Source organism: Pongo pygmaeus, chromosome 4 (assembly GCF_028885625.2).
Source record: "Pongo pygmaeus isolate AG05252 chromosome 4, NHGRI_mPonPyg2-v2.0_pri, whole genome shotgun sequence".
Lineage (NCBI taxonomy): Eukaryota > Metazoa > Chordata > Mammalia > Primates > Hominidae > Pongo > Pongo pygmaeus.
In genome coordinates this window covers 62932362-63076540 of record NC_072377.2, presented here as the reverse complement: position 1 = coordinate 63076540, position 144179 = coordinate 62932362, and the positions used below count along the sequence as shown (strand labels likewise).

The window sequence follows — 144179 nt, the reverse complement described above, 5'->3', positions numbered from 1 at the left end:
GAAACATTAGAGGTTCGCTGAAGTGGATGTCTTTCGCCATCTTTTGCCTACTCCCCACCCCTCGGCATCCTGCCCAATTCTCAACACAAGTATTTGAGAATATCAGGAAAAGGATTCAAAGACTTATTCTGGAACCCCTCTGCATTGTCAGGGCTTTGCATTTCTTGATGTGAGTAAAGTAGCTTGCCATGCTTCACTACATTTTCCTTCACCAGCAGAGCTTTCAACATAGCTGAGAGGGGTTAGAGAGGGGTTAGAGAGGTCCCAGGGCCATAGAGGCTGAGTTAAGGCATGATTGTGCAATGGGGCTCTAATCTCCCATAGCATTTCCAAGATGTCCTGGGAGAGAATTGCCTTTGCATTCATTCATAGACAGAGCCAAGAGCTTTGAATCACTTTTACTCTCAGGTAGTAACACAGACTCCATGCTGCTTAATCCATGGAGACAGAAGTCAGACTTACAACTCAACCTGCAATGCAGGGCCATTTAGGACCAGGTCATGGCATTATTGAATAAACATTGTTTTTTAATGTAAAGCTGTCTACATTCTGGGCACATTTCCTGGTATTTATTATATGTTATCTTTTATTTTCACAGCTGCCCTGCAAAGAATGTGTTAATCTATTTATTTTACTGATAAGAAACTAAAAGAGCTCACTCAATCAGTGTTACACAACATATAACTAGAAATTTGCTTATATTCCTAAATGTGTGGTATTTCCATTATATCACAAGGTTTCTAACATCAAATGTTAGGGCAGAAAATGAGTGTTTCACTCATGGTTTATACTACTCACTTTATAAATAAAGAGATGGAGGAAAAGAAATAGCATGCCTGAGGCCACACACTTTAGTGGCAGAGCTAGAGTTAATAGCAAGTATTTTAATTTCCATGCCAGGGCTTGGGTCACTATACAAAGTCCATAATGATTTCCTTCTTGCCTTTGCAGGAGCTATAAAAGATGCCTGTGAAAGTAGCATAAATACCAGAAAGTAATTCTCCTTTAACATTTCCTCTTCCATTTACCTGACTTTGGTTTTCCACATTAGTGAGCGCTTTCTGAGGAACCCAGGGAATCCTACAAGGCTCCCAACTCTAGCTCCGAGGCCTCCCTCACCATTTTCCCTTTTGTACCATTGTCCTTATTTATATCTATATGGGAAAGAAAATTAGACTCTGCAGGGCACAAGCAAAAGCCCATTAACACAATGAGAAGAGCAGTATGCCTTAACACTTAAGACTCAGAGATAGATTATAATAGACATTTGAAGACTAGACAGTTTTCTAGAATTAGACTTCTGTTTTGTCTGAGAATCTATTCATACGACCTCTGGAAAGACCCAGCAATTTCTCAGCAAGTCAGTTTCTGCTCCTAATACATTGTTTAAGGTCTATAAAAAGATATGTCTACCTAGTTAAGGCTTACAAATAAATGATAAAACTGTTATATAGTTTAAATCAAACTATTCTACTGACAATTAAATGATGCAATAAGTACTCAAAACTCTACAATGCATTTGTTATACAAGAATGAATATTCAATCAATTTTTGCTTCTATAACTTCTTTCTATGGCCCAATTCTTGATACATCCCCAAGTTAACACTTCTTAGAAATATGCTAGCTCTTTTGAAGCTTTTATCAGTGCAATGTTGTTAGCAGTTCTAGTGAAGATTTAAGTTAAGAGGCTAAAGCTAGTAGCAAAATGGTAGTTTGGGGATTATCTGGGAATTTCAAGGATCTCTGTTAGCACTGTCCCCATAGTATGGTTGATGACAGAGTTTTCAATGACTCATCTTTGCAGTCAAATTAAGGGGTTTTGGGAACCACCCAGGTCTTCAAGGCCAGTTGTTAAAAAGTAACAAGCTTCCTTCATTATTAGAAATCCGGGGCTTGCTATCTTGCCTAAGGAACAGGATAAACTGAATCTTACTCATTTGACATTTAGAAGTCATTATAGAGAATCAGAAAAACTCTCATGCTGGTTGGCTAGTAAGCTGGAGTTTTATTAAGCCTTGTAAAAGTATAAGACAAATAAACATATAGTATGAAGGGTTGCCCAGTTGTAGGTCTATGATAGTATGAGAGAAGTAGAGTAGACGAGTTGAGAAGTGGAGTTAAAGATAGTATAGAGAGAAGAGAGTTAAAGAATTCTGATTTCTTTCTCTGAGTTTTAATGTCTGACCTGCCTTATTCCAATTTCAAGGTCAGCCAGCAGACTAGCACCACAAACACTAATTAGAAAAGCCCTGTTCAACCTTCTCCTCTATCCTTTTGCCATAGTGAAGCAGTTAATAACAGAACTGCAGCAGGGCTCTCAGCTAGTAGTAAATTGAGAACATTTTCATGGGGACTGGGTGCTGCTCAATCTAGTTCTTAACCTAGGAAGGTTGGTTAGTATAACATTATGAGATGTTTTTCAAATGTCAGCTATTATTTCTGCAGTGATCTCTTACTGATGTATGTTCAGCGCTCAACAGACTGTTGTCTAATTTCTCACCATTCCCCAAGTTCTGCCACAAACAAGCTGAGGCACATCAAAATCTCCCACACCATGCCATAAAGCAAAGTTAAGCCTTCTCAGCAGATGCCTATTAACAATTAAAGCAAAGTTTGGAAAGAGAGCTTTTAGTTGAGAAGTGCTGCAGGCAGTCAAATAGGGAACAAAAGAGAAGCACTTAAAAGTTTTTGATGTAATTGTCTGGATAGATATTAAAAGCAACATATAATACTTATCTAATTTTCTCCGCAGACTGAGAAGGCAAACATGTCTTCCTAGAACGATATGGGAAAAGATAAAGTAAGCAGGAGGAAACAAGGGTCTGGCTTACAGATGCAGTACTACTTCTTCATACAGAAGAATATAGAACTGGGAATTTTTCAATCAAGTTGCAAATTGCAAGGAACCTAGAGACCAGAGTACAGAAAGACGAGGTATCAGATAGCTCTGTGATGTCCAGAGGGGTGCAGATTTTCAGCTGGGAGAGGTGCATTTATTGACTTAATTTGTAATATTTTACCATGAGCAAACAGGATGACTTGGCTTACTTTATAGCCCATGAGGCAGAGCACAGACACTCAAATAATGGTGAGCCCTGTAAACAGAGATCACAGCTGTTCTGCAAGCTCACAACAAAGCACTCCCTCATCAGAGAAAACATCGCATAACTTTTTAGGCACCTGGACAATCTTGTTAGTGATATCTAATCCTCTTTGAAAATCCAGGCCAAGTCTGTAAGCATTTTAGCAGTTGTCAGCAGTTTAAAAAAAAAGGTGGGGGGAGAGCGGGGGAACACTCTGTTTTATTCATAGTGTTCCCAAGCAAGTCCTTTCTGAAAATTTTAGCACTATGTTTAGGGTATGGCAGAGGAATCCCCATGGAAAACACTCTCCTAGTGTCTTTCCAGTCCAGGGCCCTCACACACAAGCCCTATCTTTGAGATATTCCATTCCTGGAGTCTCATTCTTAGCTCCTCCAAAACTTTGCTGGAGGCCTATTAAGTGCCAGAAACCACATGAGCACTTTGTAAGTAGTATCTCACTTACTGCACACAACTGTTTGTAAAGTACATAATTATTTCCATTATTATTACATTTTGCTGATGAGGAAACAGACTATATGAAGTCAAGCAATAAGTTAATTGTTGGAGATGTGAAGCCAGAAGATCTTGACTTCAAGGTCTGGGCTCAGTGCTGTTAACCAACCTCTATGCTAAAAGGCTGCCAGAGCCTTTTTTCAAGACCAGTTGTTCTGGTCACACCATTGGGTTTTACTTAGCCAATGTGGCTTGAAAGTACCATGCGTCATTCTAATTCTCATGAGACTATTAGCACTTTAAAGGCAGGGACTGTGCCAGTACAATGTGTGGCCCGCAGGACACATTCAAATATTTGTTGTGAATTATCCCTCGTTCTCAGGAGAAAACATGATGATTTGGAAGTTGTCTACACTTCTGAGTGTGGCTGATCTGAATCAAAATGGCTTATCAGTTTAGACAACTTTTTAAATCTCTCTCAGCCTTAGTGTCCTCAGATATAACACAGGGCATAACCTCAGGCCATTATCTACCTCAGATGTTATTTTGATGATGGAGTAAGTCAGTTATGACAGAAGCCTACACAAAAGAATGGCATATTTCAGGGATTTAATATATGTCTCTTATCTTCCCTGAATGTAATGGTTCACAGACACCATTAGATTTAAATCTTTAAGAGAAAGAGAAGTCAATACCAAATAGTAAAGAGTAATAATCATAAAATAAAAAAACAAAAGTCCTGCAAAGCTCTGTAAGAAATGCTTTTGCAAGAAGAGTTACCATATTCTCCTAGAAGCATGTTATTTAGCAAACTGAGAAGTACACGTCTAGTAGGAATATCTAGCACTCATTCTGACAGAACTGATTCACTTTAAATCATATAATCCAGTTGGGAGCTAGTACTAGTCAGAGTTCTCCAGAGAAATAGAACCAATAGGCTGTATAGTCATAACCACATTTTGGTCAATGTCGGACTGCATATACAACAGTGGCCCCATAGATTATAATGGAGCTGAGAAATTTCATATTGCCTAGTGACATCATAGCTGTCATAATGTCATAGCTCAACGCATTACTCATATCTTTATGGTGATGTTGGTGTAAACAACCCTACTGCACTACCAGTCATATAAAAGTATATGGTAGTGTGCTAGGCCTTCACATTCACCACCACTTATTCACTGACTCATCCAGGGCAGCTTTTAGTCTACAAGCTTTATTCATGATAAGTGCTCTGTATAGGTGTAATGTGTTTTATATTTTATACTATACTTTACAGTACCTTTTCTATGTTTCCATGTGTTTTGATGCACAAATACTTATCATTCTATCACAATTACCTACAATATTCAGGCTATACTATATAGCTTAAATATGTGGTAGGCTACACTATTTTGGTTTGTGTAAGTACACTCTATGATGTTCACACAATAACAAAATGCCCTAATGATGCATTTCTCAGAGTGTATCCCCATCATTAAGCAATGCATGACTATATGTACATAAGTATAAAAAGATTTGTTAAGAGGGATTGGCTCAAGTAATTATGGAGGCTGAGAAGTCTCATAATCTCCCATGTGCTAGCTGGAGGCCAAGGAAAGCCAAGCCCGAAGGTCTGAGAACCGGGGATGTAAATGGTGTAAGTCCCAGTGTGTGTCCAAAGGCCGAAGAACTGGAGAGTGGGGGTAATAGTGTAAGTACGGATCCAATTCTGAAGGCCCCAAAATTAGGAATGCTGATGTCTGAGGATGGGAGTAGATGGATGTCCCAGCTCCAGAAGAGAGAGAGCAAATTCACTCTTCTCTGCCTTTCGTTCTCTTTGGGCCCTCAATGGATCGGAGGATGACCACTCACATTGGTGAGGGCAATCTTGTTTACTCAGTCTACTGATTCAAATGCTAATCTCCAGAAACACTCTCACAGACACACCCTAAAGTTTTACCAACTATTTGGGGATCCCTTAGCCCAGTTACACTGACACATAAAATTAACCATCACAGAGCTGACTTCAAGAACTCTGAAATTTGTAAATAATTCCTAGAATGTAAGCTGAAGAAGCAGCAGCTATCTAAAAACATTAGTGTGTGTGTAAGACTTTTATAGTAAGTTAATAATCAATTCAAGCCAATTCAGGTATTTAAAGGAAGCCTCACACACTCAGACCACCAAAAGGCCATGCTGAATGGAGTCTTAAGAATAATATAGTAGGATGAACAACATGTTTTCAAGTACAGCTTATAGAACAAGAATTTGGAGTGTTCTTGTGTACAGTGGAAATTATTTCAGTTCCAAGCAAGAAAATACCCAACTAGAAATGGCTTAACCAAGTAGGAGATTCTTTCTCTTACACGCTACAGTTTGTCAAAACTGAAGTACCGTCAGCTATAAGAGTAATCATTATTGCATGTTTCTAAAGAAACATGCTGCCAAGTAACTATTACACATGCTTCTATATTACCTAGAATTTTTATTATATATAGATATATTAAACCTGGATCTGTATCATATCACCTATCTGCATACTTTAAAATGAGAAATAAACTGGTTAATGTCTCTAAACTCTTTCAAATTCAGAGTTCAACTCTTCTGATTCATAGTCAACTCAAAATTGCCAATGAGTTTTTCCATTCAATGTTGGTTTCTGTGTCATCAAGAGCATAAATGATGCAACATTTCTTAAAATAGTCCTTTGAAGAAGTAAGCACCACTGGAGCTAAATTCTGAAGCCAACTTTGAAAATAGGTAGATATCCCCTTTAACAATGCTGCTAAAACCCACCTAATTTACCATCTCCTCTGCCTCCTTTCTCAGTTCTTAAGGATTAAAAGAGTGCTCTGCTACAGTCTCCAAGCCTAATTTTGGAGGTGTTAAAGTGCCAAAATAAATGTATACTTTAAAACTGAATAAAATATTGTAATAAAAAGTCTGAAGACAGGCAGTCCATGATAAATTTAATGCTGATAATAAAAAAGGGGCTACTTTTATCTGTTTCATGTGGCTTGTGGTTTTGTGGTCACAAGATGGCTTCCATAACACAAGGCTTCACACTTAAATTCAAAGGAAGGAAAAGAAAAATGACAGAATAGCAGTGGTACAGTTGCCATTTTATCTGGAAAGCAATTTTTTTTCAGAAGTTTCTTAGCAGGATCTTTCCTTTATTGTCCATAACGTAGTTATAGAACCTCAGATGCTGCAAAGAAAGCTGAAAAATGTAGTCATTGGCAAAGGAGAATGAAGTTTTATAACTAGCTTAAACTTACCTCAAATCATGAAATGACTCTGTGTAATTATTACAGAAAATCAAGGTTCTATTAGTAAAAAAGAGATATGGAATGGTTGTTTGGGTATTTCAGAAGCAACTAGCTATTTATGCTACATTAAAAAAAAAAAGAGAGAGAGTGAGAAATAGAAAAATAATTAACTACTTTTCTTAAATTAGCAGTTGGAGAAAAATCTCTGGTTTTAGACCAGAAAAATAATAATCAGGTTGCTAATAAAGACTGTGGCATTTATAAAAGCCATTTACTTTTTTTAATGATACACAACTCACTAATATACTATCACATTTTAATATTGTAAACTTCAAATTTTAATTTTAAATAAATTATTCTTATGTGCTTTATCTCCCTTCCCTTCCAAATGTTGGATATTTTAAATAAAATATCTGTCTATAATATATCAATGATATTAATCACTTTTTTCTGTTTGATGTTTTATACATTAGTGCTAATTAGCTGGTATGATTAAAGGATAAGATTTTTAAAGTCCCATTTAATAGGAGATTATTTCCTCTTCTGCCATGAATAATGCTATGCATGGGCTAAAGTAGGAAAATTACTGAAAATTACCACTCTAATGGTCCTACATATTGAAGTAATCTACCCAATATGAGGATACTTTTTATTAGTATACTTTACACCATCCTCCTCTTATAAAAACTAATTAGTTAATGGAGAAGACTTAACTTCTCTAACACATTATTCTGAAGAGTTTATTAAATGAATGCATACATTAAAGTAATACTAAATCCTTGATAAACAGCTAATCTCAGCATGTGATGCTGCCTTGCTTGAGAATAATATTGGAACATGAGCATTAAACCCTCTTCTACTTTTTAACTACTATTTAGGAGTAAATCCTCACCAAGATGAAAAAGAGTACTTTAGAGGAGAGAAAGGAATCCTTTTATCCTTTTACCTGTGTAGTTCATAATGCACCAGGATTTTATGTAAACCTGACATGAGAAAACTGTAAACCATCTTGTGAGTTACAGCTAAATGTTGAGGCCAGATGCTTAGGACTCTAGTCATGGCTCCACTACCACCAGCTGTGTGACTTTAGTCACTTACTCTGGGTTTTGTATGGTCAAGCATAGTTCCTACTCCAGGTGGATGCTAAGAAAGTGGCTGGTGTTGGCCGGGCACAGTGGCTCATGCCTGTAATCTCAGCACTTTGGGAGGCCAAAGCAGGCAGATCACCTGAGGTAGGGAGTTCGAGACCAGCCTGGGCCAACATGGAGAAACCCCATCTCTACTAAAAATACAACATTAGCCAGATGTGGTGGTGCATGCCTGTAATCCCAGCTACTCAGTAGGCTGAGGCAGGAGAATTGCTTGAACCCAGGAGGCGGAGGTTACGGTGAGCCAAGATCGCACCACAGCACTCCAGCCTGGGCAACAAGAGCAGAACTCCATCTCAAAAAAAAAAAAAAAGAAAGAAAGAAAGTGGCTAGTGTTAATTAACAACCAGGTTCCTTCTGAATAAGGCCAAACTTAGAAGATGAGAATGTGATTTGGAGATTTCCCAGGAAGCTGCTGACTGCAAAACATACCTCATCTGCCACGTGGCAGGTCTTAGAAACCAGTGATTCATGCATATGGTTTAGGTTTACGTAGGGTTTCCTATAGATCAGAAGATCTCTAAGAACAAAGGTTTATTACTAACCTTTGTAGCTACTCTTCCTGTTTCTAGCAGAGATCTTCTTTTGTTTTAATATATTAGGAACTATTGTTCCTAATAAATATTCATAGAGATAATTAATATTAATTTCATTTAAATGCAAGGAGTCCTTGCATTTATAGTTATTGTGGGAAGAAAAAGCACCTACCAGCTTCTTTTCCTAAAGGAAAAGGGATGAGAGAGAATGTGAGGATATCTCTCAAATGGGATGAAGAGTAGGAAACTGCTCCCAGAGGGCCTTTGTTGGATTACCCTGGGGACAGATAGAGTATGTGCTTAGGACATCAACAAAACAGAAGCACCATGATATGTTTTTTTCCTAATGCAATTTTTTTAGGAAACAATTTTATTGCTTAAAAATCACAACAAAAAATGTAGTCATCATTGGAAAAATCAGAACAATTTAAAATTTTGTAATATATATCTTAAAATTAATTTGAGGAAATGTGTCTTACAACCTTTTCAATGCTTTAGAGCTTCCAAAATTTAATCTGGCCCAGCAGGAAGCAGTGGAGAAGGCTGACAAACACTATCTAACCCAGGCGATCAAGGTTAACATCAACAGTGGTAAGTCACATTGACAGTATGTACACTTGATATGTGATAAGAATGCCACTTTGTCTCTGTACCCTTTCTTTCAAAAACATCTAACCCCAACTCAGTCATGAGAAAACTTCAGACAAATCCTGCTCGAGGGACATTCTACAAAATACCTGATCCTGAAAGCTATCAAGGTCATCAAAAACAAGGAAAGTCTGAGAAATTGTCACAACAAGTAGGACTTAAGGAGACATCCTTCCTACATAAAGTATTATCTCCTGGATGGGATCCTGGAACAGAAAAAGGACACTATGAAAAAACTTTATAAATGTGAATAAAGTATGGACTTCAGTTAATAATAATATATCAATGCTTATTAATTAATTGCAATAATTGTGCCATACTAATGTAAGATGCTATTAACAGGGAAGACTGGGTGTAGGGTATACAAAAACTCTCTGTAGCATCTTCTGAATAATTCTGCAAATCTAAAATGTTCCCAAGTAAAAGGCTTATTTTAAAAAATTTGTTTGTTTGTTTGTTTTCCATTTCCTACATTGCCCTGCTATTCACTACCCTTCTGTCCCTGAAAACCTCTTTCTCCTTCCTGTAACATTTCCTGATTGCTTCGGAACTCTGAGGGTTGAAAAAGCAAGAAACACTGCTGGGCCAACCCAAGCAGTTAAATGCACCAGTTCTCCCCAGCTTCTCCCCAAGTACAGCTTGAGGAAATGGTACATAACACACGCACAGCTCTGACAGCCCCTGAAACTGTCGTATTAGACAAAAATCTCCCCACTTCTGCCTTCTGCTATGAGGCACAAGATGCCTCCGAGGGCAGCTAAAGGAAGTACAATGTCATCTCTATCGTGTCCTGATCACAGACACTTTGCCTGCTTTGTGTCCACAGCCATTCCCATGGCCCTTGGGAAACCCACAGAAGCACACATGCCCACAGAGACAGCCTTAGGCTGATTCTCCATGTACAGAACAAAAACATCTGATGATTGGGAGTTCCTTTGACTGGAATTTTTAATTCTTTGCAAAGGCATAACTTTTAGAGAGGGGTAAAGCACTAGGTTGGAAATAGGGAATTTTGGTTTCTAAGAAACTAAGCATAAAACTCAGGACATGACCTAGGACAATCTATTTTAATGTTTCACTGCTTTAGAATTTTCATATGTAAAAAGAGAATAACAGGTAAAATATGATTGCTCAGTAATTTCTGTCATATAAAATTCCATCGAAATCTATTTAAAATCTTTAGCTGAATGACCTTTGGCAAGAAAAAATGATGATCCAAAATGAAGCTATAGCATAGTGTGGTTTTAGTAGTCACCACTGAAAAGTTCTGTGCAGTCAACAGAAAAATAAATACAAACTGCCAAGTAGCTTAGGGAGAAAAGAGATCTCACTTCATTTAGTCAAGAAAGTTTGCCCAATTTACTCCACAATATCATTAGCTCTTTGTCTGCCTTTGGGCCCCAAAGTCCTCTTGCATGTACAGTGCATATGAGTTGCCATACGGACTCTATCCTCCCTTTTAAGAATGCTTATCTTCCTCTACCCTGACTTACTTCCTAGAACAGTAGTGTTCAAACTGAAATGCCCAAGAGTCCTTCAAGATTTCCCAAAAGATATGAAGAAAGAGATATTTTTAGAGTAGTAGATTCTCTGTTTTCCAACTCTCATGTTTACTTTTTCTAAAATTGTGGTGTCTAAGAATGAGCCCGTTATGGAAGTTCAGATTTCCTTTCATCACCCCATTTATAATAGCTCCTCTCCAAATTGAAGAAAGGGCATAATAAGTGGTACTGGATCGATTGGATATCCATACTGGGGAAAAATATGTTTTGGTCTTGACCTCACAGCATACACAAACATTAATTCTTTATGAATTATAGATTTGAATATAAAACGTAAAATAATAAATCTCTTGGAGTTAATAAAGCTGTATAGGAGAGCTTTTTCATGACCTTGAGCTAGGCAAAGATTTCTTATATAAGATTCAAAAAAGCATACACTATAAAAGAAAAAAGATAAATTGGACTATATTAAGCATTCTGTTTACAAAAAGTTATCCCTAATAGCACAAAAAGGCAACCCATAGAATGAAATATAATATTTTCCAATACTTATATCGAAAAAGTATTATACACAGAATACATTAAGAAAACAAAACTTCAACAAATCAGTAAAGCAATTGTAACAACAAGAAAATTGGCAAAAAAAAAAAAGATTAGACATTTCACAAAAAAAGGAGACCTAAATGGCCAAGTGACATATAAAATAATGATCTACTTCATTGCTCAAAGTGATGCAAATTAAAATCACAATGTGATACCATTATATATCCACTAGAAAGGTTAACAAAAAGAACAAATAATACTAAGTGTAGACAAGAATATGAAGCAACCAGAAACCTTATTCATTGCTGCTGAGTATATACATTGGTGCAACTCTTTTGAAAGACTATCTGGCAGTATGTACTAAAGCTGTGCTAAAATGCATATTCCATGACCCCATGACCCAGCAATTCTACTACAATGTATATATACTCAACATAAAAGTATACATAGATGAAAATAAAACAAATACTAGAATGTTTATAATACTAATATTTCTAGTGGCCCCAAACTATAAATGTGCCCATCAATAATAGAATGAATAAAGAAATTGTGCTATGCAGTAATAAGGGTGAATAATCTACAGATATATGCAAAATACAAGATGAATCTCAATTTCAATAATGTTCAGCAAAGGAGAGCATAATGAATGATTCCACTTATATCAATTACCAAAAGAAAAAAAAGGCAAATATGGTTGGGAGAGTTAGTGAATAGTGATTAGAAAAGAACAAGTAAAGAGCTCATGGAGTGCTAATAATGTTTTGTTTCTTGTTGATCTGAGAACTTGTTACAGTGATGCATTCAGTGGTAAAAATTCATCAAGCTGCACATTCTGAAACATACACTTTTCTGTATTTATACACTAATATAAAGTTAAAAAAAACTCTCACCCCTCTAAAATTACTCCAGGTATAAAAACCTCCAGGAAAAATTTAAATTGCTGGTGTTCAAGTTGAAAAAGTGAACAACGAATGACTGGGTAAAAAACCTTTTGCAATTTAAATAATTCTTAAAAATTTGCTTTCAACAACATTGAAAAAGGACCCCATTGAGTTGTTTGCTGATAAATTATTGCAATAATTTGCAATAATTTGGTGATAAATAGGAATGAATAAATTGAATATTTCTATAATATAATTTTATTATATCCACATCTACTTAGATATATATTAACAAAGTTCATCAAAATCTGTACCTACTAAAAAAGAATAAAACAGATTCTGAAGCCAATAAGTACATGAACTAATTGGGGAAAAAAAGCCTATCTCATTAAAAGATAAAATCTTACTTTTTATGTTTGACAATTATTCATGTTTATAACAATTAGAATTTTGATCAATTACATTGTCATAATAATTATAATAGCTCAGTTCAAATGATCCTTTTAAAAATGCTTAGAGCCTCCCTTTTCAAAAAAAATTTAAAAGCAATTGCTATTTATATATATGTATTATATATGTTGCAAAGAAGTACAATAGTGTTGTCAATATAATATCGTCAAACATAAAGTGTATTACATAAAACTAAATTTTGTAGGGGAAGAAAATGAAAATGTAAGCTCAAAGGGAAAAAAGGAATTACGTAAAAATTCTGTTAAAGAAGAACTTTCTAAGGTTTTTAAGTTAGTGATGACGGATATCAAATCTCTGTGGCATTTGGAGTCTATTGGATACATTTAAAAGTTACATTTTTAAAATAAAGTGTCAATATTTACAATTTGCTAGAATTATGACATTTGCAGATAGTTCATCTTAAAATCTTAAAAGTATCATTTTTCAACTTAAAAATGTGCAAGCTATATGGTTTTATAAAATTATTTTGGGAATCAGGCCATGCTAGGGAAAGAGACTTGAAGACCACTATTCCAGCAGACATCACAAAAGCAGATTTAACCCTAAAAGCTATTGCATCAAACTGTTAAACAAGAGTATGCTGGGTACACATGATTCACTTACACATAGAACCAGTCATCCCATCTGAAACTACTCAACAGAGGAATTGGTTGGGGGGACTTTCAAGGTAGAGATGAGCACTGCATAATTTGTCCTCTAATATGTAAAAGTCCCTAGAATTTCAACTATGTTCCTCTTTCCACACCTCTTGCCCTAGCAGCTGTGCTGGAATCCCTTCCTTACTTCTATAATAGATATTTTAAAATCTCGGCATATCAGCTAAGACCCAAAGCCAATTAGAGAACAGGTAACTCCCCGTTCTACAGACAGGGGTCAGACACCACTGCAGGATTTGCTAGCAAGATTCTCTTAGCCTTAGCACATCATCTATCTGGAAGACATATATATATATAAACCAGCTTAAAGAGTGTTATGGTCTGAATGTTTGTGTCCCCTCATAATTCATATGTTGAAACCTAATTCCCAATGTGGTAGTATTAAGAAGTGAGGTTGTCAGGCACAGTGGCTCACGCCTGTAATCCCAGCACTTTGGGAAGCAAGGCGGGTAGATCACCTGAGGTTGGGAGTTCGAGACCAGCTGACCAAGATGGAGAAATCTCGTCTCTACTGAAAATACTAAATTAGCCGGGCATGGTGGCACATTCTTGTAATCCCAGCTACTCGGGAGACTGAGGCAGGAGAATCACTTGAACCTGGGAGGCGGAGGTTACGGTAAGCCGAGATCACACCACTGCACTCCAACCTGGGCAACAACAGCAAAACTCCGTCTCAAAAAAAAAAAAAAAAAAAAAAAAAAAGAGGTGAGGCTTCATGAATGGGATTAGTGTCTTTACAGAAGAGGCTTGAGAGAGACTCTTCATCTATTCCATTATGTGAGCACAGGGAAAAGACACCATCTATCAACCAGAGAGGGAGCCCTCACCAGTACTAAATGTGCCAGCATCTTGATCTTGGATTTCTCAGCCTTTAGAACTATAGGCAGTAAAGGTCTATTGTTTCTAAGCCATCCAATTTATGATATTTTGTTATAGCAGCCCAAACAGACTAAGACAAAGAGGTTTATAGAATGCATGAGGATTTCTCAGAAAAAGAGTTGCTGGAGTACACATTGTTTCTTTTCCCCACCTCAAACCCAGTGGAGGAGCCTCTAAAGGAACCATTCATAAAGAGTAGGAGTGTCTACCAGAAGACGAAACTGACACACACACCCTACACCTTGTCTGGTGAACTAAAGGCTTTCTGGAATGCCTATGATGGAACCATTCATAAAGAGTAGAAGTGTTTACCGGAAAATGAAACTGACACACACACCCTACACCTTGTCGAACTAAAGGCTTTCTGGAATTGCCTATGATGGCCAAAGACAGAAGGAGATGCCAATGATGAGTGGTGGGTGGAAGGGATTACATAGCCAGATTTTGGCGAGGAAAGACATCAAGCTTTATCATGGATTAACCGGATGTCACACAGACGGTTGGGCTAGATACAACTTGAAATGGCCCCATCTAAGAGGACCACCTGACAGGACAAAGTGACTCAGCAGAAAGATTGTGTGGGTTGTGCACCAGAAAAAGCATGACAGAGGAGAAAACATTCTCAGAGTTGTTGACAATGTGGCAGGCTAAACAATAGCCCTAAAAGATATAAACGTTCAAGTCTCTGGAACCCGTGAATACGTTACCCTAAGTGGCAAAAGGGACTTTGCTGATGTAACTAAGATAAGGATATTGAGATGAGGATATTAACCTGAATTATCCAGGTTGGCCCTAAATAATCTCAAGGATACTTATAAGAAAAAAGAAGAAGACAGGAGGTTCAGAATCAGAGAAAGAGATGTGGGGACAGAAGCAGAGGTGAGAGCAATGGCATTGCTGGGAGAGGGGCATGAGCCAAGGAATGCAGGTGGTCCCTAGGAGCTGGAAGAAGCAAGGTAAGATTCTCTGGAGCCTCCAGAAGCAATGCACTCCTGCCACACCTTGATTTTAGCCCATCGAAATGTGTTTTTTTGACTTCTGACCTTCAGAACTGTAAGATAAATTTGTGTTGTTTTAGGTTTGTGGAAATTTGTTAACAACAATAGGAAACCAATATAAGTAACAAAGTTTTCTTGTGCTCCCCTCAAGGTTTTAAAGCATGGGAAAGTTAACAGTGAATGAAGATGAGTGTATGACTGCTAAGATATTACATTTTGAGGCATTACAATAAGTTGATCATCTCCAATATTTTCCTGTTCCTTAGAGGCTTGCTTTCATAAACAGTCAAAATGAGCAACGATAAAGTTCATACTTACACAGGCCAGATGTACCTTGTTCATTTGTCGTTTGAGTATTACTGTTATGATTAATTGGGGAGGGAGAGGGATCCATGAGGGATCAGAATAAGGAAAAATGAGAAATGTCAGTGCTTACAATAAAGCCTAATCTCATGAACTATTGACCTAAAAATTGATGCTCTGCCTCACCTTCTAGCACAGACTTAACCCTAGAAAACTGACAAGCCCCCCAAAAAACATTATGAATTTATTTCAAAGGAGCATTACAACTATGAAGTTGTAATTTAATCATAAATGTCTGTCATTTCCAATTAAGATTCAGTTTGTATATTTGGTGAAACAATAAAGGAAAAGCTAAGCTACTTAGAAGTTGTCTAAGCAGTGCTATTGATTATTCTAAGGCTGGCTTCTACTGAGTCCAGATAAGTTTGTGAAAAGGAAATGCTCAAATAGATCACCTGGACATCGTGTTTCCATCTGCTACAATCTCTTTTTCACTATTGAAAGGTTTAGTTGAGAGACTGATCTGGGCCTTGAATTTAATATATCAAATTATTGAGGAAAAGCTGCAAGAAAAAAATTATTTCTCAAGGCATTTCACAGAAAGTTTCAAATTGCTAAATCTCTAAGGAATATAGCAAACATGAATACTGTCATGAAAATTTACCATGGAACTATAAAACCTGTATTCTAGATCTTAATTTGCCACTAATGAGCTGTATGATTATGGTTGTTTAAAACCTATGAACTTGAGATACTTAATTTGTGAAAAGAGAAAGTTTTTATGGTAAGATACAGTATTGATAACTGTCAACAATACAAAAGGATCTGGAACTTGTCTTTCCTTTATTTCTCATGTGAAAAATTGGAAAAGTAAATCTCTATGGATTAATGAGGATTAAATGAGATAATGCATGTAAAGCATTTATCAGAAAACTTGGCATTCACTAAATCTGTCATTCCTAGACTTGTCATTAATAATAACTGCCATCTCAATGTCAAGCATCCTATTTCTGCCTACCCCCCTACTGCCTTTGCAGCTAGTACCTCCTGTACCCCAACTCCAACAATTCTTTGATTCTGCCTCAACTCCTTCTCCCCTACTGAGCTTTTATTCTGTGGTCTAATATTGTAAATCACTTTCTTACATACTGCTTCAACTTCATTACTTTTCTCTTGCTTTGCTCTTATTTGACAAAAACCTCAATCCTAGAAGATTCAACTCTACTTACTCCATGTCTCCTCCATGAAGATGGCCCTGGCTAGCAGAAACAACCAATCATGCTATTTGATGTCACTTAAATTCTTCACTATGAAATTGTTATGGGATCCTTGGGGTATCAATTTTCTTCCCAAAAACCTCTGTGGCTAGTGGCTCCTTTGCCAGAGTTCTTGTCCTGTGCCCAGGAAGAATGAGGTACACAGACAAGCCATCTCTGCAGCTCTCAGCAGAGAGGGTAGCTCCTCTCTGCAGGTGGTCTGGTCGTCCAGTTGCCTTTCTGCCCTCTTCGTCCTCTGGCTGTCCTCTGCCCTGCTCTCGCTGAGCCTAGGGCTTTTACAGACCTCAGAGGGGAGGAAGTGCATGTTGATTGGTCCATGGGCAGCCATGGGCCGGTGAGAAGGTAAGATTCTTACCTGAGAAGAGGCTCCCCACTCCAGTCTGCAGGACTGGCAGCCCAGCCCCCAGCCTTCAGGTCCTCCCTAGACTGAAAGTGAGGCCTTACTGAGGACCCACCCACTTCCGCCCAGGTTTCTGCCTCCCACTGCCATTCATGGTCCGGGGGCTCAGCCCAGACCCTGCTCCACAATCGAAACAGGTGCCAGGAAAGTAGAGAGGCCAGGCAGTGGGAGAAAACACCCCAGAGCCTGCCTGGGGGATGGGGGAGTGTCTTTTCTGGAACCTGTGAGGGTGCAGGCTGTAGAGATGCCCGGGTCCTTCCCTGAGAGGGTGGCCGCAGCAGCACCTAGCTCCTGCCCCACCAACTTGGAAGGGGCAGGGCTCCTGCTTGTCCCTGGCTCCTGCTAGCTCTGTGGAACAGGAGGCGCAGGTCTGCAGATGTGGGTCCAGCAGCTGCAGCTACATCCTCACCCGGAGGGGAGGGCAGATCCTGCCTTTTCCTGGCCCCCCGGAAAGAGCACAGGGAGGCTCAGATTCCCAGCCACAGTTCCCGCCGCTGTAGCCCCACCCAGGAGGGCGTGGCTCCTGCCTGCTCCATAAAGCAGGCCTGGGTCTGCAGCTGCGATTTGGACAGCGGTAGAGGCACCTGGGGAGCTCCTGCCCCAACTCAGAAGGGTCGGGGCTCCTACTGGCTCCATGGAGTGTGCAGCTCCAGCCGGGCCTCCCTGCTGCAGCCAGCATGGCAGCAGCCACTGCCATCAAAATGGCCCTTATTGCTACACACAAATACTGTTATTCTATCTCTTTATTCCCCCACTTTTCTAAGGGATGTTCCATACCTCCTAATAATGTATCAGACTTTCAATACCCTCTCCCGTATTGTTACTTTTAGATGAGATCTTGCTCTTATTTTATTGAGAAACCATCAGAAGAAAATTTTCACAAGCTCCCATCATCGTATCTAACCACTTGTGTGACTCTTAACCCATAAATTCTGACTTCTTCTTCACTAGTTAGAATAAATTGTTCATGCTTCTCTTTCAGTTACCACCTCCACTTGTGTATTATTACCTACCCTTTCCACCTATTCAAGGACATGGTTCTTCAATTCTTCCTCTCCTTCATCATCAGGTTTTCTTTTCCTAGTAAATTATTCCATTAGGACATAAATATGCCGACATTTCTCCCCATATAAAAAACAAACTGACTTTGGATCATACATCTACCTTCAAATACCCCTCCATTTTCCTGCTTCCCTCCACAGCAAAACTCCTTGAAAGAGTTGTCTCTACTCACCATCTCTGTTCCCATTTTCTTTTGTGCTCAGGCCAATAAAGCTCACACTCACACCATTCCATTCAAATTTCTCTTATGGAGGCCACCAGTGACTTCTACATGTTTAAATCCAGTGGTCAATTCTAATTCCTCATCTTATTTGATCAGCCCACAGCACTTTCTCTTCCTTAAAACACTTGCTTCACTTCTAAAACACCCCAACTCTTGATTTTCCTCCTACCTTACAAACTACTCCCTTTCAGTCTCCTATATGAATATGTTATCAAGTTTGACAATATGAAGTTGTCTATATTTGACTGTTATTGCCTAAATTTCATGTGGTCCAACCTAAATATTAAATATAGAAAACTCTAATTGAACTAACAGCTATAGTTGAACTGGTCTTTGCTTTTTATTAGTTCATTAAAATAAAGAGCTTTCTACATTTCCGTGTTTGGAAGTCTCCTCTTCCAAATCTTCCCAGGTGTTCCAATGTCTTCAGCTTCAGACATCTTCACTTTGTTTATATACACTCTCTGGGTGGTCATGGCTTTAATATCTCCAGGATAATCCTCTCCTCTGAATTTCAGATTTATATATCCAACTGCTTACTCAGAGTCTCTGCATGTCTAATATACATTCCAAACTTACTATGTCCAAATTCAAACTCCTAATCCTTCACTTCAAACTTGCTTCTCATCCCATCTCCCACCTCATAGTAAATGGAAACAACAAACTTACAATCTTCCACCTTAAAAGTCCAGGAGTTAACCTTAGAATCCTTTTTTGTCACGTACCCCACAACCAATCTGTCAGGAAATCTTGATGCTTCTGCCTTCAGGATAGATCGAATATCCTACCAGCTATCATGATCCTCACAGATCTATCCCTGGTCCAGTGTATCATATTATTTCCTCCTGGATTTCTACAAAGCCTCCAAATGATCTCCCTACCACCACTCTTCCCCCATAGTCTTTCCTCCACAGAGCAGTTGAAGGTTACTATTAAAATGTAAGTCGGATTGTACTTCCTTCTCTTCACAGCCTCCTGAGTCTTCCCATTGGAAGAAAGAACAATCCAAAGTCTTTACAGTGACCTGGAGGCCTGCAGGATTGGAGATCTCCCACCCTCGCCTCAACACCTGCCCATGACATCCGCTTGTTTCTCTTTCAAGCTCTTTGCTCCCCCACACTGGTCTTGCTATTCCTAGAGCACTCCAGACATGTTCTAGCCTCGAGGTTTTGCATTGTTTTCTTTTTCTGACTTCAGAGTATCTTCCCCTGACTATATAATCCACTTCCTTACCTGCTCAAATGTTACCTTATCAGTGAACCCTTCCAAACAATCTTGTTAAAAATTACAACCATCACCCTGTTCAATTTTCTTCATAACACTTGACTATCAGACATAATATATACTTTTTCTTATTCATTTATTATTTGTTTCCCCTCACTAGAATGAAAGCTGTATGTGGAAAGGGTGCTTTTGTTTTGTTGTTTGTTTGGGTTTTTTTGTCTATTTTGTTCATTGCTTAATCTCCAGTGTCTGGAACAGGACCTGGCACCTAATAGGCTCTCAGTACACACAGAATTATTTGTTGAAATAATAAGCATTGAGTACTCAACGAATGTTAGATATTAACTCTAAGTTCCTTTCAACTAGATAGTAAAAAGTAAATATTAGTTCAACTATAGCTGTTAGTCCAATTAGTTTTTTTATATTTAATATATTATGTTGAGCCATATGAAATTTGGGTAATAATAATAAAATACAGACAATTGCATATAATTCAACTTAATAAAGACATCCTAATCTCTACCTCCATGTTCAGACCTAGAGCTTTCCATCTAATTTGATCTGCCCAATTTAGGAAGAGGCATCTATTAGAAGTGCAAGTCTGGCCATGTCAGTCCAGCCTAAACATTCCAATAGCCTACCACTGATTTTGAGATTCAGATCAAAATGCCTCAACATGACCTAAAGGCCCTCAAAGAGGCTGGAGATTTATCCTACAGATCACCCTCCTTCTTCATCTGGCTTCCAAGCACACCAGCCTTCTATCACTTCCAGTGGTGCATTGTGTTTCTTCCTGCCAAACACCTCTTCTTCCTCCTAAAACACTGTGAGCCACCCCCACCCATCTCTTTCACCACAAATCACCTTCAACCTTCAATTATATACCTCTTCCTTTTCTCCAGATATCAGCTCAGTTATCAATTCCACAGGTAAGCCCTGTTCACCTGTGTGTTCATTTTTATGTTTCCCAATTGTTTTACTTCTATTTGTACAATAATTTGATTAATGTCTGTCTTCCCCACTAGACTCTAAGCTCCATAATGGCAGAGTAATGACACTCAGTCTCTTTCTATCCACAGGGCTGGACAGGACTCAAAAAATATTTGTTGAATGAAAGGCAAAAAAATGAATAAATAAATAAATGATGACTATAACTCACCAGTCCAATGTGCGTTTCTATTTTATGTTTTAAGTTTGGCTCATAATGCTATTTGGAATAAGGGTCCTAGTAACCGCATCAATATTCAAGGAGACATGGGGCTCCCTTGGAACCCCAGCAGTCCATGCTTGTTAGTATTTGGCTAAACTGATGTGCATAAACTAAAAAAAAAAATTACTCTATCCTTTCATTCACTTGACTACCTACACTGGAACCACCATTTTATTTACTAACCTTATGCTTTGGCCATTTATTTCCTGAAAGCTTAATTAGGAAATGTTCAATATCCTGGCAAGGTTGTTTATGTCTTAACCTATGCTCAACTCTATGTCAGAACTTCTCCAGGCAAAGAAGATTTAGACACGGTTATAAACTCAAATGCCTACAAGAATGAAGCAGAAGTTTTTGTTCATCTTCTCAACATCCTTCTACCTTTCTGATGGAAGCCCAACTACGTCCAGATATATACCTTCCTCCAGGTATAATTCAGTTGTTTTTAGTATATTCAAAACGCTGTGCAACCGTCATTATTATCTAATTCCAGAACATTATCATCACTTCAAAAGAAACCCCACACTCATTGGTAGTTGCTCTCTACTTCCTCTTCCCCTAGTCCCTAGCAGCCACTAATCTACTTTCTGTCTCTAGAGATTTGCCTATTCTGGGAATCTCATATAAATGAAATCAAACATGATATTTTGTGCTGGCTTTTTTCACTTAGCATAATGTCTTCAAGATTCATCCATGTCATAATATGTATCAATACTTCATTCCTTCATATTGCCAAATAATAGTCCGGTGTTTGGATACATCACATTTTATTTATCCATTCATGTTCAGTTAATAAACATTCAGACTGTTTCTACATTTTAACTATTTTGTTTAACGCTGCTGCAAACACTTTTGTACACACTTGGTGTGAATAAAAGTTTTACTTCCCTTGGGTAAATACCTAGAAGGGTTTTGGTTTTTACTCTGAGTGAGACTGTACATCACAGACAGTTTTGAGAAGAGAAATAATTTTGAAAGAATTATCCTGGATTCTACATTAAGAATAGATTGCAGGCTGGGTGTGGTGGCTCACACCTGTAATCCCAGCACTTTAGAAGGCCGAGGTGGGCAGATCACAAGGTCAGGAGTTTGAGACCAGCCTGATCAACATAGTGAAACCCCGCCTCCACTAAACATACAAAAAATTAGCTGGGCGTGGTGGTGGGTGCCTGTAATCCCAGCTACTCGGGAGGCTGAGGCAGGAGAATTGCTTGAAACCGGAAGGCTGCAGTGAGCTGAGATCACGCCACTGCACTCCAGCTTTGGCGACAGAATGAGACTCCATCTCAAAAAAAAAAGAATAGATCGTGATTGGAAAAAGATGGAATCAAGGGAATCAGTTTGAGGCTATTTAAGTGAGCCAGATAAAGATAACTTAGACCAGACATATAGCAGTACAGGTGGTGAGAGATGATTAAATTCTGCAAATATACTACAGGTGGAGCTAACCAGATTTCCAGATAGGTTGGATGTGGAATGTGAGTGGAAATGAGTAGCCAAGGAAGATTCCAAGGTCTTTGTCCTGAAGAACTCAAAAAGTAGCAGTGCCATTTATTGAAAGGGAAAATATTGGGATAGGAGCAGGACTGAAGGAGAAGATGGAGAGTTTGGGGTTGGTTGTTCAGTAGCTACCCAAGGAGACATTTGGGGTTCATAGTTAGATCTGCAGTTTGGAGAGGGCTGTGTATGAGCTGAAGATATATGTGTTAGAAGTCAGTGTATAGGTGGTATATAAAATATAATCATCTCTGATCCTTTTAAACCTGGGTCTTATTCCTTCCTCCACCCCTCCAACTTTCTGTGGGCCCAGCTGCTTGTTTCTCTGGCAAATTCCCCAGCTGTATAAGAAAATGCCCTCAAAGTGTTACTTCATCTGTTCTTGGGCACAAATGATCACATGGAAGCAAAAATGCTATGACCTCAACGCTCTTGTCTCATCCAGCATAGAGGATATTTTGTCTTTTCTACAAGCCTTTTTCAATTCCAGTGCTGATCAGCACTCAGTGTCACTGGCTAGAACCTTCCCTCACTGAATTCTTAACACCTCCAATGGTCCATTAACTCTTTGAGGGCAGACACTGCAGTATGGTCTGTGCTTCAGTTCCCCCTGCTATTGTAACAAATTATCATACTTAGTGACTTAAATCAACAAAAAGTTATTTTGTAGGTCTGGAGGTTAGGAGCATGAAATCAGTCTCACTGGGCTAAAACTGAGGTATTGGCAGGACTGTTGCTTTCTAGAGGTTCTAAGGAATAATTCATTCCCTCGTGTTTTCTAGCTTCTAGACACTACCTGCATTCTTTGGCTCATGGTCTCATTTCTTCATCTTCAAAGCCAACAACTCCAGGCCAAATTCTTTTCATGCTGCAATCTGTTTGGTTCTCCCTCTTCTGCTTCTCCTTACTCTAAAAAGCACGCTTGTGATTATATTGGGCCCAGCTGGATAATCCAGGATAATCTTCTCATTTCAGTGTCAGCTGACTGGCAACCTTAATTTGTCTGCAACTCTGATTCCCCTTTGCCATGCATTCTAACATATTCACCATTTTCTGGGAATAGAATGTGGACATTTTGGGAAGCCATTTTTTTTCTAACTACCAGAGTCTGAAATCTATAGCTCCTAGCATAACGCTTAGTGCATGCCAGCACTGAATAAATGCAAATGTATGAATGAATGCATCTCTCTACAGCTGGGTGTTTTCCTCCCAGAACATAGCCTACTGTTACTAATTGTATTCCTGCCTAGTCCATTTTTAATGGGATGTAGGGGAAGGAAAAGAGATGGAAAGCAGTTCTGAAGAGTTTTTACATTAGCATCTCCTTGGATATTGGTAGATGAAAGGAATAGAAAACTTTAAAGGAATAAAACATTTAATCCTCAATCCTAAAAAATCTTACCTGCAGCTTACAATATGAAACCTACTCTTGTCATAAGGGCATGTGACTCTTAAGCAGTCCAGAGAATTGAAATAAAAACAGTTTGATCTTCTCATCAACACTAATGTTAAAAATAATTTTCATGTATTTTGCCAAGGCCCTATATAGGTATCAAAACCAGGCCATCAAAGCAGTGAGAGCCAACCAGCAAAATTTCTTGATCTCTCTATCCTTGTAGAACTCTGCCTTTCCCCATTACACTTTATTTTTTCATTATTTCTTTGTTATCCCTAATTAGTTCATGAGCTTCATACAAATAGCCCCTCAGCTCATTTGCCAAACTCATTATTGCAACTCCAGACTTGGTGCATAGTAGATATTTCCCAGGCAGTGAATGACTTTGCTAAATTACTACTCACAATGTACACACGGAATCACAGGCAGCTTTCTCATCATCAATGTTTTCATCTTGAGATCTTGGAGACTCAACTTTCTTTATGATTCACTTAGGACATTTCTGAATATTTCCATTTCACTCATTCTTCAGATATTGACCTCTCAATTGTCTTGAAAAGACAATTATTTGCCAATTAAGTCAGCAAACTGTTCTATGTCCCATATAATGAAATAAGAACATTGCATATTACCACTGTAATTGTGTTACTGGCAAAGTCATTGAAGTAGAAATTTTCCTTCTCTGTAACTTGAGGCTGAGTCTTCACAAAAGAAACATTTGTGGGTGTCATATGAGAACATGTTGTAAGCACAAGTTATAAATTGGGTTCAGTTGATTTTGAGTCAGTTTTTTAAATCTAACTCCCTTGAATTTGAGAGAAATCTTGTGCAATTATTAAGAATATGATTCATTCTGAAAATCAATTGCAAATACTTTGTACTTTCAAAGATGAGCTGTTTGTCATGATGGAAAACTAATTTTTCAAGCAATTGTTTATAGAACCACAGAATTTCCTCAGAATTGTTGGGAAGCCTATTTTCGGGAAACATGTGTAAAGTGTTTTATCAAATCCCACCCCAACATGGCATCAAGAGCTTTGGTTCTGGGACATGAAAAAAAAATTGTTTTAAAATTTCAAGGTGCAGGCCAGGCATGGTGGCTCATGCATGCAATCCCAGCACTTTGGGAGGCCGAGAGGCAAGATGATCACTGGGACTCAGGAGATTGAGACTAGCCCGGCCAATGTGGTGAAATCCCGTCTCTACTAAAAATACAAAAATTATTGGGGGTGTGGTGGTGCATGCATGTAGTCCTAGCTATTTAGGAGGCTGAGGCAAGAGAATCACTTGAACCCAGGAGGCGGAGGTTGCAGTGAGCTGAGACGTGCCATTGCACTCCAACCTGGGAGACAAGAGTGAGACTCCGTCTCAAAAAATAAATAAATAAAATGTAAAAATAAATTTAAAAAATTTAAAGGTGCAGAGCACATTAAAAGGAAAGAATATATTTAGTGGATGTGAACTGTCTTACTGGCAAATACTGCTTATCACTTCAGGATGGTTCACCAGGTAGCTTAGAATGAAAAGATTCTAAGTGTTGGAGATGAAACAGTAAAGAACAAAAATAGCAGACATACATTTCTGCTCTCACACAGTTATAATCTAGCAGAGAACAGAAGAAAAAAATAAACAATAAAAATCTATTATGTGATAAAGTAGAAAGCAATAAGCACTAGGGAAAAATCAGGGAAGAGAGATAGAAAAGGCTGAAAGAGTTCATTCCCTTTTATTGCAGAGTAGCATTTCACCATATGGGTACCCCTCAGTTTGTTTATCCATTTACCCAAGGAAGGACATTTGGGGTTGTTTCCAATTTGGGGCTATTACAGTACAAATAAAACTTTTATGAACATTTGTGAACAGGCTTTTGTGTGGACATAAGTTTTAATTGCACTAGAATAAATACCCTGGGGTCAATTACTGAGTCATATGGTAAGTATATGTATAAACTTGTCAAAAATACTGCCAAACTGTTTTCAGGGTGGCTGTTCCATTTTACATTCACACCAGCAATGAATGAAAGATCAGTTGCTCTGAATCTTTGCTGGAACTTAGTATTGCCAGTACTTTTTATCTTAGTCATTCTAATAGGTGTGTAGTAGTATTTTGTTGTGGCATTAATTAGCCAATTCCTAATGACTGATAATGTTAAACCTTTTCACGGGCCATCTATACATCCTCATTGGTAAAGTGTCTGTTCAGGTGTTTTTGCCCATCTTCTAACTGAGTTATTATTGAGTTCAGAGAGCTTTTTAAAATATATTCTGGATACAAGTTCTCTGTCACATAATATAATTTGGAAATATTTCTCCCCATCTTTCACATGCCCTTTCATTCTTCAAACAGGATCTTTCTCAGAGCAAAAGTTTTTTAATTTGTATAAAGTCCAATTTATTTAATTTGTATAAAGCCCAATTAATTTAATTTATTTTTTAATGAATCATGTTTTTGGTATCATGAATAAGAACTCTTTGATTAACTCTAGGTCATGAAAGTTTTCTCCTATTTTTTTCCTAAAAGTTTTATAGATTTACATGTTGCATTTGATCAGTTTTGAGTTAATTATTACATACGGTGTGGGTTTTAAGTTGAGGCTCACTATTGTGCCAGTGAATACCCAATGTTTCTAATGTCATCTTTTGAGAAGACAACCCATTCTTCACTGAATTGCTTTTGCACCTCTTGGTCATACTTACGTAGTTCTATTTCTAGATTTTCAATTTTCTTCCATATCACATTGTGTTTCAATTATTGATTTCTTATCTCTCTCTTTCTCACTGGACTTGAAAGTAGGATTGTGTTTTTCTCAATTCTGTTTCCAGGGCATTTAGCACAATGTCTGGCCCACAGTAAATACAGAGTGAATAAAAGTTTATTAAGTGAATAAAAGAAATTTGGCTCTTTGGGCTTTTATATGTGATGATTCAGCTAGTCACCTTACATTTTTGAGAGGAAATAAAAAACATTTGCTCTGACTTATTTGTTATCTTCTTTAGTATTTATTCAGTGTTCATCTGTTCACATCATTTCATAGCTTTTTGAATCAATCAAGACAGTACTAGATTTTGCATAATATGTATACAGATGAACATACTCTTAAGAAAAATACAATGTGAGATATGGTCCTTGTTCTTAAGGAAGTTGCATCTTACAGTATAGCATAGTAGTGGCAAGCAGGAACTTCATGGCCAAGCAAAACTGAGATGCATCCTACATAGCCACTTACTAGCTTTGTGACCTTGGACAGGATATTTAATTTTTAAAGCCTTAACTAACCAATTGGGCCACTTGTGATGACAACAGCACATATTTTGTAGGGATGTTGCAAAGATTTAATCCAATAAGGGCACAGTGCCCTCCTAGCCTTTAATAAAGCCTTAATAAATGTCAGTCTCCATTACTTATTTCCATGTATTAAGTCTAAATAGAAATCTTTCTCACAGATAATATTGCTGTAGCCAAAGTTGAGTTCTTTGAGGAAGACTTGATTGGGCTCCAGCAAAATGAATTAAGAAAACATCCCTGTAACATGTTGCAGCCTAAGTCGAAATTACAAATTTATTTCAAAACCACTTTATGGTCAATGGCACTTCTGGGTTCTAGCTAAATTACAAAATCTGATATAAAAAGCATGGAAACTTTCAAATCAACAGTAAGTTCGTTTTTCAGAATTGCATCAGTAGACATAGAAGTATTCACCCAATAAAAAGAAGAAGTTGCTAACTTGGCAGGCTGCAATTTGATTACAGAGGACTGGCCATCCTAAAAAGTTAAATAAAACTTTCTTCTGCTCTCAAGAAACCATTTATGCTTTGCAACAGAATGGTACTTTTTTTTTTTTTTTTTTTTTTTTTGAGACGGAGTTTTGCTCTTGTTGCCCAGGCTGGAGTGCAGGGTGCAATCTTGGCTCACTGCAACCTCTGCCTCCTGGGTTCATGCGATTCTTCCGCCTCAGCCTCTTGAGTAGCTGAGATTACAGGCGCACACCACCACACCCAGCTAAATTTTGTATTCTTAGTAGAGATGGGATTTTATCATGTTGGCCAGGCTGGTCTTGAACTCCTAACCCTAGGTGATCCTCCTGCCTCGGCCTCCCAAAGTGCTGGGATTACAGGTGTGAGTCACCACACCCAGCCTGGAATGGTACTTTTAAGGAAAAGACACCCTTCGAAATCTTTAATCCCATCTCTTTACACATCCTAATGGGCTGTAATTTTCTATTGTTCTGTGCTTCCTGTGAAGACATTACTCTAAGTGCCAATTATAAACAAACAAATAAATAAATCTTCGATGTTTTAAAATATTTTTCACCCCTCATGAACATCCAGTATGTTCATTATTTCTGTACTTCCAGAGTTAGTAATGGATGAAGTGACAGTGAAATAGAGTTCTGGCGCTTCAGAGTTGTAATTACAATGCAGTTGTGATACGCGAGGAGGGCGGGGAAGTGCTGGGAGGAGGGCAAGTCCCTGATGAGGGCTCCACCCCCTGGCCTGTGCCCACGGACCTAGGTGAGGACAGGCACTCCTGCCTTGGAATCCAAATAAATGTTGCATTTCCCAAGACCACCCTGGCCCGCCATGCCCCATTCTGTGTCTACAAACCCCCACAGAGACCCTAACAGGCAGACACACAAGTGGCTGGACATTGAGAGGACGTCTAGGGGAGCATGCTGGTGGAAGAGCACACCAACAGACGCCAGCAGGCCGTCGACCAGCAGAACAACTCGAGTTTGGCTGGGGCAGTGGGACGAGAGCCCAGGCCACGGAGCAGCACGGCTCCAGGGGAAAACCATCTCCCTACCAGCTCCCCCATCTGCTGAGACCTACTTCCACTCAATAAAACCTTGCAATCACTCTCCAAGACTACGTGTGATCCGATTCTTCCGGTATACCAAGGCAAGAACCTGGGATACAGAAAGCCTTCTGTCCTTGCAACAAGGTATTGTCTAATTGTGCTGGTTAACACAAGCCGCCTATAGATGGCAAAACTAAAAGAGCACCCTGTAACACACCCCCACTGGGGCTTCAGGAGCTGTAAACATCCACCCCTAGATGCTGCTATGGGGTCAGAGCCCCAGAGCCTGCCCGTCTGTATGCTCCCCTAGAGCAGCGGGGCACTGAAGAAGCGAGCCACTTCCCTTCTCACAAGCCCTGCGAGGGGGACAAGGGAACCTTTCCCACTTCTGTTGGAGGTGGTGGGTGAGTTGGAGAGAGCAGCTTTCTGCTAGCTTCTGAGAACTGCTGTTCGTAAGCAGTTGAGATGTCAGTTTTCTGACCCCAGGTTTACCACTAGAAAGCCAGTAAGCATGTTCAAACATTGCACCTTTTAGTTAACAAAATTCTTACTCCCAAACTACATGTTTTGAGTGACATTTTTGCACACACAACTTATAACACTCACTGGAGACCACATAGGTGTATTGGCTGCTGATTACCTGAAGATATCACCCTCATAAACTGTGGCCGAAGCTGAGACAAGTTTATTGCTTACTGGAATTAGGAAGACCATTCCCTTGACAGTGTCTCAATAGCATCTGGGAGGGGAGCAGGCAAAGACCTTCATAAGGTCTGGGGGTCTGATTTAAGGTGAGTCTTTCACTGGTGGAAGTATGGGGAGGGCTCTTGGTTGGGATTGGGCAAAGGTCATGACAATGTTGTAAGACGGATGAAACAAGGTGAGATTTTGAATGGAGTCTTGAGTAGCAGTCAGTTGTATGGTGAGCCGTTGAGACAGCTGGCATACTGAGAAAGGATAATGAGGCTAGCTGAGACATCTATTCAGAAAAAAAAAAAAAAAAAGGATTTTCCAGAAGTTCCAGAAATAAGGAATATTTCCTGAATAATTAAGAATAAAGTTATTCTTAATTTAATCTTTCTAGGCAAGAATTTCTTAGAATAATAAAGTCATATTATTAAAATGACAGTGAGCTCCGTGGTTGCAGCTGGTTTTTGTTTTCATGAGAGTGACACACATATGATTTTGAAACTCTCTGCCTCCTGGTTTCACCATTGGCACCTTCTGCTTCGAGAGCATTATTTTGTTGATTCTTTTCTTTAGGCTGAGGCAACGATATCTCCAGGATTCTTCTCTTTAAATATGATTTCTATTGAGAGGTGTAGAAAAGTATATTGTTAAGATTGTGAAAAATTAATCAGAAATTATGAAATCGTAACCCATCAGGGTCCTGAAAAGAAGTGTAGAAGTAAGATTTTCAATGAAGAAGGGATGGGGAGCCAGCTGCCTGACTGGAAGGAGCTCAGGCATTGCCCCAGGAGCATGGGCTGCTGCTCTCAAGCATGCTGTAGGCTAAGATGCATGACAACTGACGTGGGTTAGAATATGGGTACTGGGAGATGAACTCAAAGGAAGAGGTCTCTGGGGACCTCACCTCTTTTTTCTCTAAGAAATACTTTGTGACTCCTTTTAAATTATTCTCTAAAGTCATCTCTCCTCTCCTTATAAAAGTATCTGGGGTTTCCCCACTAAAGGGTCTCACGTGAACTGTGAGCTCATGTACACACCAACTATTTTCATTGTAGTGGAATTTTGGAGTTCAAACTACAAGACATTAAATTAATTAAATATCCACGCAAACCCATTTGGATAACTTAACTCAGCTTTACTTTTATTCTGTCTTTTCTACATTGTCATTGTTATTTTTCAACTTTGCTTTCCTTCTAGTCAGAAGTCTTCTCTTAAATTCCTTGTTTCTTCTATACAGTACTTTCTTTTTTACATAAGATCCATTTTTTTGTCTTCATTTTTCTCTTTCTTTAATTCCTTCAGTGATATATGTCACTGAAAGAATATATATATGTTTAAGTGTGCATGCGTGTGTGTGTGTATATACATTTTCTAATATAGCCCTAGGTCACCTTGCTTAAATTCCAGATGGAACTTTTTTACAGCTGCTGTTCTCCAGATTAAGTCCTTTGGCAAGCCTTTTCTCCCCATTCTGCTTCCAGCACAACTCCACTCACATTGATAAAGGCTCAAAGTGATACCCCCCAATCTCCTTCACCCCACACCTTCCTCTATCTCAACTGGGAATTCTCTTCCTTTTGAAAAGATGATTAAGAATCAGTCTCTCAAATTTTGCTTTTCTCATTTTGTTCCTGTCTTTCTCATTCCCTTTTGAATTCACTATTCTCTCAAAGTTTTTATTCTCTTTTGATTTTTATAAATACCTTCTCACCTACCACAACCACTAACCCCATCCAGTAACAGCAACACATTTGGTTGCCAGAGCTTTCTTCTATTAGCATGTAAAAAAACAAAAACCACTTTAATTTGCACACTAAATGTTCATTTCATCTTCCTAGGCAAGAATTTACTGGAATAGTAAAGTCATATTAATAAAGTGAGAGTGACCTATGTGGTTACATCTGGTTTGGTTTTCATTAGAGTGACACATGTGATTTTGTAACCTCTCTGCCTCCCAATCTCTCTGCCTAGATGACTTTCCTAAAAGTATTAATAATCTTAAAATATGTACCTGAGATACATATGTATAAAATCATTTGTATTAAGACAAATAGTAGGTTAAAAAATGAAGTAAATAGAAATTTTATTCTTCCTGTTATTTTGCTTCATGAGAAATGTATCCCAAGAAGGAGAAATTAGGAGAAAGGTAAGAAGGGCCAGGCCACGAGAGGCCTTGGGGTACCATGTTAAGGGTGTAGGGATTTAACCTAAAGTCAATGGGAAGCCGTTAAAATGTTTTTACTTGAGGAGTTGAGGATGACAATTTGTAATTTGAAAAGCCATAGGGTTGCACGTCAATTAGAAGAGGTCAAGAGTGAATGTAGGGAGGAAAACTAAAAGGCTATTCCAACAGTCAAAGTGAGAGAAAATGGTAGCTTGGTTTCCAGTGGTGGCTGGGAGGGTAGAAAGAAGCCAAAGATAAGAGATAATAAGCAGATGTTAACCAAATTGTATATCGAATGTGGAGGAGAGGGAGCTGTGAAGGTGGACTCGTAGGTTTCTGACTTACAAAACACACAAATGGAAGGCAGCACCACTCACTAAGATAGGAAACACTAGAACTGCACTGTCCAATATGCTAGATACCAGCCACGAGTGGCTATTTTAGTTTAAATTTATGAAAATTAAATATAATTTATTATTCAGTTCTTCGGTAATATTAGTCTCATTCCAAATGCTAATTAGCCACACAGAGCTAGTAGCTACCAAAATGGCCAATGCAGATCTAGAGTATTTCCATTACTGCCAAAATTACTATTGAACGATGCTGGAATAGAAGAAAACTAGGTAACACTGATGGCCAAGAGCTATCACTCTGGTTACTTATTATTTTAAGGTTCTTTTACTTATGATTATACCTAATGCCAAGAAACTCACATCTATGCCTTTCAGCTAAACACAACAACTCATTTTTGTATGCTGCTTTCCGTAAGCCTTTTGCCTCAAATGCAGAGTAGGGTCATGCTCAATAATGTCACTCATATGGAACTTAGTCAGTACATATTATTTACAAGCAAGAGAAGTAAAGGTTTATTAAGTGAGTTGTAGGTCCCCAAGGATGTTAAGCACTTTAGTTTGGGTTTTTTCAAGAGCACGCCCCAAGAAAAGAATGTGAGTGAAAATCATTTATTTTGGAGGTGATCCAGGAAGCACAAGAAGGGAGTAGGAAAGTAAGAGAGGAAATGGTAGAAAGCCAATGAAAGGCATTTTAATGAGTGGCTATTTCTATGAGCACCCGAGGTCTCTGTCTACCGGGGACTTTTGAGAGAATATGATGAAGAAAACTCAAAATTCTCCTTCCAACTAGTGAGAAAGCTAGGATGTTTATTCACCAACTCTGATTCCTTATTGATGAAGAGTCTGTTCCTGGGGTGTTAAATGCCCAACCCTACCAGCCATCCTGATGTACTGCTGAGCCTACCTTTGGGCATAAGGAAGCCCTCAAACAGAAAGACAGAGGAAGTCATGGGCATATATAGGAACACTCTGCAAATGACTTCGGGTGGATGAGAAAGTGTGGAACAGGCACCAGTAGCCTCTGCTCTTCAATTTCATACTTTTCCAGAATGGAAAAGCATTCCATTAGTGTTTGCATTAGTGGGCTGGTAACTATCTAAAGGAAGTCTCATCCCAGAATTACTGTAAGCCAACAAAAAACACAGAGGAATTTTCCCAGAGTTTCCTCCAGCTAGAGGCAGATATGACAGGGATAATTGTTAATCCAGTTTCAGTTGTTTTGAAACATCCAAGTGGAGATACCATGCAGACCCTCAATATACAAGACTGGGGCTCAAATCAAAGATCTGTAAGTCATCTATGCATATGTATAGTTGAAACCATGGATACGAATGATATTTTATTTTTTTCTTTTTGAGACAGAGTCTCGCTCTGTCACTCAGGCTGGAGTGCAGTGGCATGATCACAGCTCACTGCAGCCTCCACCTCCAAGGCTTAGTTGATCATCGTGTCACAGCCTCAGAAGCCTCTCTTGTAAGGGCATTAATCCCATTCATAAGGGCAAAGCCTTCATGACTTAATCACTTCCCAAAAGTCCTCATGTCTTATTAGCATCACCTTAAAGTTTAAGTTACAACATATGAATTTCAGAGGGACACATACATGCAAATCATAGCAGCCTAAGGAGAAGAGAAGAAGCAGAAAGGAAGCTGCTAGACAGAAAGTAAAACAACCAGGGCAGCTCTGGGTCAGTGCAGCCAGGGAAGAGAGTGTTTCAAGTTCTTCACAGACTTAAACCAACAGAAGAACATCACAGCAAAACTCGTACTACATGGCCCTTAAATATGGGCGATGAGTTACCGGTAACTTACTCACTGTAACTGAAATCTCCTAAAGCATAAATTGAGGTCTGTGTGGTTTTCTCTGTTCACAGGCTAAAATGAAACACATGAAATTGAGCCCAATTTTTATATTGTGATGCTTATAATATTAATGCAAATTGGGAGTTGACAGAGTAATTGCAGAAAATTAGGGGTTTTGTTCCTAAAGAGAGCTAACAAATGGAAGTATCAAGTAATCCACCAGATCTGTGTACACAGTGTTCTCTGAATATTTTTCCACAAAACACTTTAAATATAACAATTTAAACTTCAGTTTAAACTTTACTATCCTTTAGAAAATTTGATAAAAGTATAATGGAAGTAACAGTATGGTGGAGAAAATGATTATTTGAGATTCTTCCTCAAGTGTTTACAATAAAAAATAAATTAGATCAAGTATGAGTCAGATGAAACAAATTATAAACAATCAGCTACATTACATGAATACTAGGAAAGAATAACTCCTAGATGTAATAAAACCTGCAATCCTAGGCAGCCCACACACAGGAGGAAGCTTCTGAGAGATTTGCAAAGTCAATTAGAAACAAAAGCTTTCTGTATTTATAGAGTGGGTAGAATATACATCATGAGACTTTTAATAGAGTATTCCAGTCAGTTACTTCTAAGATATCTCTATGCTGTGTGGCACTGAGTGAGGATACTTCTTGTGGTCCTCATTGAAATAAGTGTGTGTTTGTGTATGTGTATGTGCATGTGTGTGTTTGTGAGAAAGGAGAAAGAGTGCCAGAGAAAGAGAAAGAGAAAAAAACAAGAGAAATCAATGTACTAAGTAACAAGAACAGGTATACCAACCACATCTATACTACACGGCACTAAGATATGGGAGATAGTTAGAGGTAAATAATGCAGTTTCTTCAGAGTTTTAGTGATGTCAGATTTTAGACAACAGACGAATGAAACACATCAAAGAAGGAAAAACAAAAACAAAAAGCACACAAACAAATACACTGCAAATGACAGTACATGATGCCTTTGTTCATAGAAAGCTGGAAGTAGTTGATAGAACACTAATACAGAGTCCAGAGTAAGGTGGTGAAGTTTAGAATAGCTTCTCACACTCTAATGTGCATATGAATCTCCTAGAGATCTCAAAAAATGCAGATTCTAATCCAGTGGGTGTAGAGTGGGCCCTGAGATTGTGATGTCTAATAAGTCCAGGTATTGCCAATGCTGCTGATTTTTGAACCACATTTTGAGTAGCAAGGTTGGCACAAGAGCTAGAAGTGGAAGTTTGCTACCAATCAGGGTGAAAGTCTACAGTAGCTCTCTGAGTTATAAACTAGAAGACTCAAGGCCAACATAGCAGGATGAGAGTAAGGAAGAATAAGAATAAGCCACCACATGCAGATGGCTAGGGAAAGGATGGTGTGTCCAAGCACAAGCAGCAGGGTTGTCACAGAGAACATCTCCTCATAGGTGTGTGGAGGGATCTTGAGTAGCAGCCTAGAACATGAGCCACCTTTAAGAGCTCAATTGTATACACAGTAGAGATGTAATGTGGACCTGAAAGGCTGGATGGAGGCAGGACAAGCAGAGTGAAGTTATCCCTTACATAGATAATAACTGAGGCTACTGAGACTCTAGAACATTTAGACTCAAACAAACTCACTCATCTTTGGAACATGGTCTGCTTGGGATACATGTAGACTTACAGAAGTAAGTAAAGGCTGCCCTGCTTACTGGAAAGGACCCAGTGCATTCTGCCAGTGGACACTCACAGTAACAAAATAAAGGAAATAGGTACCTTGCTTTTTGGCCGCAGAAGACGTCCCTTGGCCATGGTTAGAGGCTCTTGGTAATATTGATATTTTAATCCTCTTTGTATTCTGCTAAATCTGTGTTTTTAAACAGTTTTTCTTATTGCTATGAAAAAGTACAGTGCCTTTTAAAAATGATTTTGTATTTTTTGATCTCCCACCACCAGAATTGCAGCCTATAGTAAGACGACTGTTTCACCACTGTAGCATCAGAAACTAGATTGCCTGGTGGATAATTAGAGCTCCGTAAACACTAGAAGTAAACAAATGAAGAAAGAGAGTGCTTCCTCCCTTACCCCCCACTTACCACCAGGACACACCAAGGCCTCCAGTGTGTTTCCTCATGATAGTGCATCTCCCAGCAGAAGCCCTCAACACCTTTTTTCTCCCCACTCTTTTCACCTCCTCTTCTCCATCCCACTCTGAAGAAGCACAGTACTGGTAACTATGAGAGAAATATATGAGTGTATTCCCCTCTTCCTTGTTTCCAATATCATTTGTGCCCCTTTTTTACCTTGAAAAATATAGTAAATTTTATGTGTATCATACTTGTGTCTAGGGTCTCTTTGAATTGAAAAAATATGATACAAACATACAGTTTGATGTTAAATAAATGTTTTGCCACCCATGGGAAACAATATCAGGTGCTGGCCATGGGGAGTTTTTTTATGTGAAGGACCAGAGACGCTAAATTCCCAAGGCTTTGGTGCTGTGCTGTCTCTTCCCTCTGGACTCTGTCCTAGGCAACTGAAGTGCTAACATGGACCACTGTGCTGCAATGAGAAGGCTTGGCCTGGAGAGCAGAGATCAGCTCTGTTCTAGGAATCCTGGTTTATTTTTTTCTCCTTTCCTTTGGTTTATCTTTCCTTGCACTGGAATGCTAGGAAAGGAAGAACTTTGATACTAGCTTCGAGGTAACCAATATGCTCAGCTTGACGGATCTAGGAAAAATGAGACTTTTATGTGGTCCAGTCCTTCTCACCAAGAGGCTAGACTAAGATTTGAGGCAAAAGCCTTATAGTAATAGCACACATTTCTTTTGCCTTCTCCTCTATGCAAGTACTTTAAGAACTTCACTAAGAAAGGGAGAAATTTTGACAGAATAGTATTAAACTATTTGAACCTTAGGTCCTGTTTCTTTTTTAATCTGAAGAGCAGAGAAATCACAAGATAGTCACAAAGTCTGAAAACATAAACAAATATAGCTAACAAGTAGTTTATTGCTATTACATTATTTTAGATGACATGATCAATAACATGTTTTCAGACTTTATGGCCACACCCTGTCCTTATAATAATGCCTTCTGATGTTCTCACTTATAAGTGGGAGCTAAACACTGCATACTTGTGGATATAACGATGGCAATAATAGCAACTAGGAACTATTAGGGGGGGAAGGAGGGAGGCATAATAGGGTTGAAATCTAACCATTGTGCACTATGCTCACAACCTGGATGATGGAATCAATCAAACCCCAAACCTCAGCATCACACAATATACCCATGTAATAGATGTGCACACATACCCTCTGAATTTAAATTAAAAGTGGAAATTATAATTTTTTAAAATGCCTTCTGCATAATAGGCTTCTTTAAGACCCATTAGGTCAGAGGCATCAAATACATAGGTTACTATTTGCTATGGTCCAAATGTTTGTGTGTATCCTAAACTGATATGTTTAAATATTAACCCCCAATGTGATAACTTTAGGTGACAGGACCTTTGGAAGTTGATTGGGTCATGACAGCAGAGTCCTCATGAATGGGATTAGTGCCCTTAAAAAAGAAGCCTGAGGGAGGTAGCCCCTTCTGTCACAGGAGGAGACAAAAAGAAGATGCCGCCTGTGAATGAGAATCTAACCGAATCTGTTAGCACCTTGATCTTGGACTTTCCTGCCTCCAGAACTGTAAGAAATAAATTCCCATTGTTTATAAGCCACTCAACTTAACGGTATTTTGTTATAGCAGCCAAAACAGAGTAAGACAAGGCAGCTTGAGCCAGCTAAGACACCATTTAACACCCCTTTGACAAATGTTTCACTTGTCCAATCTTTGCTTCACATCCCTGCACATGTTCTAAACAATGACATTAAATAAAAGTGCTACTGAAGTACAAACTTTAAATTCTGAAATAACATTGAATATAATACATGATTTTATTGCTATAGGTTATCTTGAAACCCTAAAATGTAACAACTACAAGATTTTGCTGGAGATAGGGTTGCCAAACAAAACATAGGACACTTGGGCAATTTTGAATTTCAGATAAGCAAATACTTTTTTAGTGTAAGTATGTGCCAGGTAATACATTTTTAAATAACACCATTGGTCACTGTAGTCAGGGGAAGAAAATATGGTGAATCATATCCTGGCTTTTAAAGGCATCCACTCAGAAATGACACCCGTCAATTACACTGACATTTCATTGCCAAAACAAGTCAAATGGCCATGGCCAACCTCAAAAAAGTAGATAATTGTGATCCTAACTGGAAGGAAAGAAACTGGAATATAGGTGGAGAGCCCTAATGGCAACCACACACACACAACATTTTAATTCACATTTTATAAGAATAATTACAAATTAAAAGATGAGCATCAATCAAACACATTAAAATGGTTGCTTATGGGAGTAAGGAGGAAGGGAATAAAAGTGGAAATTAGGTTAAAAGTGAAGGAATAAACAAACAAGAAATAAGAGAAGGTATTATTACGGTCAGTGTACAGGTAGGTATACTGGGAATCAAGTTTTTAATATGTCATCATGACCCCAACCAATACTTAAACAAGAGCTCAAACTTAAGTATTCTGACTGCGCATCCCATTCTCTGTCCCCTAAATCTCCAGGTCTCAGGGTTACATGCTATGATGGATAAATATAATTGTTTTACATTGATAATAGCTTCCTATCCAAATGATAATTTGAATAGGATGTGTCAAGACCCCACATACCTAAGATAAAGCTTATCTTATTTCTTCTTGATAAGCAGCATTAATAACATTGTGGAAAAAGCAAGAAGTTGGGAGTCAAATGAACCTGTATTCAAATCCCGGCCTTGTCAAGTAACAGTTTTATGACTTTTGACATGCGATGTAATCCCTGTAAATATCAATGTCCTCCTTTGCAAACCTTTGTAAATCCAGGATAATAATGCCTAACTTAAAGACACCACATAAAGATTAAATAAGAAAAGGACACATCACAGAGTCTGGCATTTAAATATTTTAAACTTAAACTATGGCTTTTTATTGCCACAAAGTTTATAATTTACACTGAGCTGATAATCTGTGTTCTTCTGCTTTAGCCTATTTGTGATTCATTTGGTATTTCCTCTGTGTCTGTCACACTATTACTAGTAAAAGCTTATCTTAGCTAGTTACTTCATTACCTAGGATGTTCACTGCAAATGTAATGAGCAAAAGTGAAAATCAGTCACTGGGGCCTTCAGCTTGATATTTAAGCTTCATAGCGCCACTGTAAAGACTATAGTAAGTAAAACGCCCTGTGATGTTGCTTAAAGTTGAGGCAAAAGCCAAATGATAGGTGAATAATTTCTTAAGCTACTAAGCTTTCATTTAATTTGTCCATAGGAATCCCACCCAATTCATTCATCCAGCGTAATGAATAAAGGTTTCTTCTTCCTGTTTGCATGAATGTGACCCAGTGACCATCAATATATTTTAAAGGATCAAAGAAAGCTTTAAAGAAAGATACAGTCCTTAAAAATGATTATTTCCTGTTTTTCATTATCATTTTACTGCTTATTTAAGCATCTCCAAATGACATATGATTACATCTTATATGATTTTGAAATTTGAGCTAATGTGAATGGTGTCATATTGTGTATATTCTGTGATTTGTTTTATTTATTTGACAGTGTGTTTCTGAGAGTCAGTCATGTGGGTGTATGAAGTGGCCATTTATTCTATTTTGCTACTCTATGGTTTTCCATTTATGAGTACACCAGGACTCATCTTCCATGCTCCATCTGCAGACTGCTGAGTGCCCTTGAGTAGGAGGAAGGCCCCGCAATGAAGCAGAGGCCCAGAGGGAGGGAGATGGGGTATACACGACACATTTGCTGTGTCTAAGCTGACGTGATGATCATTTTGTTATTACTTATACTGTATCTAGTCTTCTGTATTTATAAAATACAGAAGAAATATTTTATAATTTCAAAATTGGGGGAAGGATAGAATGTTGCTCTTTGTTATGTGACCCAAAATACATGGCCCTTTCATCAAGGAAAAAGCTTCACTTTACATTGGCATTAAGGACACTGGAATTTGGGTTTGTTTTCTTTCTTTCTTTTTTTCCTTTTAAAAAGTGACCCAAGGTACAGGGAATCAGTTCCTTTTGACTTCTTATGTCATCCCAACCAAATGTGAGACTTACAGGTGAAAGTCACCTGAAGCACATGGCATCTAAAAACTATTGGTTTTTTAAAATATATGTTTTAATAGACAAATAATTGTATATATTCATGGGGTATAGTCAGATGTTTTGATATATGTACATGTTATTCATCAATGAGTATCATTGATATAAAAGTAGGTGCCCAATAAAAACTAGAATATAGTAGACATACAAAACATTGGTAAAGCACTCTCACAGACAAAAAGCTTCATATCAAAATGGGAAGCCATGTATCAGAATAACAGGAGAGAAATGGTTGATATAGGAAGACACATAGGGGACAATATTTATTCATTCAATCAATCATTAAATATAAATCAAGCATGTACTATGTGCCAAAACCTGAGCTATATGCTGAGGTCACAAAGGTAAATTTGACCCAGGCTCTGCCCTCAATCAGTTTACAATCTAATGCTTACACTACTACAGTACTTTGCAAATATTTCCACTACAGAAGTCATTGCATCATATTGAATAGGCTGTTTGTCTTGAAACAGTTGCATCTTCAGGGTAGGGCATGCATCTTACTACTCAATGTCTAGAGTGACTGGTGCAGATAAGGTCTCAGTAAATGTTTATTGAGTGAATCACAAATGAATACTGGATTGCCCCAGAAATCTATAACTTATGGTTGCCTTCTATATTTTTTCTTTCTTGTAAGATTCCTTAATTTTAGATTTTGCCTTCAGAACCTAAAAATCTTCAAGGCAAAGTTCTCACCCTCAAATCTCATATCCCCATTGCACTACTGTGGCCCTACACACACATGCGTGCGCACACACACACACACATAACCACAGGGAAAAATTTTTTTAATTGCAATAATGACCATTTAGAGCCATTAATGAAAAACTGGAGTTTAACAGCGGAAACTCAGAAAACATCCTGGGGAATTATTTGCTTCAGTGTCTCACTCTAAAAGACAGCCTACTGGCCCAGCATTCTTGAACACAGAAACTTGAGAGCTCTAACAGAGACTCTGCATCTTTATTCACTGCACAAATTGACTTGGATAGTGCAACAGGCAGATGACCTTTGTATAGTTGAGAAGGTCAAAAAATTAGCAAGAAGGGCAGCAGCCTAGAGAAAGCAAAGCAAAGAGAAGGATTTTGAGACCCAGGCTAGAATGTAGCACTGTTGGACAAAAGACAATAAAAAGGTTGGAAAATTGAGTGTGCCGCCTTGTCAAATAATATGACAAATGAGAAAGGAGAAAACAAAGCCTAGGATTCTAATGGTTTAGGATCTCATAGAATACAGGGAAGGTTGATTGATGGGAGTAGAACAGGGGAAAAGTTTGTGGGGCAAGAGAGAAGCACCTCGTATTTTTTACAGATTTTCTCTTGGCTGTTTGTATCCTGATTTATTCACCTTCATCAGCCCTTCCAGTGGGGTCAGCATTGAGCTGTAGGACTGATAAATATGATCTGGATATAAAGATCAGCTGTTTACTATTACTCTTTAGAAGATTTGGTCCTCTGAAAATTCCAAGAAATCTAAGATTTTCTGTAGTCAGCAGTCAAAGACCTTAATTAACTGCCCTAATTTCTAGTTTCCAATCCCTGTTGGTCAAAACCCCAAACCTCAGTCTCTGGCCTTCAATAATAAATTTCTGATATATCAAGATTTTATTTAGATTAATCTTTTTCATTTTAAGTTGATGTCAGTGAATTTGGATATAAGTATTAAGGAACATAATTTAGCATAAATATCCCTGAACTATCAGTAAATGGTTCATCATGTCTCTGTTTATAGGAATGTTTCCAATCCAACTGCATTATTGACTCTGGGAACAGAAACTGTTTCTTCTACTCTCTTATATATCTGTATATGTCTTTGAGTCTGGCTGAGAGAAGAGTTGGTGCCTAATAAACATGCTCTGATTTATCTTAAAAGAACAGATCTTACTTTTCTCATTAGGTCATTAGAGGATATGTTAAAGCATTGCTTACTCTAGGTATAAGAGGTACAAGAGGTAATTTTTAAAATTACGTTTCTCCTTGTTTAACCCGAGAAAGACTTATCAGACTGTAACTAGAGCAAGTCATGTAGAGAAGCTTTGCCCTGAGCTGGTACACTGCCTCTTAATGGTTTCCAAATAACCACATCCACATGACCCCCAAAATAGATCACTGAATCAAACTCATAGGAGTTGTTATGTAGAATGAACAAATGCATGTTCAAGCAGAGGCTTGGTTTTCTTTCGTTTTCTACTTCTGAATGTGATCTGAATACAGTTAAGTCTAACTTCCTCAGAAGCTTTTTCTATTAGTCAAATTATTTGTTTTTTCTTTATCAAGTACATATTAACTGAACTCCTCAAACATGCCAGGCCCTGAGAAAAGAAGTTACAGCCGCTTTCATCCTCAAAATGGAGTTAGAAAAAAAAATGACTTAGGCTATTTCAAAGCATCACGATTAGGATTGTGTTAGAAGAAAGCAGAAAGCGCCACACATGCACTTGCAGGGCACCAGCTGGTAGGGAGGTGGTGGATGGCGTCCAGGAAGGCTGTTGCAAGTCCCTGTCACTGTCACTTTGCACTGCCACTAGCCTTTTAGAAATTATTTTGATGCTTCATCTGGTTTTGGAAGTAAGTGCTAAAATCTGTTTGGGAATTCATAGCTGAAAGAAGTTGGCAACAGGGCTTTGGAACAAGGCCAGGAAATCACAGCACATCTCTCCTCTTCCTTTGTCAATAGGCTACACAAAGGAGCACTTACAAAACAGTCCTATAAATCATATGTTCTTATGTCTCTAATTGATAATTCATGTGGAATCCAATTGCAGTCAAGTTTGATTCCTTTGTTCTCTTACCCCCAAACATATATCAAAGGATTAATGGCCTTAAAATTGATCTAGGTGCAAAAAAGGCCTGGAAAAATATCTTTGTCTCTCCCTAAATCCCTTCCCTTACTGTCTTAAGGGGGCCCCTTTCTTCCTCTTTCTCCTTGTGAACAGATAAAGGTCCCTGTGAGATTGGATTTTCCTTTGCCTAGTGAATTACAAAGGGATGAACCTTGAAATGAAGATGTGTCATACATCACCTGAGCTATGGCATTAAAGAGAAAAGTCAACTGTTAAAAGGAATGAGTGGGATTAAAAAAAGAAAGAAGAAAGGAATTACAGTGTTTCAGGCAGACATCAGATAATTCTCAGGGAAATAGGCATGGAGTTAGTAATCAAAGCTTGAATTTTAACTTTTCAAAAGTCTTTTTTGACATAGTGTCTCCCATTCAATCTCAAATAGCTCTAATTAACCGAATGTCGATACTAAAATTTGACTAATATACATTGGTCTCCACATCTCTAGACAGCATTCCTGAGAACCACCTACAATTTGAATGGAATCAAGGAGAGAGAGATACTGTGAGAGAACACAATAGGACTGCTTTTTGAAAACATCATCACAAGATGAAAATCAGCCAGGCCTGAAAGAACAATTTTAATATTCCCACTGCCAGGAGAAGGGTTGGTCACTATTTGGCTATTGGGAAAAAATCCCTAATTCCAAAGGGCTGACTGTAGAGTCTGACCAAGGCTGACCTCTGATTCATCCACCAAACACACAATCCATGAAAACAAAAACAAGTTTCCATCTTCTGTTACAGAAAAGGGCTCCGGATCCAGACCCCAAGAGAGGGTTCTTGGATCTTGTGCAAGAAAGAGTTTAGGGCGAGTCCATATAGTAAAGTGAGAGCAAATTTATTAAGAAAGTAAAGGAATAAAAGAATGGCTACTCCATAGACAGAGCAGCCCTGAGGGCTGCTGGTTGCCCATTTTTATGGTTATTTCTTGATGATATGCTAAACAAGGGGTGGATTATTCATGCCTCCCCTTTTTAGAACATATAGGGTAACTTCCTGATGTTGCCATGGCATTTGTAAACTGTCATGGTGCTGGTGGGAGTGTAGCAGTGAGGATGACCAGAGGTACTTCTCCTGGCCATTGTGATTTTGCTGGGTTTTAGCCAGCTTCTTACTGCAACCTGTTTCATCAGCAAGGTCTTTATGACCTGTATCTTGTGCCGACCTCCTATCTCATCCTGTGACTCAGAATGCCTTAGCTGTCTGGAAATGCAGCCCAGTAGGGTTCACCTTATTTTACCCAGCTCCTATTCAAGATGGAGTTGCTCTACTTCACACGCCTCTGACACTTCCGTTGACTGGGCGATAGGCAACGCTTTTCTTTTTCTACAGTAAAAACATGACTTGAAAATGTAAGGAGATGTCAGTTCCGTTTCTCGAGGTTGCTGCCAGGCCGTACCACAGATTCTACTGAACACATTTGTTCATGATCTGCTTAGGAGTTTCAAAGTTGGGGAGTCCTTTTAAAAAATCATCTGTAATTTACATGCTTTGCCGACATTCCAGAAGGTGTTTTTTTTCCAGTTAGGAACCGTTTTGTCCTTTAGGGCGGTCTCTGAGGGGAGTTTGCTCTGGGTGTTTGTAGCACAATGCAACTCTGCTATAGTTTCAGAAATCATGGATTGTTTTTCTTCTTGATATGTATCTATAATGACATTTTACTATTTTGCTCTTGACTCAAGGCTATAGCTATTCAATTAAATCTTGAAGTCCCACTTTTATTATCTAAATTTTGGCAACCACAAAAATCTTCTCTCTACCCACTGTAACCCCCATAGGAAATATAATGCAGAGAATTTATACTTACATGGGAGTCCATGAACAATTAGAGTCTTTCCAACATTTCACCAGAGCATTTCTCCAATAAATTAGGAAAGCTGCCACCCCTTGCCTTCCCTACTGATTTTGGTGAAATTGGAGAAAAAAATTGAGCTCTGTTTTACACTGGTACCATCTTTAATGTCGACAGATGTTTTAGAAGTGCATTCTCCAAGTTGTTAGGAAACTCCTTTTCCCTGAACGCCTGCTGGCAAGTTAAAATTGAACAGTATTCTTTGTCTCTTTCCAATTTAAGTAACAAGTAAAATAACTGTTTTTGTGTCTGGCAGGAATAATTCATCTTCATCACTTCACAAAGAACTCTATCCTTGAACAGCCTGCAGTATGACTATATTGCCAGCAGAAGGGAAACAAGTCAAAGAGCAAAGCAGAAATGTTCTTAGGAAAGATTGCTACTTTTCTATCAAAAATGTGCAATGGCAGAGGGCTCATGAAATGAAAAATACAAATGGTCTAAAAATAAGTAAACACTATCTATCATGCTAAGCCTTTGCGTATCATCCTGCTTAGAGTAAATAAAATGTAAAATCAGTGCTATTATTAGAATAGGGAAAAATCTCTTGAAGGTGCTGATGAAAACAGAAAGTCCTCTATGTCCTTCCATTTACCCACCTTAAGCCTCTAAAGTGTCACCTTGATGAAAGCTAAAGGGAAAAACAAGATACAAAAATAACTCAAAAATTGCAACCCTCCACCTGCACCAGTCATTTGGGAAGAAAAGAAAGTGGGAGACCAAAAAAACAGATTAATTAAATAGCACAAGATAAACTGAATCCCAGAAAAATGGGAATGTGGAAATAGAGGGATGCTTTGAATTAAAACAAAAGGGAGACTCTGCCCAGATGAAACAAAAAGGTCATCAGTTTAGAGTAGGATTTTTGGTTTCATGATATGTGGCCTAAAATAATGGTTATAATCAAAGCCATATTCAGAAAAATTGTTTATATGAATTTCTTCTGATGGCAGTAGGATTATACTGTGACACTAGACTGATTCTGCAACTTATTCCATAAACATGGATTAAGCTGTGACACCAAAACAAATCAAAGGGGCATATGCCAGGCCCTGTGCTAGGCACTAGAAATACAAAGATGAGTAAGAGAAAGACACCACCCTGAAGAGCCAGCCACTGGGAAAGGAGGAATTCTGAAGTCCAGTAAGCTGATTATATAATATTTCAAAAGAATTCTCTAAAGCAGTGTCTCCTCGACTTTAATGTCCATAAGAATCATTTGTGGATTCTGTTAAAAGGGGATCCTGTTATTCAGAAGATGGTGACAAGATCCCCAGTGGTGTTGATGTTACGTTATTGGGCTACACGTTGAGTAGCAAGCCCTAACTCACAATTGATTTCAGCTATTTCTCCAGTGAGCTCTTTCAGCGCATTCCCTAATGGCATGGGAATCCAGGAGGGCATTTACTTGACTGCGCTGTGTGTGCTAACCGGGAAGTAAGAGTGGAGGTCTCTGTGGCCTGACTCTGTACACCAAGTCAAGGGAGGCTGCTCTCCACTGCTTCTGAAGCCTTAGGAAATCTACTAAATCAGCTGTAGCACCAAAGCAGTTTAGTGATGAAAAGGAGCCTCTTGATTGGAAATCTTGCTAAGGGCTAGAGTAGATTTTAAAGTAGATTATGGAATTTCCTTACCTGGGAGTCTAAGAAAAAAAAAAGAGTGCATAGACTTTTGTCTGCCCTAAAGACTAACATGGTGACTCGGCTTTTTAAAAACTTACCCTACTCTGAAAGTCTAAGAGAAAGAAAGTTTATGAAAGTGAATTTCAGAATTTGTTCAGTACATTCCTATTACAAACATAAAAAGAGTTGGCCTTTGGTCAAATTCAGTGTAAAGATAGTTGGCATATTTAATCAAGATCCTTCCTCTCCAGGTTGATGCCGCAGGAGAAAAAATAATCAAAGATTCTGGTATGTTGGCAAAGGTAGCAGGATAATAACTAGATATGAAAATCAGCTTTCTTTTAAAAAAAGTGCTTATTTAAATGTTTATTTGAAGCTTAAGTGACATAAAAAAACAGTCAAAGGAAATCCTTGAGCTTTAAGAATTATAACTTATAAACCGAATATAAGGCAAATATATTCATGTCTGCTATGGACCCGATGCCCTCCTACCTGCTATAAGAGCTTAGTCACTTTCCCATTACCTCCTGTTGTTCTTTGTATCAAACTTTTACACTTTAACAGCTCTTTCTTCTCAGCCTAAAACAAGCTTAACTTAGCTCTATCTTAACAAAATAAAAATTTCTACCTTGTCCTCAAATCCCCATACGGCTTACATCTCCCCTTTTCAGTCCTTTCTTAGAAAGTTCATCCACCTAGATGTTATTAATTTTCTTACTTCCTGTTTATTTTTGGTTTTTAATGCCCCTTTTTTTTCAAGCAGCAGAACACTCTTTTTCAAATTAAATCTTTTTTGAAACATCAACACACACATACACACAAAGAACAACTTCACTGGTTGAGAGACGGGATGGAGACCAGAGAACCCTCCTCTCAGTCTTTCATTTACTCCTGCCTGCCCCGTCAGCCTGTCAGCAACCTCTGAACAAGACCCGAGGCTCTGCCCACCAACTGCTTCATCCATGGATACCTGCCTTTCCTTCTCTCTAAACCAAGGAAATGATCAAAGTACCTAGGATCTCCCAAAGTCAATAGGCCGTTTCTGGTCCATGTCTTGCTTGATTCTCCAAAGTATTCAATACTACAGCCAAATGTGGAATTCTTTCTAATCCCCCCGTATCTGGTTCTCTCTAGTCAGGGCCTTTGCACATTCTGTTTTCTCTGTTCTAATCCCACATTGACTTTCCATCTCACCAAGATTAAAAGCCTAATTTATTTTGATTACCTTTAAGCCCCTAACCAAGATTAAAAGCCTAATTTATTTTGATTACCTTTAAGCCCCTACTCAATCCACAAAAACCCCCCTCCTCTCTGCCTTTGTTTTCATCTCAATATCTCTAGCCATGCCAGCGGCCTCACCCATCCTTGACCTCTTCAAGACTCTCTTTCTTGTCTTATTGGTATGGCTTGTTTCACTAGATCCTTCAGGTATTTGCTTAAATGGCACCTTCCTAGGTGCTTCCATCCTCATTTCCTGCCTCACTTATCTTCTCAACACTTGCCATCATCTAACATATACTATACTATACTTGCCTATTCTTTATTCTCTATCTCTTTCCCTAGAATATAAGCCTTATGAAAGCAGGAATTGACCTTTGTTTATTGAGTGGTTTGAGAGTATGTGCTCAAAGAAATGTTTGAGAAACTGAATTAATTGTATTTGTTAAATAAATAAGTGAATTGATAATTAATGAATGAATTGCTGTCTCCTTGCATGTCTGCTTGAAAAAACCCCTGTATTAATACCTCCAGTCCCATCAGATTAAAACAACCTCCTTCTTGAAGGTTCTGATTCCTGAGTCAGGAAGCATGAAGTTTCCCCTGTTTATTTTGCCTCTATCAAAGCTGGTACCTCTCAAAAAGGCTTTTTGCTATGTGACCTTCATTACTTTGGTGAATTGGTCTTAGGCTAGGGTCCGCCCTCAGTATTACCGGTTCAGAAACTGGATTGGTCATCACAACAAAGTGAGTTCATCTCTCAGACATGGTCTTGAGATGCTCTTGAGATCAATCTATAAACATGAACACCAATTAGAGTGATCAACTCAGCCAGTTTTGTCCAGGACAGTCTTGATTTCAGCCCTGAAAGTCCAATGTCCGGAGAAACCCTCAGTCCCAGGCAAACCAGCATGGTTGGTAGCCTTAACACAAATTTACCTACTGAAAATGATGAATAGTTTACACAGAAATAAAAATAATCTAATTTTGTTAGGCAGCACAATCTTTTCCTACAGGCACACCATAGGACACGCTAGATCATCATCAGAATGATGTTTTGTGAGCATGGTTTGAAAATAAGGTGAGTTGTGTTGGTCAAAGAAATGTTCAGTGGCACGGGATAAAAATAGACCAATGCACATCCATCAGACATTAGAAAACATCCCGACAGAGATTATTTGTCCCAACCTCCTATGTCTTTATCTTCATTAGGCATATCATCACCAATGGGGCCAGCTACTTGAAGCTAGATTTCTATGCCCTGGTGTTTGGATGGGCACTGCCTCATTTTGCCCACATGATAAACTTTTTTCTGTGTTTCTAGGACTAATCAATCAACTGCTTGATTCATACACATTTCTATAAGATGACTTAGTATAATCACACACTGAGTCATTATGAGTTGATTTTTTAAAAATTAATTATCAGACAGCAAATCCTAAGATTTGCTTTTTATCACCATTATATCAATTATTAAGTTTACTTCAGTGGTTTTCTTGGCTCTTTTGACACTAGACTGTGACTTTGTTGGGGTCAGGGGCTTTTGCTTCTATCTGTGCACCCCTAGCCAGTTTTCAAGTACAGAGCCATGTTCTTCAGTATTTTCTGAATGAATGGGTGCCTGGAACTGAATAAGGAACCCAATCTCTCCATAAAAGGCCACTGGTCCCTTTATTTTCTGGACATCATTCCAAGAGCCTTTCTAAAATCCATTCTACAAAACACCAGGCCTTCAAGATGTTTCAAAAAAGCTTCTGTGATTTGATACGCATAGGAAATGTTGCATAGTATACCATCTTTCTTGGGATTCCCAAGACATTAGCATATAAGAATCACTGAGAAATTCTACAGTAATGAATCTGTTTAATTTTATTTAAACTTATGTTTTCCAAACTTATTTAACAATAAAAACTGCCTTCCTTTTTTACTCAATATCTATAGAACATACTTTGGTAAATTGATCAGTAATTTCTTAATTGCAATTTTAAAATTAAAAAACCTTTAAACACTAGAATTTTTTATTATTGTGGTAAAAACATATAATATGAGACCTATCCTCTTAATACATGTTAGGTGTACGGTGCAGTATTGTTAACTAGATGCACATTGCTGCGCAGTAGACCTCTAGAACTTTTTCATTTTGCATGATTACAAATCTATACCTGTTAAATAGCAACTGCCCATGTCCCTTTACCCCAGCTCTGGCAACCACTATTCTGCTTTCTGATTCTATGAATTTGACTATTTTAGATATCTCATGGAAATGGAATCATACAGTATTGTTCTTCTGTTACTGGCTTATTTCACGTAGCATAACGTCCATGTTGTAATATGTGACAGGATTTTCTTCGTTTTTAGGGCTGAAGAATATTCCATTGTATGTATATACCAAATTTTATTTATTCATTTATCTGTCAGTGAACGTTTAGGTTGTTTTGTTTCCACATCTTAGCTATTGTTAGTAATGCTGTAATGAACATGGGAGTGCAGATATATTTTTAAGATCCTGTTTTCAATTCTTTTGGATAGTGAGAAGTGGGACTGCTGGATCATATGCTACTTCTATTTTTAATTTTTTGAGGAATCTCCATACTGTTTTCCATAGCACCAGCACCATTTCATACTCCCACAAACAGTGCACAAGCATTCCAATTTCTCCACATCCTCATGAATACTTGTTATTTTTTTACTTATTTATTTTTATAATGGTATTTATTTTTATAGGTATGAGTTGATATCTCACTGTGGTTTTAGTTTGTGCTTCCCTGATGATTAGTGATGTTGAACATCTTTTCATATACTTGTTAATCACTTTTATGTGTTCTTTGGAGAAATGGCAATTCAAGCTCTTTGCTCATCTTTTAATTAAGTAATTTAGATTTTTTTTACTTTTGAGTCATAGAAGTTTCTTATATATAATGAATATTAACCCTTTATCAAATATATGGTTGGCAAATACGTCTACCATTCTATGTACAGGTTACCTTTTCACTCTTAACTGTTTCTTTTGCTGCACAGAAGCTTTTTAGTTTTTAGTAGTCCTACAAAGACGTGAAAGACTTGTGCAATAATAACTACAAAACATTGCTAAAAGAAATTAAAGAGAACAAATAAATAGAAAAGCATCTCATAGTCATGGATTGGGAGAATTAATATTGTTAAAATGGCATACTACGCAAAGTGATCTATAGAGTCATTGCAATCCATATCAAAATCTGTATGGTATTTTTCACAGAAATAGATAAAAACAATCCTAAAATTCACATGGAACAACAAAGGACCTTGAATAACCAAAACAATCTTGAGAGAGAAGAAGAAAGCTGGAGGCTTCATAATTCCTGATTTCAAAGCATATTGCAAAGCTACAGGAATCAAAATAGTATGGTAATGGCATAAAGACAGACATATAGACCAATGGAACGAATAGGGAGTGCAAAAATAAATCTATGCATTAACAATCAATTGATTTTTGACAAAGATGCCAAAAACACACAGTAGGGAAAGGACAGTCTCTTCAATAAATGGTTTTCGGAAAACTAGATATCCACATGCAAAAGAAATGAAATTAGTCCCTTATTCTTGCCATATGCAAACATCAACTCTAAATGGATTAAAAATTTAAATGTAAGACTTAAAACTATAAAACTACTAGAAGAAAACATAAGGGAAAAGATTCATAATATTGATCTTTGCTAATATTTCTTTGATATGATACTAAAAGCACAGGCTTACAGAAAGTTTTTATTCAACTCATTTGATGACAAAAGACTTAAATCAAGGCAGTAAGAACTGATTCAAGGCTCTTTAAGGTTTTTATTTATTTCACTTAGTGTGATTATCTATATGTTTTTCTGTCAGAATATTTATGTGTTTGATTTTGGGTGCTCTAGAGACCAGATGGTCAAAACAATTATAAATTACATAATACATTTGTCTGCAAAGATTTTGAATAAAAGTTGGGGAGGACTTCAACTACATTGTTCACAGCTTCCAAGATTATTTCCAGAGAGATTCCAATCCCTTTAGTAATTATTTTTTCACTTTTTTAAAAAATTAGTTAAATAACTAACACAGTCCCATATCTGCTATTCATACCTATGTATTATAGGATTAGGGTTTCCTGGAACATGAGATCCAATTATGAACATTCTATCAAGAAATAAAGAGAAATATTCCAGCAGTTCAACATTGCTCTTGCTCTTTCTTGGAAACACAAAGTTCAGAGATTTATGACTTTCTTTCCTGAGTCCAAGAGTAACATTTATAAATAAAAAACACATTTAGTTTCCAACAGTTATTTGCATTTCATATTTAGTACAAGTAAACACTTATCCAACTGCACTATTTTCATAGAGTTTGTTTTTCTATTTCATATATACATATATTTCTATTGTGGGGCCTTCAAAAGTATCTATCTAGAAGAATTGCCTAATCAACTAACTGACAATTTGCTTTCTCATTTAATATGCAGAATATCATTTTATTTGGAATTAAAATATAAGGCATCCTGTGGTCTCTGTCTAGATTGGAAATGGTTCCAGTGTAGTAAATCCTTCAAACTTAGTTGTATCTGACCGCAATGTGAAAAAAATTCAAATTCAACAAGGATTCATTGAGCATTTCTATGACTTAAGTATGTGGGAGAACTAAGAGAATACGACATGCTCTCCTAACTAAAAGTGATTATGATTTTCTTAATGGTTGGCAACTCAAATTATTGTGTGGTATATTTGATTACATGCTGAGACAGGGAGAAAAATCTTGAAATAAACTATTGGTCATTTTTTTCCTTAAATTGAAATTCCTGACATATTAATATCATTTTTTAGCAATGCTATTCTGCTTCAAAGAAAGGGAAGTGAATAGCATTGGATCCTTACTCTCATTCCAATGTTTACAATTCTGGACAATGATTTTATTTTCATCTTATTAACTTTTTATTAGTTCTAATTAAATTAGAAAAAATAAGTTGGCAATATTTACAAGGTATTAAACTATAAAATTCTATCTCACCTCTAACTCCTCTTTACTTTTACATTTTAAGTTAAATTCTCCACCAAATGAATCTAATGGAAAGATAATTTTATTCATTTAAACAGAAGTAGGTTAATGTCACTCTGAACACAAAAACAGATATGCTGCTTTTTCAGTCCCAGCTACTCGGAAAACTGAGGCAGGAGGGTCATGTGTTCAAATCCACCCTGGGCAACATGGCAGGATTCCACTTCTAAAAAAAACAAACAAAAAAAGGTACTGGTAATATTTAAGCATTGGTTTCTGAAGCTAGATTGTAAGAATTAAAAGAAATTAAGTCTCTGTATAGTTTCTGGGGCTATAAATTAGTGCTGAGTTGTCAGTACACTTAAGGAGTTTGTGGTTTCCCAAATTACATGTAGCACCAGTCTCACAATATTGCTGACACTCTTCCCTCTGCTAACCCACAGGAAAGTGTGCCGCCAAAAACAAATCAATTCAGTAGCTGTGTAACATGCCCAGTACTTATAATTTTAATGATAAAATTCCTCCAAAAGGACCAAAACTTCAAAACAAATATGTTTAATATGATGAATCTCAGATACATTGGATTCTCCTGTCATTCCTAGGTAATTGTACATTATACTGGCTTTAAATATAACCATGACCTTATGACAGTCTCCTCAGATGTCTTTGCCACTTTCAGAACAGAAAGGAGTGTCAGATCACTAGGCCAATTTTGTTTTTTTAGTTCTTTTTTATTCTTTCCTTTTATTTGATTGTTAAGTTTTACCCATAGTATTTCTTTTCATTCAGGTGTTAAGAGTCTTGGTCTAAAAATGGTACAGAAGTTTGACTATCATATTTGAAAAGTGAGCAAGCTTAGGCCATCCTATTGGATTCCATCTGGCTTCACATTTGGTCCCTGTTTTCAGCTCCTTCTTCTCCCTGCCCCTTTTACTGGGGCTGCTGAATTTTTACATCTGTAACTCAGCTGCACCAACTGCCTGGGCCACAGTAGCAAGTTAATCACAGTAGCAAGTTGACCAACAATCTTAGCCCACCAGCAAGTGAGGTCAACAATTAGTGTCTCTCAGCTATGTGTTTCACATGTGGGTTGCCTGCAGACACACTTATTTGGCATCTGTCCCAAACCACTGTGACACTAACGCAGTCATCAGTTTCTATGCACGGCAATCCAATATCCTTCTAGCCCAGCGGCCTTGCCATAAACTCCAGATTACCTGACAGACTCTGATGTCCAGCCTAGCTCTTGCCTATCCTTTTCTCTGGAGGGCTGGACCCTGTCTATTTTATGCCTAGCTACTTCACAGACTTCAGCTAGAAATAGACTGATTGTATGGGAACATGGCACAATAGTCTGTCTGACATAAATTCCAGCCAGTAGACCGAACATCTTTATACCTTAGGCATGGAAAGTGCTGCAACCAAGCCCAATTTAAAGACAACCTTGGCCAGGCGTGGTGGCTCACACCTGTAATCCCAGTGCTTTGGGAGACCAAGGCAGGCAGATCACTTGAGGTCAGGAGTTCGAGACCAGCCTGGCCAACATGATGAAATGCCATCTCTACAAAAAATACAAAAATTAGCCAGGTGTCATAGCAGTCATCTGTAATCCCAGCTACTGAGGAGGCTGAGGCAGAATCACTTGAACCCGGGAGGCGGAGGTTACAGTGAGTAGAGATCGCACCACTGCACTCCAGCCTGGGTGACAGAGTGAGACTCCATCTCAAAAAATAAATATATAAAGACAAGCTTGAACACAGTATACTAGACCACTGGCTATTCATCGTAGTAATCAACTTCTAGCTGACCCAGTTCTCCAATCCCCCATTTTCAAGAGTATTAAGCCTTCTCAGCAGTATCCAGCCTAATTCTGAGATCCTATCATACTTCACCCTCAAGCCCTTCAGAAACAAAATGATACGAGATGCAGCCTCTAGCCTCAAGATGGGACATGACTCATCTTGTAAAATACACAAGAAATACTTACAATATGTGATTCACATTCCTGTTACTTTAGGCACTGTTGACAGAGACAGACTTTAGAAACCATGGGAGAAATACTTTCATTAGAGAACACAAGTATGATTCTAATGAATTAGAAGTTAAGAAAACTACTCGTATACTTTGGGCTTCTCCTGTATTGAATGGTGAAAATGAAAAAAACATGTTTTATTTTTGCCGGAACCTGACTGTCTATGAGAAGTGAGGTGACTAACATATGGAGATATGGGAATAATGTGGATGGAAACCAGAGGGGACTTTTCAGTACCTATAGTGTAACAACAAGAGCAAAAAATAATAGCCAATCACGGCAACCCCATATAGGTGCTACCACTGGGAATTAGATCCTTCAGGAATGAAAGTTCCTGGGTAAAGTCAAAGAAATACTAAGTGAATAGGAGAGCAAATAAATCATATCTATGACCTAGTGTCATAAGTGCATACTTATGTTCTTTTCCGTGCTATTTCAGACTTACATTTAATTATTTTTGCCAAATTTCCTTTTTCTTTCACACCTACACAGCATGTGTGGGTGACACCTTCTCGGTTTAGTCCATAGATTACAGAATATGGACACATGATCACGAGAGAAGCAGAGGAAAGCTGGGCATCTTCCCGAGATCCTGAGCCAGGAGCTGCAGGCATCAATTGATGAGGCTCTGGGTTTCCTCATTTTGGGGAGAAGGTAAGTGTGCCAAAGCTGTCAAGGGTTATTTTTATTATGATAGGAACCAAGAGTTGTAAATGAAATTATGTATGAAGGATATTCAAAGGTATGAGCTATGTAAAAAATTGTCATTATTTTTGGCCACTACATATTCAATCCTACTTCTTATGTTTGGGAATTTCTCCACTATAAGTCTTTGGGAGATGCAGGATCTGCCTTCCACTATATATGCTCGAAGAATTCACTGTGGACTCAAGAGTTAGAAGGACATAGAAGAGAGGACTGGGACAATGGCAATAAAACTGAGTACTGCCCAGGCCTGATGGCTATCACAGGCACAAGCTGAGGCACTTGACACTTGGTGGAGATGATAAAAGTTTTGTAACATGGTTTTGGGTACATTTTGGGCTGTCTCAGAACCCAGTTCTCCAGTCTTCTTTGTGATTATGTAAACTACTGTATTATGTTTTGGTAAATTTATTTTCTGCTTAAATCAGCCAGAGTCATTTTCTGTTGAGACACCAAAAGTTCTATGTTGTTGTTCTCCTGAGTCCCAGCAGGAGACTCACAGCCTTGAGTTCATAGCCTTGGGTAAGCTGGGTAAGTCCTTCCATGCCTTACATTCTTGAGAATGGGTACCTATTTTCTGTTTCTTATGGCTTTTAACATCATCAATGATCTAATTGCCATTCTCTTTCCCCACTCCGCTTTCCCCAGTAATTCTTTCCCTATGATTATGTTTTGATTGAAAAAGATTCTTAGGGTATAATAACATTGAAACATGCCATACAGTAACATGCCTTGCCAGAGTTTTGAGTTTGTTTTCTTTGTTTATGACAGATATTGGACATTCTTTTGCATAACGAGCTATGCATTTTCCAGAAACCTACAGAATGTTATGAAATATACATCAACTACTGAAAATGTATTAGTAACATCTCTTTAGGAAATTAAACAAGTAGGCGGGGCACAGTGGCTCACGCCTGTAATCCCACCACTTTGAGAGGCTGAGGCGGGCAGATCACCAGGTCAGGAGATCGAGACCATCCTGGCTAACACAGTGAAACCTCGTCTCTACTAAAAATACGAAAAATTACCCGGGCATGGTGGCGGGCGCCTGTAGTCCCAGCTACTTGGGAGGCTGAGGCAGGAGAATGGTATGAACCAGGGAGGTGGAGCTTACAATGAGCCAAGATCACGCCACTGCACTCCAATCTGGGCGACAGAGCAGGACTCTGTTTCAAAAAAAAAAAAGAAATTAAACAAGTAAAACACAATTTCAGAATGAAGAGGAGGTCTTAGATTGGGACAAGGCAGTATCAAACTTACTTTATTACTTTATATCAATAAATGGGATATGAATAACAATATTTATAGAGAGATTTTACAGCTTTTTGTATATGTTGTGAGAAATACTGGTGTATTAAGTTAAAAGGCTACAAGTCAACATGCAGCTGGGATAAGCACATCTTTTATAAACAAACAAATTTTCTGGATAAGTAAGCGTGATCCCTTTAATTATCAACACACTTTTAACTATGATAAAAAAATTTTTTTAAGTAGTATACAACTTTTCTACCTCTCTAATAGGATTTCATGAAACAGAATGTAAACTTTTCTTTATGAAAAGAATCACTTTCATATACATCAGTTATTATAATATGTTAAAAGGGTATTAAGCAATATGAAGCTATTTGCTACAAGCTATTCAACTTCTATTTCACCTTAATGCCTTAAATTTTCCATTAAACCTGAAACTCTTACATGCCCTACAAGTCCATTAAGATAGAGTGCCTGCCTACATCTCCAGCCTCCTCCCAAACATCTCTTCTTGCCACTGTCCTCTGGACAGTTTCTCTAAGCTCTTTCACAACCCAGCAACTTCCTATGCTGCTCCTCTACCAAAATCCTCTTCCTTGCAGAGCTTACCTGGCAACTTCTGCTCTTCCTTCATGTCTCACCTCAATATTACTTCCTCAGTAAATCATTCCTGACCCAAGAGCCCAGCACAATGCATGTAGTGGACTTTCAGTAAGTGTTCATTGAATTAATGAATAAAATATCAAAAATAGTAAATTTCACAAACATTCTGGAATAAACATACAATAAGAAATTTTTTGGTGTTTAAATTTTGACATTTAAATATAAATATATCTAGAAAACTAACATGTATACCTATGGACTGGATTTAATGGAAAAAAAATACAGTAATTAGAAAATGTGGCTAGAGATCAATTAAACAATGGATATGCAGATATCCCATGCCCTTTTCTTTTGCTGTCAACATGGCAAGCTCTGCAGAAATGACCTGGAGAAAGAGAAACAAAGAACGATGTCTACTTCTTACTTAGGTGCTTTAATGGAGCCTGGGGATGATCGATGGATGTCAGAGATTCATGCTATCCTCCACTTGTCATTTCTATGAAATAAAAAAAAAAAAAATTCTTATTCCAACATGAAGGGAAGATGATTAACATTATAAGACTATAATATCTAGATATATAGAATAATGCTAAACATATGGCCAAGTTTGGGGGTTTAATGGTATAATATATTAAGGGTTAAGAAATCATAGGCATGGAGGTCATGAGACCTAAGTTCTAGTCTCATGGAATTCTATGATCTGTGTTCACTTCCTCAAAAAATCATTTTTAATGCACTTATTTGTGTGAGGCATAAGGATAAGAACTGTATATTTGTCTGTGTATAGGAAGTGAGGCCAGATCCTATGGAAGAAATCATATTTATGTATAAATATGAAACCATCTTTTCCCTTAAGTAGTTAATAACCACTATGGAAAATTTGAAGCTATTACAGAAATAGCAGGCACATAGACAAAAGCTAGATTGTGTGGTTCAGCCTCCAAGTGTAGTAGGAGTTCAAAGAAGGGAAAAATGAGTGTGGGCTGAGGTTTCTTTGGAAACTCTTGTGGGGGAAACGGAGCTCAAAAATATGTTTAACATTGTTGTAAAGGACTGAAGATCTCATATACCTTTTCACTAAAACACAAATCCCCTCTTCCCAGAACCATAAAGTCTTTTTCCAATTGGGCAGCTTCTGGAAACATACAAGTATTCCTGAAAGACGAAGGCACTTGTCTAGCCAGCCAGTTTAGTGGAATCAAGCCTGGGGACGAACGAGCTCCAGCTGTCATAACGCCTCTTCACGTGCATCCGTCATGGAGGTAAAGGGAAAGGAACTGACCCTCAGAGAGGACTGAGCTTGGTGGGCAGCAAAAAGGAGAAAGAGTGGACATGGAAGAAGTTAGTGCCATGTTTTTGCAGAGCAGTGAGGAGGCTGATAGTCTGGAATATAGAGTTGTGTGGGGGATAGTGAGGAGAGGGTTGGGAAAGCATACTACAACATAGACTTGCTCTAATTAAATCAGAAGTCTAAGCTCCTAGGAGAGATGACTGACTCCAGGGCAGGGGCAGGGAAAGTACAATGTGAGCCTGGAACACTTTGTTGCACTAAAAAATGAGAGCTGCTGGGTGCAGTGGCTCACGCCTGTGATCTCAACATTTTGGAAAGTGGAGACTGCAGGATCACTTGAAGTCAAGAGTTTGTGACCAGCCTGGTCAGCATGGTGGGTCCCCATCTCTACCAAAATGAGCTTGGTGTGGTGGCACAGTAGCCCCAGCTGCTGAGGAGGTTGAGGTGGGAGGATCCCTTGAGCTCAGGAATTTGAGGTTACAGTGAGCTATGATCACACCACTGTATTCTAGCCTGGGTGACAGAGTAAGATTCCATCTCTAAAAAAATTAAAAATAAAATAAAAAATGAGGAGCTGCTCAAAAAATGATGGGGATGTGGCAAAACCATGCAGGAACTAGCCTCAAATGATCTGGAACAACTTGTATATTGTTGATAATGAATTATAACTACTTCAGTGAAACAAAAATCTTTGAGTCTATACTGATGTAAATAAGCACATGAATAAACAATTGTATTAGGGAAAAGGAAAAATCCTTCTTTTCAGTATAATGCTAACTAATAAATATGCAAGACACGATATTTGAAAAACATTAATGAATAGTAAAATTAGCAAGTGAAAGTTTGGTAAGAAAGGGTATTTATATAGACTCAAATATCTCCCACAAATTCTGTATTAATTACACAGGGAAATGCAGTAATTAGACAATGGAAGGATTTGGATGACATCTCACCTTACTCAAGAAATCAAAGCTAACATCCCCAATATTGATACACATGATCATCACATGACTCTTAATATACTGAGAAAGACACAAAATCCTTTCACTAATATTCTTGCCAAAAATGCATTGCTTGAGTCTATTCATGAGAAAACATCAGACAGAAATGCTCCAGGTAAAAGGAGACTAAAGAGGCATAAAAACCAAATGTGGTATATGATGTTGGATACTGGACCAGGAAAAAAATAGCTATAATGATATTGGACCAATTGGTAACATTTGACTATAGAGAATAAATAAAAGTATTATGTCAATGTTAAATTTCCTGATATCATGGTTATGTTAAAAAAAAAGGCTTTGCTCTTAAGAATTACAAACTTAAGCATTTAGGAGTATGAGGTAATGAATGATATCTTCCACTTATTCTTGTAAAACTATATTAATAATATAAATTATGTGTGTGTGTGTGTGTGTGTGTGTGTGTAGAGAGAGAGAGAAAGAGAATTACACAAAATGTAACGAATGCCAAAATATAAGGTCACATCTATACACAAAGAAAAGCCAAAATGATGTTTAATTATAAGCCCTGGAACATAATAGGTCATTTATATGGATATAAGAACAGAATTCAGTACCTAAACCCCATGTTTCCTCTTTACATAATAGAAAACTGTTATTTTGTTAGACTCAGCAGAAGAAAATGTCAGAAATGCAGGAAAAGGAGTTTAAATTTAAAACAGCATGGTTTTGTCAAAAGTATTTACTTAATCCTGAAAACTTGATGGGTGGAACATGAGGAAGGCATTCTTTTGCGACCGTTCAGGGGAAACAGAACAAACCCTGGCCCAAATGAATAGGCCTAATGTTTTCCCATGCCAGTTCCTCATCCTGTTGCATGCTCATTCAAGGGTTACTTTTTGTTGCTTCTAACTAAGAGTAAAAGTAAGAAAATCTTTTTTTTTTTTTAAATCACAGAGAGTTTGGGCTTATAATATAATCCTCAGATTCAATCTTACCATCAATCCCATGAGAACAACATCTGGTAATTCTAAGAATTTATGGAGATTAGAATTATTCCTCTTCTCAAGGTCAAGTTTCCATATATCCTGAATGAGCCTCCTCAGCTACCCACATGCTCTCTCATTTGTGGCTTCCCATGACTCCTTAAGTTAAGACTTCAGGGTGAGTTTCTGTCCCATTTCCTGGCTGTCGTCTAATTTCACCTGGGACAAGAACCCCATCTAGGACCATGACAATATTTTGTTCTGCCAACCCTCTTCTTACTATTCAGACAGCTGAATCCTTTTACCTTCATCCCTGTCCTTGACTGGGCAAATTCTCCAACTCAGAAGTCTTTTCTGGGACTATGATTTGTGACCCCCTTCTCTTAGGACCTTTTGATTTATAGATATTTGTGAACTCAGGTTAGGGTACGTTACCTCTCTGTGAGACAAGACTATACCTCCTAGAATAATATGGAAACATCTAGAATGATCTGGAGACTCCAGATTAAAGTTTTCTTCAGGGAGTTATTATACTATCAAATCCTGAAAATAAATTACAGAATTTATCTAAGTTGGTTTCTTTTGATTGGAGATCTTTGCAATACAGATTCCTCTCAAGTTCCTTGATCTCTACTGAATTTTCAGAAATGCCCTGATAGTACTTCAGTCATTAACAGTTATTAAGCAATATCCAGTTCTTCATTTATTCCTGTAAATATGGAAGGCTACATTTCCCAAATTTCTTGCAATTAGATGAGGCCATTTCGTAAGTTTTGGCCATTGAAATGTAAATAAAATGACATGTCCACATTTTGTTGAACTTTGAGTCACAAGATCAAAGTAGCCTGGATCAGTGAGCAGCCACAGGAAGGACAACTACCCTGGAGAGTTACCCAGATTTTTCAATATATTTTATGAGTGATATTTAAATCTTTGTTGTGTCAAGCCCCTAAGATTGGACACTTGATGATTCCTGCAACACAATCTAGCCTATAAGGATTAATGCAAGCACCAACCATATGCCAGCCTCTATGTAGGTACTAGGAATAAAAATCAAATAAAATAAGGTTCCTGTTCTCTAAGAGATTATGTCCTAAGGAGGAATTCAGATGCAAATCAGCAATTGTTTTACAATAAAGTATTTGTGACATTAAATATATGCATAGGAAACCCAGAGTATGGCAAACAAAATAAGGGATAAGAGTTATAAAAATCTTTCCTGGATGTGCTACAATAAGCTATTTTTAAGGATAAAAAGGATAAGAAAAAAAGGCATGGACAAAAAAGGACATGAAGACAGAGAAATTGCATGAGAATGGCATGACATTGTGAAACACGATGACACATTCTCACCATCCCACCAGAGAGTGACATGCACAAGTGCCAACTTCAGTAGCCTCATGGCTAGTGGGTGCAGTTGACTAATGCAGGGTTGTATATTATAAAACTAAAAAGACACCAATAGGTAGGGAAAGTGTAGAGTTCCCTGATTAGACCATCCCTGAAGGTCATTTTCAGAGCATGTGGCAAAGACCAAGGTCTCCACTAGATAAACCAGACCCATACTTTATTATGTTTACTTCTGGTATTCGTATGGTTTCGTATTTTATATTTAGATCCTTGGTCCACTTCTAATTTATTTTTATGTATGATGTGGGATATGGAGCTTGTTTTATTTTTTCAAATGAATAAATAGTTGTCCATGCTTCATTTGCTGAAAAACTTATTTTTGCCCCAGTGTTTTGAAATGTCACCTTTTTAAACATTTAAGTTTTACATGTACTTGGACCTATATCTGCACTTCCTTTTATATTGCGCTTGTCTAATATTCTATTCAAACATCGATACTAAAAAGTTTTAATTACAGAGACTATATGTTATTATATGTCTTCATATCTAATTGGGCTAATTGCTGTTTATAACTCTTTTATGTATTTCTGATTATTGTTTTCTAGCTCCACACACACACAAAACAAACAAAACACACTTGTTGGTAGTTTTATTGAACTTATGTTAAATTTATAAGTTAACTTAGAAAGAACTGATAGTTTTATAATGTTGAGTCATCAGACCTAAAACAAGGGATCTATTTGTTCAAGTCTACTTTTATGTCTTTCAGAAGTGCTTTAAAGTTTTCCATGTATAGGATTTACATATTTCTTATTAAATTTAAGTATTTTGTCTTCTTTTTCGCTATTGTGAATGAAATTTCCCCTACCATTTTATGATATAATTGATTATTATTTGTTCACTTTATATCTTGACACATTAATGAATTCTTTATTCCTGAGTCACCATAAATTCTCTACGGGGTTTCCAGGTACACGATCATATGATGCTGGTTGGAATGAAAATTGATACTATCCTTATGTAGGTGAATTTGGCAATATCTAACAAAGCCACATATACATTCCCTTAGGATATAGAATTACCACTTTTAAGTAATTTACTCTGCAGATATACCATTGATCCTTTAACAGAATCCTTTGAACTGCCAGTCTACTTATACATGGATTTTCTTTTGTCCCTGCCACTCTGAGACAGCAAGAACAACCCTTCCTCCTGCTTCTCCACTTCAGCCTACTCAACAAGAAGACAACAAGGACAATGGCCTTTACGATGTTCCACTTCCACCTAATTAATAGTAAATATATTTTCTCTTTCTTATAATTTTCTTAATAAAATTTTCTTTTCTCTAGCTTGCTTTATTGTAGTATAGTATATAATACATATAACATAAAATATATGTTAATCAACTTCTTATGTTATTGGTAAGGCTTCTGGTCAACAATAGGCTATTAGTAGTTAAGTTGCTGGGAAATCAAAAGCTATATGTGGACTTTTTAGTGCATGGGGGTTGGCATCACTAACCTGCACATTTTTCAAGGGTCAACTATACCTCCAACAATTTGAAAATACTTGTGCACAAATATATTCTTGCAGCATTGTTTATTATTATAAAATATTGGAAGCAACATGTCTAAACAAACACAATTCATTAGCCAAACTGTGGTGTATCTAGGAAATGGAATACTAAGCATCTATGCAAAGGAATGAAGCAAAGCTGGAAGAACTGAGGCAGAGTGTGGAAGAGAGCTCCTTTTTTCAGAAAGAAGAGGAAATAAAGTATCTGATTATTTAGGCAAAAACAACAAAGGGACAATAAGTAGAAGACTAATGTAATTGGTTACCTAGAGAAGGTGGATGAGGCTAGGTGGGAAGCATGAAAGGAATGACAGAAGGTGGTCAGTGACCCTCCTCTGTGTATACTTTTTGTACAGGTCTGACTTTTGGGACCATGGTAATGTTTCACATACTCAAAAAAAGGAAAAAGAAAAAACACACACAAAAAAATCTGAAAGGTTGCGGAAATAACTCTAAAATGGAGTCAAAACAAAAACAAATATAGCAAACCATATTTCAAAAGAATAACCTGCCTACACTGAATAAATTGGAGAGAGAATTAACCCAGGTAACTTTTTCATACAGGATTTAAATGATATATGCTTAGGCTAAAGACAAAAATAATTCTAAACAAATATTGAGTTCTTATTAGTGGGCTTCTTTTATATAGACATGGATTAGCAATCTGAAACCATTTTCTTTGTATTCTATGATTAGCAAATAAGGCATTATGTTTTGAATAATGGTAGCCAGGTTTCTCGCCACTGGAAAAGGGAATTACAAGTATGAGAAGGCATGAAAAAAATAAACAAACATGAGAAGGCAGAAAGCTAGAATGATCCCAGTAGTATGAATTGGAAATGGAGATATCAGTGTAGACTCATGTTTTTTAGATAAAAATAGTAGAAGTGAGTAAGAGAGATAATAGACATAAAAATATATAAATGTATGAAAGGGTCTATAAGTAACTATTTACCAATAGAATCAAGCACATCTTTTTAGATAAATGACCAATTTCAGGGCTGAGGCAGGGAGATTACAAAATGAGGTCACAACATCTTGTTGTACCAGAAAGTAAAGAAGTGCTACAGGAAACATGAGAATGTACCAAAAGGAACCAGGAGCCAATCTGAAAGACTCCCACTTACCAAAACTGAAATAATTTAGAAACAAAATAACTAATAGAAGAGTATTAAAACCCACTGAATAAAACAATAACCCCATGAGTCTACATTGCTATAAACAAACAAAATAATGGGAGAAGGTTGTAGTAGAAAGGCAGCTAACAAATGTAGAAGAAATTGTAAAATACAAAATTACCATTTAGCAATCATAATAGTAACTGACTCAAGCAAGAATCTCCAGTGAGTACTAAAACCACTGGAGGGAAGTTTGAGAACTAATAATATATTTACATAATCTCCAAGTATCTCCTCACAGATATTTATCAGTTACAAAAGACAAAAAGGTAACTTTACAGTGATAAAACCTGGTAGACAATACTTTAAGCAGTCAAAGTTAATATTGCCAATATTGGGACAAAATGCTATCATATACCTCTTGGTATGATGCATTTGAACTTCTACAGTGTTCCTGCCAAAAGTATATTGTAACCTCAATGTAATCATGAGGAAACATAAGCAAATCCAAAGTAAGGGACAATCTACAAAACACTTGGCCTATTCTTTCTAGAAAACTATAAATCTATTCCAGATTAAAAGAAAGCTAAGACATGTGACAACTGAATATAACACATAAACTTTCATCTTCTTCTGCTAGAAAGAACATTATTAGGAAAATTGACAAATCTGAATAGGACTGAGATTATATGATAATATGTTAATTTTTAATGTTCTGATTTTGATAACTATGTTGTAGTTATGGAAAAGAATGCTCTTGTTTTAATAAAATACATGCTAAACTCTTTAGGAATAAGGAAGAATCATACCTATAAGTTACTGGTGAACAGTTCAGGGAAAAATCATATATAGATAGATAACTGATGATGATGATGAGAAGGAGGAGGAAGGCATACATAGGTAGATAAATAGATGATTGATAGATAGATAGATAGTCTTAGATAGATGATAGAATCTAGATAGATAGATGATAGCATCTAGATAGATGATAGTAGATAAATAGATAGATAGATAGATAGAGTCTTAGTTCATTAAATCTGCTATAACAAAAATACACAAACAGGGTAACTTATAAAGAACAAAAAGTTTATTTCCCACAGTTCTGAAGGCTGGGAAGTCTATGATCAAGGCACCAGCAGATGCATTGTCTGGTGAAGGCCTGCTTCCTCATAGACTATGTCTTCTTGTTGTGCCTTCACATGGTGGTAGGGGCATATCAGCTCTCTGGGGCCTCTTTCATAAGGACACTGTATTAGTCTGTTTTCACACTGCTGATAAAGACATATCCAAGACTAGGAAGAAAAAGAGGTTTAGTGGACTTACAGTTCCACATGGCTGAGGAGGCCTCACAATCATGGTGGAAGGCAAAAAGGAGCAAGTCATGTCTTACATGGATGGCAGCAGGCAAGAGAGCTTGTGCAGGAAAACTCCCCTTTTTAAAACCATCAGACCTCATAAGACTTATTCATTATCACGAGAATAGCATGGGAAAGACCTGTCCCCATGATTCAATTGCCTCCCACTAGGTCCCTCCCACAACACATGGGAATTCAGGATGAGATTTGGGTGGTGACACAGCCAAACCACTTTAGGCACTAAACCACTCATGAGGGCACCACCCTCATGACCTAATCATCCCCCAAGGCTCCATCTACTTACATCATCACCTCAGTGAATAGCATTCAACATATGAATTTGGAGGGGGTGGGGAACAGAAACATTCAGACTATAGCAGATAGATAGATAGATGATTGATAGATAGATAGATAGATAGATAGATAGATAGTAGATAGACATAAAAAATAAATGTTAAAAAATAAATGTTAAAAAATAAATGTTAACACTTGGAGAATCTGGGCAAAGAGTATATGATCATTCTTTGTATTATACTGACAACTTTTTATAAATCTGAAAATATGCCAAAATATTTATTTTTAAATTTGGGTTGGCTGGAAGGCAAGAACATATATGCAGAATACTACATTTGCTACCTCTCCTACCCAGAGGAACATTTTTCACAGCCCCATAGGTGCCCACTCTGGCACCATGATTGAAATAGTGTAGGCATAAGACTAGCTGTCAGGAAATTTAGTATCAACTTGGCTCCTAACCATGTTCCATGGGAAAGTTGTGTATCATCTCTGAGCTTCAGTGTTCTGATGTGAAAGGAGGCTTAAGCAAGATGATCTCTCCAAACATTAAATAGCTTTTGAAAATGTGCTATATGCTAGAACTGAGATGGTTCTGCAAGCAAAGCACCTGCTCTCATGGAGATAATAGTCTAATGCAGACGACAGATTTAAAACAAATTGTTATAGGTGTATAAAGTTCTGAAAGAGGAAAAAATATTTAAGAATATAAAACAACGAGATCAAAGAACATATATTAAAAAGATATGAGTCTTGGGAGATCAGGGAATGCTTCCTCAGGGCAGCTGCAGTAAAGCTGAAGCCTAAATGTAGAAAAGGGATTAGCTGGTGTAGCTGGTGGAAGGCAGATAGGCAAGAGCACTCCAGGAAAAGAAACGATGTGCAAGACTTGAGGAAAGCCGTTTCTTGGCATCTATGAAGAATTGAACAAAATTCAGCATATACGGACTGGAGAGAGAGTTCTCAGGCTAGAACTGCAATATTGGATAGAAAGGTGGGTAGGCAGGGAATGCCTCATGGTGAATGCTGTCTCATGAATATTAAAATCACTTCTAAATCTATGATTCTGTTTAAAAAGGTATTTATATGTGAACATTTGACTTTAAAAAGGAATCCAAATTTCATAGTCCATTATAATATGGTTTAGCACTTGAATGTTTGGCTCATAGTAGTTACTCAGAAATATTTGTTGAATGTCAAGTATATTCATTACTCTGTAGTTCTCCAGCCTAAGAGCTACATCTGCTGAAAGCTTACTATATCACACAGGGCCTGGAAGTCATCATAAAATTACCAGCCTCTACATTAGGGTCTGGCACAAGCAAATCTTGATGCTGACAGAGAAATCCATCAATAGTGATAGAAAGGGACACAGTCCTCAGCACAGAATGTTTGATGGCTGTACAATTGTTTAAAGCCTGTAGTCAACCAAGCTTTGAAGTAAACACTGAATAATTGTCCCTTGGCTGGAAGACTGACAATGTCATCTAATATTTCCTGTCTGCAAATTAGAATTGTAGATTGGTTCATGGAAAGTTATATTATAATTTCTATAACTTCTCTTAAAAGAATAAATTTCACTCTCTTTGGGATTTATGTCACCTTGATTATAAGAGAAAAGCATATGTCCACATGGAAGATCAACGATAAATTCATGTTCCCATAAAATGGGGACAAAGTGGGTCAATGGCCTTAAATCAGCCAAGGCAAAGACAACTGGGCGCTATGGCCTTTTACTATGAGTCTGTGTCTGGATTCTTAACTTCTGCAGAGGCCAATAAGACTGCTAACCTAATCTGCTGTTGTGCTCCAGCAAGGGAAAGTCATAGCACAAAGCCCAGTCATAGTGTCTGCTTGCTCACAGAAAGGCAGTGACTGTGTGCAGGGCCAGGAAGGAGGGTCTTCATGTGGATAATAGCAGGGACTTGACATTGCTGTAAACCAGCCTTGCTGGAAGTGCTTTGTATAACAACTAATATGGTGTAGTGTTAATGGGACCTAATAAACATGATGTAGAATCGTCTCCCAACCCAGGGGTCTTGCCACAGTGAGAACTTATCCTTGGGTAATGAGAGAAAGAAATGTATCTCTTCCTGGCACATCTGTCCCAAGCTAGACAGGTCATAAGAAGAATCACTGTGGATCAGAAATGTGCCAGATAACCCCTGCACACCCTGTGATAGGTTGCTTTAGTTCAGCTCATAGATGGGAAAATCTAACTTAGCTCTTGAAGGCAATTTTATCAAATACCGTCTCTGAATCAAAATCCATGTTTCTTAGTTTGGCATCCAAATCCCTCCATAATCTGGTTTAAGCTTCCCTTTTCAGTGCTTATTTCCTACCATCCTTTAGCCCAACTAACTACACTCCCCAATCCTGTTTCTCGGCACCCATATTCCATTGGTACCTTTCCCCCATCTTGACATGACCAAACTATTTCCAAGGTCCAGCACAAAAACAGTTCTTCTACAAAACCTTTCCCTGTGCCCATCCCTCTACATCTTCAGCTTCTGAAATCTCTTAGCTCTTTTCATTGTGCCCCTAATTTTGATTATTCTATTTTATGTCCAGGTGTTGGAGTGTCATTTCTTCATTTAATCATCACAAAATTGTGTTTACTTTGTGAAAGGAAAAAATGTAGCAAAGAGAAGTTAAAAGTTTTGCCCAAGCTAAATAACTCGCATGGGTAGCACAGGACATAACAAATAATAACTGTTTGAAAAATGTATAACTTTAAATGCATTATTTTCAATAAGTGAAAGACTGATAACACAATTCAGCTAGAATCATTTGGGTATTTTTAACCTACTCCAAAAGTTAGCAGCATGATAAATGGGCCTCAATAGAGTGTACCTAGCACATCCATTTATTTCCCAAGTATAATATCATTTGCACAGTTATAGGACTTCTTATTTTATAAACAAAGCAAGATACTTGTTAAAAAAATATATGAAAAGTATGCCTAAATGGTTTTATTATTTAGAAAAACAAGTGACACAGTCATGATGAATCTGACTTCCATGAAACCAAGGCCAAAATTTCTGAACATTTTTTCTCCTCGTCTTTGAACCACCAGGAAGGCAGTCTCTCCACAACACAGACAAAGGTCATCTCTCTGATCCCAACATCCCCAAACCATTTTCTACAAACACAGAGAATGAATTACTGAGCTGAAGAAAAATCATCTGGCGAAAACTGGCAACAGTGATGATATGCTATGGGAGGAACTGCACAGTCAGCTCCACAGACTTCTCTGATAGAGAAAACTCAATACTAATTAGTACAGGAAGGAGTAAAGGCTGATATGGTACAGCAGCACTTTGGCCTGAAAAGCCAAGGGGTTTCTAAAAATATACAAGAAAACTGCACTATGAAGTCCTCATTTCCTACTGCCTCTCCCTCCCTGGCCTTAGATACTTCTCTCAGAGCCAACCTAGCATCTCAGGTTGGATTTCCCTGAAAACAGGAAAACCATGGCAAGGACTCAGAAAATCCCATCCCTGAGGAAGGAGCACTAGAGCTAAGAGCAGTTGCCTAGAACAGTGGGGGTAAATGATAAAGACAAAGGAAGAGGAAAACACAATCTTAAACTTAAGTGAAACTGCCTTTGCAAAAATTATAACTATGAGAAAATTATGACAGTGAAAGAGATCTGATCTAACTAAACCCTGTCTTGCCTTTAACCTCCAAACTGCCTTACTTATTTCTGGGCTCGGGCCAGGTTAACTTTGGGAGAAACTTAGTTTAAATGACAATGGCTCTTCCCCAAAACTTAACTGCCTTTGGAAAGCTAATGAAAGACCATCTGGTTAAGAGGATGAGAAGAGCCTGAACTCTGCTAAGGTGTAGACAGAAATGATTACCAGTGTTTATTCTGTAGGTCACAAGATTTGTAATTTCCCCAATTACTCCTGCAGTTAACATCACTATTGTAGAACGTAAGATTGGCCTTTTGAGATGTCTTTTCATGTTTTTGCATTTCTGCTGACAAATGGCTCCACTCAGACCCACCAACCACTGTTCTGTGGCCCCATCCAGAAGCATGACTCAGCTCATAATAGGACCATTCTCCACACCCCTATATTGTATCTCCAACCAATAAGCAGCACCCATTCTCTTGTCCACCAAACTATCTTTGAAAAACTCTAGCCTCCAAATGTTTAGAAAGGCTGATTTGAGTAATAATAAAACTCCAGTCCCCTGTTCAGCTGGCTCTGTGTCAATTAAACTCTCTCTATTGCAATTCCCCTGTCTTAGTAAATCAGCTCTATCTGGGCAGCAAGCAAAATGAATCCATTGGGTGGCTGCAGAAGCTTGAATTGCTAAATGTGGAAGATACCTATCTCATGGTGGAGGTGATTGGAGGCTTCATGACTATCTAGCTGCACCAGAGGTGGGAACCCATGGGCCCTCTCCTTAAGCCACTACAGTGATAGATAAGAGGGGTAATTATTTCTGTCTCATCCTGGTTAAGTCACACAAATGTGGCTGCATCCATCTGGGACAGGGAAAGCCTCTTTTGAGCTGAGCATGTTGGACACTTTGGGAATTCTCTGGTGTAACTTAAGTACCAGAAACTGTTTTATTTTCATAAGAAAATTATATATAAGAGAGTTTTGTAAGACTTTTCCTTCATTTGTGGAGAATAGGGTTTCTATTCTATAAAAATAGTGGGGATTCTGGGTGGGGTACTGCCTGAGAGAGGTTGGCACAGCTGACATTCAACAGCCAGCCCCACTACACTGTAAACTTCCCCATTCCACACCCCATGATTCATCGATTTGCCTTCCTTAGAAAAGTCCACCAACGGGGTTGTGGGGGAAAGGAAGTGCTATGGGGCTCCTTGTGATGTTCTAGCTGCCTCCTGGTGCTCACTATTTGCATATGGCACTAGTCTACCTGGAGTCTGTATGTTTTTCTTATAACAGTACGCTTTTCTCATTCTTAAAAAAACCAAGAACAATTCTATCCCCTCTGATTTTTATGAAATATCTACAGCCTGCTCAGCAGAGACTCCCTTTGCTAAAAAAATGGTCTAACTGATCCCATCCAGGATTTCTGAACAATCTCCCATGAGCCTCTGAATATGCCACCAAATTAGAGGAACAGACTTGACAATTATAACTAATCCCTTCCCATAAGGGTATGGCTTTTAGGTGTGTAGCTGACTGTTTGTGTGAAGCACTTCCCTTCAAAAGAGAATCCTTAGGAAGTATTAGACAGTCTCATTTACTCCATGTCCTGCAAAATAAAATCTCAGCAGAAAAGCATGAGTAAGCTAAAATTAGAATGTGAGGATTCCCCTACACAATTGTTTTCTGTTGAGCTGCTGTGCAGGTAAAAATTGCTTAGATGTTTTCCTACACATCTTGGAGATACAGAAAGCAAAGTGGAGTATACTTGACTGTGAACTCTTTGAGGTTAGATGCTCTAATTTCTTTATATTTCTAGTGTCAGATACAGGGCCTGACACATAAATGACAATTAATAAGTGTAAGTTAGAGTCTGAGTCTGTTCACAAGAAAGATAAAAGAGGAAGTATGAAATACTATGCATTAGAAATACTGTAAGTTAAAAACTGAATCAGTTTCAGAATAGAAGTGTTGTTTTATATGGTATCATATATAAGACCAATTTTTAAAAGAGCTATAGCAGGCCTAGATAACAAGGGAGTATAGATTAAAAGTCCAGCCTATCTAATCAGAAGGGCTTAATTATAGAAAAGTCTCAGAATTCTGATGAGTGGCTTATTTCATGTCAAAGCAATGGTCATGAAAATAAAAAGACTTGTGAAGTCAGTAAATGACCAACAAACTTACACTTGAGAGGAGAACAATCAAGGTGTAATGAAAAATCTAAGACATCTGGACATTTGAAGACAGTAACATCAAAAAGGGTCTCTAAGAAAGAACGTTTTTGAAGAAAATAGCACATCAAGCTGAAGCCCAAGCATTCTCATGACTAACTACAACAGTATAAGAAGGATTAATGAGGCATGTGTGAGTATAAATGTAGAGTTGTGATATTAAAAATGTTTTGAATCAACAAACTAAACCTGTTGTCTATTTGTCCTAAGCCTTCTTCTCTTAGATTCAGTATTACCAAAGTAAGCTCTTGCATTTTCCCCCTTAGATTTGATTTGACTTTGATAAATTTTTTAAGTGCTTTAAATAATATATTAGAAATAGATCTTTAAATCCTAGTAGACACAATTTATGCTCAGAGACATTTCCTTTGACTTGTAAGCATAGTCTGAAATTTCCCCAACCAGATATTGAGGGAAGTCATTTCTAAACCCTTTCAATAAAAGAAAGCAAAAAAACCACACATTGAGGAACTATTTTCACCAATATTTTGTCTAAGTCCATTTCAAAGCCCATTTTAAAAATGCCAAAAATAAAACACTGGGCTAATTCATAAAATGCTGCACAAACACAAGGCAAACCATCATCATAAATAACAGACTGCCATCAAATAACTTAAGTGTACCATAGAGCTATATGACAAGACCCACTGATAAGAGACTCAAACTTGCTCTTATCTCAGTGCCCAAGAAATGTTTTGACAGGATAAATTTGAACGTTTTATTTCTGAACCCAATAAGAATAAAACCACAAGAACTCATGTCAGGAATAGAGCGTGAGGATTCTTTGAAAGCTCATAAGTAATCTATAAGTTTATCCTTGTCCTCATTTCAAAGAGAATCACATCTCATTTTATAGGACTGCTAGAAATATATACAGGAAGCACTTCAGCTTTTTTTTTTTCTTTGAAGAAAAGTAACCATGAGAACAAATATGGCTACTTAGCTCATTGCAATTCTATGCAAATGATATTTGGTACATACTCAAAGCCACTACAGAGATATTTATCAGCAAAAAATATGTTTCTCATTTCAACCCAAACTCCATTTATCTTCTAAACCTTCTGGGAGTTCTATGGAAATGATCCTCGTTAACAAAAATTTGACAGGAAAAGAGAGATTACATATGGCAAATGAGCTGAAGTGAATTCTCAAGGTTAGTGAGTAAATCACCGGTGAAAATATAACGAAGATGCAGGACCCTTGATTTTCCAATGTAATAATTATTTGACCATTAGAACTTGAATTAACAGACCCCAAAATGAATTCAACTCCAATTATTAAAAATTGGAAAGCCTCAAGGACAAATGAAACTAACTTCATAGGTTTTAACTATTCTGAAAATATAATTTATTTAAAGCTGAATATAAAGTCATTATTAATTTAGAGAACAAAGTACTTTTAAAAGCATGCTGTCCTCTCACTCCCTTCAGTAAGAATCTGCACCGGTAAGAAGCGTTCTGTTTCTTAGCTGTTGTATTCAGATATGAGTATGTTTTTTATGTTCTAATAAATAAATAATAGGTTATGCCATTAGACTCAGCAGCATCTCAGAGAGTTCAATAGGCATTCTGTCTTTCTTCCAACCCCTGCCGCCATGTATCACCCAAACACTAATGGAAATAATAGATAAGTTCACCTTTGGACTCTGACAATAATCCTTGAAGTCAAGGACAAATTTCAAAATCCATCAACTACAGAAAATAAAGTAGATACACTGCTATTGTATATTGGGCTCTGCTGGCAAGCTACTTTAATGTTAACATAAGGTAACTTCCCTGATTCCAGTGCTTGTTTGTGATCATGAAAATAGCTGGTTAGATTTTGTGTCATCTAGATTATGTCTCACTCAACCCACAAACTTAAATACCATGGGGTAAACATTTCATGAGGAAGTTGGATAGATGAGTTTAGAATAAGATTGAAAACACATTAGCTGGTAAAAGTGTCCTTGAAAACATATTCATTAGGAATACAAATGAGAATTTGTAGTTACAACATATTCTTAGCTTTTGTGTAGTTCTGCTAGAGAAGGCCTGGAATCTGAATGAATATCCCTGAGGTCACACTCTCATGGGTGTGCTTCAGAAAAGCAGATATCCAGACCAATGAGGATAAACACGACACATAAAGGAAGAATCATATTCGATTGCACCCTTCCAAGCATTATCGGCCACTAAAGTCACTCTTTGCTGCAGCCAAAATCTCCCACCTTCACCATTTCTTCTCCTGTTACCATGTTTGTTTGGGTTTTTTAAGTATCTTTTTTCTGAGCTTGTGCAAACTCGTTTCTCCCTTTTCATTCTATCATCCTACACATTGTCTGTGGCCAGTTCATTCTTCCTTCCACCTGCTTCACTCATGTCATTCCCAACTCAAAATGGTCATTGTGTTTCTATTCTCCATAAAAATTTTATTCACCACTGATTTTATCTGAAGAATGCAAAGCCAAAGGAAATTTATTATTGTTGTTGTTGTTGCTGCTGCTATTGTTGTTAAGTTGCAAGCTTGCTTTCTTCTTGGTTGGCTTCTCCAACATGCCTCTCTGAGTCATGAAAGGTAAACTCTTTTCTCCACAAATCTTAACACAATCCTCTTCTCTCTCTTCTTTCCTCTGCTAACCTTTTATTTGATAATCCACAGTCTACATATTCTCTTTACCTTCAATCTCCAAATACAGAAATCTCCCTAAGCTTGTCAGTGGGAGGAATTTTCTACATTCTATTTTCTCCAAGTACCATAGAGTTTTATTTTTCCTCTTCCTTCTTCATTGTCACAAGTCATCTAAAATATTCTGCCCCATTTCTGATTCTCTCATTAACTCACTGGACTCTGACTTTCATCATCAACCAGCTACTAAACCTTCTCTTCTTTTTGAAGGTGTCTCATCCTTCAAGGAGGAATCTCCATAGCAGAGTATACGCACCCAAGAAGTAAGCAATAGTCAGTTGCAGCATGGGAAAAATATTAGAATTTCTATTAATATATTGTATTCTATAAGAACATTAAAGGAAGTAGGCATTGATATTTAATATAAAAATATCATATGTGTGTAAGTCTATACACACAGCAAGTATGAAGCTATCATGCTACTCACATGCAATTACTCTTTTCCACCATATTACAAAAACTATAATTTGTGTGCCTATCAAGGTAGATTTATAGATCGTATCATGTTTTTAACTAAACTAACCCTCACAAAAAAAGCAATGTTTATAAAACAGAAAATAAGGAAATGGCAAAGAAGACATTTCTACTTTTAGTTTCAACAATTTTTTTGTACCACATAACAAAATTAATATATAAACCTAGTAAGATCCAACAAAGAGAGTGATTAAAATATCATGAAGAGGACTACTTGAAATATGGACTTATTTCCAATATTGTTAATGAGATTTTATTTTACAAAGAGGCAAGTGTTTCATATTAGTTGATCTTTTATGTAATGACAATTTGCTGATGATAATATAACTACAGAGATAATAAATAAAAACTTAAGTGGTTAAAAGTGGCTTCTAAATAATGAGTAAGAAATTAGCTGCTTTCTCAGCCAACAAACATGAAAAAATGCTAATCATCAGTAAATCATCAGAGAAATGCAAATCAAAACCACAGTGAGATACCATCTCACACCAGTCAGAATGACTACTATTAAAAAGTCAAAAAAACAACAGATGTTGGGAAGGCTGTGGAGAAAAGGGAATACTTATATGCTATTGGTAGGAATGTAAATTAGTTCTGCCACTGTGAAAAACCCTTTGGAGATTTCTCAAATAACTTAAAGCAGAGCTACCATTCAACCCATCAATCCCATTCCTGGGTATATATCCAAAAGAAAACAAATAGTGCTACCTAAAAGACACGTGTACTCTTATATTCACCACAATACTATTCACAATGGCAAAGTCATGGAATCAACCTAGGTGCCCATCAACAGTGGATTGGATAAAGAAAATGTGGTAATATACCACATAGAATACTATGCAGCCATAAAAAAGAATGAAATCATGTCCTTTGCAGCAACGTGGATGCAACCGGAGGCTGTTATCCTAAGCAAATTAACACAGGAACAGAATAACACAGGAACAGAAAACCAAATACCACATGTTCTCACTTACAAGTGGGAGCTAAACATCAGGTATTCACGGATATAAACATGGTAACAATAGACACTGGGAACTACTAGAGAAGAGAGGGAGGGTGGAAGGGGGACAAGCACTGAAAAACTGGTGCTATGATCAGTACCTGGCTAACAGGATCATTTGTGCCTCAAACCTCAGCATCACACAATATACTCAGGTAACAAACCTGCACATGTACCCCCAAATCTAAAATAAAAGTTGAAAGAAAAAGAAAAAGAAAAATGAATCAGCTGTTTTCAAAGGAAATATATGCTATGGTGAAAGCATATTGAAACTGAAATTTAGAAATTATTATATAATTATATGTGAAATCACTATACGATTTTGGTGCCAAAAATATTGTAAGTATATCACTTACACACACTTTTACATCTGCACTCTAAAAATAATTGAAAATATAATTTTAATGTGTTAAAATCTTCTAAATAAATGTGTTTGTATGTTTTATTTGAATACATATATAGAATATATGTATACATATGGAATATGACATAGAGTGCACAATTTGTTGACAATTTTGTTAACATTGGGGGCAAAGTAAACTTACAAACTGAATTTTAACAAATAACTTTGTAATTGGTGGATAGGATGGAAAAATTTGAACAATAGATTATTAAGTGTATCATTAAAGATTTTGCTTACTTCTTCATATCTTTTTCATGTGAACACCACTAGAACCAAGTATTAAATTAAAGGAACCCATGGCCAGACCTTGGAATTATGATACTACTGTGATTCATAAATGTAAACCAAAATTTAAAAGTTTTTAATTAGGTTAATTCCATTCATAATCAAGATTTTCAGCAAGAGAAATTATATAACCAAAGATATAAATAAAAACCCTCTACTCTTACATTAGAATTAGAAATAACATGTATTTACAAGTTACTTTTTTCTTTCATACACACACATACACTCACACACTTATAGCTTCTCCCAATAAAAAAATCCTAGAAGAATTAATATTCCAGTAGCAGTAAACACCCTTATTGCACAGCTTGTGATTTCTAAATACAGTTGCCCACTAAAAACGATCAATGATCCTTGGAAAAATGCTGCTTGTAGGTCTGGAGCAGAATATATACAAGATGAACCTGGCCACCTTGTTGATGTTGGGTGCTATGTTTGGAGACAACAGTAAAAAAGGTAGTAAAGACTAATGAGTTTTAATAAAAAGACTTAGTAGCCAAATTGGAGAGGCTGCTTCACCAGCAATGTGATAATTTTGAGCACCAAATATAATAACAACTAAAGTTTATTAAAACATAAAATATATAAAAATCCATGAATTTATACTTCATTATGATATTAAATAATTTTTTTTAAAAACCTCAATTTTCTGAAAAAATGACAAAGGGAAATTATCAAACAATGTTCTATATTTCTTATATGAACCGTATTTTGGGGTGACCAGTAGTTGACAAATGATTCTTTTTATAGAAGATTTCTAGTTTGTAAATTCAGAAGGAGGAATAGAATTTTTTTAAGTTATGATTTTACAATCCCCCCGCCCCCAAAATAAGGTATCTAAGCAATGGACATCAATGGATATTAAAATCATTAGGTAAAATAGTTCTTTACAACAGATGAATACAATAAGGTTTCAAATACGCAAGCCTACTGATAAATCTTAAAATCTAAAGTGACCGTTAAAAGTGGGTCAATAGATATGTATCCTCTGGTATATTCCAATAGTAAAAGACACAACTTCTAGATCTAACTATTGGTTTATAGCAAATAAGGAGCTAGAGAAACAAATTAAGCAAAACATAAAGAAGCAATTATTCATATCCAAACATGAGATATTCTATAGAAAATATGACCTGGTTTCTACAACAAACGAAATATATATGTATTTAAGATAAAGATTTTGGAAATTAAAAGAGACAAGACACAACAACTAAACACTAAGTGGATCTTGCTTGGATCTTGGTTTGGACATATACCAACTCTAAAGAATGTTTCTGAGACAATTAGGGAAATCTGAATATGGACTGGTATTCGATATTAAGAAATTATTGCTAATTTTAGGTGTGATATAACATTGTGTTTATTTTTAAAATTGATTATAAATTAAAGATACATATTGAAATATTTATAGGTAAAATGATGTCTAGAGTTTGCTCTATAATACTCTAGTACCCCTACAAAAAATCAAGTAGTAGGGATGGGTAAATGAACAAGATTGACAAAATGTTATCGATTTTTAAAGTTGGATGATGATTCCATGGAGGGTAATTATAGTATTACCTCTATTTATTTTTATCTTTGAAAATTCCATTATAAAAATTTAAACTGCAATGCTTTTACTAAAAATATTAATATTATTCTTACTATTATTATTTTAGTGGGAGGGAAATGTTTGCTTTAGAATTGTAAAAGTATTATTTAATGTTTTAATTTCTTCTTTAACTCAAATTTTTGTATGTTATTTAATCAGGAATAAGTGGAATACAAATGTAAGTGATTTAAAATAAATAAATACCTTTGGTGCAGGTTCAAAATATTTTTGCTACTATAGGAAATACTAATGATGAAAGTTTGGGGACCACTTCTTTAAAGATGACAGTATTGTATGTAGATCTCTATCCTATTTCTTTAAACATTCCTTCTTTATTGCTTTTCTGAATTTTCTTGCTTCTTCTGCCCCATAATTCTGGCCATTGCCTTGCCCTGTGCCTCTCTCTCTGCCCCCTTCTATGTTGCTTGAATGTGGGTCTCTCTCTCTCTCTCTGCCTCTCTACTTCTCATCATCCTTTCTCTGGTTGCTATTTTCTCTTTGGAGTTCCTCCCAATTGATAAGTCCAGTCCCATTTTCACTATATCCTAGAATCCAATTCCAGTCTTTTACCTACAATTTAGTAGGAATATATCCTGACACCAAGAATGTAAAACTCTGAGTCAACCATCTCCAAGCACACTTCATCCTCCCAATCATATCCTATGGATTTTTATTTTTCATTTTAAATGTCTTTATACCCTCTCACCTCTGTCTTCATTCTCACTGCCTCAATTTAAATCCAAGTTTTCATATTGTTTCCTCAAATAGCACCGCTGTAAATAGCCTCCTAACAAGACTTTCTTATGCCATTCTTTCATATCACAGCGGCACTAATATTTGCGAAACACCCCTTTTATCAGGTCACAACTTTCAAGGGCTGCTATTTCCTACCACACCACATCGCAAGTCTTTTGCCTGGTTTCCAGATCTGTTTGTCATATAACGACGCCTCCCTACCAGCCCAATTACAGCCTCATCCTTCTATCCAGGGCATTTTCCGTTGGACTCACTCCCATCTCTGTGCCTTTATTTCTCTTATTCTCCTCACCTGCAATATTCTTCTCTTTCCTCACCATCTGTTCTTCAACCCTTCCCCATCATTGCAGGTCCATGTTTCCTTCCTGCATGAAGCCTTCTTTGAATTACATTTGCTCCCAGTTATCTACCCCTCTCTAAAATCCTAAAGCATTTACTCTTTGTGCAACCAATTTCAGGCTGAATTATAAATAAAACTATAACTTATATAAATCTTTAATCTTATGTTTTTTTATTGTCAATCCCAAATCTGCAATATTACATGAGTACCCAGGTTGGGAAGCATACAAGAGACATAAAGAAAAGCTTTGTCAAGGGAAGTTACCGAAGATCAGCAACTGAATTCTTTTAAAGTTTTTAATACCCTTTCAATCGCAAGCAAAATAAATCTAACTCGAACTGGCTTTTGGAAAAAATGGTAAAACATTTATGTCACTGGGGAATCCAAAGGTGCGTGTGTAGATGTAGGAGCTCTGCCCTCAAAACTTTCTTTCTTTCAATTTCATGCTTATCCCCATGTCTTGGCTTCATTTTCATATAGCCTTTCCCCATATAGCAGGAAAGATAATTACTTGCGGCACAAATCTGTCATCGGACTCACAATTCAAACAGAAGTAAGATCTCATCTAGTGCCCACACATCAAGAAGACTTTATTGGCTATGCTTGGTCACAAACCAACTCCTAGACCCACCACTATGGAAGTGTGCAGGAGCTCCGTAATTGTCTAGCTGGATCATGTGCCCACACAGTAGCTATTTAGAGTACATTGTTGTTGAAAGAGGGGGAAGCCTTTGTTGTCTTAAATCATATAGGCACCTTTTAATTGCATCTGTTTGTAGAACTGGCCACTTTCAATTTATATAATAACTATATGGTAATTTATAAATCAGCTTCTGTGTGGGATGTCACTGTGGTCTCTGTTCTCTATTTTTATACCATTTTTCATATATTACAATAAGGAAAAAAAGGACTCAAGAATAAATCCAGGCTGATACATGAGCCACCTGGCTTTTGCCATTGTATTATTGTAATCGTGATGATAAATGGGAAGTGCAGATGAGAGCATTATCCTGTCACTACTTGAACAGCCTCTTCACCTGGAGTATTTGCATTCCATTCAGATGTGTCATTATTCTCAGGAATGTGAAGGGCATCACTCACCCTTCCCTGCTGGTGCCTTGTATGCCCATTTTCCTTAGATCCATGGAAGGTCAGGCCTGTTTTTATTCACCTAGATTTAAATCTCCCCTTAGCTTACTCAGTGCCTTTTACTTAGGAAGCTGAAAAAGAAATACACTAAGGACCTATGAAGTATGAATATTCAAGCACTACCATATAAACAGAAAGTAAAAATAGCAATTTGAAATTATAGGAAGTATGAATTTCAAAATTATAATTTTAGCTTGTTTTCTCTGTTACGAGGAATAGAACTCGATTTCTTCCTGTAATAAGTTAATATAGCCATTTTTGCTAAATGTTTTAATTTTTTAAAAAATTAATATGTATAATTTAAAATACAGTAGAAATGTCTGAACACAATTAGAACCTGGGACAAATTTTATGATATTTTATATCCCTTTCAAAAGTTAATACAATAATTTGGGTTTAGTGCTTACGTTTTTCTTGATTTAGTATACAAATGAGGACTGCCTTAGCATTGAGCCTCTGATTGAGACTGTTAAGTAGAACACAAAAATATTTTTCCCCAAAAGTATACTCGTACAATTCCGGAGGAATTTTCCCTAATAAAAACCATGAAAAATAGGTCATTTTATCCTGCCAAAGCTTAAAGTCACAGGTTCTAGGGCCTAGTTCATTCTCTTAACAAAAATCAGGGTTTCTCTTTCACAAGGTGATGTATTTTCTATTTACAATCTGATCTTTAAAAGCATTTCCACATGAAAATATCAGAATCGAATTGGACTTCCTGTTAAAATGCAAGTATTATTCATGGCCCTCTGAAATTACTTCTTCCCCTGTTCTTATGATACCTCTAAGATTCAGTGAGTCTTAGGTTTTATTCATCTAAACTTAATTTTCCATTCATTGAATTAAGGAGTCCTCTAGACCATGAGGGGGGGTCTATGAGTTTTACTAATGTCTACACACTTGTTCCCGTTGGCATGACTTAATACAAGAAAACGAGGGCATAGTGGAGAATTTGAGGTTTCATGGGTCATCAGGGACCAACATCACTATCCCTTGACCTCGTGACTGTAGGGAATGAAGTCCTATTTGCCACACTAAGGGGGCGTCTGCCTTATGGTACTCTGCTTCCTTTCTGTGCTAAGATTAGGTTAAAGGTTAAAATCTTAATTAGAGATGTTGCCCTTGAATCTTGGAAAGGATGTGGCCAGTGGTATATATGGAAGGAAGATACAAAGTTTGGCTCTTCCAGTCAAAATGATAGTATGGCATGTGGACTCTCTTACCAATAAAAGTGAATGAATTACTTATTAAAACAGTACAGTGAGAAATGGATACCTTACTCATTATACAGAGTTTAGCAAGATATTCTATCGGTAAATAGTGCACAAACAATGGATTCAGTTTTATCTTCAAGGCTTTAAAGGGTTAAGGAAATCATGTTAACATAAAGATCCCTGGCCTGGCCTTCTACTCCAAGCAGGAGTGGAACTCCATCCTGTTATTTAAAAAAGAAAGAAAAAAAAGTTGACTTTGGCTTCTGTATTCAATCCAAACACACTCACTCTGTCTCATGGCTGGCAAGTCACTTGACTCCATCCTCTCCGAAGAAAAAAAGAAAAAAAAAAACTAAACTCAAGTAAAAGTTACTGGATAAAATGTTTTTAAGAGATAAATTTCTAGGGCTAACAAATGAATAGCCCTGGACAGTAGAAAACTGTTATTTAGACTTTAGCCATCTGGCATGTAGCCTTTCAGATTCATTTTCTCCCTTTTCTATGGCGTGTCCAGCCAGCTTTGGGCTGAACTGTTTTAAGGATGTTATCTTGCCTCCCCAGCACTATGACTTCTTATCTAATTTCTGCTCCTCTGTATGCCAATGTGCCAAGCCTCTGTCATACATACTTGTTCTCCTCCAAGCAAAGCCAACCATTGTCTGCTAGGCATTTTGTTAACACATTACGTACACATAATAAGATGTTGTTCACTCTACACAGATGTATAAAGCTAAAAAACTAGCATTATCATTACATATTCCAGTTTAGCTATTTTAAGGCCACTACACTCCCATATTACAAAGCGATGCTATTTATACAATCATGCATATGGAAGACTCATCCCTCCTGTGAAATTTCAGCCCAGTGTGCATAGAAGACAAAATTACAGGCCCCAAACTTGAATATACACTCATCTTGGCTTGCTTATCTTCCTTGGATGCAAGCCGAGTTGATTAATAATTTTTAAGTAAAAAAGAAAACAATTTTAATTTGATAAAAAGAATACAAGAAAACAGCACAAACAAGAAAAATAGCCAATCTCAACCCAGAAGGGGAAGCTCCAGGGACAAACCAACTGGGAAAGTTAACAAAAGGCTGGGGTGCTGACCTTAACTTGCCTGTGTGAGGGGCCTGCTCCTCAGCTGTGCCTCATTATTCACAAAAACACAGCAGAACAGACAGAAACTGCAGCTCGAGAAAATGATATCCTTTAAAACTATCCTACAGCTTTCTGTAACAAAATGATGAAGAAAATGCATTTACTTGACTTTCTAAATTGTAGGAAGAATATGTTTTTCCAAATAAATTTGTTTTATCATCTTTCTCCAAACAGTTTGAGGCACTGCAGTAGCTAAAGGGGTTCACTTTCAGTTGCCCAATAGTGATAGACGTAACAGTGCTTTCACCTCCTACCTCTCCAGAGAGTGCAAGACAAAGGAACCGTGAGTAATATTATCCCAATTAGCAAAGACAGAGGGCAGTCTGCAGAGTAAAGTTCCTGGTTTATATTTATTTCACCTTAGGACTTCAGAGGGAATGGTCCATCTTCAAAGTGTGCCTTTGGCTGAGATGCCAGGGACAAGGAGGTGGGAAGGCTGTCTGATTAGGAGTCCAGAAGATCCTACCTATCAGATGCATGGCCCTCAGAAGGACAGAGAAGGGAAAGGCTACAAAGCAATCTGGTTCTAGATTTTGTATATGACCTAATCCCTAGTCTCCAGAGTACGGGCCTTCATTGCCAAAAACAAAAGTAAAAATCTCCACCACCTGTCTCCTAAACAAGATAAAATTTATTACTTTTAACTGAATAGACACACAGGAATGGGTGTCAGCTGTGACAGGCCCCAGGGGTAGTGGTCTTGACAGGTAGATGGAGCCTCCCTTCCTCTGCCTTCTTGCCATTGGCACACAGTCGCCGACCGCCTATTCTTGCCCCATTCCTCACCCTGGGATTTACAGGCTTGCAGGGGCTGGTGTTGTGATAATGAGGACACAGATGAAACTATAGGCCAGGACCCAGGAACTACACAGGTGTCTGAGTTTGGGGAGGCATTTTCATGGCTTATGAAACACTGGAAGGCTGCCGCTCAAGAGGACACCAGAGCCCCATTTCACTGCTCAAAGCACGTACTGGAATCAAATCGCCCCTACAATTTCTGGCAAAAAGAAGGTGGGGCACTTGCCTGCTGGCTGGACTTCAGAAAGCAGGAAAATCAGGGTTGGCCTGTCTGGGTAACATTGTTCCATAGCAGAAAGTGATGTGTTGCTGTGGCTATTTTTTTTTTTCCTTTAGCTGAGACATTTTCCCAGTATCTCTTTAGATAGAAAGTCAGTACCTTTTCCCTGGATAAATAGATCAACTTATGCAACTCAAGGGCAAGACAAACAAGCCATTATGATCTATCAGAATGAAAACAGTGTTTGTGTGTGTGTAAGAGAGAGCAAAAGAGAGTTTGCATCATTATGGGAGAAGGATTTTTGTTTTTTGCATTGGTAAACTGGTCCCCTGAAAGTAGCAAAAGCTGTGTAGCTTTTTCTGTCATAAGCTGTATTTTATTATGCCTCATTAATAATGCAAATCTCCTTTGTTCAATTTTCTTAATTTCTTGCAGGATAAGAAATAGGGTGAAATAAAGATATCCTGTAGATCAGTGGATCTCAACCTTGGCTGCACATCAGAATCACCTGGAAGCTTTTAAAAATCCCCAAATCAGGCTACATCCCAGATTAATTAAATCCGAAGCTCTGGAGTGTGGGATGGAGGCATCAGTAGCCAATAAAGCTTGCCAGGTGACTCCTGGCAAGTCCAACATGTAGCCAAGATGGAGAACCACTGCCTCGGGCACCTGAAGTCCTCTGTTTGATGTGTCACTCTGAACCCAAGAAATATGACTTTAAAACAAAAGGAAGAACACACAAGCTCTTCTGTATTCACCTTAATATATTTCACTAACAAAATTTATTCAGCACATTTTTAAACAAAAACAAAGCTTTTAATATGTAATATATCAGTACATATTTTCCAAATTAAGTTCACAATTCACATAGAATAATGAACAACATCAACTGTGATATGAATAAGAAGTTTCTCAATTTATCTCCAACTAAATACTGTTTTTACTTATCTTTTCCTTTGTTTAATATTACTGTTTCTCTCCTTCACATCTAATCTGTGAATAGAAAAATGCCATTCCTTTATTCTTAAGTGACATCCATAATATTTGAGTTTGTTTCAGTGTGTCACATTCCTTTTTTAAATTAAAAAAAAAGCAGTAGATATGGTAAGTATAAATGAAGTTGCAAATTAAATACCCCCAAAATAGCATGTTTTCTATTCAAATGGACAACAATTTTGAAAGGTTAATAGCTTTCAAAGTTGGTGAGATTAGGAATTTGGGATTCTTAATACTGTAGATGGGATTATAAATTTCCACAACCTTTTGAGAACCTAGTCTGTCAGAAATATGCAACCTTTTGAATTCTGTCCTGATGCTAGCCAAGAGAAATGAAATCACCAATATACAGAGATACACGTGAAAGAATATTGATTGTAACACTGTGTGTAATTGGGAAAACCGAAAGCAAACTGAACATTCATCAGAGGAAAAGAAATGACCAGTTTTACTTGCTCATGACTGAAATTGTTACAATAAGCATGTATTATCCTATAATTCAAATAATGATATACTTTGTTAAAAGCAAGGGAGAAAACCAGGAAGATAGCTATTAAATAAGATATTTTTCTCTTTGTTCCTTACTTGGCTGGCTCAAGCAAGTTCCAACATGGATTTCTGCACATCCAAAATCTCATGCAGAGATTAGTTTCTTCTTGTTTTCGTTGTACTCCCTATACACACACACACACACACACACACACACTCATTTCCCACAAATCATCAAAAGGATAGCTTTTCTTTCAATGCACACAATCTTGTTAATTGGGTATGTCTTATTTGTAATCAATTTGCAAAGAAGGTTTCAGAACACAAGCAGACGACTATCAACTCTCACTGCTGATAAAGAGGGAGGAAAACCATTTAAGGTGCAAGGAACTTCAAGCCATTGTTAGGAACAACAGGAATGCAGGGATCTAAAATTGCATACCAGGTAACAATGGGCGGCTCTGTTCAAATCAGAAATGGGACACAGAGAATCGAATTAGTATATTTGAATTCTATTCTAAATATTTTCCTTCTTGCTTAGTTAAATGTTATTTTTCAGGGTATATATGTAGATGCAACATGTATTATCCTCAATGACACATCATTTGTTGGGATTCATTTGAGATGTAAGTGTGACCAGCAAATGGTTGCTGTTCTCTTTCTGTAAAGACTGACTAGAACAAGACTAGAGAGAAAACAGAGACTGGCATTCATTCAGTGCCATTTGCAATGTGGAATGACTCATGCTTGCCTGGCCCCTGGTGAGTCATCAGCTGAACTCCAGGCCCAGGGAGGCCACAGCATTTCCATGGGGCGTTCTAATGCAGGTCATGCTGAGGTCAGCAGGCTGCCAAAAATCACACGCTCCTTCCCTGGCCACCTCTTAAAAATATCCTGGGAATGTCTGTCTAGAGGGATTAAGGTCACTCTAATGCCTCATTAAAAAAAGAACAACTTCATTTACCTTAAAAGATGAACTGTCTGGTAACAGACACAGATGAGGAGTGAAGACGCTAAGCTCACATGCTGATTATTAGATTTCTAAAAAGGAAGCGTAATATCCTACCAATTCCATTTGGGGAAAGGCAGGAACTCATTTCCACACTAGACTCAGTTTAAGCAAGCCACCCTTGTCTCTGATTGGCCCCTTTTTTCCCCTTAAGAAACAGGAATGCTTATTCTCAATCTTTCAAAATACTGAAGTTACCACGTCCTGGCTATGGGGACTGTGAGGTCACTTAGTGCAGACCCATTGCAAGCAGCACAGCACTGCAATTATGCCATCCAAGACAGACAGACATTTGTCTGTTTTCTGAGGTTTCCAGGGAAAGAGTTTGCAGACACTCTTAGCAATGTTTCTAGATCACAGAACGTTGCCTGTATTGGCTGGAGAGTTGGCTAGTGCAGTTGAATCTCATTCTTCTGTGTTCCCAGGAGATAATGGAACATAGCTGGCTATTACATAGGACAAAAATAATTGCTGAATTGGTATCACAACCAATTCAAGTGTAAACAAGATTAATCAACTTATTATTTTATGAATCCAATAATCCCACACAATTATTTAATAATTTTTTTCCTGATTTGTTTTCTTGAGACTCTGCTTATAATGTATTCAACATTGACTCAGTCAAGACCATTAAGACAAAGCATAAATCTTGCTTACTTTTAAGTAAACATGTAGAATTTATTATTGTTATTGTTAAAATTATATTTATTGTTATATAGACCAAAGAGTTGAATCATGATGATATATGCTGGTATAAATTTTAAGGTGGTCAGGTCATTATCTTCAGGTTTCTGTCTCTCCTACTTTACTAGGTAGTTCTTCCTCAATGGTCCAGATTAACCCTGAGTAACAATTCTCTCCCACTGCTCCCAAAAAATTTGCTGGAAGAAAGTTTAGGTGGAACAAAGCAAGATTTTATCAGATGCCCTGATTTGAAAACAATTAGTATATCTGTCAGTGTCTCATCAAGAAGCAAATAGCATACTCAAAGAGGGTGATTAAAGAGGTTTTAGTGAAAAGATGTATTAAAGATGTGGGTAGTGTCTTGGGGGAAAGAGAGTCTGAGATGAAATTTTCTTGTAGAAAGTCTCTTGGGGAGTGCCCATGGTATTAACACTTGTGAAGGTGGGGGAAGCAAAACTGAGCAGAACTAGGAGGTGAACCTTGTTGCAATCACAACAAAGATGTGAGGCTATCCCACAGGGAGCTCTGAAGCTGGATGGCCCTTGAAAATTATTCCTTTTTAGACAAAAGGCCAAGCCTTTGTATTCATCCCCAGATAGGCCAGTCACTGGATGCTTGCTGACCCTGGAAACATGGGCCGAAGTGGCTCTTCACTAAGGGCAACTTTCTTCACAGCTGGAGGAATAAGAGCCTCCATGCTGGAGTGGGTTCTGACACACAACACCATCCTCACAGGCAAAATGGGGCAGCTTCCCAGAGTCAGCAGCAATGATCCATGGCCACCTTGAAGCCTGAAGAGGTGAGGGGTGGAGCTGAAATGTGATGATGTCTGTGGTTGGTGGAAGAGGGCCACTCTGCTGCAGCCGATATTTGGTGGAGGAGCACAGCCACTACCAGCCAGTGCCCAGGCAGGGAGGAAATGGAGGCAACAAATACCACAACTCTCTCTTCTCACCCTCCAGTTCACTGCCAGAGTTCCCCACTGGCCAATTCCAAAAGAAAGCCAGGGACAAAGAGGCCAGCCTTTAGATTACAGCCTCCTGGAACACAGAGCAGGACAGAAAAAAGAGTGGATCTGAAGAAGCTAAGATATTCAGCACATTCAGACTCTTAGCTGAAAATCCAGTTGTCAAAAGTTGGCCATTACATTTATATTCATTTAAGAGCAAAGTAATTTTACTTTCCCAGCTTTCTTTAACTTAAGACACATAGGAAATGTGGAGTCCTAATTAGGAAAAAGGAATCAAGTGGGTGGGAGCAGGAAAAAGCAGAGAGAAAGTAGATAAGTTACAAGTCTGCCTTTCTCCACGGTCCAGGACACATAGCCCTCCCATGCAAATAACTCACAATCTTCCTGCTCCCAGCTATCACCATACCTTAGGCTGATAAAAAAAAAATACATACATCTGCCCACTGCAGCCTTGGCATTATCAGTACTGCACAAAGCACTCTTCAGCACACAGCATAAGCACCATTTTATAAAATCCCCAGCAAGCCTTTGTCTCCGTGCAGTCAGCTCTTCTCTTGCTGATTGGCCCATTGCACCCTTGTAATGTATTTTCATACTTTTCCTAATAAACCTGCCTTTCTTTACCTGTAACTGTCTTAGTAAATCCTACTTAACCACTGACGCCACTGGCCCCAGATAGCCGCTACCTGCGACAGACGCTTTCTTCAAGTACTGTCTACTGAGCAAGCAGATGGGTTAAAATTGTGTTAACTTGCTTGTATTTTTGCTAATGAGGGAAAAGATATGTGAAAAATAACCCCAACGTGGATTTACTTTTCCTATTTTAAATCTCGAGAATTGAGTCTAAAGTATCAATTATTTACCATCATAAAATTATTAGAATTTTTAGTAACAAAATTTATAAACAATAAATACTTATAAACAATACATTTATAAACAAAAAAGTATTCTCTTCTGCTGAATGCTACATGGTGGAAAAAAATACATAAGTAAAAACCAAGCAAATAAAGATAGAAGCCATGATCTTTATGCAGTCATTTCAGTCATTTAGAAGAGGCACGGCACTACCTGGGGGATCAAAGAAAACCTCAGAAGGAGGAAGGACCGGAAAATAGAAAATGCAATACATGCCCTGCAAGTAACTCTTTGTCAAGATTTCAGGGGCTAATAATAATAACCCCAATAATAATCTTATAAAGAAGAGCATTTCAGAAAGCAGCACTTTATAACAATTTCCATTCAATTAGCACCTACGAAGTGTCCACTGTAGTTTCTAATAAAGTACATGCAGACAGCTTTAAGACAGACAACTACCTACTTGAAATGTCCATGTGAATTTTTCATATGCAACTTGGATGTGAAACGTTCAACAATGCATTCTTGTGTTTAGTTATTCAATGCATTTACTCCTTCTCTATTCTATTTTTCAGGAAACATATCTCTACTCACCCAGTTCCTTACCCAGAAGAAACCTCAGAGCCCTCCACGACCACTCCTTCCTCTTTAGCCCAAACACATGATCCATCCTAAGCTCTGCTTAGTCTTTCTACAAAATATACCTCAAATTTTTCCACTTCTTTCCATTTATACTACTGAATCCTTGGCCCACCAAGGTCAAGATACTGCTTGACCAAGGAGTCAGCAGTATCTTTTTCTGAGATTGCTGCCATAATCCTCTAACTGGGTATTCCTCCTATCTGCTGAGGAATTATTATTCTGAATAGTAATTGCCTATTTACCTATCTTCTCATGTTCTCTCCTCCCCAGACAATGTATTCTTAGCATCAAAGGTAATGTCCTTGTTGGTGAATAAACTAATGACTAATCACAGTAGTAATAATGGGTAGTCTTTATTAAGCACTTGCATTGTGCTAGGCATTATCTCAGCACTCTAATCCAGTTTCAATAAAGTCAGAACTATTTTTATGTGTTTTTGTGCATTAATATTAATTTTTTATTTTTAATTTATCTATGTTAATTTATTTCTCTCTTTTCCTTAAAATATCTTGTACTGGTTTACATTGCACTTAAGATAAAATACAAGTCCCATGTGAATTTGCCGTCTTTAGAGCCCCATCTCATACCACTTCTCCTCCAATACCCATGCTTCAGTCTTCTGATTTAGTTCCTCTAGTGCACCATTCCAGAGCCCTTTTATATACTCTTTCTTAGGTCCAGAATGTTCTCCCTCTCCACTGCTCTCTGACTGGCTGTAATAATACCCATTTATTCTTTATGTATCAATATAAATATCAGAGATGTCTTCCTTAACCTTCCATCCACCTGCTCCTACAGAGCATCCTGTCTTTTTGCTTCCCAGCCCTTGTCACAATGTACAATTTGTGTGAATAGCTGATTATTCCTACCACCTCACTAAACACTAAGCTTCGTGAAAACAGATAAATTTTTTTCATCACAATTACCCAAGCACTTAGCGCTGTGTCTGCACATAGTTGTCATCAATAGATATTTTTTGAATGATAAAATTAAGAGAACCATAAAAAATTAAAATAAGGCCTGGCACGGTGGCTCACGCCTGTAATCCCAGCACTTTGGGAGACCGAGGCGGGCAGATCATGAGATCAGGAGATCGAGACCATCCTGGCTAATACAGTGAAACTCTGTCTCTACTAAAAATACAAAAAAATTAGCTGGGTGTGGTGGTGGGCACCTGTAGTCCCAGCTAATTGGAAGGCTGAGGCAGGAGAATGGTGTGAACCCACGAGGTGAAGCTTGAAGTGAGCCGAGATGGCACCACTGCACTCCAGCCTGGGCAACAGAGCAAGACTCAGTCTCAAAAATAAAATAAAATAAAAATAAAATAAATGAAATAATATAATACATAAATAAATAGCACCCAACCCTGCCTTGGGGAACCAGGAAAACAATCTGGAAAAAGAGACAGACAGGAGAAGTTCTAAAGGAAAATAAAAACTTAGCTTCAGGAGTTCTTAACCCTGATTATACATGAGCTGATCTGGGAATATTTCAATAAACTTTGAGACCAGGAAATAACATTTAATTGGTGAAGGTGGGACCCAGGCATCTGTTTCTGTTTTGCTTTGTTGTTTTTGAGCACCTCGAGTGATAATGTCAGGACGGAGAACCATCGAGTTTGATAAAGATTGGGTAAAGAGAGAATTGGAGTGTTTGAGAATGGACTTTGCCAAGGCATGGAGAAAAAAGACGACATGATATGTCCACAAAATAGCAAAATGTTCCTCATAGTATGGCTGATCATTGATTATAACAGAGGAAATGGTGAGAGATCTAGCTAAAGGACTGAACAAAGATAGACTTTAAATGGTCTAGTTTCTAGTAACTCTGCTAAAGTTGGACAGTATCCTAAGGGAAGGGCATGATCAGACTTGCATTCCTCTGTTTTTAGATTCAGAGTGAATTCTGGTAAATGGGGGGCAAGGGAATCAAGGCTCAGAGATAGGAAGCTGGCGGTGTAGTCAAGACAACATTACACATAGAGCCCAGAAGAACATTTTCAGGCAAGGTTATTTCAAGGTCATGTTTAAAGGCATGCAGTACACCAGCATTTGGTTTCAATATGGTGTACTCAATAAATTAATGTTAGGATATTATGTCCTTGAAGAGATTCCTTATGAATTTCTTAAATCTACTGGCACAGGAGAAAGCAAAAGAATATGTTTGCAGTTCATGTGGTGATCTCCAAGTATTTTATAATTACAGTGGAATTCACATTTTTAGAGGGTTTTCTGGAATTCCAATATATCATATAATCTGGTTTTGGTCATTAAAATTAAAGGTATTGTGTCTGTAAGTGATCTCAGGATTTCTTTTATTAAGTCTGTTTAGATAGAGAGCATTTCCCCTTAAGAAATTATCACAAAATCATATCTTGAAAACTTTACGCTTTGTCCCATTAGAAAAACGTGCAATAATTTGATCTTCATAGAAAGTGAGTGTTTTGTGTCATTGAGAAGTAAAATACTCAGATATTGAACTGAAAAGGTAAAGGGAAATTAGAAGTCATCAAATGAAAAATGTAAAGTATATATTTGAGGGGAAACTTCATAAAGAAGAGTTTTATATTTTACTGTATGTCTTTAAACTACATGTGTCTTTCCTTTCAACAAAATAAAAATGAGAAGTGAATTAAAGTGTAACAGAAAATACAGAATGATGTTTTTTATTTTAATAGGAAGAGTTTGTTTAGTTGGTCATTGGCAAAGAGTTGGATAATGTTTATGCCATGCAAAGTTTTTCCACTAGAACAATTACATTTTATTCAGGGTTTCCTTATAATATGCCTGTATATGGAGAAGCAATCGTCTATTCTTCACAGCCATACTACACTATAAACAAATGGTAATTAAGCCCCTGTTGTGGGCAGAGTACTAGGCGATGGGAATGAAGAAATGTGAGACTCGGCCCTTGTTTCCACAGGTCTTAAATTCCATAGGAGGAGATAGCATCTATTCATCAAAGGACAAATAAAAATAAAGAAGCCGGGTGCGGTGGCTCACGCCTGTAATCCCAGCACTTTGGGAGGCTGAGATGGGTGGATCACAAGGTCAGGAGTTCGAGATCAGCCTGACCAACATGGTGAAACCGCATCTCTACTAAAAATACAAAAATTAGCCAGGCATGGTGGCATGCGCCTGTAGTCCCAGATACTCCAGAAGCTGAGGCAGGAGAATTGCTTGAACCCGGGAGGCAGAGGTTGCATTGAGCCGAGATTATGCCATCACTCCAGCCTAGGCGACAGAGCGAGACTCAGTCTCAAAAAAAAATAAAATAAAATAAATAAAAATAAAGGGAGCTTTACCTGAGTGTCAGAGAAACAACAGACACAATAAGAATAGACAGTAGTTAGAGTGAGAAGTGAGAAAGAATGTCTGGAAAACTTTAGGATATGTGGACTACAGAAGGGTAAATGGTGTGGGGCAGAGGGTACCAGGGTGTTTGTGTAGGACGAACAATAATGAAAGAACCTTTAAAAGCATAGTAAAAAAGATATGGTAGAAAATCTTAAGGCAGCATAAGTTATGTAAGGCCTTGTACACCAGGTTAAAAAATTTAAGACCTTTATTGTAGGCTAGATCAGAGCAACAGAACAGCTTGAACTAGCATATAATGTGTAAATCAATGGTTTCAAAATATCCATATAAAGCAGTTAAAGAACAGAATATAGTTTATAGCAAAATGGTGAATTATGTGATGTAAATAGTAGAGTAATTCAGATTCAAGATCTCTCCTCTCCATCATGGGATGGATTTGTTAATAGAGGCCTCAGGCTGGTAGGGTTCTACATTGATTTTTTAAATGGTGTTGCAACACAGTATTTTCTCTCATTTTCTGTGAGTAAAGAAGATGCTTTGGAGAGCCAGTCACATGAGCAATATACTCAATGGCTGCTATTCTGAACCTACGTTTTTCAAATTTCAGCATAGATATGAATTACCTGGGGCTTTGCTGAAGTGCAGGTTCTAATTCACAGGTCAGGAGGGACATAAGATTCTGTTTTCTTATGAACTTACAAGTGATTTAGCTGAAGTGATTAGGTCTATAAGTGATTTGAGCTACTGATCCATGGATTATACTTAGTGTAATTCTAGCCTATGCCTTCACACAATGAGACTGGCTGACATAGCACTGACATTCTCACTAGTATATCGCTCAACAAGTCAACCAGAAGAAAAATCTAGCACTACTCATTAAAGATAGCTAAAATAAATCAACTGACCACCCTTTGATCATCTTGGTTCAACAGATACAATTAAGTAAAGAGATAAATCTCCAGGATAGTTTTATGAACGCCACACAAAAATATGTACTCTCTCTCTCACACACACACACCCCCCTATGCACATGCACATGCACACACACAAACACACACACACCACATACACACAGACGTAAATTCTTATTCTACTAAATATGACCTTAGGATGAATGAAGAACAGTCCAGCAAATAAATTTAAATCTTTAAAATTCTGTTTTTATTACCCATGTGTAAACTTTTTTATAAAATATTAACTCTCCAGTATTTATTTACATCCATCAACCTCCACCTGTCATGATTGGTTACTTTTACTTGTCAACTTGACTGGACCATAGTCCCCAGATATTAGGTCAAACACTATTCTGGATGTTTCCACAAGCATGTGTTTGGGTGAGATTAACATTTATGTTGGTGGACTTTAAGTAAACAAAATTGCCTTGCTAATGTGGATGGGCCTTGTCCAATCAACTTAGGGCCTGAATAGAAGAAAAGACAGACCTCTCCCAAGTAAGAAGGAATTCTGCCAGCAGACAGTTTTTGTACTTGAACTGTGATGTCGGTCAGTTCCCTGGTCTCCAGCCTGACAGCCTACCTGAAGATTTTGAATTTCATAATAGTATAAGCTAATTCTTTAAAACAAAATTTCTATATATACACACATCCTATTGGCTTTATTTCCTTGGAGAACCCTGACTAATACAGCTGCCTATGAAAAACTAGGCTTTATTATAGGTCTTTTTATGCTTCTAGCCATTGAAGGTTGGGGTTTTTAATTTTTCTTATTAGGCTTGGCCTTTTAACATAGCTCAGAGCCAGTCTTTCAATGTAGGGATTATGAATAAGCTTTAAATTGGGGCTCACTGGATCACCACATAATCAACTTGATTGGCTCTTGAATGCTGTATCACTCCATTCTCACACTGCTATAAAGGTACTGCCTGAGATTGGGTAATTTATAAATAAAAGAAATTTAATTGACTCACAGTTCCGCATGGCTGGGGAGGCCTCAGGAAACGTACAATCATGGCAGAAGGTGAAGGGGAAGCAAGGCACAACTTACGTGGCAAATGGCAAGAGAGAGAGTCAGCAAACAGGGAAGTGCCACACTTTAAAAACCATCAGATCTCATGAGAAATCGCTTACTATCACAAGAACAGCATGGAAGAAACTGCCCCCATGATCCAATCACCTCCCACCAGGTCTCTTCCTTGACAGGTGGGGATTACATTTCAAGATAACATGTGGGTGGGGACACAGAGCCAAACCATATCAGATGTCTAGGTCCTAGACTCTTGGATTGTTCCTGGCTGATCAAGTCACTGCCAAGTAGCCCCACCCTCTTAGAGGGACACAATTCTCCCTCTTCTTTTTTTTTTTTTTTTTTTTGAGACAGAGTCTCACTCTGTCCCCCAGGGTAGAGTGCAGTGGCACGATCTCCGCTCATTGCAACATCCGCCTCCCGGGTTCAAGCAATTCTCCTACCTCAGTCTCCGGAGTAGCTGGGATTAGAGGTGCCCACCACCACACCCAGCTAATTTTTGCATTTTTAGTGGAGACAGGGTTTCACCACATTGGCCAGACTGGTCTCGAACTCTTGACCTCAGGTGATCCGCCTGCCTCAGCCTCTCAAAGTGCTGGAATTACAGGCGTGAGCCACCGCGCCCAGCCAATTCCCCCTCTTAAGGTCTAGTCCCATGTGACTGCAGGCAGCTGACAGATTTATTTTCCTGCCTCTTGAGCTTCTGTTTTTTTACCCTGATCTTGTGCTCATTTTCAACCTTTGTCTAGAGGTGCTTGCATCCTGCTTGTCCTTTGTTCTCCTAGACTGAGCTGTCAGCTGTGGAACAATAAGAGATCAGTTGAAGAATTTTGGCCTAAGTTATATTTTCTGGCAGCTGGACTTATTCTAACTCTTCAGGCCTCTATGTTCTAGTCAATCCATAACTACCCAAACCCTACTTTTATCAAGCAAACACACCATATATCCCATCTGACTCCTGCCTATTCTCTCGCCTCCTCTATCATCAGTTCTAAATGCACCTCACACTGTAGCTCCCATGATTCTAACTCTTCTTTACATGTTCTGGGTCCTTTTATCATCCCATTCCTAAACATGCTATCTACTCTGCCTGCCATAATCTTCTTTTATTGCCTGACAATATCCTACTGAGCCTTTAAGAAACTGCTTAAATGTTACTATGCTCTGAGGTCATCAGTGACCCTTCTAGTTAAGTCATTCTTCCCTCCAGCACTTTGTTTATATCTCTTTATATCACGAACTTTAGTAGTGTTACCTGTGTTTTTCTCCATGCTGACTCTCTTGAGGGCAGGAACTGATTCTTATTTTTGTGACCCAAGGAACTAACAGTACTCATCATATGGAGGAGATTAATTCTCTTTTTGATTCAATTATTGCCTAATAATTCTGAGCATTGTTCAAATTGTAGGCAGAGAATGTTTTGTGTTCTGTCAACAACCATCAGCCTAGAACAAGTCATTCTGACATTAAATTAAGTTATTTTTCTTCTAGGTATCAATTTTACATATAAACTTGGCTACACACCAGAACTCAACTGGATTATAAATGAAGATGTCAAGGACAAATGCTTTATCCTAAAAGTTATCTTGAGAGACAGAAACAACAACAACTAGAAAAAAATATCCAATGAGCTTATTTCCCATATAAAACTGAAAGTTGAAAAATAATTGGAAAGCCATAAAATCTACATGTACTCCACTATGTAGCAATTTTTACTCTATTCTTCTGTATATGCAATGTTTTGCTTTTTCAACTAAATTTTAGGCTGCCAGAGAAATCCTTACTCCTAAGTTTTGGGTTCAGGACTTGCCTGCTCATCCAGGACAGGAACCATGCTTAAGTGTCCTTTCTTCCTCCCAAGCACCTCACAGAGGGGCTGCTTACCATACACGAGGCCCTCCTTAACATTTGTAGTTTGACAAACTGACAAAGTCAAATCTGAAGTCACTCGTGTAGCCATAGGAAACTGTGATTCTCTTGCCTCTTTATTTTTAAAACTTATCAGTGGGATTTTATTGTTGAAAAAGTTGCTCAAGTAAAATACAGATAAGATTTTTCCAATTCAGAATAAATTGTCTACTTTCCTAGAAGGTAGGGGCTCAACCAGAAATAGTAAAGTTCATAAGCTTGACAGATAAAGTTTTAGTCAGTTTCATTGAGAGAGGTTTCAGCTAGCATGGGCACTTTATACTAAATGACCCTCATAATCAGCTTACTCGCAATGAGGTTTGGGGATTTTACAATCCCTCAGGTTTTTACCTGAGTTCATATAAAATGCTGAAGATGCTAATATGATAGCTACTTTGCAAAGGTGTCTCCTTTCAATGAATCATGTCTCCCACGTTCATGCCCTTTTGTAGTTCTCTCCTCCTGAACCGGAGCTAGCTCTGTGACTCACTTAATAGAATGTGCAGGGAATAACACTGCCTGACTTCTGACATTTGGTTAAAAGAAACTTGGCAGCTTCTGCCTGGAGCCTTGAGTTGCTGCGTGAGAAGCCTGAGCACACTGAGACCACAAGTTGAGAAGGGCATGTGTAGACACCCAAGTCAACAGTTTCAGCTAAGCTCAATTGTTCAGTTATACTCACCCGAGTGCCAGACCTGTGAATGTAGAAACTATCTGGGCATCTGGCCCAGTCAAGCCTTCAGATGGCTCCAGCCATAGCTGACAACTGAAGGTGACCACATGGGAGACCTCCAAGCAAGAGCTAAGAGATAATGTCAAATTACTGTGTTAAGCTACTAAGTTTTGAGGTGGTTTGTTATGCCGCAATAAATAACTAAAACACTCTAATCAGGGGGAAGTAGACTAATTCTGAAACAAAGCCTGATATAAGATTTCAAATCATTGAACACCTGGACGCATGATAAGGTGTTTGTCTCTCTGCTTGGCAAAGCTTATGATCACCCTTACCCAGCGGTGATGGAGCAACTGTGCTTTTCAGGAAGTTGCCCAGGAGGTTCACTCATTGCACCAGGTACAGTTGTCAGTAATTAAAGTAGAATTATGCTAATAATCTTAATGGCAACTAAATTGGTACAATTAGAGACTGAGGAGGAGAAAATTTCATGTGTATACATGGTTATGCCAAAGATCTCATTAACTGAGTTAAAAGACAGAGGCCTGGGCTTCCAGGTGCTTGCTGCCTTTATTTTTGGTCACTCCAGGGTGCTGTTCCTGCATAGCAGCCCTATGTCAAACTGGAGATCACATTGCTCCTTTCCCATGGAATTGCCACAATCAGAAAGTCAAACTTGTTTTCTTGTCTGAACCTGATGTGATCATGTATTATCTTGTTTCCCTCTCTCTCCCTTCTTGTTCTTACTTCTGGATCCCCAGGTCTAAGTTCAAGGCCTGGCACACACAGGTATTTAATAAATATTTATTAGAAATGAAGACACTGGAATTGACACAAAATGAGCCAGATTAGATGAGCAGGTCAGGAAATCCATATTTTATACATATACGTATATTTGTATATATGTGTATAATGTGTATTGTATATAATATTTTTACGTATCCATATCTATTGTGCTTCCATCTCTGAGGATTGTGTAGGGGATCCTTTAAAGCCAAGCAAGATCTTGTCCAGTCCTTGACTGCCCAGCCTTGCCTGGGGTATTTTATCCTTCAGTCTCATGCCAGCCAGAACCTGAGCCAATGAGAACCAAGCCCTCTCTTTTGGGGTCTAGAGTTAGCCTTGCTTCCTTATGTAGGAGAAGCCCCCACATTTTCCCAAAGATACTTGGCTTTTCCCTAAATTAGGCATTTTCTAACAGTCTTAGTAATGAAGATCTTTTTCCAAGAGCGGTGTCATATGGAACCCTAAATATAAATACCTACACACAGGGCTGCCCTGGCTAAAACAGAAATGGGACACCAAGGCTATGTCTGCTCAGCCTCTCAGACTCCTCTGAGATAATTCTGAAGAATCATGAAAAAATAATAAGTAAATATCTCAAAACCAGCAGCCTAGTTCATTAAATGAGAATTTTCTTTAAAAAAAAAAAATTAAATGAACTTCAGTTCTTGACACTGAGATTTAGACTCAATCTCTGACCCCAGGCCATTTCTTGGGGCCAGACTCCTCTGCCCAGATTTTGCCAGACCTCCTCTTCTGTGCCTGAGTTCTCAGATCCTTAAATCCACAGCAGCTGCTTCAACCCTCAAACTGCAGCCCCAGAACCCATCTCCTTGTGACTGTCACCATCACACTGCCTCCGGCTGCCACATTCTGCTCACCAGATCCAGTTCCTTGGATGGTAACACCAGCGTGGATCAACCCTGATTTTGCCACATATCTTAGACACAGCACTGTTCACCCTCTGCATTAGTTTTCTATTGCTACATTAAAAATTACCACAACCTTAGTAGCTTAACAAAACACAGTTATCATGTCATCATCACCATGCATTAGGAGCCTGACTTTATTTCCCTTGGTCCTCTGCTCAGAGACTCATAAGGCTCAAATTAAAGTATCAGCTAGCTAGCTGAATCCTTACTTGGAGGCTCAACTAGGAAAAGATCTGTTTCAAAGTTCCCTCAGATTGTCAGCAGAATTAATTTCCTTGAGGCTCTAGGACTAAGGTTCCATTATCTTGCCAAAGACCACTCTCAGCTACCAGAAGCCACTCTCAGGTTCTTACCATGTGACCTTCTCCATTTCATTACTGAATCCCTCTCACACTTCAGACGTCTCTGACTGCCTCTTCTGCTACCAAATAGAGAAAACTCACTTCTTTTACAGGGCTCATGTGATGAAATTAGGCCCACCCAGATAATCCCACAATCTTAAGGTCAACGGTTCAGTACCCTTAATACATTGCAAAATCCCTTTTGCTGTGGAACATGACATAGTCGTGGGAGAAACACAAGGAGGCAGAGATCACAAGGACATCTTGAAATCCTGCCTACCATAGCTTCTCATAAGCAAACTCCATATATTTCCCACTGTTCCTCTATATTGTTCAGGACAAGTTCATCGCCGAACAACTAAACTTCGAAATCTTGGTGAGTTAGTGCAATCCAGGTTTTCTTCTTTCTCACATCAGAGTTTTCCTGGGTTAGCAGGGACTCTGCTCAACATCGCAATCTAGAAACTCAGGTTCCTTCAGTCTAGTAACTGCTATTCCTCAGGGCTCCAGAGCCTTCCATTTAATCTTTTGTATTCTGCTGGCAGATGAGAGAAGAGACAGCATGAACGATTTTGAGGGAACTTATGGGCCAGGCCCGGAGGTGACCTTCCTGACTCCCACCCACACCCCATTGACCAGAACTAGTCATGTCGTTGTCGCAAATCTAAGAAAGTCTGGGAAATGCACAGTTGTACCAATAAGAACACCAAAATGCTTGGTGAAGTCAAGTTCCCTCTCTGACTATCTCCCTATGCTTCTGGTAGGGTCTAGCATGCTCCCTGAACTTGAGAGAGGGCAAATAATTACCTTTCTTTGATGCAAACCCTATCCTCCCACCTTAAAATGGGTCAGTTTCTGAATTTTTCAGTTGCAAACACAGAACTTAAAATTATGACAGTGCCAAGATATCTGTCTGCTGAAGCTGATGTTATTCTTTAAATAATTTTAGGGTTCAAGTATCAAACTTTTACATCAAAGCACACAAACTTTATTCTCATTACAAGTAGAAGATTGGCAATTAATGTGTAATGAATCTGAGAATTTTTTAAAAAGGTGTGGTGTAAGAAGAAGGGGAATACACATATGCACACACACGTTGTATGTCGTTAAGCCAGATCCATTCCTTTTCTTATTACCAAGTACATTTCTGTTTATTTCCAAGAATGCCTTCTGAAACCTTTTCTTCAGAGACTTTCTGATGTGATTCAGTTTTGTTCTAGAGGCTGCCAGAAAACAACTTGTTATTTTTAGAGAGTTATAGTTGTTGTGCTGGGTCAAGAAGAACACGTATTCCAATTCTAAGCAAGAGCTAAGGGCAGTTTTAAATCTCACCTTGAGAAAGAAAATGATTATCTTATTTCCTGCTTTAAAAGATGTGGGGGGTAAAACATTAGAAAGATGCTGGAAGCCCTTGAAATACCTGGGACTTGACACAGCCAAGGTTGTAAACATCTTGAAGTCTTTACATTCATATTTCAAGGGATTAAATAGGCTGCTATTTATGTAAACATCACTTTTCACATTAGTCTTTGTTGATTTACCATCTGCTCACTTGTCACTTGTCCTGTGTTTTTTGTTTGTTTGTTTGGTTGGTTGTTTTTTTTTTTTTTGCGATGAAGTCTTGTTGTGTAGCCCAGGCTAGAGTGCAGTGGCATGATCTTGGCTCACTGCAACCTCCGCCTCCCAGGTTCAAGCGATTCTCCTGCCTCAGCCTCCTGAATAGCTGGAATTACAAGCACATGCCACTGCACCTAGCTAATTTTTTGTAATTTTTAGTAGAGACGGGGTTTCATCATGTTAGCCAGGCTGGTCTTGAAGTCCCAACCTCAGGTAATCCGCCCACCTCAGCCTCCCAAAGTGCTAGTATTACAGGCGTGAGCCACCACGCCCAGCCTCACTTGTCCTATTTAATTTTACTATTCATTGAGTTGGTGTCGAGATTTTCATGAGTGCTTAACCAGTTCCCAAAGCTTTGATTGTTTTTCAAATCACACCCCATTGGCATCAAGCAGTGACTTGAAGGCAGAAAACCAAAGCGACTAAGAACCTCCAAGTCACTTTGGTGGGATGAAAACATGGGGTCAGAGATGTCAAGAGGAGCAAGCAGAAGCCTTCACGGAAGCAGGTAGAGATTTGTGGGCAGGGTGCTTTTTGTCATTGTTCAAAGACTTCATCTGTGGTTCCTCTGTAAGGTTTAAAACAATAATTTCAAAGCAGACTGTTTAACCATATGCAGTTTATACTCAGGTTACAGCAACATACTACAATTCCTTTGGTACCTCTGATCTCCCAATACCAGAAATTTGAGGAGACTGTTTAGAAGTAAAACTCTTAAACGTAGTGTCTCTGTGAGTTGTTCTTACCATCGTTTCCTATTAAGGTCACTGAAAAATGCTGTTGAGTCCTTATATCCAACCCACCCAGCCCATTACATATAGGGCAATAGAGAAAACCAAAGCTTAAAAAGAATATATACACTTAATAGACAGTGTAGTCTTTTAAACATTGAATTTTAAAGAAGGTAAAACACAATGGCTTATACTCCACTAAGGATGACTCACATCAAATTTGTTTTGGGATATGACCTATTTATAACATGTTATTGCATTAACCCTAGTTTTGTTTGGAAATGGATATCTCCAGGTTGCTACAGCCTACAGATTAACTTCTGTTAAATATGAAACAGATGCTCTGAGCTAGCAAGCCAGGAAATTATTCAGGTATCCTCTTCCCATTTCTTTTTGAATTCAGATAACTCTTCTTGAGACCCTCAATGAAAGACTATAAGGGTAATAACCAGGCTCCTGCTATCATTGCTGAAGATAAAGAATCCACAAATAAATATATTCACCCAGATGTTCAGGATGTACTACTGATCTAGATGCATTACTTTTTATTTGGTTTAATTTATTTTTATAGGGCTATCCACAAAAATGATAAAAGAAAGAGACAGGCAGCTTAATGGCATTGGCTATTTGTATATGATGAAAAAGTTGTTATTATCCAGCTGTGTAATCTTTATGGAAGAAGCATGCAGAGGGCAAAGTCTACCAAAGTTCAGGGGCTTCAAAACAAACCGACTGTCTAGGTTGTAAATTGCCTATTGACCTCACATGGCTAAATGGCTTTTTAATGGAGATCAGCTCTCTGAATCCAGGATGCTGCACTGCAAGTTACAAGCTCCTGGCTGCCATGAACTCTTCAGGGTGCTGAGGAAGAAGTGCACTCCTACAGACATTAGAGGTCAAAAGAAAATTGCAGTCATTGACTACTCTTGTGTCTGTGCCCCTTTCCACAGCAGGGAAATAATTTGATACCAGTTTTTCTTTCTTTCTAATCAAATACTCCCCCACCATAACCCACCCTTTTTCCACTCCCTCCCCCATCCCTCTATTTATTTTGCTTATTTTGCCCATTTAGATATGATGGGTTTGGAGTACTTGGGCTAGTCAACTGATACAGCAGAAGATGACAGTTGACACATCAGTTTACTCTTAGACAAAGGATAAACACTAATAAAAGTAACTGCAAAGCACTATAAAAATATAACATGCTCCAAATGCTGAGTCCACTCAAAATAATGATATAATCATAAGGGAAGCAAAAGAAGCTTCTGTCATTGCAGGGACAAGGCCCCAATAAGAGCATTCTAATGCTTTAAAATTATGAATAAGCTTTCATATGTCTCTGCTTACAGCTTTGTTAACCACAAGGTAGAAAGTCAAAATTGCATATTTGTATAACTTGTATTTAGCACTTAACTAAAATTCAAAAACCAATGCAAAAGCAGGAGGGCAAGAGTGTGTTCTCCTAAGCTGCCACATAGCCACTTAGGGTTCTCCCAAGTCTAGGATCCTCTCAACACAAGATTTACAATGTTTTCAACTCCGAGGAAGGGACCAGGGTAAGGAAGAGCTGAAGTAAAGAGGGGAGAATCCAGGGTCAGGGTTCTCCACCCCAGGTTCTGAAATTGCTAGAAGTGGAGGGAAATATGATGTTTCTGTCCCAAATGCAACTTAAAAGACTAAGAAATATACTTGTGGTCAACCACAAGTCAGCTATTTCTTTGTGACCAAAGCCTAACCCCTTTCTCAAGTGCACAGCATTGTAGATACAGTTTCCCCCAGTGCAACCAGTAAATCCACTGACTTTCTCAAACCAGTTCTCTATTATATAGAAACTTCAGGGCCTCAAGAAGCAGAGTTGATTGTTTGAATTTTCAACTTTTCTACATTTGAGTCAGTGCCAGTTAGACATAATTCCATTCCATATCCTTTAGTACTGGGTAACTCAAAGTGTGGTCCGTGGACTAATGCCAGGCTGAGAACTGTTGCCAGTCTACCATGAGATAACTACAGATAGTAAGCATTATGTCTGTTTATTCTAAAAAACGTGACTTAATTTGATGTCTTTCATGGCATTTTTGTCATGCATTTTTTTCTTGTATTTTACAAAAGTATGAGTCTACAAGGAATTGCAAAGTTAAAAAGAAAGTGTCCTTTGCCGTTGTTAATTTGAAAAGTTCCACTCTAGAAGATCCAGTTTTGTCTTGAGGAATAGCTTTTCATATGGCAAACTCATCAAGTGTTGCACTTCTCCACATTATTTCATATGTATCTGTATTTGGTGTTGGTAGATAGCTTATAACTTTGCTACATGAATTTTTCCAGATCCTCTGAGAAGCAGGCCACAAGATGGATGGAAAATAAAAAAGATTTATTGGGGCAATGCCAGAAAGGGAAAATGGGAAAGGGAAAGGCAGGGAGAACACCAAAAACATCAAACTGCAATGCAGGGCTGACCCCTGGGAAGGAAGGAAGGAAGGAAGAAAGGAAGGGAGGGAGGGAGGGAGGGAGGGAGCGATTGGCTCTATGTCCCCACCCAATTCTCATCTGGAATTGTATTCCCCATGCCACGTGTCAAGGGAGGGACTTGTTGAGAAGTGATTGGATCATAGGGGCGGTTTCCCCCATGCTATTCTCGTGATAGTGAGTGAGTTCTCATGAGAACTGATAGCTAAAAGTATGTGGCTTTCTTCACTGTCTCTCTCTCCTGCCACCATGTAAGATGTGTCTTGCTTCCCCTTTACCTTCCATCATAATTCTAAGTTTCCTGAGGCCTCCCCAGCCATGTTGAACTGTCAGCCAATTAAACCTTTTTTCTTCATAAATTACCTAGTCTCAGGCAGTTCTTCATACCAGTGTGAAAACGGACTAATACAGAGGGAGAGAAGTAAGGAGGGAAGAAAATCTTAGACTGCAGAGTATTTCTAAGGAAGTTTATCAAGGCTAGCATGGAGTCTCCCTTGAGCCAAAGCCACGTGTCAGAGGAGTTCTCTGTCTCCCAAAATGGGCCTGCTTTTGTATCCCTGGAACTTTCAGTCATTGGCTAAAAACAGCCTTTGGAAAGTAGGCATAAATGTTGTGGTAAATTTTAAAGCAGAGCCAATGGGGTACTTTTTCATGTACATAAAAACTGCAGTGGGAGACCCAAGGGGCACATTTTATGGCCACTATACTCCTCCTGATTTCACTGAAGGGAAGTGATCTCCTTTTCATCCATAGGTGAAGAGAAGCGAAGTAGGATTAATGTTTCTGGTCTCCCATCTTGTCCTCACTCCTCTAAGACTGCCTAACTGGTGAGACCAAAGAAAGTCTAACATAGTCTGAGCCATAGTCTTGGCTAGTCATAGCCAAATTAACCTACACACAGGATCACAGCACTTTTTTAAAAAGGTGGGTTGCTTCTGGTTCTAAAAATAATCAGATTTTTTTTTTAAACAGGCCTCACTTGTCCTTTCAGCTATCAAGATAACTGTTGGGTATGAAAACTCAACTCTGTCTTAGAGGTAAGACAATAAATCACTTTATTCTACAATTCAGCTTTACCAGAAAACTTCCCACTTTGAGGAAAGTTGCCTAGTTCATAAATAAATCTAATTCTACTTTTAAATCTGTAATTACATTTCTGTTTATATCTCTCATTTGAAGGGAAACCAGAAAAGGAGAAGGGTGAATGATTAGCATCACCTAATTTCTATTCTATGGATGGATGGGAGCATATTTGCCCAAGGTACCCGTATCATTCTGAATACAGTACATGAGCCTGCGAGGTTCTTATGTGTTCCTTTGTACTTAAAATAATAAGTGCATATAGCAATAGCTGCAAATAAATATGAGTGGTGACAGCCCTTGACATTGGAATAAAAGTATCAATCAGTATTCCACAGAAAACTGTACTTGCAGTTGAAGACAGAACATCTGTTATCAAACACCTCAAGACCTTTAAAAATGAATAGAAGCACTCATCTTTGGGTCCTTAGAAATGAAGGTGAATGCTTTGATAAGAGTCTCTTTGTGGAAGTCTCTTTATAAATGCAAGTCTCCAACAGACTACTCAACCTAGAAACAAGGAGAAAGTCTTATTGGTAAGAATGCTCACTTCATTGTAAGGTACCAGGAATAACGTCAATAAAATTTATGAAGAGAGCTAAATCTACAGAAAACTCAAGTGATCCTATGAAAATAAGGCCCTCCTGAGTGATCTTAGTTTTCATCACCAGTAAATCAAAAGCTTTTACTTTATCATTTGGAATCTAGAGGAGAAGATGGTAGGTAGAGGAACATAAATAGAAACTCAAGCATTGACTCACCATGGGAAAACCTAAGTTAATCGATTGTTGTTTTTTGTTGTTGTTTTGTCTCTAGATTGTCTTCTTTTGATAGTCATTAAATATGAAAGAAAATTTGCTTTTGCTACTAAAAATGTAATACACATATTGAATCTCAAGAACATAAGCCTGGAGCACATTTTTTTAATGTTAGAAGCATTGCGAATAGTGTACAAAAGTGTCAGACACAGTCCAAATATTGTTTCCATGAACATTAAAGAGAATATTCTGAGAGCACTTTGAAAAGAGCTTTCAAATTCATCTGAAACCAATCTTCTTCGATGAGAATTATCCTGAAAAATGGAGTATAGCCAAACCTATTTTTTCCTGTTCTACTTAGGAATGATGCAGTGTTTTTAAGAGGACAATATTACTCAAATCAATGAAATATCTATCATTGAAAAGTCTACATCTTTGTGTGGTTACAGGTCCAGCTGCATCAAAAGCAAAAACATGGTTTCTTTTTTATCAGATCTCCTAAAGACAAAATGTTCCCATGAATTCTAAATCAGTAATAGAATTCTTTTAATGACCAGCAATTCACCCAAAAACCTATATTTTCTTGAGCTAATTAGGATAATTGTCTAGTAAATCATCCAGCCCCCAAAGAGATGTTTTGTTTGCACAAATGGATTCCTATTCATATATAGAGGCTCATTAAATCCTGCGACCTAGAATTGCAAGCAATGAGGGCAAAGCCAGCCCAGTAAAGTGAAGATCATAAAAATGTGGCCCTTTTTTCCTAGGCCTTGTCTCCTTCACTTTAAAGTGCCTGCAAAGACTCCATCAACTCCTTACTCTTGTGACATGGCTCAGATCAAGAGTCTCCTGTAGCACTGTCCTCTCAAGATACCCCAAAGAAATAATGAATCTGTCTCTAAAGTTTCATTCGGGCCTTGTATTTACAGGACTTTATTTGCGCAAAGAAACACATGTGGGACATATCCTTATTCCAATGGCCATGCAAAATTTCATCTGCTACACAATAAAGAAAAATTATTTTAAAAGATTCACACTTGGTGCTCTTAGAATGGCTCTTTGCATCAAATCACCCTTATAATAAATTCATGTACACCCAAGATTTATGGGTTATCATTCATAGTCATATCACGGTCTCACATGTAACATGTATTCAAATTTGAATCTTAAAACCCTGCCTATAAATGAATAGGAAAATCTATAGGTTGACCTTTCTATAAGTAACATTTTATCTTTCCAATTACATCATTTTCATTTTGCATGCCTTTGAGAAACTGTCACAGTTACTTACTTGTGTGATTCTTCAGATAAAATGATCATAGTTACAAGCAGATAACTAATCTAACCTGAGCTCTGCATGAAGAATTCCTCTTTCAGGCACTTGCCAAACTTTAAGCTACACAGAAAAAGAGGTAAACAAAAGTAATTTAAAAGCAGGGCAGAAATCCTCAATAAAATGTTAGCAAATTGCATCCATCAGTGTATAAAAATATTAGTATACTATGACCAAGTGGAATTTATTCTAGGTATATAAGGACAGTTTGATATTCAAAAATCTATCATTATCATCCATAACATTAACAAACTAAACGAAAAAGTCATATGGTCATATCAATTGACTCAGAAAAAGCATTTGACAAAATTCAACACCCATTCATTATAAAAACTTTCAATACACTAGGAATAGAAGGGAACTTCCTTAATCTCATAACAAGAAATTACACACACAAAAAAAGAAACAATATCTATGTAATACATAATGGTGAAAAGGCTAAATGCTCTCACTCTAAGATCAGGAACAAGGCAAGGAAATCTGTTTTCAGCACTATTATTCAACATATTACTGGAAGTTCTAGTCATTGTAACAAGCACACAAAAAATAAAAGGCATACAAATTGGAAAAGAAATAAAACAGTCTTTATTCACAGATGACATAATCTCAGTAAAATTGTATAGAATCTACATGTTGAAAATTACAAAATGTTGGTGAAAGACAAGAAGACCTAAATATCATGTTTATGGGTTAGAAGATTTAGTAAAGATACCAGTCCTCCCTAAACTGTTCTATAGTGTTATCGTAATTCCTATCAGAACCTTAGTAAGGTATTTCATAGAAGTATGTACTTTTATTCTAAAATGTATACCAAAAGAAAAAGACCTTAAACAGCCAAAGCGATTTTGAAAAAAGAAGAAGAAAGTTCATCTTCCTTTTATTAAAGTTTACTATATAGCTACAGTAATATATAGCTACAGTAATCAAGACAGTGTGGTATTGATAGCAAGATAGACAAAGCTAAGTGGTATAAAACAGAGAAAGCAGAAGTATGGCCACGTGAGCATGATCAATTAATTTTGGCAAAAGTACAAATAAATCATTAACCTTTTCAATAAATGCTATTAGAGCAATTGAACAACCACAGGCAAAAACATGAACCTTAACCTAAGCTTCACATCTTATACAAAAAAAAAACTCAAAATGAATCACAGACTTAAATGTAAAACATAAAACTATAAAACTTCTAGAAAAAACTGCAGAAGATCTTCAAGACACCTTAGGAGTAGGTAAAGAGTCTTTAGATTTGGCACAAAAAAATTACGTTCACACACACACACACACACAAAATTTTAATATATTATTTTTATTCCTGGATGCATGTTTATAATCTTTTGGTTATAGCCAAAGGAAAGGGTCTAATGTGTTCTGACAGAGGATCATAGATCCTTATGTCCTGAAGGGGACTAGACCCTCCTCTAATAATACTGGTATTAAACATTTAGAATTCATAGATATGGTTTGTCTCTGTGTACCCACCCAAATCTCATCTCAAATTGTAATCCCCACATGTCGAGGAGGGAGCTGGTGGGAGGTGATTGAATCATGGGAGAAGTTTCCCCCATGCTGTTCTCGTGATCGTGAGTGAAGTCTCATGAGAGCTGATGGTTTTAAAGTATGGCACTTCCTCACTGTCTCTCCTGCCACCTTGTGAAGAAGGTGCCTGCTTCCCCTTTGCCTTCCACCATGATTGTAAGTTTCCTGAGGCCTCCCCAGGCATGAGGAATTGTGCATCAATTAAACCTCTTTTGTTTACAAATTATCCAATCTCAGGTAGTATTTTTACATCAGGATGAGAATGAACTAACACAAAGAATGTTCACCTTCAAAGCTACCTTAGTCTGCAAATGACTGCCAAGAAGTCATCTGGAAATAGGCAGAAAGAATCAGTGAGAATTATAATGATTTATGAATTTTTCCACTTTGAGCACCTAAATATGTACATATGAATCAAAGGACACATTTGATGTTATTGAATCCAGTAGTCCCCAACCTTGTGGTCACCAAGAAGCCTTCTTATTTTTCAGCAATGCACTCTGTGTCAAAGATTTGTTTACTGAAGCTAGTAACTATGAATTACTGAGGGCTTACTTTGTGCCTGGTATTATAATAAGCATTTTACATACAGAATCTCATCTGATATTTTTTAAAAACCATAGGACAGGGACTATCAGTCACTATTTTATATATGAAGAAACTGAAGTCAGCTAAGGTCGAGTGATCTAAGATCACAAAGCCAGTGGAATTGAGATTATTGAACCTAGTATCTATGATCTGCTCATTTAAGTAAATATAGATTTCCAATGATAAATAACTTCTGGGGCAAATATTTGCTTAAATGCCTATACATGCACAGGATATATACATAGTCTCTGGAACTGAATTTTTATTAGTCCAACTTTGTCAAGGGAGTGAGACATAGAACAGAATGCATGGCTATTTCTATTTAGATGAAGCAAAGACTATATTTCACAGAGCATATGTCTTCGCTATTCTAGATTATTTGCTCATTCTTTAAATAGAAAATCTCAAGAAACCAGCAAACTGAGATACCAAGAAGATAGTAAATTTAAAGGGACTATTAATTGAAGATCACCTAACATCATCATCTTTTTTGTGTGAAGTCTGCTCTGAAATGTGATTCAGGAGCAAGAAGATGCCAGTTATAGATTGCCTAGAATACCGAGTTAACCTAAAGAGAACTTTGGAAGGTGTTTCAATTAACAGGGGATTTAGCAGTGACAGCTGAAAAGAAATTACAGCACCAAATTTCAAGACATAAAACTCTTCAATTTATTTCTAGCAACATTTCTAAAACTCACAGTAACTATTTTACTTGGTTATTATCAGGTGAAATTTGTGGCTTTCTTCAGGAGCTAGTCACCCATTTACAAAAGCTTATAATCTTTTAGCTACTACTGGCCTATCAATCATAGAGCATTTGGATGCTAAACATGGAATTTGAGCAAGCCAGCAGAACCTGTGATTCAAGTCTCTGCTCTCTGACCTCTAGGATTAGTGTTCTGAGGATTATACTATAATATCTTTAGTTTTTACAACACCTCTTTCCAGACTAAGGGGCAAGAATTGTTCTCTTTATTTTTCCAGAGAAGCAAAGCTTCTGAGGAAAAGCTTAGCCCTCTACAGCTGGTAAATATTTTCCAGTGAGGGGAGCAGCTGGCCATGGCAATAACCAGAGTTCTAGTCGTGTCTCTGGCCCATGTCTCTCTATAACTGGAGACTAGTCCCCCAGTTTTCTCCATTTCTGCAGCTGTAAAAAAGGATTAGGACTAGCTGTCAAACAGGGCAGGCCTCTAACATTTATGGGTCCTAGGATATAAATATAAATAGACACTTTCAAACGCTCTGTTTTTCCTACCCTCCCTCACTGTCCTACATATGAGGGGCGTCATGTGGATACTTGTGGGTATAGTCAGGTATGACTATGCCCATCCTCCCAAATAGCTGCCCCTCAGCCAACCCTGTGGCCTAGGGTTGAAAGCTCAGGGCTTCCTGGGGTCTCACATGCTGAAAGTGGAGTTGGGAGAGATGCAGACCCTGGATGGGGGCATCCCTTTTGCCATTCAGACTCCTCCCCACTTGACAAATGGCAAAGCTAGAGGAAGAATAGAATGGACCCCTCTGAAATGCAGGACCCTGGGCAAGAATCCAATTGCCCAGGTCTGAGGTGTCATGAACACTGATGAGAGACTGAGAAAGCAGAGAAATGATTTGGGGAATAGGGAAGAAAAACAACAGGTCATCTCCCCAACCAGTTAAAGATCAAACAGAAAAGTAAAACATTCATATGGATACAGTATGGGGCAAATGAAAAACCTATGTTTTATCTCTATCTTTACAGGGTTTCTTTTTCTAGAAGATGCATGTTTGGAATTCTGCAAGAACTCCTGATCACTTTAAAATGCCAATGCCTTTATTTTCAAGATGTACAGTTTCTGTCTTTTATCAAATAGAGGAGCAAAAATCTATTCTTCCAATAAAAGGAAAAATGCACAATATCCAAATAAATTTTCCCCAGCTGCTTGCTGGCTATTGGAATTAGATAACATGACATGAGAAGAATTTTGGTCTAATCCTAAGAAGGCAGTATGGTTGGTTCTCCTATTCACTTAACATCTTAATCTCTTCCCCCGCTTTAAAAAGGAATATCTATTCAATATCAAAATAACATGATGGTTTATGATGCTGGAGCTGAGAGACACAAGAGGCTGATTCAGTAAGTAAAGGTAATCAAGCAGTGGTTAGTAGCAAAAAAAAATTGACAAAGAGAAGGTAGAGCTCTCAACTGCCTTTGAGGCAGGAGGAAAAAGTATTTCCCAGGCATAACAAGAAACGCATGATGAGAAAATTCACTTCCTAATCCCAATGTCTATGGTGGCCATATTTCCACATCCCAAAACCTGGACAAATTGATACATGATCCAAAAAATGGTCTTACATTAGAGAAAAACAATTCAATTCAGTCATGTCCCAGGAAATTCAGTATGTTTAGTGTTAAAAATTGCATAGCTTCCCTTTCTAACAGAATAGTTTATGGCTCTACTTTTTATATCTTACTAGTTAATGCTTATCTCCCCAAAAAGAGTAGAATAGAGACAAAGAAAAGTTTCACTGGATATACTCTATGTGTAACCATGCCTCCATGGATATAGTTGCCAAACTCTTAAAGTTTCAACTTGGGAAATAGTAAATTTGGTGATAGAAAGGAAGGAAAAAAAGAGAGGGGAAATGACTCAGACTTTCTTCACTTAGCAACAAGCCAGGAACAGGATTCACCTGGGTACCCATGGACTTAGAAAGACTTGTACTCTTCCAAAATTTCTTCCATAAACTGGAAGTGGGTGAGTATAGACAGGCTGCCTGCTCCTTAGACAACCCTAAAGGGCCATATTTTGATAGCCAAATTAGTAAGATGATCCAAGGATAATAATAGTTCATACTCACTAAGCATTTACTATGTGAGAAGCAGCATGCAAGGTACTTTGTATCCTTAGCAACTCTGTGAGGGAAGTGATGACATTCCCCTATTATATAAGAGAAAAATTAGACTAAGAGAATTAGGTTATTTGCCAAGATCACAAAGCTCCCAGTCATGGAGTCAGGATTAAACTTCAGGTATGACTTTCCAAAGACCTCTATTTCCCACTATGACCAAATTTCTTTAACCATGAAATCAGTGGCCAAAGTTTTGGTTGCTACTTTGAGCTGAAGAAATCCTGGAGTCATTAAATTATTATTTGTGCATTTCCTCTGCTATCTTTTTCTCTATGACATCTTACTCTGTAGAATGAGTCAAAAAGATCTCTGCATATGTGATTATCAAATCACCTACAAACTTGAGCTGGCAATCTTCGTGAGGCAAAAAGATAATATTTGTGCTTATGGAATTCAGAAGAATGTGAGTATACCCATGCCTCTGGCTCTGTGCCTTGGTATCTGAGGTGCTGTGATTGCTTACCAGCTCTGATGTCACTTGCGTACCACGGGTGGTGTGGTGTGTGATTTGCAAAGACAGCCAACAAGAGATATTCCCATTTTCATAGGCACATGCCCATCACAGTTCAAGACTATTTCTCTTCCACTCCCCTGGCACGTGGGTTGGCTGTGTGACTTGTTTTGCCCAATAGAATATGACAAAAGTGATTCACACCAGTTTGGTTCAGGACCCAGGCTTTAAGAGACCAGGCAGTTTCTCTTTTCATTCTTGTTTGAAGTCCTGAGCCACTATGTAAAGAAGTTCTGCTAGTCAACCAGACACATGACATGTGGGGAGAAATGTCACCCAACAGCCAGAACTAACCACCAAATAAGGAGAGTAAAGCCTTCTTGCCTCATTACCAAACCCCAAAAGAGTGCAGCCATGTAAGGATTCCAGCTGATACCATATGGAAAAGAAAAATGAATCAGCAGAGCCCAGCCCACTCACAGAATTCTAAGAAAGAATAGTTATTGTTTTAAGCCACCAAGTTGTGGAGGATCTTATTAGGTAGTAATAGGTAACTGATATAGGTGGTCTTACCATGGCTGTTGTTCCAGAACCAGCAACAAAGCAAAAATTTACCTATCTTCCAGTGACCAGCATACAGGATACACATCCTAGGCACTGCAGGCCAACTGAAAGTAGGTGGGAAGAAGAAGATCAACCTGATACCAGTTTTCTCTAGATCCTTAGTCATCATTGAATAAGACTGGCTCATCTAGCATGTTAAACAGAGTTGCTACAGGCCCTCTGGATCAATTAATCATCTTCCTTCAGTGAACATTTTCTTCAATCCGTTGAACTAAGAAAGAAAAAAACAAGAATATTATTTTAAAGTTATGAACCACAAATTTATGTGCTAAAGTAGGCTTGAAATTTCACTTCATAGAGCCCAACTACTAAGCTACCCTTGACATCCCTAAGACTCTCTTCAAACTGTCCCCAGACAGCAGTTCTACATCTCAGCAAGAAGTGCAAATAAATTCTGCTGTCTCTTAGGCATCTTCTCTTAAAAGGCAGAATCTCACTACCTCCATGAGAAGGAGGAAATGTTTCTCTCAAGTTCCCAGGATGCACCACAAGTGATATAATATTCTCAACCAGGTGTTCCATTCATGGGAGATATTTGCCCTTTGACCTACTTGGCACCAGACAGGTATAGAAGTGGACACTTCAGTTTCTCAGTGCTACTCCATTTGGAAAGTCCTTTCAAAATGTCTTTCCCCATTATACAGGCTTAAGAAAGCTTCATTTTGAACAACTTCGGAAGGTATATGATATTGAAACCAGTGAAAACCTTGTTCTAGTTTTGTTTTATAAGTGCATAAAGTTTTTTAAGATCCTCATTTTACAGAAAAGCAATCTCTACAAAAGAAATGAGACACAGATTGACCAATTTAATTTGGGAAAAGGCAGGATAAGGGAAGACTTTATTATAGGAGAATTACATCTGAATTTAGTAATCAGAAAGAAAGAACATCTGCCTGTGTCTTCATGATGGTGGATTGCTTTGGAAGTGGTACTAATAAAAGAGGAGGCCGTGAGTAGGAAGAGGACTTCTATCAAGAGTTAGAAAGCAATTACTTTCAAACATGGGATAAGAAGGTCAAAGGGCAAAGAAAAAGGAAGCTGCCAGAGTCTTTGAGACCTAATAAAAAGAGGAAATTAGAGTGGAAAAAGCCCACTCTGGGTCTGAGAACAAGTATTCCTGGGACTAGTTCTTAAGAATAGTTAAGAGTTACTTAAACAGAGATACTACCTACATTGTTTTGTTATTTTTTTATTAGCTAAAGTTTTGAGACTTATTGAAATTAGTTGTTTTAACATGGGCAAAGAGAGGGCAACATCACACACCAGGGCCTGTCGGGGGTGAGAGGCAAGGGGAGGGAGAGCATTAGGACAAATACCTAATGCATGTGGAGCTTAAAACCTAGATGACAGGTTGGTAGGTGCAGCAAACCACCATGGCACATGTATGCCTGCACATAACAAACCTGCACATTCTTCAGATGTATCCCAGAACTTAAAGTAAAATTTAAAAAAAGAAATACAAGGCATGTAAGCACAGTTATGATCTGAACCCTACTGCAGAATGATTTGTAAAGAACTAGGAAATAAAGTTTAGAAATTAGGAGGTACCTAAAAAAAAAAAAAAAAAAGAAAAAGAAATTAGTTGTTTTAATAAAGATCTCTCTTTATTTATTTGAAAAAAAAAAAAGGTGTGGGGGGGCTCAGAATTCTCTTTTCCATGCTGAGCAGCCACCTTATTATGTCACAGGGTTTGAGCCATTTGACCATGACTCTCCTTCACGAGTCTGTTGAAAGCATATCAGTATCTGGCTGCTAAAAAGGGAAATTTATCTCCTGGGTCATGGGAGAGAGTGATAGCCATGCATACCCTCTTTGCATTTGACTTTCAAGGCATCCCTTGGCTGCCACAGCCCTAACAAATTCCCTTGGTCAGAAAAGAGCAGCTTCTTCTCCTCCCCTGCTGCTCCTTGGTTCTTAACATCTATCTTGCCTCAATACCTCAATGCACTTTTGAGTCTCAGTTTCCATACACTCCAGGCAAACTTTGATTTAATTAATTGTGTTGTATCACAGACTGGATAGTTAATCATTTTCTGGAGAAGGCACATATTCCCTTTGAAACCTCATTTTCATTTTTAAAAAGCCAATATTCCAGTGAACGTATCACTTCCTTATTTAGAAAAATATTGTCTGCTCTTTGCAGGCCAGATTCTCCAACTTGCTCAAACTAGAATATCTAACATTTATGGAATACTTACTCTGTGCCAGCCACTAAGCAAAATGTCTCTCGGCAACCAGCGGAGGGAGATATGATTCTCTTCATCTGAGACCTAGCTGAGATGATCCCTGGCTGTGCCCTAGTGAGTGGTACAGCTAGACCTTGACCTTTTATTCCCTGACTCTAGGGACTATTGCCTCCTGGGAGTGCAGAAATAGAGGCTACAATTTACCAGACGAAGTCTCCTCAATCAGCTGTCAGAATGATTTCTACAAAAATATTCTCTCAAAAACCAGTTTGAATTTCTTATCAATGACTTGATTTTAAGTATCACTGTAGTCCAATCAATCAAAAATTTGGTTTTCAAATCTATACTGTTGATTTATAACAACTCTGAACCCAGTTGTTGAGTACAATATGATTAAATAAGCTATTTCTCAATTCATTTTCAGTAAGATATCTAAATTCATGCTGTTTTTTTCTCTTCATTATATATACTAAAATAAACCATGCCAATCAGTAGACTGTCTACCACCTACAAGGTTTAATAGAAAGAGGCAAAACAACTTAAATGACAGTCAAGAGAACTTCCCCAGTCTCCATTTCATTGAAAATGGTATTTTTTTCTAGATATCCTTTCTTTATCATTCTAGTTTGTTCTCCGCACTTCTCAACCCTGGTGTCTGCCCAGGAGACTGTCACATTTGGATAACATCAATATCACTTCTTGCCATTGCCTCTGGAGGAGCAGTGTCAAGTGATCAGAGGTGGGAAGAGAGTGAGGGTGCTGATTATTCCTCAGACTCACCATGCTGGGCCATGGGTTGCCACATTGCCCCAGAGAAGGCCATGGCACCAGTCACACAGCCCTTCATACAGCTCCCACTCTGGGTTCTAACCTCTCCTTCTATTTGTCCCTTCAGGCCTCCCAGTGTTAAGAGTCCATATCAACACAGGGTTACATGCCATCCCTTGTTGCTTTTCTTAAACCATGTCCATACCCTTGTAAATAGTCTTTTTATCAAACTCGGTTCAAATTACCCAATCTTAATGTGCCATCTGTTTCCTGTTGAAATCTTGACTGATACGATATTGAAAATGTTGGCAAGAATCTACAAGCCTCACCAAAAATGATTATTATATAAAATCCCTATTTAAGATACAATCTCAAAAATTACAAGAGACAGCTCTTTTCTGAAGGCCTGGCTTTCATTTATGGTGGGTTAATTACTCATTGTCTCTGAATCAGGTGGAAAAAGATCTATTTCTCTCTCTGTGAGTAAAAATATTACCAATATAATGTAGCAAAACAGAAAGGGATCTCTATACCTTGATAATTATTGAAGTTAAGATGCCCTGACCTGCAATCTGTTTAAGAGTTGAGAACATTTGGAAGTACCAAGGATCCTCCTTGCTCTTTCTGACCCTTTTGCCTTCCTGACTCAGAATAACATAGAAGAACATTGCTCTCCAGAAATCTGAGATTCAGTCTTTGTTCTGCCACCGAGTAACTCTGACTTTGGCTATTTTATCTAATCTTCCTAAGGCTTATTTCTATTATAGGCTGAATGTTTGTATCCTCCCAAAATTCATATGTTGAAGCTCTAACCTCCAACATGGTGGTATTTGGAGATGAAATCATTGAGAGGAAATTAGGATTTAATGAGATCATGATGGTAGGGCCCCATGATGTGATCAGTACCCTTATAAAAAGAAAGACTGGAGAGCTTTCTCCCCCTCCTACATATAAAGATACAGTGAGAAGGTAGCTGTCTGCAAGCCAGGAAAAGAGTCTTCACCAGAAACAACCCTCTATCAGACCTTGAAATTTCCAGCCTCCAGAACTGTGAGAAGATAAATTTCTGTTGTTTAAACCACATAATCTGTTTTTTTTTGTTAAGGCAGCCTGAGATGACTGAGACAGTTTCTGTCCCTTTAAATTAGAGATGATCATACTAGACTACCCATGTTGGAATTCTCCTCTCACATTTACTAGTCGCAGAGCCTTGGTTAGTTTGGTTAATTGAAACTCAGTTTCCTTATCTATAATAATTAGAATAATAATAGTAATACTTTTAGGTTTGTTGGGAGGATTCAATTAAAAAAACTTAAGAAAAGTACTTATCAAAGTGTCTGGCACTTACTAAATCTCCATATTAATCATCATTGTCACTGCTATGGAAACATAGAATGAATAACTCTGCCAGGAATAGGGCAGAATCAGCAAAGGCTTCTTGGAAGAAGTGAAGAAGAAAGGAAGCAGGAGAATATCCTATAGTCAGCCTTTATTGCACTCCCCAAATATCTAAACTGATGTTAGCTATGTAACAGTAAGTGCTAATTCCCTGGTCTTTGATTGATGTATTAATATTTGAAAAAATAATCGAATTATAAATGCCTGAATTGAGTAGAGTAGAAGTTACATTATGAGCAATTGAAGAGTAACTGTGGAAGGTGAGCTGACTAGTAAGGAAGGAATTGAGTAGGCACTTCATGAGTTCACTGATTGCCGCTTTGACATGGGATAGGAAGCAGAGATAATGTGGGGAGCCACAGAGAGGATGAACTTAATCTTAAACCTCTGTATGACAGGGTGAATACCCTTACTGAATTCTGTGAGTGTGAATTCCAAAATTCACCAGATTATACATTTTTTCAAGTCAAAAATCACACTTGATTTTACATTTGGCTCCCACTCACTAGCAGCATCTCAGAGCAATAAGCACATAGTAGATTTCAACACATACACTGAATAGACAATTGTTGAATAGGCTGTGCCTCACACTGCCAGTCCATTGAAGAAGACTTCCTGGAAAAGAAGAATCTGAGGAACCACTTGAATGACAAGAACAAGACAGTGAATGAGTTCAGGCAAAGGGGTTTGTTACCAGGCAGAAAAAAGGTAGGAAAGAGTCAGGTTTTTAACTAACTTCTCATAGATTTTGGAACCCTTGTTTTCAAATGTTGTTTTTAAAAAATTTTTGTAAAAAATTTTTTTTACAAATGAGAATGAGGAGAAAGAGAGAAAAAAGGAGGGGAGGAGGAGAACAAGAAGAAAGGAAGGAGGGAGGAAGGAAGAGAAAAGGAAGAATAGTGACCTAAAACCTCTAGAGAAGCCCAGAGACAGACTGAAGTGAATACTCCAGAAAGGTCAGGAGACTTCACTTCTCCTTCTGTAAGAAATGTGGATGTTGAAACCAGTTGTAGGATGAGGTGGCTCCACAATCCAAGTCTGATTAATATGAATAAGGAAGAGGAAAAACTGCTCAATTATAGACCCTCACATCCCATGTTTCTCTAGATTTGACAAAGTTCATTCAATTAATAACCATGGAGTTTTAGAGGAGCTCACCACTTTGCTAGGCCCAATTGCTGCAGCATAATGGGAGACTGCAGAAGGAACGACAATAGATATCTAGTCCCAATGACTTTCCATGTTGAAGGACAGGAAACACAGAAAGGGGACTATATGAAAAAAGAATATTACATGTAGGAGAGATTGACTCAAACACCAAAAATTTTAAATCATTTTTAATTAAAAGACTGTTGAGAGAAGAAGTAGATGAGTAAAAGAAGATTTCTTATAGAATGTGAGTCTGAGAAATGCCCTGAAAGAAATGGAGAGTCTGGCTTGGCTGGAGTAGGTAAGATCATTCCAAATTAGGGTTGGGGAATGACCTCAGGGAATGTTGGATAAAAATAGGCAAGATCTATTTATCACTTAGAAATTGTGTTCCATGCTTATACATTGTTAGTGGGAGTGTAAATTAGTTCAACAATATGGAAGACAGTGTGGAGATTCCTCAAAGACCTAAAGACAGAAATATCATTTGACCCAGCAATCCCACTACTGGGTATAGACCTAAAGGGATATAAATTGTTCTATTATAAAGATACACGCATATAATTGTTATATTACAAAGTTCATTGCAGCACTATTCACAATAGCAAGGACATGGAATCAACCTAAATGCCCACCAGTGATAGGCTGGATAAAGAATATATGGTACATCATGGAATATTATGCAGCCATAAAAAAGAATGAGATCATGTCCTTCACAGGGACATGGATGGAGCTGTAGGCCCGTATCCTTAGGAAACTAACACAGAAACAGAAAACCAAATACCACATGCTGTCATTTGTAAATGGGAGCTAAATGATGAGAACACATGGCCACATAGAAGGGAACAGCACACACTGGGACCTAGCAGAAGGTGGAGGGTGGGAGGAGGGAGAGGATCAGGAGAAATAACTAATAGGTACTAGGCTTGATACCTGGGTGGTGAAATAATCTGCACAACAAGCCCCCATGACACAAGTTTACCTAGGTAACAAACCAGCATATCCTGCACATGTCCCCTGAACTTAAAAGATTTTTTAAAAAGAGAAATTGTGTTCCAAACCCCCCAAAATACTATGTTGAGTATATTCAGGGTTAATTTTTCTCCAGTATAAAAGAAGTCCAAAGGGAGCTGAGCCGGGTCTGTTGTGGTACTCCTCGATGTCATTGGAGATCCAGGTTCTTTCAAGTTTTCTATTTCACCATCCTTTGGGCATGACCCTCATGTTCTCAAGATAGCTACTGAAGCTCCACCCATCCTACACATGTTTCAGACAAAAGGAAGAAAGAATAGGTAGGGCAAATAGGCACATACTTCCCCTCTGAAGAGACTCCCCAACAACTTCCATTTATAGCTCATTGACTGGAATTCTCTCATACGGTTACCCAAAACCGGCGAGGGAGGCTTAAGAATTTAGCTATTTAGCTTGGCATGTTTCTACAGCCAATAGAATCAAATACTTTAAACTAAGGGATAATTCTAGAGTTCAGCAAGAAATAACAGGAGAAAGTTTTCACGTCAAAATGAAGGGTACATGAAAGAAACTAACCCTGTAATTTGTGGCCTATGTCAAAGACTGAAGAGGCAGTTCAAGCCAAAGTGAAAGTTGTTGCTCTTGCAAAGCACGCTGGTTTTCAAAAGATGGGTTAAAAGGTTATCATGGAGCTCTTGAAAAACCACATGCAGAGGAATTAAGAGCAGAATTTGTTCCATTTGCAATGTCAATCAGTGTGGAAATGTGCTCAGGACCAGCCAAGCACACAATAGCACGTGGCACTAAATATGACACTGAGATAACTCTTTTAGGACCATGAACATACAAATGTATCTCTTAAAACCTTCAAGCTCCCCTTGCTGACATTTGGTACATTTTCAAACTTTGTCTTTATGTGATTTTGATTTCCAGTAGTTGAATTTGAAATATAAATCAAGAAGTTTCCACAATAATTTTTACCATTTTGGAAAAAGTAGGAATTTTTTTTAATTTTAAGAATATAAATGCACAGGCATACCTGGGAGATATTGTGGGTTCAGTGCCAGACCACCACAATAAAATGCATATCACAGTAAACTGGGTCACAGGCATTTGTTTGTTTATCTGTGCATATAAAAGTTATCTTTACACTGTACTATAGTCTATTGAATGTACAATAGCATTGCGTCTTTAAAAAGTATATACCTTAATTAAAAAATACTTTATTGCTAAAAATGTTAACCATCATCAGAGCCTTCAGCAAGTTATAATCTTTTTGCTGCTGGAGGGTCTTGCTTCGATTTTGATGGTTGCTGACTGATCAGTACGCTGGTTGCTGAAGTCTAGGGTGACTGTGGCAATTTCTTAAAATCAGACAACAATGAAGTTTGCCACATTGATTGACCTGTCCATGCAAAATGTCTCTGTAGCATGTGATGCTGTGTGACAGCATTTTACTCACAGTAGAACTTCTTTCAAAATTGGAGTTAATCCTCTCAAACCCTGCTGCTGCTTTACAACTAAATTTATGCAATATTCTAAATCCTTTGTTGTCATCTCAATAATGTTCACAACATCTTCACCAGAAGTAGATTCCATCTCAAGAAACCCCTTTCTTTGCTTCATCCATTAGAAGCAACTTCTCACTGGTTCAAGTTTTATCATGAGATTATGGGAATGCAGTCACATCTTCAGGCTCCACTTCCAATTCTAGGTCTCTTGCTATTTCCACCATATATTCAGTTGCTCCCTCCACTGAAATATTGAACCTCTCAAAGTGATCTGTGAGAGTTGGAATCAATTTATTTCAAACTCCTGGTAATGTTGATATTTTGACTTCCTCTCATGAATCATGAATGTCATTAATGGCATTTAGACTGGTGAACCCTATTCAGAAGGTTTGTAATGTGCTCTGCCCAGATTGATAAGAGGAATCACAGGTATGGCAGGCATAGCCTTGTGAAATGTATTTCCTAAATAATAAGACTTGAAAGTCAAAATGACTTCTTGAACCATGGGCTATGGAGTGGATGTTGTGTTAGCAGGCATGAAAAAAAAAATTATCTCTTTGTACATCTCCATCAGAGCTCTTGGGGGACTAGACGAATAGTCAATAAGCAGCAATATTTTGAAAAAAAATCTTTTTTTCTAAGCAGTAGGCCTCAACAATAGGCTTAAAATATTCAGGAAACCACTCTGTAAATAGCTATGCTATCATCTGGGCTTTGTTGTTCCATTTCTAGAGCACAGACAGAGTATAGTTCACATGATTCTTAAGGACCTTTGGTTTTTCTGAGTTGTAAATGAGCATTGGCTTCACCTTAAAGTCACTAACTGCATTAGCCCCCAGGAATGTCTGCTGGTCTTTTGAAGCTTTGAGGCCAGTATTGACTTCTGTCTATGAAAGTCCTAGATGGCAACTTCTTCCAACAGGAGACTGTTTCATCTACATTGAAAATCTGTTGTTTAATGTAAACACCTTCATCAATTAACTAGCCAGATCTTCTGAATAACTTGCTGCAGCTTCTCCAACAGCACTTGCTGTTTCACCTTGCAATTAGATTATAAAGATGGCTTCTTTCCTTGAACCTCATGAACCAACTTCTGCTAGAATCAATTCTTTCTTCTTCAGCTTCCTCATCTCTCTCAGCCTTTAGAGAATTAGTGAATAAGGGCCTTGCTCTGAATTAGGCTTTGGCTTAAGGGAATGTTGAGGCTGACTTGATTTTCTATCCAGACCACTAACATTTTCCCCATATCAACAATAAAGCTGTTTTGCTTTCTTTCTTTTTTGTGTTCACTGGAGTAGCACTTTTAATTTCCTTCAATAAATTTTTCTTTGCATTCACAACTTGGCTGTTTGGTACAAGAAGCCTAGCTTTCTGTCCATTTCAGCTTTTAAAATGCCTTCCTTACTACACTTCATCATTTCTAGCTTTTGATTTAAAATGAGAGTGCTGCCACTCTTCTTTTCACTTGGACACTGAGCGGCCATTGTAGGGTCATTAATTGGTCTATTTCAATATTGTTGTGACTTGGGAAATAGGGATGTCCAAGGAGAAGAAGAGAAATATGGGAATGACTGGTCAGTGGACCAGTCACAACATGCATATTTATCAATTAAGTTCACCAACTTACATGGGTGCAGTTCGTGGCATCCCAAAATAATTATGCTATTAACATCAAAGATCACTGATCACAATCACCATAATATATATAATAATGAAAAAGTATAAAATATTGTGAGAATTACCAAAACGTGACACAGAGACATGAAGTGAGCACGTGCTGTTGGAAATATGGTGCTGATAGACTTGCTTGACACAGGGTTGCCACAAACCTTCAATTTGTAAAAAATATACTACCTGAAAAGTGCAATAAAGTGAATGCAATTAAGTGAAGTGTACTTATAATTTCTTATAAACATTGTCAAAAATATTGATTTAAGACCTAAGCATGTTGTTTGAAGTTATAAAGTCCAAGAGGCATTCTACCAGGAAAAGGCTATCCAAGGCCACGTTTTGAAGAGCAATCCTGCACTGCACAATGTACATACTGAGAGCCCAGCAAGATGGAAGGTAGAAGAATGGCTATCAGCGGCTGGGAAGGGTAGTGGGAGGTGTCAGGGAGGAGAGGATGGTTAATGGGTACATAAAAATAGAATGAATAAATAAGGCCTAGTATTTGACAGCACAACGGGGTAACTATAGTCAATAATAATTTAACTGTACATTTAAAAAAATGAAAAGAGTATAATTGGATTGTTTATAACACAAAGGATGAACGCTTGAGGGAATGGACACCCCATTTCCATGTGATTATTATGCATTGCATACCTGTATCAAAACATCTCATGTACCCCATAAATACATACAACTACTATATACACACAAAAATAAAAAATAAAAAATTATTTTTAACAAAAAGATATAATTGCATATGGTAGCAAGGCCCTTGCATAGTTCAAAGCCAGTGAGGCCACCGCTTGCACCATAGTCTATGTTAATTGCACCCCTGGAGTACAACTCCATAGACTATCCATGCAGTTGCCCTGGTAACAAGTGTATAAGGAAGAGGATGCACTTCTATAATTACAATGTAGCAATTACAAAAATAATTTTAATACTTTATCCTCATAAATATTTTACAATTTTTAAAATTTTACATGTAAACAAGTCTGGCTCAATTTTTTTAACAGCAGAGGAAACATTTTCAGGACTGCTTAGTGCCTCATGCAGGGTCACAGATACCATTGGTCAACTGAGTACACCTACATGTGTTAAGCCTGCACCTAAATAAGCAGGGTTGAGTCTCTCTTGAAGTTATTCAGATCATGCCATTGTTAACTTATATTTACCATTATCAGTGGCAAATGTTGAAAGAATACACATCTCTTTTTCTTCCTTTGCTTATGCAAATAATAGAGGAGCCTCAGACACTACAAAATGTTAATTTGTTTAATTATATGGTTTAAGAATTTAAAAAAAAAATCTTTGGCCCCCTCATATCCAAAACTCACCCCCCTCTAAACAAAACAAAACAAAATTCTTAGTTTAAGTTTTTGCTAAAGGCACTAGACTTGGAGTCAAGAGGCGTGGGGTGTATTTCTAACTCTGTAACTAAGCAGTGTTCTAATCTCTAGGGACCTCAATTTCTCCCTATGTAAAAAATGAAGGAGTTAGAACTTCTACACTTTTTTGGCTGTACAGTCCAGGATTCAGTGCTGGCCTGCTTAAAAACCCATTTAGTCTACTGAAAGGAGTTCGCTATTCCAAAAGTAAAGCTCCCTGACAGTAAAGAATAATGCCAGACAACAATGCCAGCCCATGTGACAAGACGGCACTATAAATAGACAGCCCAGAATATCTGTTCATAGGACTAGCGGCTGGTAGCTCATCAGCTGCCTGGAGCTGCTATAGATTCACAAGAAACTTCTTTGTTTGGCTCTCCTCCCCTAGTTCTAAAACTCCAGTAGCTAATTTGAGATTTAGCACTAATATATCAATGTTGTATGTGGCTTAATACACTGAGAAGCTTGTGGAAATAGGTTTATTGCTTGTACATGCTTGGTTCATGCCTTCCAGAAGAAGATTTGAGAGACAGTCCTGCTCTGTCTCCTCAGCTAACCCTCCTCATAATAACCTGGGATTGTCTTTTAAAATAGGACAGTAAACTGTAGCCATGCCAAACCACAGAGAGGAGCTCTGAAAAAAGACATGTTAAGGGAAGGAAAGATCACTAAATAATGCGAAGATACATTTTCAAATTTTACTTTTCCTAAAATTCAAGGCACCTGTTAGTCTAAGAGAAAGATTAGATTTAGGGAGAAGGATGCTTGTACCCTCACCACTATGGGCAACAGACCTACACACATTCACTTGTTTCTCTCAAATTCCCCCTATACCCCTCCAGTTTCCAATTCTTTCTTAAAGCCACCTATTCATTTTCTCTATTTGCATTGCATTTACCTTTTCCCACCTTAAATTTCTACACTTATTCCCGTGTTTTTTTTCTTTAAAAACTTCTTAAAATCTCATCTTCAAGAAATGCCTCCAATTTTTCAAACTGCAGCCAGAATTTTTTAAAAAGTAGTATAAATAAACCTTGAAATGGTTTTACTAAATGCTTTCTGATTTTTTTTAATTTAACATTGATAATTCACAGAAAACAATCATTTGAACATGTAAGCAAACAGCATTTGATTACAAATGTATTTACACAATAATCACGGGTAAACCTGTCTTTAAAAAATAAAGTCATTGAGCATTGTAATTCTTTCCATCTCAATGCTAGCCCATAATACCTGCTCTATGGGGTGTGGCTAGGTTTTTTTCCCGCCCCTGGATGAAATGTTAAGGAGCCCAAAAGATTTTCTCTGTTTGTTTGTTGAGCAATTAAAAATTCTATAGTCATTTCTACTTGCAAGAACTGTCTCATTTCACTAATTCAAACAGGTTCTTGTAATAGTTAAAACTCCACAAGTCATTTTAAGTTGATTATTTATCCCTCCTCCAGATTGGGCCTCCTTTGGAAACTTACAGTGGAAAACAAAGAAAGCAGACATCTTGCTTCTCTGTCAGCTTCTCTCAACCTTATACCCAAATCCCCAGGATTGCAAGGGGAGAGAAACAAAAGAAAAGAAAGCAGGAAAAGACCTGCTTGATTTGCTCAGTGTTGATGCTCTTGGTGGTGTGACCAAAGCTGACTTTTTTCTTGAGCATATGATTGTGAATTCTTCAGAGGTCCCTGATGTATCTTCTTTAGCTGACCAATTGCTACTCCTCATCAGCTCCTGCCTCTGCAACAAACCCCACATTCTCATACTTCCAGGGCCCCCTTGCCTTTGCAGAATTCATTTCAGAGGCTCCAGCTTTCACATCAGGCCCATGGGAAAGTACCCCCTTCTTGCCAAATGGTGAAAGTGCAGCCTTAGCTCTTTCCCCACCTTCATACATGGCTTCAGCCAATATTTCATTTCAAGATTATCTTCCATAGTATACAGAAAGTAAACTAGTGTGTCCCTCCAAATCGAGGAACACATCAAGATTCTTGATTGAGTACCTTGCAGCACTTTACGCTAGGTTGAAGTGAGAGTGAAGCACCCAGCACTTTTCTGGTGTTGGGAGTGAGGGCAGACTCCCAGCACACAGAAAGTCTTCTCTTTAAATATCAATCCTTCTTATGCTCAAAGTGCATATTGAGATAAAGGTCATAAAATCAGCCCTTCTCTACCGCACTTGAACATCCTGCACAGGTGATCTCATAGCATGTGCTGGATGGGAAAGTACTTACCCTCTGCTGCCTTCTCAGACAAATTGGGTACAGTCACATAGAAAAAAAAAATCCTTTTAAATATCCTTTACTTACATCTATAAATATTATTCTACACATCAAAACATTTCTATAAACATATTACCTTTCCATAGTATAAAAAACTAAAATTCAGGTTTTATAAATTTCAAGATGGCTGACTAGAGAGGTCACGTGTCAGTTCTCCTCAGAAAGACGAATCGAACGTAGAGGTGAATAATCAAAACTCACATAGAATATCAAGGAGAGAGTGCTGGAACTATTGGAGAACTGACAGGAAGAAGCTAGGGTACCGAAAAAAAAGGGAAGCAAAAGGCTGCTGGGATCAAACCCTCCCGAGAGACTTGGTATTTCATCAAAAAGGTAAGTGTTCTTGGCTCCCTTCACCCTTGCAGCGGACTGCTGGTTTCCAAACTTCAGAGGTCTCCTCTGCTTTCATGAGCCCAAGCACTAGTATGGGTGGTGATTTGGTAACTTTTCGAGGACATTACACCAGACTAACAACTTGCACACAGTCACTCACCCTGTTCCTGGACCCAAGCTGTGGTAGCAGGTGCCATATTTGCTGCACACCCATTGTGAGACTGTTTTCTGCCCAGGTAACCTCAGCCCTTGTGTCTCCACATTGCCAGATCTCCCACAGACATTCCCCAGCACCAGCTGGGATTGTGGCAGCCACACAGGCCTGGCTGGACCTAGAGGAGCTGCAGAATGCCCATGGCCCAGGTCTCAGGGAGTGCTGCTCCTAAGGGAAGAGAGAGTACAGCCCACCAAGGAAGTACCCCTTCCCTGGGACAAAGGAAACCAGAGCATGTTCTTTCCTGTGCTTGAGAGCTTCCACTTGTGGGGTAAAGGTGACTGTGTCTCTTCCAGCAGAGACAAAGATGCCATGCTCAGCTCTCTGGGAGAGGAATGTGTTCCACCCCAGTGGCCATATGGCCCCAGTGCTTGAGCATGGCTGTGGAGAGGGAGACCTCTTTTTTCTACCCTCCCCACAACTACTGCAGAAACAGCCATGGCTGCAAGCATAGGAGACTGACATAGGCATGCTGGTGGATGGTCATTCTAGGACTGTTAGGGGTGGATGTACCCCATTGGCAGTGTGCTCACCAGGCCCAGGCTTGCACAAAAGGCAGGGCCCTTCCCACTCTCTACATAGAGCAGCAGCATTCCTGAAGCAGAGAAGAGGAGAGCCTCAAAGTTTTACGTTTTGGGCTGAGAAAAGAAGTTCCACACCATAACCACTTTGGTAGAGAGTCACAGAGCAGGTACCTTTCATGGCTCTCAGATTCACTGCAGCTTGGAGATAGTGAGGTCTGTCTGATCCGAATGTCTGGAGTGCCAGGACAGAAACATGACAGGAAGGTGAATTGCATTCCTACCTGGCCAGGCCGTGGAGCTGAGGTAGTGCTCCGCACAGCAGAAACCTCAGCACATTTCACCAGGAGCTCCCTCAACCACCCAGTCAGGTCTGGTGCTTGTGTTTACCATTGGGATATCTGAGGTCAAAGTTGAGCTTGACAGTCCAGCTCCACCCAGCTTTGTGGGTGGTCCACAGAACAGCCCATTGGCTGAAGCAAAAGAGAGCTTCTCTCAGTAAACAAACATCAAGTATATGCCCATCTGCTTCTGCAGATAGTCAGCTGTTACCTGTAAATGCCACCTACTGGCCTGGAGATTGAACTGCACAGTGTAATACAAAACCTGCTGACACAAGCGCACAACAGTGAGGTATGAGCTAAGATTCCTGAGACTTCCTCTATCCTGATACCCAAGGAGGCAGTGAGCCTGCTCACAAACCCACCCAGTATCTAGCTACAACCAGCATTTGAGAAAGCCACCACACAAACGCTATCTATAACCATGGAACACACATACCTTGCCACTGAAAGCATCCAGAACCAAAGTAAAATAACCATACACAGCATACAGGATAGTCACATCCTCAAGGAGAAAAAAAAATCCTTTCCAAATGAAAGTAAATTCAAAAAAAGAAAGAGAGAAGAAGAGATAGTTTATCTAGATGAGAAGGAACCAGAGGAAAAATTCTGGTAATATGAAAAAACAGAGTGTTAAAACACCCCAGTGAATCACATTAACTCTCTAGCAATGGATTCTAATCCAAAGGAAATCTTTGAAATATCAGATAAATAATTCAAAATATTGATTTTAAATAAGCTCAATGAGATACAAAAGAAAATTAAAAACCAACACAAAGAAACTAGAAAAACAATTCAAACATCAATGAAAAAATTACTGAAGAGATAGACATTAAAACAAAAAACACACACAAAGAACATCTAGAAATGAAAAATTCATTGAATTACAAAATATAGTTGAAAGCTTTAATAATAGACTAGACCAAGCAGAAAAAAAGAATTTCAAAAACAGATCTTTTGAATTAGCCCAGTCAGACAATAATAAAGAAAACAGAATTTAATAAATGAACAAAGGCTTTGAGGAGTATGGAATGATGTAAAACAACCAAATGCACAAGTCATAGCTATTTCTGAGGGAGATGAAGAGAAAGTTAAAAGTTTGGAAAACTTATTTGAGTAAATAATTAAGGAAGATTTCCTTAGGCTTGGTAGAAATTTAGACATCCATGCTGGAGAGGTTGTGGAGAAAAAGGAACGCTTACAGACTGTTAATGGGAGTGTAAATTAGTTCAACCATTGTGAAAGACAGTATGGTACTTTTTCAAAGTCCTAAAGACAGAAATACCATTTGACCCAGCAATCCCATTACCAGGTATATACCCAAAGGACTATAAATCATTTTATTATAAAGACACATGCACATAAAAGTTCTTTGAAACACTGTTCACAATAGCAAAGACATGAAATCAACCTAAATGCCCACCAATGATAGATTAGATTTTTTAAAAATGTGTAAAAAACTTGTCAGCCACAAATTTTATATTCTGCTAAATTCAGCTTCATGATGTACATATACATCATGGAATACTACGCAGCCATAAAAAAAAACTCAGATCATGTTCTTTGCAGGGACATGGATGGAGCTGGAGGCCATTATCCTTAACAAACTAACACAGGAACAGAAAACTAAATATCACATGTTCTCACTTATAATTGGGAGCTAAGTGAAGAGAACACATTGACAAATAGAGGGGAACAACACACACTGGGGCCTATTAGATGATGGAGGGTGGGAGGAGGGAGAGGATCAGGAAAAATAAATAATGGGCACTAGGCTTAATACCTGGGAGATAAAATAATCTGCACAACAAAGCCCCATGACACAAGTTTAGTTTATCTATGTAACAAGTCTGCACATGTACCTCTAAACTTAAAAGTAAAAAAAATACTTTTTATGCTACTTTACATAATGAAAATCAGAAAACTCAGGGTTGATCAACTCCTTGTCATTTATGCCTCTTCAGGTTACTGCCATTCATAGATATTTCTCATCATCAATTTTGAATGAAAGATAAAGAGCCCAAAACCTAAAAAAGAGAGAGAGACAGATTTAGACATCCAGATACAAGCTCAGAGAACTCTAGGAAAATGCATTGCAAGATGGACTTCACCAAGGCATATAGTCATCAGGCCTCTAAAGTCAATATGAAGGAAAAACTTCTAAAATCATCAAGAAAAAAGCATCTAATCACCTATAAAGGAAATCCCTTCAGATTAACAGTAAACTTCTCAGCAGAACCTTTACAAGCCAGAATAGATTGGGGTCCTATTTTCAGACTTCCTAAAGACAAAAACCATCAACCACAAATTTTGTATCCTCCTAAATTTAAGCTTTATAAAAGAAAGAGAAATAAAATATTTCCCAGACAAGCAAACGCTAAACTAATTCATCACCACTAGACCAGTCCTACAAGAAATGTTTTAAGGATTTCAAAACTTGGAAACAAAAGGTCAATGCTCACTATTGTAAAAACAAATGAATGTACAAAATTCACAGGTCTTATAAAACAGTTACACAATTGACACTACAAAGCCACTAGGTAATAATTAACATTATGACAGGAACAAAACCTCACATATCAACATTAACCTTGAATGTGAATGGACGAAATCAGGAGTGTCCAATCTGTTGGCTTCCCTGGGTAACATTGAAAGAAGAATAATTGTCTTGGGCCACACATAAAATACACTAACACTAATGATAGCTGATGCGATAAAAAAAAAAAAATGCAAAAAAACTCTAACAGTTAAAAAAAAAAAAGACAAAGAAGGTGATATGGTCTTGCTCTGTGTCCCATCCAAATCTCATGCTGAGTTATGATTCCCAATGTTGGGAGAGGGTCCTGATGGGAGGTGATTGGATCATGGGGGTTGGTTTTCCCCTTGCTACTCTCATGATGATGAATGAGTTCTCACAATATCTGGTTGTTTGAAAGTGTATAGCACTTCCCCCTTCCCTATCTGTCTCCTGCTCCACCATGGTAAGACGTGCTTGCTTCCCATTCACCTTCCACCATGATTGTAAGTTTCCTGAGGCCTGCCAGCCATGCTTCCTGTAAAGCCTGTGGGACTTTGAGTCAATTAAACCCATTTTCTTCATGAATTACCCAGTCTCAGGTAGTTCTTTCTAGCAGTGGGAAAATGGAGTAATAAAGAAGGCCATTATATAAAGATACAGGGATCAATTCCATGAGAAAATGTAACAGTTCTAAATATATATGCACCCAATATGAGAGCACCCATATGCATAAAACAAATTGCATTAGATGTAAGAAAAGAGATACATAGTAATATAATAATGGTGAAAGACTCCAACACCTCACTGACAGCACTAGATCACAGAGGCAGAAAATCAACAAGGAAACTCTGGACTTAAATAGTACTCTAGACCAAATGGACCTAACAGACATTTACAGAACATTCTATCCAACAACCACGGAATATATATTTTCTTCCCATCAGGACATGGAACATTTTCCAGAATAGGCAATATGTTAGGTCATAAAACAAGTCTCGATGAATTAAACATAAAACAAAATTATATCAGTTATCTTCTTGGGCCATAGTGGAATGAAACTTGAAATCAATACCAAGAGGAACACTCAAAACTATACAAATACAAGGAAATTAAACAACCTGCTCCTGAATGATCTTTGGGTCAATGACAAAATTAAGATGAAAATTTTAAAAATGTTTGAAACATGAAAATAGAGCTATAACATACCAAAATCTCTGGAATGTAGCAAAAGCAGCACTAAGAGGGAAGTTTATAGCACTAAATGCCTATATCAAAAAAACAAAGATAGAAAAATTACGAATTAATAACCTAACACTGCACCTCAAAAAACTAGAAAAACAAGAATAAACCAAACCCAAAGCTAGCAGAAGAAAGTAAATAACAAAAATCAGAACAGAAATGAAATTTAGACCAAAATAAAAACTATACAAAGAACCAAAAAAACAAAAAGTTGGCTTTTTGAAAAGATAAATAAAATTGATAGACTACTAACTAGATTAACCAAGGAAAAAAAAAAGACAGAAGATTCAAATAAGCACAATCAGAGATGTAAAAAGAGATTACAACTGATATCACAAAAATACAAGAGAGCATCAGAGACTACTATGAACAGCTCTATGCACACAAACTAGAAAACCTAGAGGAAATGGACAAATTCCTGGAAACATACAATCTCCCAAAATTGAACCAGGAGAAAATAGAAATCCTGTGTGGATGATTAATCAGTAGTGAGATTGAATTGGTAATTTTAATTCTCCTCCCAAAAAAATAAGCCAAAGCATAGACAGATTCACAGCCAAATTCTACCAAATTTACAAAGAAGAAATGGCATCAATTCTACTGAAAGTGTTCCAAAAAATTGAGACAGAAGAATTCCTCCTTAACTCATTCTATGAAGCTAGTATCATCCTGATACCAAATGCAGGCAAGGACATAGCAAAAGAAGAAAACTACAAGCCAATATTCCTGATGAACATAGATGTAAAAATCCTCAACAAAATACTAGCAAACTGAATGTAACAACACATATAAAAGATAATACACTGCAAACAAATGGGTTTTATTCCAGGAATTCAAGGATTGTTCAACATATGCAAATAAATAATGTGAATTACTACATAAACTGAATTAAAAGTAAAAACCAAGTAATCATCTCAATAGATACAGAAAAAGCATTTAGCAAAGTTCAACATGCCTTCATGATGAAAACCCTCAACAAACTAGGCCTAGAAGGAACATACTCCAAAATTATAAAAGTCATATACAACATACTCACAGTCAACATTGTACTGCATAGAAAAAATTTGAAAGCATTTTCTCTGAGAAACAGATCAAGGCAAGGATGCCCTCTTTCACCATATCTGTTCAACATAGTACTGGAAGTCTTAGAGCAATTAGACAAGAGAAAGAAATATTAAAGGCATTAAAATTGGAAAAGAAGTCAAATCATCTGTTCACTGATGATGTGATCTTATACCTGGAAAACCCTAAAGAGTCCTCCAAAAGATTCCTAGAGTTGACATATGACTTTAGTAAAGTTTCAGGATACAAAATCAATGTATAAAAATCAGTAGCTTTTTTTTTTCTTTTTTGAGATGGAGTCTCACTCTGTCACCCAGGCTGGAGTGCAGTGGCACAATCTCAGCTCACTGCAACCTCCACCACCCAGGTTCAAACTATTCTACCTCAGCCTCCCGAGTAGCTGGAACTACAGGTGTGGGCCACCATGCCTGGCTATTTTTTTTTTTTTTTTTTGTATTTTTAGTAGAGATGGGTTTCACTGTGTTAGCCAGGATGGTCTTGATCTCCTGACCTCGTGATCTGCCCACCTCAGCCTCCCAAAGTGCTGGGATTACAGGCGTGAGACCAATAATGATCAAGCTGAGAACCAAATCAAGAAGTCTATTTCATTTACAATAGCTATAAAACAATAAAATACCCAGGAATACATTTAACCCAGAAGGTGAGAGATCTTTACAAAGGGAACTACAAAACACTGTTAAAAGAAATTGTAGATGACATAAGCAAATGGAAAACATCCCATGCTCATGGATTGGAAAAGCCAACATCATTGAAAAAACAACAACAACAAAAAACAAAAACAAAAAACTATATTGCCCAAAGCAATCTACAGATTCAACATTATTTCTATTGAATTACCAATGTCATTTTTCACAGAATTACTAAAAACAATCCTAAAATTCATACTGAATTAAAAAGAAGTCTTAAAAGCCAAATCAATTTTAAACAAAAAGAGCAAAGCTGGAGCCATTGCATTACCCAACTTCTAATTATACTACAACACTATGGTAACCCAAACAGCCTGGAACTCGTATAAAAATAGACACATAGATTAATGGAACAGAATAGAGAACCCAGAAATAAAGTCATGTGTCTACAACCAACTGAGCTTCGACAAAATTGATAAAAATATATAATGCAGAAAGGATACTTTATTCAATAAATGGTGCTGGGAAAATTTCAAAGCCATATGCAGAAGAAATAAACTGGACTCCTACTTATCACCATATATAAAAATTAACTCAGGATGGATTAAACACTCAGTGTAAGAACTGAAACCATAAAAATCCTAGAAGAAAACCTAGGAAAAACTCTTATGGACATTGGCTTAGACAAATAATTTATGACTAAGACCTCAAAAGCAAGTGCAACAAAACCAATAATAAACATGAGATTTAATTGAACTAAAAAGCTTCACCACAGCAAAAGAAAGTATCAACAGAGTAAGCAGACAAGCTACAGAAAGGAAGAAAATGCTTGCAAACAATGCATCCAACAAAGGACTAATATCCAGAATCAAGGAGCGTAAACAGCTCAACAGGAAAACAACAAAAAAAAACCATTAAATATTGGGCAAAGGACATGAACAGACATTCTACAAAAGAAGACATACAAGTGGCCAAAAAACATGTCAAAGAATGCTCAACACCACTAATCATCAGATAAATGCAAATTAAAACCACAGTGAGATACCCTCCTACACCAGTCAGAATGGCCATTATTAAAGTCACAAAACAACAAATGTTGATGACGATGCAGAGAAAAGGGAACACTTATACACTGTTGGTGGAAATATCATCAATGTACATGATGTAATTTACATCAATATAAATTAATACAACCTCTATGGAAAACAGTATGGAGATTTCTCAAAGAATTAAAAATAGAACTACCATTTGACAGAGCAATCCCATTACTGGGTATATATACAAAAGAAAAAAACATTGTTCTACCAGAAAGATAGATAGACTCGTATGTTTATTACAGCACTATTCACAGTAGCAAGGTCATTGAATCAACCTAAATGTCCACCCATGGATGATTAGATATAGAAAATGTTGTGTTATATGTAGCATGAAATGCTACTCATCCATAGAAAAGAATGAAACAACATGGATGGAACTGGAGGCCATTATCTTAAGCGAAATAACTCAGAAGCAGAAAGTCAAATGTCATGTGTTCTCACTGATAAACAGAAGCTAAATAATGTATGCACATGGACAGAGTGAAATAATAGACATTGGAGACTTGAAAAAGTAGGAGGGTGGGAGAAACACAAGGGAAGAGAAATTTACTGCTGGGTACAATTTACACTATTTGGGTGATCGTAACACTAAAAATCCAGGCTTCACCACTACACAGTATATCCGTGTGACAAAACTGTACTTGTACCTCCTAAATCTATCAAAATTAGAAAAAACTTTTAAAACTAAAAGTTCTTAGTTTCCCCCTTTCTCATGGGTCTTTCCTCTTTGTGCAGTGTTCTTCCTCCTTTTAATCAATTACTTTCCACACTTTTTTCATTGTTATTTGTTTCAGTACTTCTGTTGTTCCAGAGTCTTTATCCAAAGAAGTTAGGAAAATAAGCAAACGTTAGGAAGAACCTCAGAGTTCATTAAATCCACTGGTTAGTCTAAAAACAGTAAAACTAAGGCCAAAAAGGAATCACCTTAAGTCACAAAATCAGTGAGTATCAAAGTAAAGATGAAAGGACAAGTCTGCTGACTTCCAATATATTGCTACCTCCGTTTCAAATAAATGATTCTTTCTTCCTTTTTATCGGTTCTCTTAAGAAAGAAAAGAAAAAAACCTTGAAAACTTTTGAGATCTTTCCAAATAAGATCTAATCGATACCACATATGGGTACACATTTGAGTGCTACATATTAGGTTGGTGCAAAAGTTATTGCGGTTTTTGCTATTAAAAGTAATGGTAAAAACCGCAATTACTTTTGCACCAACCTAATACTTCCCAAACTCTCTCCTCTGCTCTCTTCTCCTTTCTCTTTCTCTTTTTAAATTCTCTCATTTCCTCCATTATGCCCTGTCCTCTTTGCTAAGTAGCCATAACTGTTTTTGTGTTTCCTGCATCTCTTGTTTCATAAGGTACCTAAGTTCGGATGACATATGCCATTGCAGGAAAATATTTTACCTCTATCTCTACACTTTCCCAAAAGGACCTAGGGGAGCTAGAGTGATAAACAGCCCTATGTTAAAGGGCTGGCCATGTGCAGCATACTGAAAGAAGATAAATTTACTTCCAAAACCCTTTGGACCACTTCTTTTTACAGATAACTGCCTCAGTTACAGCAGCTTCTGGCACCATCTTGCCATCCTCTTACTCTCCTCCAAAAATGACCTGTCCAAATCCCAACCCCTGATGCATACACTTTCTTCTACTGGCCCGTAAAATGTCATGATTAATCAAATGGTTTGAACATACAGTTCATCCAGCACACACTGGGAAGATTCCCATTGACAGCTTTGCTTCAGGGTCACCCCTGAAAGAGGATGAGATGCAGCAGCAGTCAGCTTTCACTTGTACCACCCACATAGCAAGCCTACCCATTGTGAGCCAAGGTTAGCCTTTGTTATTCCCAACAGCTTGTCAGCAGGGAGGCTCCTGATTTGAGGTGACCTGAGGGCAAGGCAATGAGGGCTGGCACGACTGTGGTAAATGATAGAAGGGCCTGGGCCACCTGCTCATGCAGCTCATTTTGTCCTTTCTTCCTGGTTATCCCTATCCTGGAGGTACCAAGTCTATCTCACAGTAGGTTCTGCTGAGCCTGCCTTAATTACAACATGGTCTGTCAGAACTCAGCTCATGATGGGCAGTTTGGGCCACATTGTCACTGAATGTCCCATGTTCCTTCTCTACAAGGGCCCCATGGCATGTCCAGAAGCTGTATTTCCAATAAGTGACTGCCTGCTGCAAATGACATGGTCCTGTTCTGGAATCATAGGATCCATATTGCACTTCTTCCACTGGGGCTTCCATAATCCCCAGGCATCTCTGTCACCAAAGACATCTCTAACACAAGAGGTTCTGCAGTGAATAAGGTCAATAAGGCAGTGCTGCTGGAACCACATGCTGCACCTGCTGCCGAGCACTGTTCTTCTATAAGTACTACTCAAATCCACTCCCAAACATGGAATACATTGACTCCGGAACCCAAGGAAGCCTACCAAGTATTGTGCCTCCTTCTTAGTGTAGGAGACATGAAATGTGATTTTTTAAAATTATTATTTTGATTTTGAAGGGGATGTCTTGTCAGAAGATCCCCATGACCCCTTGAAAACTAGAACACCACAAAGAAGGTAGGGTACAGGAGGCACAGCCAAAGCAATGACTTCCTGCCTGAAAGTATCTGGGCACACATGCTTGTGATCAAATTATTCAAACACAGAAAAAATCAGCCCTAAAAGATCTCAAATTTTTATCCTTACTATTCAGCATCTGCAAACACACTTTGAAACCAATCTGCAGTCCATTAAAGGAAGCTGGCACACTATCTCTCCTTCACCCCATAATTCCATTATGGCCATGGAATTGCCCTGGACTCTTACACAAGCTGAGTAGGGCTAGGAAGTAGCATGATGTGGGAGCACCATACTCTGAAATACCAAACACTTAAAATATCAAATTCTAGACTGCCTGCACCTCCTACCTCAATACACCTTCCCTCCATACCACCTCCATCATGAAACCAGAGTTGGGAGACAAAGGCTGAGGAAGGAAAAATGGAATACTTTGTGAGTTAGAACAGTGTTTAATATTTTAACAATTTCCGGTCACGTGGGGTTGAAGGGAAAAAAGAGAACTAACTCTTAAGCTGCTAGGTGTTTGGGACCTGTCTGAGAATTTGACATATGATTTGTGTACTCTATTTTGGAAGCTACTTTAAAAAGAGGAATACCTTTATCCAGGCTGGGATTTCATATGATACTATATATGAAGAAATCAGGGATGTGCCCTTATCATCAGTGGTTAAAGAAGGAAGAGAAGAAGGATGATGGAGAAGAGGAGTTCAGAGACATAATATTTAATTTCCTACCTCTTCTTTAGGTACCTTGCTTGTATTAGAAGGTATATCCCAGTCTGACAGCTAAAACGAGAAATAGCCTTTCCTTCACCACCTGTTGATGGTTGCCAAGCTGCTGAGGAAATACATACTCTTGCATATCATACAAATTTGGCAGTCCTCAGGTCCCTCTAGTCAAGTTAGCATCAAACCTTTCTTCTCTATCTCATCCAGCTGTTCTTGATGAAAAGACTTGTAATTTTGAAGTGGTAGGAAGGGGACACCCCTCTCACATCAGACTACCCCCATGCTTCCCTCTCCAGGCACCAAGGCTCAACCCTTAACTCCCACTTACTACTGACTTCATTGTTGCCAAGTTAGATGAAAGAAAAAGGAAAGGAGGATAAACCCCATTCTGACACCACTTTAAGGTCTCTCTGCCTCTCTCATCCAAACACAGAGAGGAAAGAAGGGAGAAAGGAAGGAGGCACATGGAAGTTGGGGGCAGAGGAAAGAAGAGAAGAAAAACTTCACCTTTCTTTTTATCCCCAAATTGGCTCCTCACCCCCTTAGGCTTCTTCACAGCCAGTCTTGTTCCTTTTCTCATCACAAAGCCGTTATTCCAGCATTTCCTCCCTAAGTTCCTGCCCCTTTCCTCCCAGAGCCAGACTTTTCCTGAAGCATCTGCTCTTTCAAAACTGCAACCCTTTCTAACAGTAGATTTGAGCTGGGGAAGTCCAGACTTCTCAGCTCTAATGAAAGGTAGAAAGAAGATCCTGCAAATGGAGAGAGGATACTACTTCAAGTGCTGTTCTATGTGATGATAGAGTGTTATGGAAACATGAGAACCAATTCCCAGCTATGTCATAGCTAAAATCATTTGTGGGGACAGTAATGGTGGTGGACTGTGAACCATGCAATGATGGTAATCACCATGCACAGTGTCCTGCTTTGGCCAAATGTGCTCTGAGCTCTAAAGTAATATGTGCACCAAAGGTAAAATGCAACAGAACATAGTAATACCACAAGGATTATAATAAAACCACTGGTCTACTGCTCTATTCCTTTCTAACTTGACTCAAGCCCAGGAAGCACTTTCAGCTCCTTTAACTTCTTTCTTTAGTATAACAATTACTTCCATATTAATAATGACAACGATGTTGCTGAATTTATCAATTTAGACATTATCTTTTGACTTCTCACTTTAGAAGATAAGGATTTGATAGTTTTCCTCTCCCCATCCCATCTCAAACACAGACATATACACATTCTCTCTGTGTCTTTTCAATATAATGTTATCACAGGTTTGTTATTGTTGAATCCATCTTCAGTTTATACATTATATACAAATGCATATATTTATAGGTAATAATACCTAAATATTATTAATATCTGAACCTAGTAGTGCAGAATGACTATATTTCATTTCTTGTACAATTGCCTTTTTTCAGAAGTTATTAATTGCCTCATATTTTTGTTGTTATTGACTTGCTTTTTTATATATCTATCGTTATAATATCCCCAAATTATCTGCCAAAAATATCACTCTTTTCAATATATTCAGACATGTCAGACATTCTATGAGTTTCTTCTTTTACTTGGAGAGACATTCTTTCTGGAAACTTCTATCCTGCTTCTTCAATCTGGAACAGTTACTCTCTAGATTTGCTGCACAGCTGCCATTCAAAACTTCTCTCCACCAACATCCTGAAGACTTTCTTAGCCTCTTTATTGTACTGCATACCCTTTGCTTAGATAAAAAATTTCTGTCTTTGTTTATTCAGCTGTTTTGGTGGAGTATATACTCAAATAGCTTTCTGAGAAAGGGTACATTGGAGGCACATTTCTTAAGGCTTTGCATATGTAAAAATGAATTTATTTTAACCTTTATACTTGATTGATAGATTGGTTAGATATAGTGTCCTATCTGGAATAAGACTGGAAAACACTTTCCCTCTAAATTTTAAAGGCATTTTTCCATTGGCATTTTGTTTCCAGCATTGCCATAAAGAGGTCAATACCATTATTCATTGTCCTTGGTGTGTGATCTATTCCCTGTTTCTATTTTATCAAGAATATTTTACTTCTCTTTTCCTCCAATTTCCTGAAATGACATGCTGTATTGTAAATTACTTTTTATTCATTGGTCTAAGTATACAATAAGACCTTTTCAATATAAAGGCTCATATTTATCTGCTCTTCTAAATTAACTTAATTATTTCTTTAAAAGTTTGGGTTTTTTTCTTCACATTTTTAAAAATTCTCATTCATTAGATGATAGACAATCAGGATTTATCTAATTTTCTGACCATTTCTCTATTTGTTCCCCTTCTGGGAAACATCTTCAAATTTACCTATCAACACTTCTACTGAATTGTTTGAGCCATGTGTTAGTGAGTTCTTGAGATGCTATAAAGGAAAACCTAAGACTGGGTAAATTATTTTAAAAAAATGTTTAATTGGCTCATGGTTCACAGACGGCAACAGCATCTACTGGGTTTCTGAGACCACAGGGAGCTTTTACTTGTGACAGAAGGTGAAGTGGGAACAGGCATTTCACACGGCAAAAGCAGGAGCAAGAGAGAAGGAAGATGCCACACACTTTAAAACAACCAGATCCTGCAAGAATTCACTCACTGTATGACACTATTGCAGGGACAGCACCAAGCGGATAGTGCTAAACCATTCAGGAGAAATCCACATAGTTGGAAGTAAAGCTCTCCTCAGCAAATGTAAAAGAACAGAAATTATAACAAACTGTCTCTCAGACCACAGTGCAATCAAACTAGAACTCAGGATTAAGAAACTCACGCAAAACCGCTCAACTTCATGGAAACTGAACAACCTGCTCCTGAATGACTACTGGGTACATAACGAAATGAAGGCAGAAATAAAGATGTTCTTTGAAACCAACGAGAACAAAGACACAACATACCAGAATCTCTGGGACACATTCAAAGCAGTGTGTAGAGGGAAATTTATAGCACTAAATGCCCACAAGAGAAAGCAGGAAAGATCCAAAATTGACACCCTAACATCACAATTAAAAGAACTAGAAAAGCAAGAGCAAACACATTCAAAAGCTAGCAGAAGGCAAGAAATAACTAAAATCAGAGCAGAACTGAAGGAAATAGAAACACAAAAAATCCTTCAAAAAATTAATGAATCCAGGAGCTGGTTTTCTGAAAGGATCAACAAAATTGATAGACCGCTAGCAAGACTAATAAAGAAGAAAAGAGAGAAGAATCAAAAAGACGCAATAAAAAATGATAAAAGGGATATCACCACCGATCCCACAGAAATACAAACTACCATCAGAGAATACTACAAAAACCTCTATGCAAATAAACTAGAAAATCTAGAAGAAATGGATAAATTCCTCGACACATACACCCTCCCAAGACTAAACCAGGAAGAAGTTGAATCTCTGAATAGACCAATAACAGGCTCTGAAATTGTGGCAATAATCAATAACTTACCAACCAAAAGGAGTCCAGGACCAGATGGATTCACAGCCGAATTCTACCAGAGGTACAAGGAGGAGCTGGTACCATTCCTTCTGAAACTCTTCCAATCAATAGAAAAAGAGGGAATCCTCCCTAACTCATTTTATGAAGCCACCATCATCCTGATACCAAAGCCGGGCAGAGACACAACCAAACAAGAGAATTTTAGACCAATATCCTTGATGAACATTGATGCAAAAATCCTCAATAAAATACTGGCAAACAGAATCCAGCAGCACATCAAAAAGCTTATCCACCATGATCAAGTGGGCTTCATCCCTGGGATGCAAGGCTGGTTCAACATACGCAAATCAATAAATGTAATCCAGCATATAAACAGAACCAAAGACAAAAACCACATGATTATCTCAATAGATGCAGAAAAGGCCTTTGACAAAATTCAACAACGCTTCATGCTAAAAACTCTCAATAAATTAGGTATTGATGGGACGTATCTCAAAATAATAAGAGCTATTTATGACAAACCCACAGCCAATATCATACTGAATGGACAAAAACTGGAAGCATTCCCTTTGAAAACTGGCACAAGACAGGGATGCCCTCTCTCACCACTCCTATTCAACATAGTGTTGGAAGTTCTGGCCAGAGCAATTAGGCAGGAGAAGGAAATAAAGGGTATTCAATTAGGAAAAGAGGAAGTCAAATTGTCCCTGTTTGCAGATGACATGATTGTATATCTAGAAAATCCCATTGTCTCAGCCCCAAATCTCCTTAAGCTGATAAGCAACTTCAGCAGTCTCAGGATACAAAATCAATGTACAAAAATCACAAACATTCTTATACACCAATAACAGACAAACAGAGAGCCAAATCATGAGTGAACTCCCATTCACAATTGCTTCAAAGAGAATAAAATACCTAGGAATCCAAATTACAAGGGATGTGAAAGACCTCTTCAAGGAGAACTACAAACCACTGCTCAATGAAATAAAAGAGGATACAAACAAATGGAAGAACATTCCACGCTCATGGGTAGGAAGGATCAATATTGTGAAAATGGCCATACTGCCCAAGGTAATTTATAGATTCAATGCCATCCACATCAAGCTGCCAATGACTTTCTTCACAGAATTGGAAAAAACTACTTTAAAGTTCATATGGAACCAAAAAAGAGCCCACATCACCAAGTCAATCCTAAGCCAAAAGAACAAAGCTGGAGGCATCACGCTACCTGACTTCAAACTATATACAAGGCTACAGTAACCAAAACAGCATGGTACTGGTACCAAAACAGAGATATAGACCAATGGAACAGAACAGAGCCCTCAGAAATAACGCCGCATATCTACAACTATCTGATCTTTGACAAACCTGAGAAAAACAAGAAATGGGGAAAGGATTCCCTATTTAATAAATGGTGCTGGGAAAACTGGCTAGCCGTATGTAGAAAGCTGAAACTAGATCCCTTCCTTACACCTTACACAAAAATCAATTCAAGATGGATTAAAGACTTAAACGTTACACCTAAAATCATAAAAACCCTAGAAGAAAACCTAGGCATTACCATTCAGGACACAGGCATGGGCAAGGACTTCATGTCTAAAACACCAAAAGCAATGGCAACAAAAGCCAAAATTGACAAATGGGATCTAATTAAACTCAAGAGCTTCTGCACAGCAAAAGAAACTACCATCAGAGTGAGCAGGCAACCTACAAAATGGGAGAAAATTTTTGCAACCTACTCATCTGACAAAGGGCTAATAGCCAGAATCTACAATGAGCTCAAACAAATTTACAAGAAAAAAATCAAACAACCCCATCAAAAAGTGGGCAAAGGACATGAACAGACACTTCTCAAAAGAAGACATTTATGCAGCCAAAAAACACATGAAAAAATGCTCACCATCACTGGCCATCAGAGAAATGCAAATCAAAACCACAATGAGATACCATCTCACACCAGTTACAATGGCAATCATTAAAAAGTCAGGAAACAACAGGTGCTGAAGAGGATGTGGAGAAATAGGAACACTTTTACACTGTTGGTGGGACTGTAAACTAGTTCAACCATTGTGGAAGTCAGTGTGGCGATTCCTCAGGGATCTAGAACTAGAAATACCATTTGACCCAGCCTTCCCATTACTGGGTATATACCCAAAGGACTATAAATCATGCTGCTATAAAGACACATGCACACGTGTGTTTATTGTGGCACTATTCACAATAGCAAAGGCTTGGAACCAACACAAATGTCCAACAATGATAGACTGGATTAAGAAAATGTGGCACATATACACCATGGAATACTATGCAGCCAGAAAAAATGATGAGTTCATGTCCTTTGTAGGGACATGGATGAAATTGGAAATCATCATTCTCAGCAAACTATCGCAAGGACAAAAAACCAAACACCACATATTCTCACTTATAGGTGGGAATTGAACAATGAGAACACATGGACACAGGAAGGGGAACATCACACTCTGGGGACTGTTGTGGGGTGGGGGGAGGGGGGAGGGATAGCATTAGGAGATATACCTAATGCTAAATGACGAGTTCATGGGTGCAGCACACCAACATGGCACATGTATACATATGTAACTAACCGGCACATTGTGCACATGTACCCTAAAACTTAAAGTATCATAATAATAAAATAAAAATAAAAAAAAAGAGAAATCCAACCCCATGATCCAAAAACCTCCCACTGGGGTCCACCTCCGCCACTGGAGATTATAATTCAACATGAGATTTAGAGGAGACAACATTCAAAGTATATCGAGCCATTATTTTTTTTAATTTAAAAGTGTTCTTTTCTATTCCTGAATATTCCTTTTTAT

At 37.9% G+C, this 144179-nt stretch overlaps 1 long non-coding RNA gene across 1 annotated transcript; it reads right to left on the bottom strand.

Moving 5' to 3' along the window:
* Window positions 1-56001: 56001 nt before the first annotated feature.
* On the bottom strand, window positions 56002-128041 carry LOC129037179 (uncharacterized). Its single transcript, XR_008502742.1, has 3 exons — window positions 127977-128041; window positions 57231-57302; window positions 56002-56118 (listed from the first exon to the last, which is right to left on the bottom strand). It is a non-coding gene; the product is annotated as an uncharacterized LOC129037179 (long non-coding RNA).
* Between the last annotated feature and the right edge of the window lie 16138 nt (window positions 128042-144179).